The sequence below is a fragment of the Phalacrocorax aristotelis genome, chromosome 1 (assembly GCF_949628215.1).
Source record: "Phalacrocorax aristotelis chromosome 1, bGulAri2.1, whole genome shotgun sequence".
Taxonomy (NCBI): domain Eukaryota; kingdom Metazoa; phylum Chordata; class Aves; order Suliformes; family Phalacrocoracidae; genus Phalacrocorax; species Phalacrocorax aristotelis.
The window spans coordinates 48,885,492-49,029,670 of record NC_134276.1 but is presented as its reverse complement, the minus strand read 5'-3'; positions in this window follow the sequence as shown (position 1 = coordinate 49,029,670).

Genomic DNA, 144,179 nt, shown 5'->3' with positions numbered 1-144,179 from the left:
ACCCATGACATCTGGCCATGCAGAAACCACAAGTCATGTATCAGTAAGATGTGGGCTTTGAGAGAAAAGATGCAAAGAAGTTTAGCAGATATAGGAATATACAGAGAGCCTGGATGATCATTCTCCTCTTCTGTTTTAGCTTACTGTAACTTCAATCTGCAGTAACATTTGCTGCTGGAGGAATGTCTTTAGAGAATAAGATAAAAATCTGGGAGAGGAAACCCAGGTTTAAAAGAACAGACATTAAAAGCAGATGGCAGGAAAGAGAAAGGATATATGTAGTAAATAATTTTCACTATTTACTTCACCTGGGAATCTGCAACTTGCAAGGGAGAAAATACTGTTTGGAAGTCAGCTACACACCTGGGGTAGAAGAATACATAGGAAATTGTAAATTTTAAAGATAGAGGTCTAAGACATTACTTTCATAAACAGGTTTTGGGGATGGGAAGCACTCATATTTCCATTAATCTCTGTTCATTTCCAGCCAAAACCAGCTGAGAAGGAGCAAGTTAAACACAGGACAACTGCATAAACGAACAAGTTAGTCTGTATCAGGTCTCTCCAAGATTAATTCTTGTGGCTGAGATTACTGCTTCCAGTAGAGAAAGAGTGCAGGGGGGAAAGGAAAGAGAAAAACAGAGCATGATGTATTTTGCTAATGACTATAATTCATTTTTATTAATTATTGAACATTATCAGTATACTGAACTCTTTAAAGCAAAAACTCACCTCCAAAGAGATTTATAATCTCAAACAGAGTACCAAAAGCTGATGTGGCTTCATGTTATTAGTTTAAAGTCAGTCTAAATAATACAAGGATTCACAGTTATAAAAAGTAATGGGGAGCGGAGGGGGAGGAAAATGTGACAAGTGAAATTAGCTTGTTTTCTTCTATTCGTTGCCTCAGTGAAGCAGAGGGACAACACACAATGCCTGTGGTTTAACTTGCCCACAGTTTTACCAGCTTACTTGTTAATCTGGCAATAAAGATCACGCTGTTCCTGTGAGTACTCTGCTTTTCACAACAGTCTCCGTGGTCATCTCAGAACTACTGCAGTGATATTTTTGTCCTTCTCTGAAGAGAAAAGAAGGAAGCAAAGAAGAATTTGAGTGCTTTGTAAACAAGAAATCAGATGCAAAGTTCATTTAATATAACTTTAGGTATCTGAAGCAGTATGATTATATGTGAGTTAATCATGTTATCCCCAGTGGAGGCTTGCGTGGACCAATTTATCTCATCCTAAACCAAGAGTGTTATATATGATTACTTCCTATTTTACCAATTTCTCTCAATTGGGTCCTAGTACAGGTGTAGACATATACATTATAGATGGCTAAAATTAAGTGAATTAAGTCATTCCCTGCACCCCACCCAAAATCTCCCTGGTCACTGTTCCAGAAAGTTATTCCATGACCTTCACTACAAGTTTAGATCAGCAGTGACCAAGACACTCCATTACATGAGCCGTGCTAAATCACAAGAACTTTACAATTCACTCCACCCATCCTGTTTACACGTCTTAGTGTGGAAAGCAAAGAAAAATATTATGAAGACGCTAACATGGCAGGAAGAGGAAGAAAAACTCGCTCTTCCTTATCACTCCTGAAATGCATGTGCCCACATCAGCGCCTGGGTTGGTGAGGCACTGTTTCTAAATTTTCATTCAATTGCTTGCAGCAACAATTCCCCAGGCAGGAGAATCAGTATGTAAAACAATAGATTTCTGCTATATCATTCCAAATTCTAGAAATTATTCCAAGAATACCCCTCCTTATCAAGAGACAGAGCAGGCTGGGTGCCCATACAGAGGAACAGAGGAAATGCTAAATATGCTTTTGGTAGCTCCAAGGTTGATTTTTCCACTGGTCAAATAATACAACTCTCCTGCATCTAAGGCAAAATGATAAATGAGTTCCAGGGAAGCACACATACTATCTGACTCAGAAAAATATGAAGTAATATTGTTTTATACTTTTTAGTTGCAAATTTTAGCACTTGCAGGTATTATGTTTTTGTGTTCTTATATTCATAAAACAGACTTCTTTTCCTACTAATTGATTAATATTTGTCTCTGAATAGCATATGTTTATAATCACAAATCCTTCCACCTTACCCTTTAAGATTTCCTTTTAAACTGAAGAAAGAAACAAAAAGGCATCAAGCAAATGCCACAGAAGTACTGACCAGTATTAATATAAATCACAGAACATCAAGGACAATGCTAATTTATAGGAAGAAGAGCACTGATTCATCTCTGTATATGTGTGTGTTCATGAGAGAAGTGAAAGGGTACTGAAACATTTTTATATGTTGTGTGGAGGATGGATAAGCATCTATATTGGCATTTCAGTCAAATTCCTAAAGAATTCTACTGTGAACTGTGTTTAAGGGAGTGAGACCTACGGACTGTTTTAGAAACACTTGCACAACAGGTACATCTCCTAAAGAGAAGCCAAACATTAAAAAAAAAAAAAATAAAAGAAATTTGGAAGGGAATACTCTGTCATAAGCAGTAGTCTTTCTTCAGTGTACCACAAAAAAGCAAGGGAGCACGTTAAGTAAAACATGCTTAGTATTGGCTATATATATTTATGTAAATATATTTTAATAATAAATTTCAAGCCGTTGACAAATTTGGAGTAAATTCTGTATGTCTATGGTGACAAAGCAGGTCTTCAACATTACTGCTAAAATTTCATTAGAATAAACTTCAGAGAACTCTAAAAAGAACCAGGCCTCTGTGATAGGTGACACAAGTAATTCAACTTACAGTTAATTTTGGCCTGCACTATCCATAAGCCTCCCACCTCAGTTATTTCATTTGTTACAAGATTTTTACCATTTGAGCTGAAATTTTGAAAGATTGATTTTCCCTGGGGTCGATTATGCTAAGGAAATTTCAACAATAATGGTTCTCTTCGACTTTTTACCACTTGCTTTTATGACTTCAATACCTTTTTAAATGTATTTTTGTACAAAATATTCTATACATATAAAACTACCAACTCAGACACTAACACCATGAGCTAGGCTTTTTAATCACTTGCGCTGGAACAAAAAAATCACGTTTTCCCTGTCAGTTCTTAAACCAATGAGTTAATATGAACAATCAAATATGGATGAAACTGGAGATTAACCTAATCTTTGTATCATGCTCATCATTATAAAATGTGGTTTGCATTACTCTATAGTGCTTTTACAGGCTGTAAATATTATTTTTCTTAATAATTGCATTCATAGGAAAGCAATATAATCGGTAATCTTATTTATCCATTCTAAATGTTAGCAGATTTCCTGCTTCTATTAATTCTTCCCAGAAGAATATGTACGTTACAATGATGTAAGCACTGGAAAGAGTTATATGTCTACGACATGAGTGCACTGGGTCTCTCTAATTAATACAAAGTCACCAGTTAAAGTAATTTGATTAGCAAGGCTGAAAAGTGTCTCTGGGCAGGAATTTAAATGTGAGAACTGGATGTAATAGGGTCATTTGCAAAACTAGATCTATTGGAATTTTGGGGTTTGACAATACGAAAACTTTGGGGAGAAACAGCAAACAAACATAAAGCATTTAGACTTTCTGATTTTATCTTGCTAGTACAAAAATATTTTCCTTTGGGATAGTTACAATATTTACATTCAATATTGTAACTATTTAATTCTAACTTTTACGTAATAATAATGTAGTTTTAAATTTTATTGTATTGTATTTAACATTTTATGTAAATCTTTTCAATGTTATCCAAATATTCTTTTTATTTGAGGCATTATACTCTGAAATATTGAAATTCAGTTCCTCCAAGAACTGACTATACATAAAATCTGATTATATGTGAAATTTTACAGGTGCATTTTGAACTTTTTAAGAGTTCAAAGCATAAGTGATTTCAGAATATTGTTATTTCCAATAGCTAGAAATTCTGGTCTCCAGACAACACTGTGAAACAGCCTGTTCAGTTAAACTGCATGTTACTGAATGAACATTCACAGTAGGATTTCTGTTAAGGAAGAACTTAGTCCTGCCTCTTCTTCTGCCCACTTGCAAGGGCCCTGAATGACTTAGGACAAGCAAGTTATATGGAAGACACTCATCCAGGCATGACTTGCTTGTCGTGGTTAAGGTGTAGGTGTACGTGTGCTCGAGTGTGCTCTAAGGGTTGCCACAGCCTTCCTCCGATGTTTCCCAAAGGTTGAAGCCAGTATACATACCCTTGTGTGCGGCATAGTCTGTGGTGCTCTGAACCTATTGGCATGATATGAGTAGAAAGAAATCGTTTTCTCAGCTGCTGAAGGGTGTGGACTTAAACTTGGACTTGAAATGGACACATTCTTAATGAGAAGGTTATTTCGGGTGACATTCAAGGGACAAAAAAGCCCCAAAAATGAAGGCAGGAACAGAGAGACTATGTCTACATTAGTAAATGAAATATCTCTTAAGCATTTCGGTCTTCACTAACATCAATTGTTAGAAGTGTTACTTTCATGACTTTAATTCAGGCAAGCCTAAAGCTGGGGCCATTCCAAAAGCCAGTTTGTACACAGGCCCTGTGTTTTGGAGAATTAGAGCATTTAGTAAGAGAAGCTGTTCTACACTAGTTAGAAAATAATTCTGTGCAAGTTTAGTTTAATAGTACAGGGAGTTTCTCAAAAGAAAACACTAAAATAAAAAATAGAGGGTTCATAGAGGATAACCTAGGAGGTGGAAAGGGAAAAAGACCTGAAAAGGAGTAGGAGAAGGAGATGGGAAATGGAGATGGGAACGTTAAAGCAGGGCTGCTAGAAAAGGGAACCGAGTACTCCTTGTAGGGAGAAGAGAGCTAATCCTTTGTTTGAAGCTCCTTAAGGAGACTGAGGCAAGTATGGCCTTAGCTGGAATTTATGAGGCCAGGCAAAATGAGGGGAGAAGGAGAGGTAGAAACCAGGAAAGTAGGAAGGGTGATAATAATGTCTACAGTGATATCTAAAGAAAATTATATCCAAGTGAAGTAGCACACAGGCTAGACAGAGAAATTAGGAGAAATCAGCTGTGGCTGTGACAACATGCACCCAAAATGTGGCGGATGCTTTAAGATTTTGTCTTGTACGTATCTGCTAGAATTATTTTCCAAATATCCCTGGTATGAAAAAGGATTACGTTTTTGATTAGAAACCTAATTATACAAAGATGTTCATGCACTTTTCCACTATCATCAATACCATGAGTAAACTGTTCTTTTATAAAAATTACTGCACTATATAGAGTTAACACTGTAAAACTTGACACAGTAATGAAGCTGTATCATTTCCTACTGAAGAACTTCATTCAAATCCATGGACCTCACCTGAATCAGTATAGTTATATAAAAATATAATTTTCTTCTTTGCCTTCGAAATGTGTTATTGTCATGAGGTTCATCATCCACTACTTCCCCACTGTCATTTTAGTTTGGGTTAGGCAAAATTTGCCCAAAGCTAGTGAAAGTGTTTATTTTTAAATGAGATATGATTAAATGTTTAAAAATATTTTCTGCAAAACAGAAAAAAGCAAAAAAAAAGAGTATATCACAACTCAGAAACTATCTTCAAAATGCTACTAAACCAGAAAATATATAGGAAAATTGTAGACTTTCTGGTGCTAGATAATTTACATAAACAGAGGCACCTGGGTGTCCTACAACATTCTGCCTTGTCTCCAGCTGCATGCGGGAAAGATGCAGGTCTCTTGTTTGTCCCCTGCCATACCTCTGCACGTACCTTGAATGTTCTAGTGAATCTTGAATCAGATGACTTCTCTATTTAGGCAACTGAATACAGCCATTTGTCAGACGAGTGGGCTGAGCTCTGCTGCCAAAGTGCAGATTTTTAGATGTGAGCTAGTCACCTACACTTGTAAGCAGTGGGGATGTCGGCAACAGGGTCAGTAGATGTAGAGTTACTGAGCTCACTCTAAACTACCCACATACTGCATAGCTCACCTGAATACCTCTCTAAGCTCTGTGAGGCTTGGTTCAGCTGTTGACACCTGAGTGCATAGCGTTGACGTACTCTGGTTTCCTACTCATCTTTCAGCTGCCAATCTGGAACAGTGTGGCTCTCCCATGGGTCTTGTGCTGTAGCCACCAGCCTTATGCAACTCTCTTCTATACCTAGGGACATCTGTAATGCTACCGGCTATCTGTGCACAGGCAACTGAATCAAGCCCTGGATTTTCATAGACAAAAATATCAGATTAGAGCTTTAATTAAGTGTTGACAACTATAGATGCCTAAACTTAAGTAACTGTATAGCGATGATGACTTCAAGCTTTGTATTCAGAACCTTAAATTGATCTGGAAATGGAAATTCTTTGGGTTGGGAGATTTCCCAAAACACTGATACATTTAGTTCCTATAATTTCATTATGACCATTTCAAAATTGTATTACTTGTCATTTTATATATATATAAATATATATATAATATAATATATATATAAGATTTATAAGTATACACAGATATGGCTATGTTTTTTAACTTCCTCTTCTTTAAAACAAAAGTAATTCTTAAGTATATCCATTTGGAATAGAAGATTTTTTTTTCCCCAAGTGAAACGGAGATAAGATGGAAGCTAGGAATATTTCTTTCTAACTAGATCATAAAATAGAACAATTTCAAAGAACTCTTTTGGGACTCAGACATAGCTAACTAAAGTCTCTGATATAAAAAGGGGGAGGAAATCCATTGCTTCATTGCCCACTAGTTTGAAAACTGTCGGCTGGTTGATAGTCAGCTCTGTTCAACAAATAACTGACATGAAACAGCATTACGGCCTCTGAAAATGTTTTTACACTGTTCACAACTGTAAGCACAATCTCTCTCTCAACATGTAAGCCTTCATGCAGAACAAAGCTGCTGTGGCTGCTGCCTTTATACAATTCAAACTCTGATGTGCCAGACTTGGCACAAGCCTATCTCTTATTAACATCAAAGGCTCTCAAATAAAACACTATTAGTGTTGTTTGGGATTTTCATGAGCAGTGCATATAAATACACATCTCTTACACTGTCATAGCTGTATTATGCTTCAGCATTAATGATGGCTCTGGGACAGAGAACCTTGATTCAGGGCTGGATTTTGAATCTCCCACATTCAACCCACAGATTTTGGAAAGTGGGTTAGTGCCCGGTGTTTGATTTAGTACTGAGCAAAAATGAAAAGAAACATCAGATTTGCAACTGGATTTTTCAGACTCTTCTAACATCTTCCATATGTGACTCCCCTTTCTTTTACCCTCTGCTCCTACACCCTCCGCAGTCTTCCAGGCTGTATGTCTGACTGTGACACATCTCCTTTCTCAGATATAGATGTGTACCCATTCAGACATTCTGAGTGAGATCCATAGATGGAAATCATTCTGAATGGACTTTTAAACTTTTAGGAGTAGTCTGTTAAGGTGTTTTAAGTGAAAAAAATCAGCTGTATTTACTTTCTCTGAACTCTTTTCTAAATCTATCCAAAAATCGTATGTTTCAAATATTAAGCTTATTTCCACTGTTTGAATAAATGAAGCAACTGGTTGTAGTCCACAGTTTCTTGGAAATCACAGGTAATATTCTGATATATTCAGAAAGGTAAATGTTTTATTTTTCTAAAGTATAATTACTATTTGATATAGTAGTATTAAACCTTGCTATGAAGTTTACTTGCCCTCAAACTTGTGATTCAGCATATGAAAATGGTGGCATTTAGACACCTGGTTTTGAAAAAAGATGAACCAAGAGATTAAGTGGGTTCTTTGGTTTTAATTTCTATCTCCTGTTCCAAACTTCCTTCTCTTCCGGAAGAGGTAGGATAGATGAGATGCCATAAACTCAGCAGGTTATCAGCTTACTATAATTCTTAGGAGTTCCCCATTCTGGCAATGATTTCATGCTCGTAAGTCTTTCCAGGTCTAATCATTTTTGTAGCTCTTGTCCTAATGAAGGCAAACTGTGTAGAGTACCTAGTTGTTACCAGCAGAAATCACAGCCAATACCAGTGAAAATAAAATAAACAAGCATCTAGAGTAAAACAGAATTCAGAAGAGCTATCAGGGAACGAAAAACAGACACAATGACCTGAAGAGTCCTTTCTCACCTTTAGCAGGGTGAGGCAGGTGGTTTGATCTCAATGATTATGTTTTTTTCTACTATGTGGTGAACTGCTTTTGGCTATATTTTACCATGTTATACAGTATATGTGTCAGCAAAACTGCCAGGCACACTGCATTGTTGCAAATACATTGATATATCCAAATACCTTGGATATATCTGTGAGTTTTTATAATTCTAGGCAAATTTTTTGCTGTGGCACTCTCATTAGATTTTAATCAACACTACGTATTTATCTCAAAATTGTGAATTAGTTTAAAAAAATATGATTATCCAATATTTTAAGTATTTTTGCTTTTTTTAGTGATTTCTTATTTTTGTTTAAAGTTAATATAAAGAATAGTTTAAACAAACAACAATCCTGCAGATATAAACAGATACATACAGGAATAATTTGAATATATGACGTCTGGTATACTGTATGTCCTTTTTACCTTGAATCCATTCTTGATTCTCCTCTGCCGTGGTTTAACCCCAGCCAGCAGCTAAGCACCACACAGACACTCGTTCACTCTCCCCACAGTGGGATCAGGGAGAGAATCAGAAGGGTAAAAGGCAGAAAAATTGTGAGTTGAGATAAAGACAGTTTAACAAGTTAAGTAAAAGCCGCACATGCAAGCAAAGCAAAACAAGGAATTCATTCTCCACTTCCCCTCGGCAGGCAGGTGTTCAGCCATCTCCAGGAAAGCAGGGCTCCATCATGCACAAGGGCTGCTTGGAAAGACAAACACCATCAATTGGGCGTCCCCTCTTCCTTCTTCTTCCCCCAGCTTTATATGCTGAGCATGACGTCATATGGTATGGAATATCCCTTTGGGCAGTTGGGGTCAGCTGTCCCAGCTGTGTCCCCTCCCAGCTTCTTGTGCACCCCTGGCCTACTCACTGGTGGGGTGGGGTGAGAAGCAGAAAGTCTTTGACTCTGTGCAAGCACTGCTCAGCAGTAACGAAAACGTCCCTGTATTATCAACACTGTTTTCAGCACAAATCTAAAACATAGCCCCATACTAGCTACAATGAAGAAAATTAACTCTAACCCAGCCGAAACCAGCACATCCTCATTTCCACTAGAATTTAGAATTGTGATCCATGGGAATTTTCTTACTACATTCCTTATGAGTGACAGATGAAAAAGGTTGCATGTGAATGGCTGATTCTTAATTATATATAGTACTTTAATTGCTATGCGTATATATACGAATGCAAGTATGCTGAAAATTTTTCAATTTCTTTGGTGAACCAAAAATTTCTGTATTTGAGTAAAAAGTTAGTAAATACTCTTTTGGACCCAGAATCACTTCTTTGAAATATTTCTGTACATGCGTGTTGCTTTTGGCAAAATTCTATTTAATTTTTTAAATCCTGAGAGCAATATGTAGAAAAGTGGAAAAGCACTGTATATGATTATAATTTTATAGTGCCTTAAAACTATTAACAAGCTAATGGTCCAGTTGAACAAACCAATAGAGGTATCCAAACAAACAAATACATTCAATTAAAACACTGTGTATCCTCATAATATCTTTGAACACTTCCTGAACTTTTGGCTCAGACATTAAATAAACCTTTCTACAAAGTTTCCTCATCAGTATTACGAGGTGTAATTATACCTTGTCTCCTCCTAATACTCAGGTGTACCACAGGTTTCGAGTTCTTCAGCAATTTTTACCTGTAGAGCAATCAGCACTGACACAGAATGCCAAAATGATACAGGATGGCATAGATACCATCAAGATTCCAACACTGGCATTGTAATTGTTATTTTTTTGTGGCTCAAACTGAGGCTTGTAATGACGGAATTACCATAACCATATTTGATGGTGAACATTTGTCATAGATTAATGGGATACTGAATATTATTTCCTGAATCTTTCTGAATTCAGTAAGAGCTTTGACTTGCCTTATTAAAAATGGCATATACTAGTAATTGTAAACTAAGAATATTGCTGGTACGGCACAATTCTAAAACCAAATAGAAAATGTTGAATCAGCATAGAAAATTCTGAGAAACAAATGTGGTAATACAGTGGCTTTGTAAAACATCAGAACTGGACGATGGTAGACACATCTATGACTGTTATTAAACTGTATGCCTGTTCCAAGTAGAGCTTGGATAAAAAACCCAGAAAACCGGCAAACAAAATATCTGTTTATTATACTGCTAAACAGGAAGCACAAGTTATAAGTCATAAAAAGTGATGAGAAGAAAAGGAGAAAATTTTTTAATGATTAGGAAGATTTCAGAAAGTTCTGTAAAGTTTAAACAAAAATCTTTATCTCTGTGCCACTCTGCAATGAAGATGGTCAATCCTTTTGCTCATCAAAAGGAAATACCGGGTATTTAAAGCTTTTCACAGTTTGTTAAAATAGTCTTCATTGAGAAACCTGAAATGAAGCTTTTCTCCATCTAAAAGCATCTAGCAAAAACTGTAAAATATGCTCTTAAACCTCTTGCAGCTGTTACAAGGCAAGGCAAGAGCTACTAAGGTCTCTCCTGCAAAAATATCGATATATAATTACACAGACATCACCTCTTAATCAGAAAGTCATTGCAGATTCTTGTCATCACATGGGATAAGGAGATCATGACATGAACATCATACACCTTTGCAAAGGGAAGGCTGCTCAGTGCCAGGATACACCACTTGTCTTAGCTGTGGGATAAATCCCTGTTTGGATAAGGCAGTTAGGTTGCTTTAAAAAAAAATCCTTTGGGAAATACAAAGCTTGTGGTTTCTGCATCCAAGTTAAAACACAGTACACATAGCTCTATGCTTACTGTTTGCCTTTCTATCCAAACTAACACAAATAACTGCAATTATCTCTAGGTGGTCCTGCAAAAATTCTGCTGCCTGGACAAATTTGTAAATATGCCTCATATTTTGAATTATAGCAGGATGGTAAGGTCTTCAGTACAAGTGGAATGACAGAATCTTTTAAGAACTTTTTGTCAAAATTTGTACCTTGACTGAACACCCACAATGTAATGTCCAGCACATTACTGACCATTTTGATTGTGGTACCAAGCACTTCAGATTGAACATCACCCAAAAGAAAGCAGAAATTCCACTCTAGCCCTATTACAACTAAAAGCATATTGAGGAAATCATATGCAGTGACAAAGTAGCTCTGAAATTTATGAATAAATTTTTCATCTCAGTGTTTATTTATCATTATTAATGATACATACCTTAGAGATACAAAGCCACAGTCAGCTTCTGAGAGATCAAAACATCACTCCTATAAAGAGACATCTAACTCCATAAAAAATTATACATACCATATATCTACAGAAGTTTGGCAATTTATAGGAGTTTGCATCTCACTCATGGTGCATAGTTTTACTTCATGTATTCAGTGTCAAAGCAAAACTCCCAGAGATGCAACTGTATTTGTTCTGAGCACTTAATTCTAAGTCACATAACTCACGCCCAAAGTTCTTCTGTACAGTCAGACAAAAAAATAATACACAGGTGGAAGGCAGAGCAGATGAAATGTCAAGAGGGCACATCTGATGCAAGAAGCAAGTCTTTGGTTGTTGCTCCATGATGTGGGAGATGATGCAGCTGAAGGTCTTCTGGTATAGCAAAGAGAATGTACTAGTACTCTCCAAATGCCAACAAATCTGAAAAAGCACATTGCATTTAAGGTACTGGGGAAAAATGGTGTTATAAATACAAGGGGTTATACTCAAGAGGCTGGAATAATTTCTCCCTATTAAATGGAATCTGGTATCATCAATCAATAGGACAAGCCATTATTATTGTTTAATAATAACAGAAATTCCACCTTTACCAAATATGCCTTATTACTGGTTGGGAAAAAAAATTAAAACAACAACAACCAACCAAACAGGACAAAAAGATTTTCTGCCTTTTAATTCAGGGAGATTTCCAGAAGTATTATTGTAATATTTTTGTGTATGTACCTGGAAATATCAATTTTAAAGTCTGTTTTAAAGTATCTGGCATAATGTTCCATTCAGCAGGTTTTTACCTGAAAACTTCCCTGCATATTTCCCTGGATTTGTTATGAATTTTGCTACATTTCTACTAAATAATACCTTTCTCAAATACTTAATGTGTACAAAAATTGACATTCCATTCACTATAGGAGTCTAGTACTACAGAATACTATTTGCTTGGAAAGACCTATTCTAAGAACATAGGACATGGTTGGTGAATTGGTGGAAAAATAAAGTATTGAGAAAAATTAGGAAGTTCTATTTCTTTTAAACATCTTTTTTGAGAGGAAGAAGTGTGAATCTTTTAGAAAGAATGTGGAGTTAGACTGAAGCATTTTTTTTACTCTGGCATTTTTTTCATCTTATGTTCACATATCTCATAAGCATTAAATGCAAAACACAACTTCAGCACTAGTTTAAGCACTCTTTGAAAGTATAGAAACACTACAAAAAAAAAAAATTTAAAAACCATTCAAACCCAAAAGAAAATATTTGCCTTTGGTAAGTCAGTACAAAAGCATTGCTTGTGCAAAAGAAACATTGAAACTTAGGTGGTGGAATATGGATGTTTTAAGAGAACAAAGTGCTGTCTTATTGAATTCATGCTGGAGTCAGGCAAAGAATGACAAAGAAATATTTAGACAGATTATGCTATGAGCTGTTCATTTCCTGTTACCAAGGAAGAGGCAGTAGCCAAAATATTCCAGCCTTCCGGCCGTTATTGTACATCTGCTGTTATATTGTTGTTTAGCACACTAAGTTCTCATTGACCAGAGGCTGAGTTAGCATAGTTGTTCCCCCAAAAGACATAGTCAATAACAGATGTTTTAAAATGCACATTATGTTATTCTGGGATTATTTTTTTTTAAATAACGTGGGAGCAATCAAGTGTAGGCTATAGATACATAGCCATAAGGTAATGAACATTTATTCTGAGAAGAGGCAAGTTTGACTCCAATGAGAAGAGTAATTCGCTTAACCTGTACATTTTATATTAGAGATATATTCCTCTAACTTGTAATACACTTCAGCTTTTGCAAAAAATATATCTGTGCCAGGACTATATTGTCTGTGTCTATTGTGAGAACTTGCCTAACACACTGCAGAAATCAGACAATGCTAAATATGTTTTGCAGTCACTGCATAAAAAGCAGATATGACACTATATAGAGATACTAAACAGAAGGTGCATAGTTATCAGATTACTGTTTGAAAGTATGTTTTTTGCATTGCCTTTTTAAATATACAAAAAGTCAGGATGTATAAGAAATACACACAAAACCACATCTCCCTTCCTCCTAAAATCTTTTCAATATCTGTATCTTTGTACTTAATTATCTTTCTCTTTATTTCTGTTGTAATACTATTGCTTATTGCATTTATTGAAGACTTTAGTGGGATGTGTTGTAGCTGAGAAGAATTATTGTTTTCAATGGGAAAAAAGTACAGATGTTTTCATAATGAAAGAATGGACCGTGCTCACTTTGGTGACACAAAGTAATCCTTGAAATAAGTAAATGAATATCACTTTAAAGGTACCTTCTCCCCTGTTGCCTTCAAATTTCCTGAAAATAAGTATTTAAACTAATCCTGCCATGGGGAGAAATATAAAAAAAAAAAAAAAAAAAGGGAAAAAAAGTCCCAAACACTCCTCTAATTAAATAGAGCTATCTGTTTCAAAGGTGAAATAAGAATACGATTGTTTGAATATTTGGCTTGCATTTCAATGAAGTCTGAAGTTTTTTCCCAAACAAAGCTTTGCAGATATTGTAAAGAATAGAAAGCAACTTAGACAAAGGTATGCACAAGAGATTTTTTTTTCTGCAAAGAAAGGACAGAATGGTAAAGAAAACAAAGCCTATAAATCAGATGATAAAAACTGCACTTTATGAAAGGACTGTTTCCTGTTTGGGAAAGAAGAATAACTAAAATAACATACACTCAGCTTTCACTACCTGTAGCAGGAACGACTTCAAAGAAATAGCGAAGCAGCCAAAGGTTAAAAGGAAGCACCCAATCACATCTGTCAGAATCTGTTTTAAGTTTTTGGATGGAGATATGCCACATTTACACTTCTTTTTTAGTTGCAGAAGGATCGGCAACAGTTAGAAGGTTCTTCATTATCTGTTTGTGGACGCTGGGATAAACCAATAATCTTTCTTTCATCTCTGTGATGCTAATAACTTTTGTCCCAGCTTTGCAGACAGAAGCAGAGGCTATGTGAATTGTGAGGGCTTAAATTGAAAAGAACGCTTTAAAAATAAAACAAACAAACAAACCCTCAGTCCCTTACCTTTGCCATTAACATTTTTCTCTTCCAAGGCAAATAACAGACTTATCTGGACTGCTGTTTAAAATTGGTGTACAACTATATACAAGAATGCCAAAACCCTCATTACATAGCAATCAAAGGATACTTTTCTTACGGTTGGTTTTTCGTTTGGTTTGGTTTATATTTTTTTTCACATTTCTCTCAGATACCTGGAATAACCAACCATTTCTTGCATGTCTATTTTCATACTTATTAACATTTTTCATTTCATTACTGTTGTCTCTACTGCAATCACTTGTATTACATCTTGTCCAGCTGCACAGATCTTTCAAATTAACAACCTGTTTTGGGGAAATTTGGACATCACTATTCCCAGGCAATCAAAGCATATACGCTTTATCTAATTTATGTAGTCTTCTCAAGTTCATTGCCTTAAAAACTGAACTTTTTCCTTTAAAATTAGAAAAGTGTTTCCTGCTGCTCTGTGCATGTGTTTATATGTGCTCATATGTGTATTTTTAATTCTAAGCAGAGAGATCATCTATTGAAAGAAAAGTTTTCTCTTAGCTTTTCAAATGGACTCTTACTGTTAATAAACAATTTGAAATATATAACCAGTCACTGTTAAAACTGTATACTAGAAATACTAAGAACCATAGCTGAGCCAAGTGAAACTATTTTTATTTTTACTTATCTGTAATTCCTTTCCAGAAAGGACCAGGCACTTGTCTCTGAAATTATGAACTCTCAGAGACTAAGAGGTGACAGGGAATATATACATTCTGAATTTTCCTGAAAGCCCAATTCTAGATCTGATCCAATCTAGCTTAAAAGGCAGTTTTTAAGTGTATTGAGATATCTGTAACCTGTGTTGGTTATACAATTTTAATGCACTGTATCTGACTTTACCAGATTGAGGTGAAACTAGCTCTGCCTGTAATAGAGACTGTACGATGAAAAGTCCCTGGAATCTCCCAGCTCTTTCACTCTTGTTTATTGCAACATCCATACATCAAAATGCACCTCTTCCGAAGGCAACCTGCAGAAATCAGGAAAGTTTACTAGAAACTTAATCAATAGATATAAAATGTTGAGCAGGAAAAATGTGGAAATACCCCACTAGGTACATAAGGAGTGCATTCTTTTAATGCATCTTCAGAAAATGCTGAATGTGCTGTAGGCATGCCCTGATCAAATGAGCCAGAAGACCACTGCTTGCTGGGGAGTCTCTGGCTTTCTGAGCATGCACAGAGCAGTTCTGTGCACATGTGTGAAACATCTGAAGCAGGCCTGAGGTTACATGAACCTCTTTTATAGGCCAGCTACACCTTACGTGTCACCTGTTGAGCCTACATGTCCTGAAGTATAGTATATTCTTGTGATGTCTGCTAAATATCCTAATAATAATAAAAAAAAAACCAAAAACCAAACAACAAACCTTCTCTTTTTTTGTCTCGTATATTTTAAAGAGTAAGGTTACAGAAAAAGAAAGTGTCTTTTACATGAGTATAAGCTCCAAAACCAGCAAATGCTAACATTGCAAACTATAGGGTTTTTCACCTTGAATGCCTCTTTTAAGAATAATGTCATCCAAGGCTCCTTTCGCAGTCGATGAATACAGAGAGGAAGCCTCCAAAGGGATTGTGACTATGAAGATGGAATCCTTCCTTCTGCTTCTCAGTAGCTGAAGAGTTAGGACAACTACAAAATAACGTTCAAAAGTAAGAGAAAGGTCCCAAAACCAGGAAAATTCTGTCCTCTTGTTCCAAATTTTATGAAACAATCTGCTGCAGAAGAAAGCTAAATCATACTAAAAGGACTTTGAAAATTCTGTTACTTTAGCAGTGATCACCACAGACAAATGTAAATATAACTGAATCGACAAAATTCCCAGAGACCAAAGTATTTTTAAAAGCCCTTATTTTGCTGAGTAGTAATACCACTTAGTTATTTATTAATTAACAGTTATGTACTGATTATAAAAAAATACCACTTTGAATTCAAGCTTTTAACGTCTAAATAAAGTACAAGAAGTGAATCATAATTTTCCACACTGAGTTCTTTACTACTGTATTTCTAAATTGTGTTACTTTTTTCAGCAACACAGTACCCTGCCAGCAGCAGTCTGGAAATAGCTAAGATGTAGTCACTTACAGATGTGCCCCAAATGTGCCCATACACCATATTTTCAGTGTTGTCAGTTGCAGATTCATGCAATAGTCAGGGCACAGAGTAGCGTTTTGGAGCACTTAGATTATTTTGTATTAGATTTTAGAGCATATACATTATTTTTGGTCTTCTGTGTTGAGTCAAGTAGGCACAATTACAAAAAGTGCGAATTACAAAAAAGGCATATTTCCATTAAAATTATTTACAATGGAAACTACAATGTATATGACTATTTATGTGCCATCATATCTCATAGAGATAGTATTTATGGTTTGTTTGAATGGTTAAGAAAGCAGCAATAAACTGCAAGAGTATTTAAAGCCACAAAAACAACACATCAACCCACCACACAGCATTCCTGTGCAAAGCAAATTGGTCTTCTCTCATTTTTGTTTACAACCAGCTCTTCATAGACTAAACTCCAGTAAGTTGTGGGGTTTCTGATGTCCTCTCTCTATATACAAACAGTGCATTCACTATAAACACAATGAGGGAGGTAGGAAATAAAACCCCACCATAAGACCCTGAAAAACTGACCCTTACATGAAGAGCTGGTTGATAAAGAAAATTGGTGGGGGTGACAACAGGTAAGAGAAGCTTAAAGCACTAAAGATTTAAGCAAGAAAATATCAGCTTACTCTCTCTGATTTCTGCAACACTGAGGCTTACAAAGATTTAGTTTTCAACCAGAAACAGAAGCTCATTTAGAAGAGAGTTCTGTAAGAAACATTTTCTGTTTGCATATGTAATTGATAAGTGCCCTACAGTTCTAAACAGAATCACTTTGGTTTTAACTTACGTTTCAGTGTTTACAAAGCTTCCAGACTGTTTCCTATGAACTACAAAAGCTGTTTTATATTCCATAACTCTCTACTACACAAGTTTTATAAGAGTTGAGTACACAGTAACATGACTTTAAATATTTCCAAAATGTATTAATATGCAAAGACATTAGTAATATTTTTTAACCTTAATTTTCCAATATTCAGGAAAATAAAAGAAAAAAACACTTGAATACAGATTACCAAATATCTACTGCCTCTTAGGAAGATGCATCTGTCAAATATGCGTATACTTTGGCATGTTGTACTTTCAGGATTAGGAGTTAGGTGGCCATTTGAGGACAAGTTCCAATTATAAGAGTTAAATAAATATGGTGTTACCAATACCTTGTTGAGTAATCAAAATTTCACCAGTGTAATGCTACTCAAGTAATAGTCACTCTGACAGGAGTCTTTAATTCAAAAGAATGTCTGCTTTCTTAGATTATAAGTGAGGCAGAAATCATAAAGGAACTTTACAGAGAAAGCAAGATTCCTAACATACTGCAATTTGTGGATTACTTATTTGTGACAGCAAAAAAACATCTCTATTAGGAAATATACTACATAAATAAATTAGTCATTGCTAATCTAACCCTTCCCCTAAAAGCTTTGTCTGCTTTGCATACCCCTGAAAGAAACCCCATTAGAGGTCACTGTATGATCTATACTGTTGTTAAGGAAGCTTCAGTTTTTCAGAACCGTCTTCTGGCCCCATCTAGAGATAGAAAGTCCATCAAGAGACGTAGATGGATACTGGAATGTACTTTTCTTAAAGATGGTAGAAATCATTGCATGGCAAGTCTAGTTGTCTTTCTATATTATGAAAAGCAGTAGTTCAGTGGAATGACTAGGATTTCATATACTGGGAAAGAATCTAAGTGAGAAACATGGTCCTTTATCCGCAGAAAACTTCTGGGATGGTTGGAAAACAGAAGATGATACCTAGGCAAATTCAGGAAAACCTCACAGAGATTTTCTGAAGTATGAAATACTCATTATTGTGGGTAGAACACCTAATTCTGCCATCGTAACTTACAGCCAGTACTAGTTAGTTCCTTTGAAATCCACAGCTACACCTATGTTCCTAAATGAAAGTGCCCTCCAACCCTCATGCCAGATGGGTCAGCATGGCATGCAACCACATAGTTTTTCTCACATCCCAGGACAGAGTGGCTGTGCTCAGCTGTCAAACAGGATTAATGTCAAGCCTATACCATCCCCTTTCTGTGCTTGTAAATTCCCTGGGATGCTACAACATATTAACACTAAATGTTTGTTGGACATATCAACAATTGAGTTGCCATAGCTCCAGCGCATATCTTTGGGGTTTTTTTTAATTTATTTATTAAGATACATACCCCAAAAGTTTTAAGAAACATTGCCTGTTGTTTCAGGAAAAAAAAATTATAACGTAAATATTCTGTTTCTTCAAATTACGGTGTATTACTTTAATGAAATAATATTTCATCTGAAAATTCCCCACTAGGCCTACAAAAGTGCAAAGCAGTCCTGAGATAAAATGTGTTATCCTCATGGACTTCCTAGTTTCCTTTTGATTTAGTTATTAGATGGAAAGAGAAAAACATAAGTAGGCATTCTATATTACTTAAAAAAAAAAAAAAGAAAGAAAATAATAAAACCTGAAAGACTTACACAAGGCTTTCACCCTCTCAGAGTAACACAGTGCCTGCTGCAGAGAACTTTTTGTACGGTGAGTACACTAAACAGTCTCCATTTTGCACACAATTATGAAGATGTGTCATCACGGCTGCTCTGGTTTTTTACACAACACACACTACCACACATCAGAGATTATTTCTGAGTCATGATAAAACCCATACCAGTAAGTTAGACAACCAGCTGCAACCTTTAGTAATGTTCCTGAGGATTTAATTGCAGTACTAAAAGATTATTTGGAATTTCAGGTTACAGCAGCGTGGTACAGGACAGTACGTATAAGTTGAAATGTTTAGCTGAAGTCCCTCCAGCTCCCCATAATATGATTTCCACATTTCAAGCTGCTAATTCACAAATATCCTGAACAGAGTATTGGACCATTCTTATTTGTGCCTATGTTGGTAATACACCTAAAATGCAAGCTGAGAAAATGGAACCAGTGGGCAGTACTCTTTTATGCTCACGTGCCGGTCAAAGGTTCATGGCAAAAACCAAAAAAATATGGTTTTTTACTGTTTTCCCATGGAAGCAAGACCTATGGGGCCACACTGCCTGTATCATCACCTGTCTTCCCTTAAAGAGAGTGGTGAATTTGGAGCCAGACTGGGCTAAGGGACAGTGATCTTAAAGATGTGAATTTCTTACAGGTTTTTGAAGATAGACTTCTCCTGAGGAAAGGAGTGACCTCAGGGACAGAAAAGCTGAAGAACGGTCTTCTATTATAAGGAGGAGAATATAGAAACAATATAAATAATCTAATTACATAAATTACTGTAATGCTACTTTGCACCTTCTTTAAGAGAACACAGATATAAGAAAACCTTGGGAGAAAAATGAATTTAATTTCATTGATTGTTTTTCATTTATTCACCAAAAGTGATTCCCTAGATATGATTGAGAAGTGTGGATATGATTCTGACTGATTAAAAGGGACATTTTACAAAAAGAAAAAAATGTAATCAAAAGCTTTTAATCTGCATAAGTAGTCTAGTTCAATTTGATGTTGATAGTTTTCTTATTTGCCTGGCCAGAAGCAATTACATCCAAAATTTTCAATCTATAGGAAGAAAACAGACATTTCGTATTTTTCAGGGAGACACTTAGACCTTGATTTGGAAAAGGAAGTAAACTATCTGATCATGATCTCTATGTTATTTACATTACAAGATGTTGATCTAATATTTCTCCTCCTTGGAAGAAGGAACATTTTTTCCTAGTTTTGTCTGGAACACACAAAAGTTCATCTGTATTTATACACCCAAAAAGCAAACTAGGAAACTGATCATCAGATCATTGCCTGGGACTGGCTTCACCAAAAGGCCCGCTCTTTTCCTTGAACTTCAGCATTCATTTTCTTTGTTTCACAAATAATCAATCAAATTCCAGGGAAGTATACTGAAGCAACAAGTTTTATTTTAAGAATGTAGGGGAATAGACAGGGATCGGCGACCGGAAGATCACGGGATGTGACGGAAAGATAGACTCCTCCCCATAGGAGTGGCAGGAACAGGAAGCGCAAGAGCTATATAAGCGTGTGACGCAGCTAAATAAACGGACATTTTGTATCCATCATACTGATGTCTGTGCATCACTGTCCCCAGGGTGGGTAGAGCCCTGTGTCCCGGAGATATGCGGCCCAAGGTAAGTTCTCCCGTAGAAGCGTACAGCTACAAAGAAGAAAAAAGTAGTAATTGCAACATTTTCCTGTTTGTTTTCTTGTAATCCACTTTGAATTAATAGGAAAATAAAGCTGAGTAACCATGTTTAGGAAGAGAAGCCATGTAAATCGTACACTTTCATCTTTTAAACTAAGGATAGGTCAACCTGTGGCATGCAGGGTAATCCATCTATGTGTTGGATTCATCACAACAATAACTCTACTGGTTACAATAGAGAAAACTAAGTTACTCTGGAAACCCTGGCTACTGTTTCTTTCAAAGCATTATCAAAGATTATGTTTGCTTCTTACCAGCCATTACTTCAGTTCTCTGGAGGCCCCTTTCGGGCCTCCTCCATGGTTCTATCTGCTTCACAAAATCTGGTTTGAAAATTTTACCCCTGCAGTCTACTCATTAAATTTCTCCTGGAGCTTCTCTTGGTACTGGATATCTTTTTACCCCTTTGCTCCCATTGTCATTATGGTTGTCTTGTCCTACCTTTGTTCTCTTATTGCACGGGTAAGAAGGAGGTGAGAGGAGATTACAATTACAGATTAAATCACATACAGAAATGTCAGGAAATTATATACAATGTTTTACGATTAAAAATACCTGTGTACCATAAAAACATCCAATTAATTTCTGCGTTAGCATCTGAGGAAAGTCAGTGACATATTTGCAGAGAAATTCACCATCTCCCTTGTAGTAAAGTTCTTTGATATCTTAACCAAATGCAAGTAAAGGAAAAATAAATAATAAAAAATAGGGGATAGAATTTAGGAGGCAGAAGGTAATGGTCCGTTTTCAACATAGCCAAATATTAATAGACAAACTCTAAAGTTTTTCCACAAAACTACTGGAGAAAAATAATTTTATTCAGTACTGACTACTGCGAGTTTCCTTACATAGTGTTTTAGTCTGGATCAGGAATGCAATTTTGAAACAAATCTCATGACCATCACAACAATGCCAGGATATTACCTGTTTTGAATTATATCACAGAGCACTCTTGGAGCACATACATTATGTTCCTTTTGGATGAAATTACTGGAAGACATGACTCAGAGGTTCATCTAATGTACTCTATCTACTAGCAGGATTCAGTCCACAGGATTAATCTAAAACTAGTCTGAAGTAGGCAGCCTGCCCTCCAAATTGCTGTGCCATGGACAATGAGGCCTTGATGCCAACCATTTTATCCTACTACTATTGGTCCTCATTATTTAATGATTTAGACATAGCTTGATTATACAATAATATAAAAAAATAACAGATGACAGAGTTGTTTAGAATGAAAAACTTAGGTACTTAAGCAATCTAAAATATAAAATATAAATTTTATGTTGTTAAAAAAAAAGTTAGATTTTCAGATTATTTTTTGATGCTTTGAGGAATAAGCCAGAAAATAACTGATATATCAGTAACTGATACATCCTAAGATATTTGTAACTGATGCATTGTTTTTTCAGATCAGTCTTTTTCCATCTTTCCTAAACATATTACTCTTAAGAAAGGATTACTTAAGTGCACTTAAGTGATTCTTAGTCTGCCTACTACATAGGACGAAATTTGATAGCTATGCCTTCTTAGCTCATAAAATTATTTCAGTTCTACTTTATATAAATGCTATCATCAAAGTTGTTAGATAAATTCCAGAAAAAGTTGGAGCATCCCCTAAAAGGAAGCCTATGGAATTGATTTTTGAAATAAGATAACGAAAATGGGTCCAACTGGATTTTTGTAATCCATCATGATGACATTTATGGAGAGATTTCTAGCTCTTATGTGCCATTTGTTACACTAATTGTTACAAGGTGGCCTCTAGGACGACTGATCACTGAATAAATCTAATTCCTATTTCCTTGCTACTTTGGGCTTTTTCTGCTATTATTATTACACGAAACCACAAATTCAACAGCTGAAGACATAAATTACTCAAAACTGGTAAAAGGCACATCAACAAATTTCAAGTAAACATCAACAAATAAATAATAATTTATTCAGTTTATGTGACTTAATTCAGTCTCTAAGTCTTTTAAATTTAAGTAACCAACTGCGATTTCAAAAAGCAAGAAAGTCTGTTTTCTCTGTCACAGTACATGAAAAAATCAAGCTGAAAGAGAATGTGTCTTATAGTTCTAAACCTTGAGGAGGTTGGTTACCAAAGGTAATCTGTTCAGTTTGCTAATTACATTTACGTCTATGTATGTATTTATATGTAATTTATGTAATGTTTCAATAAGCTTTAAATGTGAATCATATTTTAAATTTACTTCCTTATGTGTTCAGCATGTTTAAGGCTGTTTCCAACAAGTGCTGTTGAACTAATAAGCTACCGTAAAAGGTGTGGCTTAGGCATTCTTATCTCAATCATCAAAATGTCAAAATACAAAGTAGAAAAATCTTCATACATGACAGGTTAATGAGACTTTCATTAGCTATTATCTTTTAATAAGACAGAAGATTATCAGTCAAGTCTGGATGAAGACGTACTGAATTACATTATGGCATAAATTATTATGACTAACAAAAGTCTTGGATATTAAAAATAGAAGAGTTAACAAAGCCATGTATTTATAAGCAATCATTTATTGAGAATGAGATATAAAATAACTGTTTATATCCAATTTGCTACATAGTTGAGCTGATTCCTTCTGCAACTAATTCACTCTATGTACTCTGTGTTTGACTAAGAAATGTCCCTGTCTTCAAGAGTTTATAATCATCCTTTGGTGCAATCTCAGACACAGGAGAACGACTCCATTGAAACCAATGAAGGCTGGAAGGGGTCCAGAGAAGGGCCACCAAGATGATCAGAGAACTGGGAAGCTGCCATACGAGGATAGGCTGGGAGAGCTGGGTTTGTTCAGCCTTGAGAAAAGGAGGCTCAGAGGGGATCTCATCACCATGTACCAGTACTTAAGGGGCAGCTACAAAGAAGATGGAGACTCCCTTTTTACACAGAGTCCCATGGAGAGGACAAGGGGGAATGGGCACAAGTTGCTCTTGGGGAGATTCCGATTGGACACCAGAGGGAAACTTTTCACATTGAGGTCAGTCACCCATTGGAATAATCTCCCCAGGGAAGTGGTTGACTCGGCCACGTTGGACACCTTCAATAGTCATCTGGAGAGGGTGCTGGGCCATCTTGTTTAGACTGTGCTGTTCCTAGAAAGGTTGGACTAGATGATCCCTGAGGTCCCTTCCAACCTGTGATTCTGTGATCCTGTGAAAATTTGTGAAAACACACAGGGTAGGAACAGAATCAGGCCCCAAATTAAGGGAAACATTCAGATATACATTTGGAAAAGTTGTAGGTGATTCCTTTTGGAGACAATCAGCATCCACAAAAATCTCAATGTGTTTTCTTTGTATGATTTCAGTAATGGGTCTGTACATTTCTGATTTTAACAGGACATAAATAGTATCTTAATATGTTTAAATTATAGATTCTTACCTTTAATAGAGCTTAACCACTTATCCCTAATCTTACGTACTCTTGAATTGTGCATACACAGGCGAGAATAAGTGATCCTTTTAAAATAAAAATAATATTAACGAATACTGTCTGCAGTTTTGAAAATTATTAATTTCAATTAAATTTTCTATTCTAGATATAACTGAGACCATTTCAGTTTGTTAAACCATGAATATTTCCATTGATATATCTTGATTTTAATTATAATTAATGTTGCAGGAAAGTAGTGTGGCTTTTTTACTGTTTTGTATGTCCTGTAATAATTATAGAGAAAAGCAATATGGGATATAAAGCATATGTGCTATTCCTACAAATAAAACTGTAATGTTTAAATTTAGACCTGAGTTACATTCCCTTTAAGACTGCATAAACACTGAAAAATCTGTGAAATGAGGCTGCCTTTCTCATGAAAAGCAAAATTTTTGTTCTCTAAGTCACCTCTGTCAATAATATAACATTGGTCTCTTTTTAAAAATACTTTTAAGTATTGTGAAATAATTTTTAAACTCGTTTTCTAAGACCTTTTGCTCTCTATTGTTAAATATTACCATTGAGAAAAACTAGTTACCCGCTTAGGGACAAATCCAGAAAATGTAACTATGTTTGTTGGACAATGGAAGCCCCAAAAGGTTGCAGATTCTGGCTTTGAGCCATGCTACATTGATAGCTAATGAAGTCAACCACAAAATTTCCCAGAATTCATGAAAAGTGAGCTGTAGAGCTGATCAAGTCCTGGAGACAACCTACTCATCTCCTGCTTTGCATGAGATCTGATTTAACACACAGTTAAGTGGTGGAACTCATTGCCACAAGTTGCTGCAGGAGCCAGAAGCAAAAGCAGCTCCATAAACTAATTACAGAAATTCCTTCAGTTGGTTCACTGGGGGCTATCAAGAATATCCCTAAGCTCCAGCTCAGCAAATCCCTGGCCTGCAGACTTCTGGAGGCTGAGAAGATACACTGCAAAGGTTGTGCTATTTTATCTTTCCTCTCTCTAATGCCTGCCACTGGCTACAGAGTGCACCAGAATAAGAAATGTGACCTGACCCACTACAGCTTTTCTTACATTCTTAAAATAACTTATTCTTAAATATTAGTACATTATGTTATAAGATAATAATTCTCTACACATATAAGTGAGTTTAATTGAATTAAAACAAAAAACAAAACAAAACAAAACAAAAAATAATAAGAGGGTAACCTACGACATTCCAGCTACAAGAAAGAAACAGTTATATTTCTAGTTGCTAGAAAATTCATTCTGTACAATCATACCTGATTTCATCATTACTAGAGGTGGAATAATGTACTTCTGAATAGGAAGCAGTTTCCTTTGCTGCATGGAACTCGATGTTCTACAAATGATAAATTGTGACAGAAATAAAGCCCTTAGGAGAATGCTTGCCAAGATGTACTATTTGTAAGCCTTCACAGGTCAAGCTCAAAAGATTAATTTCATATTTTTTCCTAGAATTCCTTGTTTCACTTACGATGTGCCTGCCAATATATGCTGTCAACTGAAAAGGAAATATTATAAAAAATTAGTTCGTTTTCCTACTGTAAAATATATTGAAGCATGATGTGACTAGCTTCTTGTGTCATTCAAGTACCAGGTTGTCACTGTAGATGTAGGCATAAAAAATATATGAACATCATATTTGATTTCTGTGATATATAGTTTTAAATTATAACCAGAAACTTGGAATTCACATTCTTCCAGCCACAGAATTTGTTAGCAGTTTCTGTACATAATTTTAAAGTTTTTATCTAGAATTAGCACAAAAATACCAAAACAAAACAAGGAAAAATGTTGCTGTTCCAAGGAGATGTCATATATTCATACCCCGTTAAATTTAAATACTTGCATGTAAGTGTAGCCTTCAACCTGTGTGCAATATCTAGCCTCTAAATGGGGATAACAGTCCTCCATTTTTCAGCAGTTTAACAGTTATGAAATATATTATAACACAACAGTAATTCTGTGGAGTGCAATTAAAAAAAAAAAGTGATTTAGGGAACAAGGCCTTTCAAAAGTTTTGTAACAAGATTTGGAATATTCCCAGTTATGGATCTGGACTATGGTAGTGGTGACTAAAATGCGTTACTGTCTTCTAACTGTTTCTCTGCCTGCATTAAATGATGCCCTGGTCTCAATCAATATCTAGTTTACCAAAACCACAGTCACATTTGGTATCCATTGATACCCTTGTTTACAGTCTCAGAAAGGAGACCAAGCAACAAGTTAACTTGGGGTTGGAACTGAACCCTAACTCTTGTAGATGAGCTGTCAGACTGGGCTCCACAAAACTGGCAGAAAGATGTGGGGCCTCAGCAATAGTTATATAATGAAAGCTGAGAAACTGAGTCTGTCAAAAAATTGAACATATGTTTTTGTTTCTTTCTTCCAAGTATTAACAATGAAAATAAGGGCTTCTGATTTTGCAATCTGCATACAACTTAGATACATGCCAACCTTTTATAGTATGCTTCCCAGAATCACTAGACTTACCAACAAGTGGCATGCCAGGGAGTGGTTTCAGATATCTTAATCTAATCTCCAGGTAGTGGAAAATTTTGCAGTCTCCTCAGGCAATGTATTCCAGTATTTCCTTGGCCTTCCTGTTTGAATTCTTTCTTGTTATATCTAACCCAGATCTTCCTTGCTGTAACGTAAACCCATTATTTTTCATCTTACCTGCTATGGATATGTAAACATGTTATCCCTTCCTCTCTGTAAGACCCTTTTACACAATTTTCTGTTGATGTTCAAATTGCGTTCCACTCCATCCTGCAGATCTTTTCAAAGCCACTTGTTTGTCTTGTATCCGTTCATTTCTAAATATAGAAACTTTCTCTCTTCTTGACAAACTACATCCTTCAAGAAAACATTTTCTCAACTTCTAACTCTCCTTTGGAATGTTAATTAGGCTCTCTGGTATGCTTGTAACCTCTATGACCTTCTGTGTTTTTTTTTAAAGTATCCTCTTTTGCATTATCACTGAGAAACAGCTAAAACAGAATTGTGAAGACTCAAATCTATACATCCTCCAGTTTAACAATGAGCCATTGATAACTACTTTGGCTTTCAGCCAGTTTTGCATCACCTTATGGTAATATGTTTCTCTAACCTACTTACAAGAACATCACGTGACACTATGCCATTAATTTTGTTCAAGTCAGGACATAGGACATTCTCTTCTCTTATATTTACAGTGCCTGTTATAGAAACAGTTGATCTGTCCTGTGATCTATTGTCTTGGCAATTCATTCTATTTTTATACCATATTCTATAGAATTGTTTACAAATTTTGATTACTTGTTTTCACATTGTCTGAGGACTGAAGTTACACTGATTACTATTTAATTTCTAACCTAACGGTTTGAAACCAGATCAGATTTGTGTTAAATGCCACAGTTAGAAAAAGAAAACATCACCTCTTCTGCAAATGTTCAAATCTGAAGAGCTACTGTGAAAGTGATTAGGAGAAACAGTGTGAAATCCTTCCCCATGCCCAAGCAATTCAAATTTGAACAAGCAGAGGCAAGAAAGCAAAGACAATTTGCTCTCTTTTCTATACCTAAGCCACTGAGGCAGGCAAATGGAGAAGCAAAGTAGAAGTTCTGAAGATGTTTCCTCTAGAGAGCAGAATAGATTGCATAAGCCACTATTAAGATATGTTGTGCTGACAATTTACAAGAAAAAAAGTAAAGGTTAGCATAAGCAATGCCAAATATGTACTACAGTAAAATATAAATATTTACCTAAGGTGTGGGGAAGCAATGTGCATGCTGCAGAAAGATAGGCTTATAGACAGTCTCTGCTTAAAAAAACCAAACCAAAACAAAACAAACAAAAAAAAAACAACCAAAAAAAACCAAAACAAACCAAACCAACCACATAAAAATAACCTTTTCCTGAATTTCTTAATCAACAACATTAGAGTTCCATAAACAATTTATTTTAAAGAAGAAGCTATTTGATCTTGGTGTATGTTCTTTAGTATCCAACAAAGTGAGTACATTTTTTCAAAGCATTAAAGAGTATCTAAAAGACAGCATGTAAATACTTCAGAAGTCCTCTGAATATTGTTTGGAATAGATCATGTGATGTTTAGCAAATTTCTGCCACTTACTTAAACACTTAGCCAAAATGAATGAAGAAATAAAGGGGTGGGGGTGAGGAGAGGGATTGGGAGAGAGGCAGGGAGGGTAAAAAGACATTAAAAAAGACCAAAAATACCCCACCAGCTTTACATTGATTTGAAGTTAGAATGACATGCCAGTGCCAGTTCAAGACTCTACAAGCAGCTGGAGGATATTTACGTTGTAAAAGCCTGTTTGCTCTAAACGAACAAGATGAAAACATCAGCAGAAAGAGCTTTCAGAGTCTGCTATAGTGCTAGTATAGCCATGTGCCTCTGAAGAACTTCTACACAATTAGAAAGGCTGTGAAAATCACAAACATTTGTAACCAGTCTGCTGGCCAAAGATGTTTTTTGCAGATGGATTGGAGAGTGTGAGTCATTTTAGGAATCATTTTCAGAGCACATACTTAAAAAAAATATGTACTAATTGCATAAAATCACTGGATATGTTGAACTATGAAATGAGTTGTTACAGAAATCCCTTACCAACTTTCCAGTCATTAACATTTTAATAATATAAAATGTTACAACGGTCTCTGTGGCTGCAAAGTAGAATTACACAAACATTGGATTTGTATACAGAACCATATTTTAAAATGTAGAAGAAAAATAAAGATGTGTTACATTTCTGGACACAGCTTATTTGAGGAGATTATTAAAAGTCTGTTTTCAAAATTTGCTTGGACCTGAAATACCAGAGCCACCTCAGTCACTAATAAATAATAATCCTAGTAATCCTTCATCCATTTCCTTTCCACAGCAGAGTAGGAAGTTCCTTCTGGGGATACCTGGTCTTAGTATGGCTGTATTAGCCATTGACATGCCTCTTTTCCACCATACCCTGCTACCCAGATTGTCATTCAGGTACTGAGCTCTTTATTTTCTCTTTTTTTTTTTTTTTTTTACTTTTTTTCTTTCCAGAAGTTGTTCTTATGCTACTAAACTATTAAGGCTTCTTACCAGCAATTATCACATGCAAGAAAAAGTTCTTCACATTGCTTCTCCCACCTGAGTAGGAAATCCTCTAAGGAACACCAAGTCCTAAAAACTTGTTCCTTGTTTTATTCATCTGGAAACCTGTAAGCCAACACTAATCTTCCCAGAACGTATTACAAAATTCAAGCAGGGAATTTAGGGCTAGGTTTAGATACATAACTGTAAAGTGTGGAGTTTGGTCCTGATCCCTAAATTTGTGGCTAGCCAATTCTCTTTCTGTTTGCCTATGTCTTTCACAGCTCCTCTAATTTTTCTGTTTCTATCTGCTTTGCTATTTCTCAGTCTTCTACTACCTCTGGCACTTGACGCCAATGAGAGCATACATGAGGAAAGATATGTCTCTATATAAAATCATTTAGAAAGTTTATGAAAAAATGACAAAAGACAAAAAGAAAAAAGACAAAATTTAATCATTTGTTTACCTTCTACTAGCTTTGAAATAGCTTGCTCACGTATATCGTGTTTAAACTGAGGTAGTGGGATCCCTTTAAGCATCACCTGAAAGTTCTCGGAGGCAATCAGAACATTTTGGATGCATGGGAAATAGTGACACTAAACTAGAAACAGTGTAACAGTCTGACATTCATAAGTTCATTACGATTGCTCCTGGACTTCATACCCAGTGAAAGAAAGAAATCCTCTTTAGATAAACACTAATGTCAGTAAACGAAGGTTGGGCACATCTCAAGACCTCCCAAGAGCACTTTAGTTAAACTTCTACCTCTCTTGTTTACCTCTATAAGGAGCCAATAGGAAACACTTAGCGCCTTTGCCACTCTTGATCCAGGTTTCCTCTTCTGTAGAGTGTTTGTTTCCTTTCTCTCCCTTTCTCTTTCTCTTTCAAGGGTAGAAGTATTAACCCTGTCTTTCGTAGTGCTTTCTAATGGTTAGAGTACTTGCCCAGAAACTGCAGATTTTCAGTTAATGTTCTCTGTAACCTAAGAGGTTGCAAAAGTTGCCCATTTTCTTTACAATTCTCAATGGAGTTGTCTTGTGACAACATACAGAGCATACTTACAGTATATATTTCAAACTACTTGATGGCCAAGATCATTTAAGCAGCCTAGAGACCTTCAGCCACTGCCAGGAAGCCAGCTCCTACTTCCACTTACATCATCAACCATTTATTCTATCTTTATTGCTTTGACATTGCATTTCATAGGCAGCAGATTCTGCCCTTAACATCTTTACAACTCATTGCACCTCTTCATGCACTTAAACTTGTCTTCAGCCCTGATGTCTACAAAAGACATCAATATAATTAAAATTCTCACTCCTTGAAACCACTGTTTAACATGTGGACAAGTACTATGAGCAGTACTCATGTATTTCCTTAGTTGTTTCTTGGTTTGTATTTTTACTCTGTACAGCCTTAGCCTCCTGATACCATAATCGGTGGCTTCAAACAGCTGCTCTGAAAACAAAACAAAACAAAAAAAATATTGAAGTGTAGTTGCAAAATATCAAGCTTTTAGTTAATAATTTGAAAACAACTAAAAACGTGAATACAGTTTCATCTTGGGCATAAATTGTAAAAAAAGTAATGGAAATAGGTTAAAAACTTTATAATAATACTGGTTTTAGTCTCACATTAATAGCAACAATTGTATTCATTACTCTAGACCTGTTTTCTTTAATTCAGGTATTTCCTTTCTCTTTATTTTTACTTTTTAATTTTGTTCTTTTTTAAAATAATTTTTTCCTTCTCTTTCTTGACATATTCTATTCCTTTTTCCCCATTTCACCATTATAATATGCTGAGTCTAATAAAGACAGACTGTTTAAACAGAGAAAAAAAAAGATTCCTGTCTGTTTCATACAGGGGACAGGACATTCATGTTCAGAACACTACAATGTATAATTCTTACATATGCACTCATTTAAGATAAGAGGTACTTGAAAGATTTGAAAATATTCTATAACCAAAACATAAGTAAAAATGAGATTCATTTGAGATTTGTGGTATTTATATGATGTGGTCTACTGTCTAATGTGATGTAGGGATATGGACAATTCTTACATCCTTATTTCTCCTTTGGGATTACAGAGCTAAACCACCAAGACTTTCACAAATAAGTTTACTGAATGGAATATATACAGTCCTTATTCTTATGTAAACAAACAGGCTATGACTTGAAGCCACACAATGGCCTTAATTGTACAAACCATGTATTGCTAAAACTAATCCGAGTCATAACTGTGGTAAGCAACCATCTCAGTCTTGAGCAATCTGTCAGTAAACTAATAAATTACACTAATGCGGAGAGAGGAAGAACGCCTCTTCTATGGGCATCTGTTCAGCACACAGGAATAGCTGGGTTCTAATGTTGCAAGTTCTAATCAAATAAGTAAATCCTTTTTTGCTTGAAAGTTTCTTTAAATATTTTAGGAAGTGAGTAAGATACAACAGGTTTTTCATTTGACTTTCTCTTCATGATGGTTTGAAAGCATGCGAGCATGAATGGAATGAGAATTTGGTTCACCTCTTAATCCTGCTGGCCCTCCTAAAAAGAGCCAGACCATGTTTTGTTCAATCCTGACTACACAAACACTATGACAATAAATCCACTGATTTAAAAAGCTCCAGGATTTTGCTTTTTCACATCCATGGTACATCCTGGGTAAGTGAGGGTCACAGGACTGAGATGTTAAAGAAGAATGTGCTTCACTTTCAACATGTGAGTTGCCATTTTCAGTAACAACTACTTTTATTCTTTATTCTTTTACAGCAAATATTTAACAACCTGTTTCACAGAGAAACAGGCAGCCCAATAAAGGCAAGGGACTAGGGGGCTGCTGTACACTTGCTGGACATATTCTGAATAATTTCTCAGGGTTAAAAACTGATTCTCATATGCATTTGGGATGTGCTTTGATTAACCATTTCAACAGAAGCCTGAAAGTTAAGAAAATATGAGTTACTCATCCCACTGAATTCGGCATAACATTAAAATTAATTGGACTGAATCAAGTAATGGAAAAGCAATCGCTAAAAATTAAACATTCTTTTTTGATTGAATTTATAGTAACATTAATCTTCACTCATGAAGCAGGCCTACACATTAGGTTTTGAAAAAAAACCTTACACTATCTTTAGTAAAATTACAGCTGGAGAGAAGGATTACCTAACTGTTGAATTCAGGGAGAATTTTCCCTTGTTGAAGTACAGATTCAGTTTGATAGCCCTTACATTCTGGTTAGACTTGTATTTATTCCTCATACTGTAGTCTGCTTAGTACATGGAATGTTTCTCAGGAATTTTTTGAACATCATCATAAATTCCCATAGTAGTGAGCAAGGGTTATGGACTGTGAGAGATTTGTGAACTCTGAAAGGATAAATTGTTTTTTGTGCATGCAAAGTAGTGAAATGAATCCATGAGTGGGCCCATAGAGTCCATTTATCTGTAGGTAGATAAAGAATGAAGAAAAAATGGTTATGGTGTTCCAAAATATTGTAGTTTAGAATTAATTGGATAATTATCACATAGTAATTTAAAACCTACTGGTTTTTCTAATGGTATTTATTGAGTTATTATGTGCATCTAAGGTATTTGTTTGTTTGGGAAAAAAGTTTACTTGAATACATAAGGATACATCTGTATCCTTATATCTTTAAAAATCTACTGAGACATTCATAGACATGTTAGTCCAGAGAAGCGGAAATCTGTAATTTTTTCAAAGTAATCTTCAAGCTCACTATTCAGAAAAGGTGTGGGGTAGAGCTGCATATATATGAGACAGAAATGAAGAGCAGGAGCAGAATGAAGCCCCCATAAACCAAGGGGAAATGGTTAGCGATCTGCTGCACCACTTAGACATACACAAGTCTATGGGGCTGGATGGGATCCACCCAAGAGTACTGAGGAGGCTGGTAGAAGTGTTCACCATGACACTTTTCATCATTTATCAGCAGTCCTGGCTAACTAGGGGAGGCCCAGTTGACCGGAGGTTAACAAATGTGACACCCATCTACAAGAAGAGATGGAAGGAAGATCTGGGGAACTACAGGCCTGTCAGTTTGACCTTGGTGCTGGGAAAGGTTATGGATCAGATCACCCTGAAAGCCATCACCAAGCACGTACAGGACAATCAGGTGATCAGGCCCAGTCTAGGCTGACTAGCCTATATTTAGGAAAGGCAGGTCCTGCTTGACTAACCTGATCTCCTTCTATGACAAACTGACCTGCCTAGTGGATGAGGGAAAGGCTGTGGATATTGTCTACTTAGACTTTAGTAAAGACTTTGACCCCATTTCCTGCAGCATTCTCCTAGAGAAACTGGCTGCTCAGGGCTTGGATGCGTGTATGCTTCATTGGGTAAAAAACTGGCTTGATGGCCGGGACCAAAGAGTTGTGGTGAATGGAGTTGAATCCAGTTGGTGGCCGGTCACAAGCAGTGTTCCCCAGGGATCAGTACTGGGTCCAGTTCTGTTTAATATCTTTATCAATACCGTGGATGAGGGGATCAAATTCACCATCAGTAAGTTTGCAGACAACACCAAGTTGGGTGGGAGTGTTGATCTGCTTGAGGGTAGGAAGGGTCTGCAGAGGGACCTGGACAGGATGGATCAGTGGGCTGAGGCCAATTATATGAGGTTTAACAAGGCCAAGTGCCAGGTCCTGCACTTGGGTCACAACAACCCCATGCAATGCTACAGGCTTGGGGAAAAGTGGCTGGAAAGCTGCCTAGAGGAAAAGGACCTGGGGGTGTTGGTTGACACCTGGCTGAAGATGAGCCAGCAGCGTGCCCAGGCGGCCAAGAAGGCCAACATCATCCTGGCTTGCATCAGGAATAGTGTGGCCAGCAGGAGCAGGGAGGTGATCGTGCCCCTGTACTTGGCACTAGTGAGGTTGCACCTCAAATACTGTGTTCCATTTTGGGCCCCTCACTACAAGAAGGACCCTGAGGTGCTGAAGTATGTCCAAAGAAGAGCAACGAAGCTGGTGAAGGGTCTGGAGAGCAGGTCTTATGAGGACCGGCTGAGGGAACTGGGGTTGTTTAGTCTGTAGAAGCGGAGGCTGAGGGAGACTTTCTTGCTCTCTACAACTACCTGAAAGGAGGTTGTAGTACGAGATAGGTGTTGGTCTCTTCTCCCGAGCAACAAAAGGAAAAACCTCAAGCTGTGTCAGGGGAGGTTTAGACTGGACATTAGGAAAAATTTCTTCACTGAAAGGGTTGTCAAGCACTGGAACAGGCTGCCCGGGGAAGTGGTTGAGTCACCATCCCTTAAGGTATTTAAAGATGTGTAGATGTGGTGCTTCAGGGCATGTTTTAGTGGTGGACTTGGCAGCATTAGGTTAATATTTGCACTCGATCTTAAGGGTCTTTTCCAACATAAATGATTCTATGATTCCATGATTATATATAGAAATAGATATATATTTATATGTGTTTTTATATATATTTATATATAGATTTATTTATTTAATTTTATATATTTATATATATTTATACATACACGTGTATGTATGTGTATGTGGATATGTGTATAGATCTATGTATGTATCAGCAGTGCAAACTGTAGAAGCAAAATATTTTGTATCATGTTCAGAAAATTTTGGTCCTTGGCATGGTCTGGATGAGTAAGCCTGGTCACATTCTTGCTTCAGTGAGATATCTACAGGATGAGGATTTCCAGAGATCAGACAGGACAGGGTGAATGCATTTCTGTGGGGAGGGCACACCAGCATACTCTCTGGGTGGGGCTGCCAGTCCACACACTGTATTACAGGGCCAAAATCTCCTGCCAAATGTGGAAGTCCTGATCGGAATGTCAGTCTGCAGGACATCTAGCCTTTCCCCTCTTCCACCTCCTCATAGTAAGCCCACACCTGGCTAGCCCATCTCCACCTAAAATAAGTTTCAAGGCCAAATGTGCCAGTAGTAAAACAACAAATATCGCCATCCAGCACAATAAAATAGCAATGAATTTCTAAGCCATTTACTTGTTCCCTTCAGAGTTAAATCCCTGTAAACTTCCTGGAATTACTTCCATTTCCAATCCCAGACACTGCAGATACACAGACTACTCCAGACCGTTATACTGACATTTAGTGTTGCAGTAGATGACTTAGAGTGAGAATGGAAATAGGAATTTCTTACTAACCTTTCTACACACTCTGAGAGTGCCAGCAACATCTTCAGCAGACTAGGATAATATCAAGGTGACACCTTGAATGCCATAGTAATGACTATTTATGAGGTGTGAACTGAATGCAGGAAATGTGATTAAACAACCCTTCATTAAAACTCAGCACTTAACAACCTCTGTATTAAGGTCTTAGGGAGTATGTTACAATGCCTGCTGAAGTAGGCAGTCAACTCCAGTAAGGAAATAAAGAACCAAACACAGCTATTGCAGTGAGTTCAGGGATCGTTTAGTAGCTATTTCTCTGTTACACAAAGCAAGATCTTCAGCCAGTTAAAATACAACTTTATTTTTTATATCAGTCAAAAGCATCAATACTGCCACAGCCTCTGTTACAGAGAAGCTTAGTCACTGCATTCCAAAGAGGGGCTATGGCACCAACCTTGCCAGCAATTAATAGTCTTTACCCTGAACAGTTTATAAATAGATAAGACAAACAAAGAACCAATTTCTCTTGCTAAGAGGCAAGAGAAATAACATAAAAGACAGAAAGTTCATTAATGTTTTACAGCTGTTATATTAGTTCCTTTCTTTTTTCTTTGTTTTTTTCTGTGTTGACTAGTGATGTTGGAAGATGAGGAGAGGGACAAAGTGGGTGGTGGAAGCAGTGAAAGAGGGATAAGATAAGAGGAAGGGATATATGGGTGGCAGCTAAAGTGAGGTTGAAGTGAAGCGACTGTGAGGGAAGGGGCAGAGGGGTTTGAAGCAAACATCCAAGATAAACTATAAATAAGAATAAACACATATGCAGCACTTTTTATATCTTCAAAGTACAGGAAAAGTATGTCTGATGCAAAGTTAGGCTTTCCTTCCATTTCAAAGTATTCAGCCTTCAGGAAAGTGTTTATAATAGGAAAATATAAGTAAACCCTTCAGGGCAAAGTCAGTGAGAGGAGAGTCTCCAACCATCAAGTCTTTCTACTGACAGTTTTGGTTTTGACCATCATGCAATACTTCAAAAATGTATAGCACCATGAAAATCCACTCCACTTCAGTTAAAAAAGTCAAACTCCTACCAACCAGGTATCACTTACTCAAGCAAAAAAAATGTCAGTGTTGTTTCTGTGTTTCAAAGTACGCAGCTGTGATGAATTCAGGTTAGTATGATTTAAAGATTCTAATTAAAATTATGACATTATGGAACAAAGTTATATTATACACTGTTTCTGATTAAGCGGAATCCACTCTGTGTGAATACATGGTTATGCCCATATCTTATGTGCTTATGCAGGTCCATTTATCTCCCCTCACAAAAATGATAACAGAATGAGGAATGGTACAACAAAGACAAGGATAGTCTGAAGCTCTCATCTATGAAGTAGCTTTCATATGAGGAAAATGTGACAAAGCCACTTCAGCCCTAGGGAAGAGGTGACTGAGAAGGGATAGAGTCCTATACAGTCATGAGTGATATGGAGAAGGTGAATAGGAAATGGTTATTTCACTGTCAATACCATACACGCAGTAAAGGGTACCAAATGAAACTGGAAGGTGACCTTCAAGACAAAGAGAAGGATGTATTTCTTCACACAGTTCACAGTGAGGTTGAAGAACCACTCTAGTCTAGGACATGGTAGATGGAGAAGATTTACTTAGCTTGTAAACATCTCAGCAAATTCAGGGGATGAAACTCTGACATGGGCTATTTAAATACAAAGGCACAACTTTTCACTTTGAATATCCATGAGACACAAATTGCTGCTGTCAAGGTAAGTAATTTGGGGCAGTCATGTATTAAGCCTGCATTAAATACTATTGACCAGTATTAGAAGCAGAACTAAAGGGACACAGTGTGACTTAGCCTATCTGTTGTGGTTTATTAAAAAACATATCACTTTCCCATCAGACTATGTACAAAAATCAGCCGTATGTTAATGATCATTTTTTCAGGTGGAAGCATTTTGCATCAGTGGACTAACTAAAACCTGTAAAAAGCAGTTGGTTCCACATTTTTTCTTCAAAAATCTTAACTTCAGGGTATAAGGAATTCCCAAATACAGAAAATAGAAGATATATTCACAAAAGAAACACATAAACTGACTTCTGAGGAAATAGTCAGAATGTTTTGATAGATGGAGAGATAAAATTAAAGGGCTGACCTGTGATTCTAAAATTTTCACCTTGAGAATAATTTTGAATATTCTCCAGGACAATAAATCAAGAAAAGTGGTCAACAGCTATGAGGAAATTGGGACAATTTTAAGGATTTTATCAGAAAAGTTACTAATTCCTTCATTACTGGCATAACTTGTTTTTAGAATCATACCTGTGGAATAGTTGTGTCTGTTTTCTGCTGTGACTATTATTCCCCTGACAATCTCAAAGCACCTATAAAGTCAAGACTGTGAAACAGCGTGTGCTGAAGGCAACAGAAGTCTGAATTGCCAGCATCCTTGCAGGGAGCTCTACAGGAGGTCACTGTCGTCAAGAAGTTGTAAAAGGGAATGTGTGAAAAACAATGCAGGAAAGAAGCCTGAGGAAACTGTAGTTTACTCAGGCATTTAGAAAACTTAATACAGTGAAGATCTATTTGCTTTTAATCTACACTAACCAAGAAAGCACACATAACCAAGTAATAGAAGCACAGTTTGAGCTCTGTAAACAGGAAGAGATTGTTGGTGGCTGGGGTCAAATGCAGTAGCCTGATGAAGGTGAGTATGCTGCCCCTGGACCCAAGTCTCCCCATTTGCTGGTACGCTAGTCCACAGCCTCACACCAGTTGCTGGTACAGACCATTGTGTACTTACATACACACACACAGAGCGGGCCGCGACTCTCATGTTCCCCAACAGCCAGCTTTTCCCATTGTCTTGACCTTTGAGACACACACTTCAGCTCTGAGACCACTTCAGCTACTCATTGGCTAGTCCAGCTTGATCTTCACTAGTGATCATGCACTCACACACCCAGACTTATTCCACTTGCTGGCAGTGCAGAGACATGGGACCCTGTGATCCATAGTCCCACCCCACTTACTGGCACTTGGTTTCACAAAGACTTTCCAGTCCTTGCACCCATGCACACAGACCCTCCAACACATGGTCTAGCTCCAGTTGCTGCACCCAGACCCCCATATACACATGTGCACACACTGAATATAGAGCCCTCACCCAGCAAAAGAGCTAGAAAGGGATTTAATAAGATAGGACAGACTGCACTGATCAGGCACAGGGAGTGACCAGAAAAGTATACCCACCAGCAACTGCTTAGACAGACTGGCCCCTTTTGACTACATACTCAGTCCAAAAGGTGCTCCGCCATTGACTCATCCTGAGAGGTTTCACACCAGAACACTGGGACAGCTCTGGGAGGCACCCAGACAGTGTGTCACTTCCACTGAGTCTTTACTTTGCGTTCCCATGTGACTTTGGGCCTTTGTGCTCCTCTAGGTTTGTGGACATGGACTTCTGATATGCTGCTGGCTCCTGGGACTGGCCTGGCTCCCCCACCTGCCACTTGTTTCTCTGTGCTCCTTTCTGGGCCTGCAGATGAGTTTTTATCACATAATCTAACATATATTGCTTAAAATATGTCCTACATCATATCTAATAAAAGGAATGCAAAATAAGTAATCATAAAACCATAAACAAGGGAGTTGGACAAGGAGTTACACAATCCATTTCCTGAATCAAAGATATAGTATACCTGTATCATTCCACAAAGAGGTTTTACTATTTACTTCCACATAAGGGGGCATTGCTTAAGACTCTCACAGCCTATTACACAGCTCAACTAGCTTTGCTGTTAGAATATTTTTACTAACGTTTAGACTTATCTCCACTTAATTCTGGTTTACTTTGCTGCTCTTCAGGCTGGGCATGGAAAACTGCTTACTCCCGTCTCCTGTTTTTACCTCTCTGTAGCCCACTGTCATAGCTCCCTTCAGTCTCCTCAGCTCTAGACTAAACAAGCCCAATCCCTTCAATTTTTCTTCAGAGGTTATGTTTTCTAGACCTGTAACCATTCTTGTTTTGTTTTTTTTTTTTGGACCCAATCCAATTGGTTTGGATCCTTCTTGAAGCATGAAGCCCAAAACTGGTCATAATATTGCATCTGAGACCTAACCAAAGCCAAACAGAATTTAACTACTTCATATGTCACTTAAACAACGCATACAATGTTTATGTGTTTCATTACATATGTTTTCCTTGCATGTATATAATCTCTGCAGTAAACTAATTTTGTTGATCATTTTCAGCTTGTGATCCGCTATAACCCATAGATCCTTTTCAGCAACATCTGTAATTTCTTTTATTCTCTAACATCTATCCAGTTATTCTTCCAAATAGTTGATAAAGCATTTCAACATTTCAAAAAGTAATCATAATCTGCAGTAATCGCTTGCTGTTTCTCTTCCTTCTTGTTATTACCTTTAAAATCTTAAAAAATATATGTATAAATACTAATTAGAAAACTACTTTCAAAGTAAGTTTGCTAAAATCGTTGAGGTTTTTTTCACATTAGACTTTGGCTTAGAAAAAAGACAAAAATTTATTTAAAGACTGTACCCATGACCTGCAGTATATCATCAATCTCTTTCAAGCTTTTAAAGTTGTATTGTCTTTGAAGCAATATCTACAGATTCTAATTTTGTTCATCCAGCTCAGGTAAAGACATATTCCCTCCCTACTACTGTAAAGGAAATGAAAGAACATGTCAAAAAAAAGATTACTTCCACATAGTGGATTAATTTTCCAAGAATCTCGTTATAGTGGCTGGAGAGGAAGAGACTTCTGCCACAACTTAAAACATCTAAACTTAGGTTCATAATCCAGTTCTGACGTTTACATTTCTTTTAACTAACCAAATAGAAAACAAACATCTAAAATTAGCCCTTCTGAATAACTCTGTCAGAGCTACTTCTCGACAGATGGTGGCAATCAGTGTTTCTCTGCAAAATGACTTGAAACAAGTTAGAGGTCCAAAATCTATATCTTATGTTTGGATTGTCACATAGGGTTCTCCAGTGCTCTGTAATTCAGCATTCAGGGTTTATTTCCAAATGAATTACACTCAGGACTGTCACCAAAAAATGTTACTCTTCTCTGTGTAGGTCAACTGGAGACATTTCTTACAAAGTATTTTCCCTTTCCTAAGGGTCTTTATTACCCAAAGGGTAATAACACCTTGGTTCCTGGCACATGGGAAAAAATAGGGCTACCTGTCATTATCTTTAAAAGATTTCTTCATCCAGTTTAAGGATCAAATTTTAAAGCATACTTCTACATAGAAATAAGTACCTCTACAGATTTTCAGAACAAAAGAGTGTCTACTTTCAGTTTGAATAGCTGGTAGCTTTGTGCCAAAGGACTTTTGAAAATCCCACTATGTAGCTATACATATCACTGAAAAATCTTAACCTTAGTTCTCAGTACTGTGAGTGCTTATGGGTATGATAAATTATTTGAATTAAGCAATTTCACTGGAATCAGTAGGACTACTCATATAAGTTAACACAGGTGTAACATCAGCACAGATTTTAATAAAATCTGAATCATAATGGATTTATGAGAATTCCAAATATTGATAATATTGATAATGTCCCATTTACCAAATTATTGATAATTTTATGAAAATTATACATATCACATTGAGAACCCAATATATCACATTAGCTCTATACATCTTATATACATATATAATATGCAAACATATAAAAGGATATGTGCATAACATGATATATATTTTTATATTTATATCATATTATACACATATCCTGTTTATCAAAATGTTGATAATCTCATTTGTAAATAGTCCTTTAACTGGTTTGTAAAACAGCAGTGCATGGGGACAAGTTATTTAAGGTTCCAATATTGTAGGTGTTGGAATATATATCAGAAACAATCTGAATGTTGTTGGAATCTTTCCCAAACAGTTGGAACTCAGAATACAGTTATCAATGAGAAACAGCATCTTTTTCCGTCAGTGTTAAAAAATAACATAAAAGTAATTCTGCCAAGTGAGAATACTGCCTCCACAAAATGTTTTAGGTTTTTTCCCTAAAACAATCATGTTTAGTTAATCATTGTAGCAGATCTTCATACCAGCAAAAGCAGCGTGTTATGGTTTGTTTTGGTTTTTTATTATTATAGCAATGGAAAACATATAATAAGGACAGGAAAAATGGTGCCTGTTCTGAATGTATGAAAGAAATAGAGTAATGATATGTAGTCTGTAACAATGTGTATTGTTGTGGTGCTTTAGCTGCATGACACGGCCTCAATAGGCTATATTGCATAGTCTCAAAGGTCTCAGTAAGCAAAATCTTCTACAACTCTTTGTAAAATCAACAGGCAGACACTCAGGGGCACTGTCAAACTCTTAAGCAAGTTGGGAGGAGTTCTCTCATTTGGGAATGAGGTCTGGTTTTCTAATTCCTCCTCTGGATAGACTGTGAGTAGACTCTGAAGCCCTCTGGAATTGTCACAGCACGCTCTCACCTGTTGTATGACTCCTCTGGCTCTGTGATGACTGTTCGTTTCTTCACACACAACTTTACCCCTGCCACAGATTCTCAAACATTGCTGTTCTTCCTAAAAATCTCTCAAGGGGATTCTTAACAATTAAAATAATTCCTAATGTGTTTTATAAAGATGAACAACTTAATCGGAATAGATTGATAACTATTCTTCAGAACAGCTTGAAAGAGGACCCATCTGGATTTCTGGATGGTTTAGTTTGCTTTCTTGTTTCTTAGCAAACTGAGCCAACAACAGTCAGACGAGTCCACCATCTACTTGTATTCCTGTTATGATAGGACAGAAAGTGTTTTAGAGAATGCAAGAACAATCTGATGTGACTGAAGATGGCAGAAATTTTTAAATTCATAGCTTGAATCTGACTTGAAGTAGGGGAAGAAGTGACTGATAGAGACCCTGTTCCTACCTAGATTTCAGGCAGTGATTTTGAGTGGCCACATTTGGACCATACTTAGGCTGTATCCCACAATCTAATGAGTTTATATGGTTTCCTGATAACATATAGGGCTTCTGAGATTCCTGTTGTTAGTCACTTCAGGATAGACTCAGACCTGTCAATTTACAGACTTAACTGCTGGGTGTCCCGCTTACATACCTCCATCAATAGCTTGAGGAAGCAGGATCTGGTCTCCCTTAAAAAATATGCAATGAATTGTCTTCCTGACTTTAGAGGCTAATGAGGTTATGACATCTAAAATAAACACTGTATCAGATATATTTCCCTCAATCTATCCGTGCCCTAGCACTCAGGTTAGTGATGCAGGAAGACAATATGCCTTAAGGCATAACACAACGATTCCCGAGTTTCTCTGTGAATTTCTCTCCCTGTAGCCAAGCTGGTGATTCTAGCTGCATTGGAGACCCTATACACAGATGCAGTAACTTTGCCAAGTCAAATAACTTTGCCTGAGAAATCTCACAAGTAGACTGTCTGTACCACAGCATAATTTTAAAACCAAGTTCATTTTAGGCAATGTGTTTTATGTGGCAAAAATTATTCTGAAGAACAGTTTATCCTAAAGGATCTAGCCTTGTGGCCAGCAGTTTGAGGGAGATGATTCTCCTCCTCTACTCTGCTCTTGTGATACCACACCTGGAGTACTGTGTTCAGCTCGGGGGCCCTCAGCATAAGACAGACATGGACCTGCTCAAGCTGGTCCAGAGGAGGGCCACAAAAATGAGCATGGGGTTGGAGCACCTCCCCAGTGAGGACAGGCTGAGAGAGTTGGAGTTGTTTAGCCTAGAGAAGAGAAGGCTCCAGGGAGACCTTATAGTGGTCTTCCAGTACTTAAAGGGGGCCTACAGAAAAGGCGGGGAGGGGCTCCTTATCAGTGATATCATGTAGTGATAGGACATGGGGTAATGACTTTAAACTGAAAGAGGGTAGATTTAGGTTAGATATTAGGAAGAAATTCTTTACCATGAGGGTGGTGAGACACTGGAACTGGTTGGCAGAGAAACTGTGGATGACCCCTTCCTGTAAGTGTTCAAGGGCAAGTTGGATGGGGCTTTGAGCAACTTGATGTAGTGGAAGGTATCCCTGCCCATCATCCTCAAGTAAAACTACTACTTGAGAGGTTTTTAGTCCACTAACAGGTTAATCCTAAAATATTTGTTTAGTAAACCTGAACGTATATATGTTACCTGTCTGTTCAATGTTTGAAAGCTCCCTAGAAGAATTTTGCAAGTTTCATCCAGTAAAATATCACGTTGGAGAGCAATCTTTTTCCTCCATATTGCCTTAACTCAAACAAATATTTTACTTTATTTAAAAAGCTTTTTGGATATTATGGCAGCCAGTTTCAAATCTAAATGTTAACAACTGAAGCAACAAGATATTTGAAGAGCCGAGATGAGGCAATGAATGTGAACGTAGCATAACCCACCTTTAGTAAGACACTGTGCAAAAATGCACACATGTATACTATGTCTACCACATGTATATCCTACGTCTCAGTATTTGGGCTGTACCAATCATAAATTGTGAATCAGTTTACAAATATCTTACGATTAGGTATGGATATCAAATTTAAAATATTAGGTTTTATTCACTCTCTAGTTTTGAAGAGGTAAAAATTTAAATAGAATGGATAGTAGGGTTATTAGTTCTTTCAAAGAAACTTTAAAGAATTTGTAATTATTTAAAAAGAAATAATTTAGAAGATTGGATGTTAACACAGAATTTGAACATTTAATATATGAGTATTTGAAAATTCAAAGGGTTCTCTAAGTTCTTGCAGTAAATATTCAGTCTACCACTTACCAAAATCCACTCTGCCTTTACAGAAATAATCCTTTAAGCTTCTAAATTGCTACACCAATTGCTGCATCATTTTCAGAATTCACATTACATACTGTAATACAGATATTCATACTACATTTCTTCTTATAACTGCGCTTAGTAAAAACATTCCTTCATTTTTAATAACTTCAACAACGAATTAAATAAGAAATACGTGCTTCTCCTTCCTCCTTGTTTATGTGCTTTTCAGAAAATTGCTTCCGACCTTCATTCTGTTGAAACTCACAGAAGCTAGTAATTAACGCACCACATGTGTTCTGGCTGAATGCTACATAATACTTTCATTTTCATACAGTTCAGGTCCTGTAGCAGAGACCTGCTACACACCTGCATGCCTTCCAGGAAACACACCCCCAAAAAACACTGCATAATTATAATTCTGATCACTTATAATTGTTTATGAAACAGTAAAAGATTACCTACAGCTTTTGCAGGGCAATATCTGAGATACCACAGCTGTTTGTCATCCTAAGTACACAGAAAATCTGTAGTATCTCTAAGACACCATAATACATAATTTTTTCCAAGAATTACTTTCTTTTGAGAATGTCTATATGCCTGGCAAATAAACCCTGTTAATATATGTGGGGAGTCTGGAATAGACACCAAGCTTTTGAAGAAGCCTTTCTACAAATTTATTATATTTGTCTTCAGTTTTAACATAACATTCTCTTACATTTTGATATTTTATACATCTACATATAAAGCTGTTATTCTCGTAGAATCTAGAAATGTTGTTTGGAAGGGATCCCTGAAGGTCATCTAGGACAACTTTCCATTTCAAGAAGGGCTGATGTCAAAAAGAGATCAAGGTAGCCATGCCTTTTTTTTCCCTTAAGTAATTGAAATGAATTGTCAATTCAGAATTTTTAAAATTCTAATTTCAGTGGAAACATAGCTTGGCATTTAATGTTTGCAAATGTCACCATGCATATTTTACATATTTTTCCTCAAGTCTTCAATCAGACAATTTTTTCTCCAGTGGTTCAGTGGATTTATTTTAACAAAGCAAGGTATCACATGCTATTTTCAATTAATACAATTTTAAAATTATTGGAGTTTGTCATTTGTCATTTTCCTTCCAGAGCTTTTTTTTTTTTTTTTTTTGCATCTTCTCCTAAGCTTTTACTTACATCTTCTCCTAAGTCAACATATAAAGTGTCTGGCACATTTATGACATTGATAGTTTCTTACATAAAATCCAGCAGATGAAGTTCGGTGGGGAAAAAAATTTGAATCTAAGGACAACTTGGCTTCTCCAAAATGAACATTAACACTCCACAGCTGAAGACAGCGTAACGAAAATATCTCTTCTACTGGCCAGAGGCTACACCCTGTAATTCATTAGAATAACTCTGCAATACTTTTCCAGGTAATAGTAGACTTAATATGAAACAACTGTAGCCAGGGGGATCCTTGAGAACAGTAAACCCATAGAGGGCAGTTGGTTCATCCCTGTGCTGTAGTAATCCAAAGTAGAGCAATTCTGCTAATGTGATTTTTTTAAGACCACATTTTGCATTAAAGTGTAGAGAACTGAAGTGAAATAGAATGCTTACTAAAGTTACTACAATATTTATGAATTATTTAATACAATAGAGTTTAATTCCCTGTTGAATCTCATTTCATTGTGTCTACAAAGCCAGTACAGCACTCTAATGTCTCTAGGCAACCCCCTCCCAAATAGTTCTTACAGTTGGATTGATTTTAAGCATGATACATACAGCAGTAGGACCATTCATGTTCTTAGAGCAGAGAATATACTTATGTAAGGAGTGAGGAATCTTTCATAATACTACATTTATGAAAGGTCAGAAAAGTGTGTTTCTTTAAAAAGAATTCAAATTACAAAGGAAAGCAGACCTTTAATTGAAGTATGACAGTGCCAATATCTCTACTTTTTTAACTTGTGTTTAAATGCAAGTAGCAGTGTAATATGTAATAGCTCCCAACATTGGAGACCCCTAACAGTCCCCAGAAATAGAAAGGGAAGAATAAACTAGAATGCTTGCATAAATATCAGAAATTCATTATCTTTGTCTGCTTGTTAGATTAACATTAGTTTAACCTCAATTTTTCTCCTGTGTAGGGTAATACAAATGATTGCTTTTCATTATTAGAGCACATTTTCTTCTCATCAGTTGCTGCCCTTAATGAAAGAACACTCCCCTCTAGCACACAAATTAAATCATTTTACGTTGCAGCATAAATAAATGCCTGGAAGATGTCAGCTGAAAATCTTAGTTATTTCCTAAAGCTGCAGGTGCTAGAATCGGTGTAATGAAGTAGAGACAGCTGCAGCCACAGGCTCTGGCCAACTGGAATATGTCTTCAGAGTGACATTGAGTGTAACAAAACCTCACTATGTTTACTTCCAAGAATGTTATCGCTGTAGTTTTAAAAACAGCATAAATCAAGAGACGTGCTCACAAAGTATAGCTGAAGTCACATTATCTTTATTATACCCCTATATATTTTCCTCATTACAACCTGAAATATATTGACATAACCATTCATATTCATCCATAATGTAACTAACAATTACACTGCCAGAAAGAAAAATGAGAACAAAATCTATTGGAAGGTTGGAATTAATCAAACACTGACCCATCAAGTTATGACCAACTATAGTAGTTGAAACTTTAAAACCTCAGGTACAGGTAAATCATAATAAGTCCTTATGAAACTAGCAGAGAATAACAGATGAGTCATTGTCATCTACAAAACTTTTCTCAAAAAAAATTACATAATGAACTCTATTTTGTTTTATGCCAGTGACACCATCCTTTGTTAAGACTGTCACAAAAGAGAAGGCAGATAAACTGAAAAACTTAACATTACAGATATTGAGTATCCAAGGTTCTGTTCTCTTTGCCAGGGGCTTCATGAGAGATATGCTTTTATTTTTATTAGAATAAACAAAAAGAGTTTGTGATACATGTGCTCACTTTGGTAAATATCAACTGGTTGCAAGACAGCAATTATTTGAAAAATAACAAACCTTCACAAAGACTTGCCTTCTTTAATATTTTTTTTACAGTTTTATCATAATCGCTATCCATTACGAAATAATTCTGCAGTCACAATCTTGGACCCAGCCCTCTTATGTGGTGACAGAGGGCCTGATGCTGTGAGGTGTTGAGTGGTCACCTTAACACTGCTGGCCAATCTGAATGGTCATAACCACAAATGGCTCATGCGGAACTTTTAAAAGCACTTTATATTCACTTAGAATTTCCTAATTCTATTTGTCAAGGAGCAAACTGCAGTTTAGCTGTTAGCTTTCTATTTTTTTTCTGCCAGGTAAGAGATTCAGAAATTGGTAAAATCCATTCAGGGGCTTATTTTTGCTAGAGAGATACAGTCAACATTTCTAAACTCATCTTCAGACTATTTCAACCAATGGAGGCAGCCATTTTTTTTCTACACATTTCCAGCTGAATGCTTAGGTCAGTGTGATGGAACAGGTAAGAGAGTGGGTGGCCCCTTCCCTCCTGGCTGCCACAGACAATATTGTAGAGTTTATTCCTATAGGATACTCCATAGAAGGAACTTATATTCCATGATCCTGGCACTGCTGGTACATTAAGAATTTTTACCACAGTGTGAGATTGAGGGGAAAGGAAAGAAAGGGCTCCCAGATTAGTGTGTGTGGTTTCAAAAACAGAAGTGGAAACAGTGCAGAATCAAATTAAAACTCTTGAAATTTCAGTTCCAGGGTAGAATGTAGCACTGTAAAAACATCTTTGTATCCCAATGGAAATCTGCTCTGATTTTGCACGAGAACAAATTATTTTGAAATACTGCTTTTCAGCAAGGTTTGTGGACATTTATGCAAAGCTACACGAAGATTTTTCTGCCTCTTACTCATACTCAGAGTTTAGACACTGCCATCAGTGACACTAAATAAATCCTAAAAGTAACTGATGAGTCTTGGCCAGACAACAGTGACTAAGAATAATAAACGGTTATATAAAGAGTTATAACTGCCATTTTGGCCAGATGGGAGTTAGAAAGATAAGATACAAAAGGAAGAGTTTACATTGATGGCCACCTAAGGCTTCACAGGTGTCCCTTTTCAGCCATTCAGAACTTCAGAAGGCACCACCCCAAATTTCACAGAACTAACAAGAATAAAGTGTCACTTACTTCCCACATACACTTTTGTGAGATAAAGGAAAGTGTTAAGTAATCCTCCCATAGTTTTTCATTGCACAGCTAGTCAGTTCCAGTCCCGTATATTAAGTAACATATATTAAGTAACCTTCCCATATTTTACAGAAGCTTTCAGTAAGGAATAGGGGTTTTATTAGATTATTTTTCCATATTACAGTTCTTGACATATGGGGCCAGGTTCATAATGCAATGGGAACCATTAAAAAAAAAACAAACAAACAAGTCCAAAACCACAAACCTGACTGACTTCAGTAGCACAGAACTACTAAATATTATTAGGGTACAAACCGTTTCATATATCAGAAGGTGAAAAAAACCCCCAGTCTGTATCTTTTTTAACTGCTCCAGTAAAGAAAAGCCTTTCTCCTACTTTTTAAGGGCAAATTCCACCTGTCTACAGAATAATATCAACTGATCTCTTTCAAATTCAGCCTAGTCAGCAGTCCTGTTCTGAGCTTCTTTTCCTGCTGCCTCTTTGTCCCTCTGGACTCAGCAGCCCCTATGTCCTGATGGTGCAAATTCAAGGAAGGAGCAGAGGAATTTCCCATCTCCTCCTCAAAGTATTTTCACTTTGACTTCTAAGTAAGCACAATAACTAACTCTCTTCCGTGCTTCTCTAGGTTATCCTGCCCACAGTAATTCTCTTACATCAAAGGGAAAAATGGCAATTTATATCAGTCACTGATCCAGCCCTGTATATTTAAAACTTTCATGGGTTAATCAGATACTTAATCATAACAAAGCTATAAATGCTGTTTTAACAACAATAAATGATTAAGCAATAGAGATCACATTATGGGAATTTCCCTGGAGACTGTTAGATGGCTGGAAGTAGTTGATGGCTTGATTTAGTTTAAAATGTACTCTTTTTGGAGTTATTTTTCTTCCCCATTCTATATGTATAATTTTACTAAGCTAAGCATCATGCAGTACATCTGGCATTTTGAGGGAATTAATTCCCAGTGCATTAGCTAAGAGGGAATCAATCATATATTTGCTAAAATCACAGGCCTCAGCACTATGAGTAGCAAAAGCCCTACACACTGCAAGAATTTTCATTGTGTGTACTCAAATACACACACACCCCCCTATATAAACACGCATTTAACACCTAAATCAGGAAGAAAATCATTATATGTATATGCCTATCTGAGGATCAGAATAATATTACTAGATTTGGTTATTGCCTCCTTGGAGGAACAGGAAATGTATACTCCTTTGCACATAGTGTGCTCCAAAATAATTATCACTCCCAATGCAGACAGCTGACAGCTGGTCCTTGCAGGAGGAGCTGTAGCAGAATTTTGCATGTGTTAATGCTGAAATTTTTGTTATGTCCCTGCATATTCAGGAACATTTACTAGGCAGTACTTGGTAAAGAGATTCGGTTGGTTGGTGTCAATTGCTTTGAATTTGTAGTTGTTTTGTTTTTTATCAAATATGAGAAAGGAATCCTGCCAATAATAGAAGTGGAAATGTAAAGTACTCACAAGCACACTATTTAAGCATAAATCTGCCTCATAAAACCTACTGTGACAGGCTACCAAGCCTACAGATGTCAGGGTCTCTAGGTCAAAAGACAGCGGTGACTGCCCCATGCAGTGGGTCACAAGGCTCCTAAAGCCAGGAAGACCTCTAAGGCCTGTCCCTGTCGTGCCGAAGCCCCCTGCCAAGCCATCAGGCTGTTGATCCTATAGCTTAAAAAATAACTTGAAGCATTTCTTGCAGTGGACACATCCCAGGAAATCAGGGTTCCCTGCAGCTAAACACTCATCAACCTGTCTCAACTGGTCCATGTGCCTCATTTTAATGGATGAGGGGATAAGAAGCAGTTTTTGTATCAGGTTATCTGGGAAAGTAACATCTTATCCTATTTCCAGAATTCCATAGACTTTTGATGTACATATGAAGTAAACACAGGAAAAATAAAATAATGTCAATGGAGAAAGTATAATTTTAGTAATGAGTACACACATAAGCAGTACCAACCTTTCATCAGAATGATTAGTTCTTCTATGAAGATGATTGAGCTTAGCAGACAATTTTGATCCAGTTATATTTTCAAACATAGACGTAGAGTACACTAAATTTATCTTTTTAATCCAAGAAACACAAGTCTTCACGTATCTGACCTCCATTTAAAATGGTATATATGTTTTTATTCATTCAAACTATGTCATTTCACAAACTTCTTGGCTAGCTTTGCTTTGCTCTTTGCTGAATTTCCATACGGAAACCCCCTTTTAGGAAACCAAAACTCAAAACAGTCCTGAAGGAAGCAATGTGGGTGAGCAATCTGCCCTTGAGCTACGCTGGGTTGTAACATTTCTCCTGCTTGCAAAAAACTAATTTCCTCTTCTGATTGCCACTTTATCCAGCTATTTTGTGTCATGTTCTTAGGGCTGTTGTATGGTGGGGTCTGTTACATGCATTTGAATAACTGTTAAATATTAAAAGGGTTAAAAAAAGTGTGTTGTTACCACACGGTAGAAAAGCTCGTCAAATTTCTTTTTGTGTGCATATAGATACTTGTATCAGAGTTCTTTCTTTGAAGAACACTGAAGTGTATATGCATGGCCACATGCGTGTAACAACTGGAAGGATTTTCATCATTAATTACACCTCTAAACAATTCAGAGATGCCTGGAGGACAACAGGAATTAGATGAAATAGATGAAAAGAATAAAGGAAAAGAGCAAGGAGAAAGAACCCTTTGTAATCCTCTCTCGCTCATTTTCTATGTATTATAGCTCTAATTACTTCCCTGATGATAAAAAGACATGCAGAGAAAAAATATGCATATAGTACGAAAGGAGGGTCTTGAAGTACACAAAAACTTAGTTGTAATCAACATCTTTGTGGAGCAGGCTGATCAGTCTCTGCAGGAGCAGTGCTGGGTGTCCATCCTTTATCAAGGGCAACATACTAGGCCAATGGTTATAGCTGGACTGCTAAGGACGGCCTTATGTCTATATATTGCCTTAGGATAATGCCCCTCTGGAGTAGCTGGAGAGGTCCAGAACAGTTCCAGAACATAAGCTACCAAAGAAATAGCAGGATCCAGTACTTGATCTTGTTCTGTCCCTTGTTCCTTAGCAGTGTATGTCCACCAGTGTGGCTCAGCCACAAGAGTCAGATCCCTTAGCCAAGTATGAAAAGGATGAGGGGTAAGATAAAAACAGTCCTTAGATGAATGGTAAGAGTTGCATCTGTATGGTGAACGTACTAAGGAATCTCACATGTGACCTAGGTATTCAGAGACACTGGAGTAGTGGAGGGCATTAAAGAATTGAAATAAAAGTATCAACACCCAAAGACAAATTCAAAAGGAGACATAGAGTGAGTGACAAGTGCTGTGATGAAAACTCCTAGAGAAAGCAATTTTTTCTTAATTTTAAAAGGAGAGTAAAGGAGAGTAGGCCTGAGTATTGTAGTAGTAAGATACACCACCCTCAAAAAAAAAGTGACATCCAATAAAAATTTTGCAAGGGAAAGCAACCATGAGCTATTTTAACACCTTTCAAAGCACTTTTTCCAGAGAAAGCTTGGCCATAACACCATTTTTGGTCAGTGTGCTTTTTTTTTTCGGGGGGTGGGGGGATGGTATGGGGTGGAGAAGGGAAGCATGTAGCTAAAAGGGAAACTGCAGCCTGTAGGATGATAAATAAGCAAAATTTGTTTATGAGATAATGCTACATAATCTTCCACCATCCTGACATTTCATACAACACTCACACAAGTTGTGGAAACTTAGCAGAACTTCATGAAACCTCAAGCTTTATCTTTTTTCTCTGTAGTTCTTCAAAAACACAGTAGACATGAGGGCTTGATCACTTGATTTGGAATTTGGCCTAGGAAAAGGCAGAGAGTTTTTTATTAGAAGGCAATATTTTTTTGCAAAATAATAGTTTCAAAACTATTTTGTGCAAATTCAGCTTTTACAGCTGTAATGCAAGTACAGTTAATAATGTTCCTCTAATCTGTCAGCTAACTGTATGCACTTTAAAATGAAAAAAGAGAAAACCCGCATTCTGGATTCCCTGTAGCTCTCTCCAGTTTCCACCAGCTGTACTAGATTCTTCTTTCTAGTCCATCCTTAACAATAATTACATACATGTTGCCCATAAATGACTTTTTTAGAACATTTTTGTGTTTAGGTGATCAACTTTTCTTTCAGATAGTGGGACATCACTGATCAAATGCTTCTTATTAAATTGTATTGTCATTATTCTTTTTATTCTACCACCATGAGGAAAAAAGCCTGACTAGCACAGTTTCCTTCTGGGTTATGGAAAGTATTCTCAGTGGAGAATAACACTAGTATGTTTTTCAGTCCAGTATCTCAGCAAAATGGGAAGACATTCATTTGTCTCCCACACACACACCGCCCCCCACCCCCCCACTTTCAGGACAGTTAAATAAAACATTACTGGTCAATTCTGTCTGTCACAAAGTTGGATTTTTCTCAACCTTTGCTTTAGTTATTCACTTCTTCTGGATTGAACCTTTACTTTGCTGGAAGTGTTTGTTGGTTTCTTCTATGTTTGCGCTAACTTCTACTGGGGAGGAGCAGCCCTTTCTCTTCTTGTAAGTGGTTTTGTCCTGCTGTTTCACATCGCAGCTGCTGTTTGCTGGTGGTCTCTACTGCTGCTTCTCCCACATTTGCTTCTGGTTTCTGGAGTTCTCCCAACAAAGTGGGGAAAAAATTAAATGTTTACCATGTTTACTTTTTTTTTTTTTTGGGGGGGGAGGTTAGGGGTTTTTTGTTTTCACTCATTTAGTCGTTGTTCAAACTGGGTACCTTACAGATGAGCAAGAATGATCTTTAACATAGGTGCGTCACATACAGCGTTCCAACATACGGGGGGTTTTTGCAAGTATTTGCAATCAGATATAATCTAGCGCATTCCAAAAACAAAAATAAATTATTATTCAGAAACACACTTTTATGAGCCATGGATTCAAGTAGAATAAGGAAGTCAGACTCAGACCTGTATTAATTTGGGGTACGGTTTAGAGTTTGTCTTTGAGGCAAAATTAAGGTTAGGTTTCAGGTCTGTCTTCATACATAACAGTGGCAAACTCACACACAATTTCTTCCTTCTTGGAGCACAATCTGATGAAAACAGAATTTGGCTGTGCCCAAATCGGAGCTATAAAAGAGGCCCCTTCTAATTTTGGATTTGACCCAGGATCAAAGCCACAGTGGTGGGTTTAGAACAGTGTTCAGCTTTGATCCTTTCTTCCTGATACTGGAAAGATTTGGACATGAGGTTCTGGGTTTGGCCCATCTGTACCCAGGAATGATAGTGAACCTTGCCAATAGCAAGACATGTCTCCCCTCATCCCACTTCAATTCAGACAGAACATATCCAGTAAATTAAAACCACTAAGCAACATGAAAGACTTTTAAGTGAAGAAATAATAGTCATACAAACATCCTATGCTGGATCTTCAGCTCACACAAAGGAACATTTTGCCATCTGCATCATCATTTACAGAAATTTTACCACCACCTGAGTCTATGGTAAACCTTTAATCAAATCACATTCTCACACTCAAAGACCACTGAAAATTATGGTCTCTGACTGAGATGTGGATGAAGAAACTTTCTTCCCAAAAGTGAGGTGGCCAAAGAATCTCTAGGGAGTCTCTCCTTAGATGTATACCAAACAAATACAAATATTTATGTTGAAATTGTTTAGTGAAGAGTTTTTATCTCATGCTTTCTAAACTGCTCGCCTATATAAAGTGCTCTCAACTAAAGAGAAAAGAATATTTTACTCATCTATATCCATCATAACTGTCCTGATATGTTTCGTGAAATTAAGGGAAATCCAGCGGAGCAGGAAAACCCTCTATGGCCGAAGTGCTAAGTCTAGTTTCTGGTTCTTCCAAAGATTTATTTGCCTTATAACCTACAGCAAAATGTGGTTTCTCTGTACCTGAAATTTCATATTTCATTTGCCTTTACTTTTTTACCCCCTTTATAATTCCACTCAAAGATACATGTTTTCTAGGATACACAAATATTTACAGTGAGGTCTTTTCAGAGGTAGCTGGAGTCTGGAATGAGATATCTTCTTAAAGCCAGGAGTTGACTACAGTTCAGTCATCTTTGACTGAGGCTTGGAATAAGGTTGAAGTTTCTCCATATGAAAGGTTTTCAGTCTTGGTCTACCAGATACTGAGGAAACACTGTATTCAATGGGATACTGAGAGTAGTCCCCAGACTTTTAGAAAGTTGAATGGTCTCCATCATGTTTTCCCCTCTCCACTGCCTCACTGAAACCAGCTTAGCTTTTCCACTCTGGTCTCTCTTCACCACTACTGAACTTCCCAGCGGCGGCCAGTCCCCATTACCTTTCATGAGAACTATACCCACCCTCCACAAGGGAACTGTCCAACCAGTGCCCATGTGCTTCTGCATTCAGATGCCTCACCCAAACCACCTTTCCATCCCCATCGTCAAGCTTGTCCTGGCCTTACTGGTTCTTAGACTGATGGGCTTAGAGAGGTGCAGTCTCCCTTTGGGTTCTCATTTCATTTCAGTTTATTGCTTATGGTTGTGCAGTTTTTATCCCTGGGTACAACTTCTTGAAAAGGCAGTCTAACCTTTCCTCCATTCACCATTTCAGTCCTTCATCTTGGGTTATTTCTGTCTTATATTGGCCTCAGGCCCCCATTATAGTATTGAATGGCTCTTGTCCCAGCTGCATATGAAGAAAATAGATTTTTCCTCCACAAAGCACTGGTACAGGAGAGCAACCTTTTTCCTATAGTTCCAGACATATGCTGCTGCACATGCAAATTCAGGAAACTCTTGTTCATCCCCTGGATGTATGATAGTCATATTCAAAAGTATTAAAGTCACAGAGTTAAAACTAATTTAGCTCTGATTTAGGCATTTAAAAGTTAGTAAATTGGTTTTCTGACATAGTCACTATAAACTCCAGTCTCAGCCTAAAACAGATGATCACTTTGCCCACTTTTACCAATCACAAGGATACAGGAATGCTGCATAACAAATATCATAACTTTTTAAACAAATGTGTTTAAAATTGGGGCTGGGCATGGGGAAATGATAGGGGAGTTAATCAGACTTGTAAGAACAAATAGTTTACTCCAATGTGATTCTTAGAAATAAATGAAAGTGGAGTCCATCCCGTCGTCGTTTTGTGTCCCCCCCCCAAAAAAAAAATAAAATAATTACCTTAGAAAATAATTTTTAGTTCAAGTGTTGAAACTAGAAAAGTAAAAGCCTTCTAAAAGCAGGGCTTTCTGACAGAAAGTCACAAACAAACCCAGTAAGAAGCTTTCCTGGTTTCAGCTGGGATAGAGTTAAATTTCTTTGTAGTAGCTTCGTAGTAGCAGCATGCAGTAGCCCTTGGGCCAGTCTGGACAGGATACCCTGAAGCATCTGTGGCTGTGTATAAGCCCATGCCAGAGCAGGTATTTCTTGAAGCATCTGTGGCCTTGGTTATGTCTGTGCCACAACAGGTGTACCTCCAAGGCAATTGTGGCCCAAGGATATATCCATCTTGGACAAGGTACACATCAAATTGTCTGTGGCTGTAGATAAGTCCATGCTGCAGCAGGTACACCTTGAAGCATCTATGGCTGTGCATGAGGTCATGCCAGAGCACCTCAAAATGCGTGGCCATAGATAAGCCCACAACGGAGCAGGCTTACTTCTGGAGGGACTGAAGCCATGAGGCAAAGCCATGTTGGAGCAGGCTTACTTCTGGAGGGACTGCAGCCATGGGAAAAACCATGCTGGAGCAGGCTTACTTCTGGAGGGACTGCAGCTGTGGGTAAGGCCATGCTGGAGCAGGTATAGCTCCGAAAGCATTGAGGCCCATGCAGAAGGCCGCGCTGGAACAGGCACACCTCAAAGAGACTGTGGCTCCAGATAAGTCTGCGCTGCAGCAGGCGTGCCCCTGGAGAGACTGTGGCTCCTGGGTAAGGCTCCACTTGGAGCAGGTACAACCCTAAAGGACAACAGTCTGTGGATAAGTCCAAACCAGAGCAGGGGCAAGGGGAGGAGTTCATTACAATGTTAAACCTGATGGTCTGATCCAAATCGACCAGGAGTGGAGATTGTAATGGAAATACCTTTAAATTGTTCTAACCTGGGATTTGAGTTACATATTAAGGAAAGTACTGTATCAGAAACCCCTGTTGTTAGCCAGGCTGGGAGGAAGGGGAGGAGTTCATTATAATGTTAAAACCTATAACCTGGCCCAAAGAGGCCAGGGGTGGAGATTGTAATGGATATACCTTTAAATTTTTGTAACCTGTGATTTGAGTTGCATGTTATAGGAATTACTACAGCAGGAACCACCTGAACCTCTGGAGAACAAGACTTTCAAGAAGCAGTGCAAGTGCAGAAGTGACCTGACCTGAGCTGGCTTTGGTGCCCAGTAACTCCACGCAACACATCACCTCTCCTGTCCTGAGCGACCACAAGAACAGATGGAGACCAAAGCCATGGACTAAATGATATCCATGTATTTTATCAAAGGATGGGAAGGGGGCTGGAGGTTAATGAGATTGTATTGGATAGTGTGGAACCTGAGCAATGTGTAAATGGTATGGAATAAGGGGTGGATACTGTCCTGGTTTCAGCTGGGGTAGAGTTAAATTTCTTCGTAGTAGCTAGTATGGGGCTGTGTTTTGGATTTTTGCTGGAAACAGTGGTGATAATGTGGAGATGTTTTAGTTGTTGCTAAGTAGCGCTTACACTGGTCAAGGACTTTTTCAGCTCCCCGTGCTCTGCCGGGTGCACAAGAAGCTGGGAGGGGGCACAGCCGGGACAGCTGACCCCAACTGACCAATGGGGTATTCCATACCATATGATGTCATGCTCAGTATATGAAGCTGGGGGAAGAAGAAGGAAGGGGGGATGTTTGGAGTGATGGCATTTGTCTTCCCAAGTAACTGCTACTTGTGATGGAGCCCTGCTTTCCTGGAGATGGCTGAACACCTGCCTGCCCATGGGAAGTGGTGAATGAATTCCTTGTTCTGCTTTGCTTCCATGCGCAGCTTTTGCTTTACCTATTAAACTGTCTTTATCTCAACCCATGAGCTGCCTCACTTTTACTCTTCCGATTCTCTCCCCTGTCCCACCAGGGCGGGTGTGCAAGTGGCTGCGTGGTGCTTGGTTGCTGAATGGGGCTAAACCACAACAGAAGCAGTGCTATCAGATCTGTCTAGAAAACATTTATTTTGTACTGTATGAAGTTGTAGCTCAGGGAAATATACCTGGAAATGTGGGGAGATTAACATGTGGTCTTAGTGGCTACCTCCAGCTAACAGATTCCCAGCATTTAATGGCAACAGGATGGCCTTTATGATGGTTTGTCACAACATTTCTGGGCAAGAAATTAAACTTGGATAACTCTTCATATTGAGAAATGATATACTGTATCACTGGGGCAATTGTTATTTCCACGTGGAAGACAATACATATGTAAAAGCACACAAAGTGCATGAATTTTGAAAAAATAACTTGTAATGTTATTTTAAAGTATCTTTAGAGCGTCTTAATGTAGAATAGGTCTTTGTGTATTTAAGGGTTAAATTTCAACAGAGTTCATTTCATTTGGCATTACTATAATAATTTTAGCTTCCAAACAGGCTCAAATGTTCATACTGAAGTGTTTCTTACCCTGACTGAAGTTTTATCCTAAACATAAAATGTGGTTTATGCAATATACTTTGCAATTTGCTTGAGTTTTCATGGGCTTGATCCTAAAGTCTCTATCACAAGATTGTGCTGGCATTATCTACCTGAATAAAGATAATTTTGTGTACATAGGTCTGAGAAATCACATTACATATTGTTATATCTATGGGTTAGTTTAAAAGTAAGGAAATACTTTAAAACACAAAGATAAATATATTACTATCTGCTCCTGCTCTTTACTTTGTTAAAAAATATTAACTAATCACTGGTTTTCATCTTATATAATATCCAGACGGTCAAAACTGTTGAGATCATCATCCCAGTCCTTCACAATTAGTCATTCATGTAAAAGCACCTGTATTACAAATAACAAGCTTGGGAGAGAAGGGAAAAGAAAAACACAACAACTTTTAGCTAATCTTGGGTGGTCTTTTTACCCGTGTCAGATTAAATATGTTTTTTCACAACAGGTGACTTTTTAATTGTTTTCTTATGGCAACTCATTTATTCTAGAGTCTTTTGTTTAGCTCGTTTTAGTTTTCTAAGTTAATGACTGTGTGACAACATGCTGAGTACAGGTGGCAAAAGGCAATGTTGAGAATGCAGATACTACAGCGTGTGCATAAGGCTACTGGTGTAGAGCAAATCCTGTTTACCTTGATTCTGTGCGTCCTCCCTCGGGTCCATGGTTTGGAAAATGGGGACCCCTTATCTCTCTGGCACCTGTAAATGTCTTCAGAGAAGACAAGAACAGTCTGAAGATGAAGCTCAATGTGGTTTTCACAAACTTCACTTTTGTTTTCTTGAATGCCAGGACATTTCCTTGATGTGTACATGAACTACACCAAAGTGATCATCTGGATCACTAGATTTCCTTCATCTAGTGGGCCAAGGGAAAATCTAGTGATGAACTGTGAAACTCTTCCTTACCACCCAAACTGGATGCATACATATTGTGTCTTTCCTATCATAGTCCTGGATTCTCCGCTGTTCACATGCCAAATCGTCCATCCTAATAAAGGCAACCACAGGAAAAAGCCAAGAATTGCCCAGCAAGATTTAGTAGAGAGAAAACTATCCTAGCTACCAAACAAAAATAGCTGAATCCCCATATCATGGCTTACAAATCACTGCTGACAATAAACATAACGGGGCAGAAGAAACAACAAAATAATTAAAACCAGGCAGCACTGACTATAGTAAACTGCAGGACAAAAGCTACGCAGAGAGTATCAGCTGTGGAAGGAGCAATTAACCTGGCTAATGGGTCTAATACTTGCATACCTCCCCTTCTGTCACAGAAAACATATGGTTGTAATTAGCTGACGTAAAGGAAATACCATCTGAAGCCCCTGTTTTCCGATTGGGATGACCTCTGGCTCAGTACAAAGACAGTTGGAAGCATTTGTTCGGTGTTGGTTTGCTATGTATATAGTGGTTGGGGGGCAAGTTGAACAAGTACGAGCGGATTTGCCAAGTATGTTTAAGATACAAAACTATGCCATACCACATAACAAACTGAGAGAGCATTTAACGCAAGTTGGAACTAAAATAATCCCCATGTTACTGCCAATTCCATAGTTGTTAAAAAGAGAGAGAAAGAGAAGAGAGACGGTTTCTACTTTATTCTTATCTGGAAGTACTAGTGGCACAACAGGTTCTCCATGGTGTGAGTGCAACACGTGTTGGGGAAGCCGAAGTTTTCGGTGAGTTTGACACAGTCAGACCCTCACCACAGAATATACCTTAAAATGCAGAAACACTGCAGCTTTCATTCAGGTCAAAATGATCTGTCATCTGCTCCATCTTGTTTCCCGCTTTTTTCTCTGCTCTGCCTCAGATGGTTCCCTAAGATGCACATAGAACCTCTGTTCTAGGCTTTTCAATTGCTTGTAGTCTATTCAGTGTATCTTTTTCCTGAATCATCTTGAGAAAAAAATGTTTTCCCATATAGAATATATTTACTACAAAGAATTGCAACATTTTGTGGCAGCTTTAAAAATATGACGTGCAGGAACAGTGATATATTTCTTTCAAATTCTAGATGTCAGTTTAAAAGTTTTATGAAAAACTTTTTACTCTCCTTTAAGTTCTAAACTTCTGAGAGAAAAAAATTAAGGTACTCCTATTTCATTTTCTGAAAACAAGGTGCTTTAATTCTATTAAGTTCGGTAAGACTTTTCTATGATATTAGTTATTGGCAAATATTGTACATATGGAACGACTATGTCCAAAATAACTCAAAATGTATGTTTAACAGATATGAAAATCAAAATCTGTGAGATTTTTGCTGTCTGCTCAGCTACTGATTTTATACATCTTAATATAAAACAGAACATCTACTACATATGTATGCATTTATTTACTACATTTTAGTTAAAACATGAAAAAATTCAAGGAATCCATACTTCTAAGGGAATATAATAATAGAATTTCATAATCTAAAAGCACTCAGATCTTGTGTATTACACACCTTTAGGACCAAGCTGTGTAAGTGAGTGATTGTTGCTATTGATATTTTTAGTCTTCTCATGTAAAAAAGAGGAATAATTGTTATGTAGCTCAAGTTTTTTTATATTATAGCAGAAGTCTGTCGTTCCCTACCCAAAAAAACTCTACAGCTTCAGTATTCCCATTCATACAGATACACTGGAGATATCCCAAAAGAATGACTTGTGGAACACATTTTAGCTTTTTTTCCGATGAGGAGGAGGCCATTAAGCCTGGAAGGATGCCAGATAGTGATAACCATCAATCCTTCTGGGGTTGTTTTATAACTTCACAGATGTATTGTTGGCTACGATTTGCAGCTCCAGAGATATCGCTTTGTCTGTTATTATTTTCTGTTGGGCTGGATAGGAGGCACTTTTCCTTAAATAAAAAAACAAGAAGCAAAAAAAGGGCAACTTTTTAAGGGAAAAGGGAGCTGTTGCATCTTTCAGTCACTGTAATGTCAACACCACTTAGGACAAATTTCAAGTGTTCACCATTCTTAGCCTTTTCCAGCTGCCTGCACTGTGAGTTGTTAAAAGACCAGAGCATGAGCCATAAAATGTGTCTGTGGGTGTTAGCTAACAATTTGCAGGTGCATATCATCCCAGTAAAGCTTTCAAATTATATGCAATTTATAAGCTATGTTTGAAGCTCGTAATGGTTATGTCTGAGCAAATTAGTATCTTTTTTTGGCTTCAGTTTTTGAGAGTCCCATCAAATTGGTGGGGGAGGGGACAAGAAAGCAAGCTTGTTGTTTCAAGCATGTGAAAGTCAGACAAAAAGGTTCTTACATTCAGGGTTTTTTTAATTAATTGGGGCAGGAAGAAATACTGTTCCAAAGACTTTAATTTTACATGTTCAATAGCGCACCTGGAAGGGGAGAGGAAAGCAGAACTTCTCTGACTGAAAGCTGAAATTAGGGATGAGTAATGATTTGGGTAAAACAAGGAATGATCTACAAATATTCATCAGTTATGAATCTGTCCTTTAGTGAGATTTGCATCCTTATTATTTTTCTTACATTTCTTGAGAATGCAATCCTTAAAATCTTGTTTCAAGTACAGAAATGAGGACCAGCAGTTGTAACTGTTAAATCTGTCATGAAACATTCAACACACTTAATGTTTGCAGTTCTGCTTTCAACGAACGGTTTAACCTGCTCCTTTCTCTCTATGAGATTCCTACATCATGGAGGTGTTCATGGCTTTTACCAGGTGGCTGCTAAATTGCACAGTTGTTGGAGTCCTATAGTAGAGGAAGTTTGGCATAATGGAGCTCCAGCATCTTGCCTTTTAATCCCAAAGTGCCTCAAAACAGCAAAGCTGCAAAGCCATAGGTGTAACCTTGGGAATGTGCTTCATACTACAGGAAAAAAAAAAGAAAAAAAAAGAGTTATATAGACGGGTACATTCTCTTCTAGGCATACTGGGTAGGATTCATTTATCTGCGTATGGACAGTTACAGTGCAGGTGTCTGCATCCAGACTGGTCACTCCCTGTATGCATGATGTACTTAAGGGGGATGCATAAACAATTTGATAAAGTATTGACCAGAGGAAAAAAAACATCTTTTATTTCATAGTTAAAGAAATAGACTGGCCATTTTCTAGGTTTTAGAGTGGAATTAAATGGTAATTATGTGTGTTCAGCAAGTATGGATTAAATCTAAATACAAGAGGGATTTTGGGTGCTTGTAGAGCAAACATGACAGATTAGGCATGCTGGCAGTTTGTACTGGAAAAACTGGGTTTCCTAAAATAGTGAAACCTTTTTGTTTAGACTTTTATATATATATATACACACACATACATGCGTGCACATATATGTGTGTGTGTATATGTATAAAATATATTTTTATATTTATAAATCTAAACAAATATTTATATCTATACATACATAGAGGTACACTGACTGCATTTGATCACTGTCAGCATTAAAATTACATAATTATATCCAGTTTAATGCCATATTATCTTATCATTAATAGAATTATAGTATTACGATAGAATTATTAATTGCTGGCTAGCTATGCAATTGCAACAGGTATTCTTTTCAGTCTAGCATTTGAATAACATAGAAAGGGTTGCATAGCAAAGAAAGGTAGGTATAGATATAGAATCAGAGTCTTCAGAAGTATGATGCTGAACACTAAGAACAGGTCCATAACAGAAGAATGCCATGCTGTGTTTAAAGATGCTTCAAGCATATTTAGTGATGACAGTTAAAGACCAATTATCTTCAAAAAGATTTCTCCTGAGATAAATGCCATCAAACAGCAGCATGCAGAAAGTGCAATCACCTCTGTCTTAGGAAAAATATATACTTACCCAATGAAGCCATAAAGAAATTGAGCTGTGAGAAAAACTACTATGAGTTGGGGGGGAAGCACAATTAAGGCATTATTTCTTTTCAGAAAGATTAGAGGAAAAATATATTTTCAAAGAATAATTGAAAAAAACACACTTTTTTTTTCTAGGAAAAAATGAAAAACAAACATAGAAAACACAAGAACAAAATAGCTTTTCAAAACCGAATCACTGTTCTTATCTCAGAAAATATCCTTTCAGACAGTGGGTTTGATTAATAACCAAGCTCTGTATAGCAAAACACACCATTGCTAAATCGTTTCAAATTAAATTAATTCCACCCTGATGAAGGAAAAAAAGCAAATTAGGCATAAAAACCTGCTTATATGGGGTTATATTAATTATTTTTTTTTATTCTAGAATTCAGAGTCCCTCTGAAAGTCTTAAGGTTTTACTTCATAGCATGTTTAAAAATTAATTATATGCATCAAACTGAGTGGTAGTTTAGTAAGAGGGATGATGCTTATCAAGTGATGCTCAAAGTACATTTTGATTTCCACTTCAGACTCCTGTAGGAAAAAAAAAGAACAATCACTGTAAAATCTAAATTACTTTAAATTTTCTTTTAAAGTTTATCTGACATCTGAAAGTCTGCCCTATAAAGATTTTAATGTTACATGCTTTGTGAAACAACTTATATATTCCAGGTTGCACTGTAACATTTTCAGACATCTACATGCTAGCACTGATTAGCAACATTATTAATGTACAAAAAGAAGTCAACAAATTGTAATAATAACTGAAAACAGACAGATTTTCCCTTCTGGTCCATGTATAGGGTTCACTTTGAGACATAAATAATGGAATTATTTGAAAGCTGAAGATGGCCTTAAGAAAGGAACTGGAAAACAGCAGCAAAATATCAACTTTTTTTTCTCAAACACCACACTTTTTCCTGGTGGCTGGCTATTTTCATTTTATTTTATTTCTTCTGTATTAATATAGTTAACCCCAGAACTCCACTGAGAAATAGCCCTTCCATTTCTGAGGGGCCCTGGGGGCATGGAATGGAACAGCGATAGGCAATCCTTCCTACAAACAATCAAAGCAACAGACTGAAAACACAAATAACACATGTGGGAAACAGTTTTGCACAGATTTTCAGCTCATTCCGCAAGACTGAAATGTAGCATAGTTAACTTCAGTGTACTTCTTGTAGAGTGGAGTCACTCCAGATTCTTCATCTTTTAAAGCTCTTGAGATCTCTGTGTGAAAAGAGAAAAGCAAGTGCAAAATATTACTATATTACTGTTGAAAGCCAGAAGAAAGTTTCAGGACTGTTTGTCTTACTAGAAAGAAACCAAAGAATGAAAGAAGAGAGGAGTTGTTTTTATTTTGGGGGTTTTTTTTTTCAATTTTTTTAATGGTTTCTAATTTTATGTGTTCCTCTGGCTGAGCTGACACTTCTGAAAGTTTCTTGTCTAGGACTGTACTTCAGGACTCAAGAAGGGTTTTACTACAAGCTTGTTTCTCTAACATTTGTTGGAATTTTAGCATCTCTATGACTTAAATCACTGATCACTCTTCAAACAACCCTTCTTCAGCTGCAATGAATATGTAGTCACTTCAGGTTTTATGCAGCTGATATTCTCATAAACCTTTTCAGATAAACTTTCCCCTCAAGAAAAAAAGAAAAAAAAAAAAACCAACAGCACAGAAAACACAATCAAACAAACAAAAAAACCAGCCCAAAACCCCAGACAAAACGAAAACCTGTAAATGCTATTTCAAGCTATTGTTACACTTACTTAGAATTAAGTTCCTTTGGTAAAATTTTCCAGAATATTGGCCTCTGTTAGATGTTCTTGCTTTTTGCTCCATCTTCATTGTAGCTATGACATTTTCAGTACAAGATGATTATCTCATTTCTTTCTACAGAGAATCTGTTTTATCTCAATTATAGTCAACTTCTACCGAAATATTCCTGTCCTACTGTACAAGTAACTTCTCACTGGGATTTAATGGACTGTCAGCCTCTAGTTACTGTTTATACATAGGAAAAAGAGATATCTGTGATTCCCAAAGTATAAAATAACATCCTTTTCAGTATATTATGTTCAGTGAGAAATTATATTTCTATTATGTTTGATAACGAACATTACATTTTTAAATGAAGGAAATCTAAAATGTCCCTAGCTTTATTTTGTTCATTAGAAATCTGCTTTCTTGGTTTTGGGGGATTTTTTTGTTGTGGGTTTTTTGTTTTGTTTTGTTTTTTGAGAAAACATAGTTTTATTTTTAAATTCAACTTTCTCGGGGGGGAATCTCAAAAAATATCTGACAAACAAATTCTTCCGTTTTCAGACAATTGGCACAATGTTTTTTCATAACTGAAAGCAGGCATATTGTGACTCAAAGTAGTGTCATAGTGCACTAAAGGTGTTTGGTTCCTGTTCCAACCTCTAGACTCGGTGCCTTGTAGAGATTCTGCTATTGAGAACTAAGCCACATGAACTGGCTAAGAGACCGTGAAAGGGTTTATGACAGAAAATATAGTCCAGTGAGATGAAGCACCTTATTGTGTATTGGAAGGATGTAGAACCCTAACTTTCCTCTTCCAAATTACATGAAGATGCATAGCATCATTTTAAATGCAAGTATTTGTCTTCTATTTAATGTCTTTAGTGTTTTGCAAAGAAGTAAAATATGTCTTCAGAAAGCTTCAGATAATCCCACCAAAGCAAGTCATAGAAATTCTTGATCAAAGACCTTATGGGGAAAGAGCAATGCTACAATCCCCCTTTCCAGTAAGCGGAAACTTCTCATCCTTTCGCAGGTCAGTTTTCTTCTTAAACCTGATCACTTTTATTCAAAAACTTAAAATTTGCATAAAGGAATGTAAGCATTTTATTAAAAAGAGGAAGGTAAGTGTAGGCTTGGCAGATAAAAGTAGTGAAGTTTTCCTATCTGCTGCCAGGAAATGGTAGGAGTGTCAGAATATTTAAGTGTGTGGCAAGTCATGTTATGGATGAAAGGATTGGAGGCATTTTGTGAGCCCTGTAGAACTTATTTTCAAAGGTTTTGATGACAGGAAACTTGCTATACTTTACAAAACATTATTTCCCATTGTTTAAAACATTATTTGTCAAGTAAGACATAATTACTAAAATCTGGTGGGTTTTTTTAACTTAGTGGAAGATTTAGCCAAGCCACCAATAAAGATTTGTGTGTGGAAATAAGCCTTGCCTTATTCCTAAAACTACTGAAAGATGCACTCTATACTTTTGAATAGAAAGCCGGATACCTTTAGTTTTGCCAGAGACAAATTTAACTACAATCTCAGAAGGTTCTGAATTATGTTGTAAATTACAACACACATTCTTAATTTTCTCACATTCCTCTACCATATGTATGTGAAGAGAAGATGAGCAAATAAATATTGTCTGACTAGGAAACAGGGAGTTGGTCCCCTTTGGATCACAGGGTCCAAATGGGCAGAATGATCCAATCCTATCTCAACTGATTAGGACTTTTTGTTGATTAGCACTCCATTAGAGACTGAGAGTTATGAAATTGATGGTAGTTATGTGTTTATATATATATCTCTCCTGAGTTTATGAAGAATATACAAGGGTTTTATTAAGCATACATTCAGACAATTAGCTTATACATCTTTTAGAGAAATTGGAGTTTCCTAAAGTTCATTTGTTGATTCCTGAATGTTAGTGGGATTTATGTCAGGGACGCAGCTGCAATCTAAGTCTCTTAAGAACCTAATCTAACAGGTTCTTACTGATGCAAAATCAGTGCAAAGTTATCTACTTTGTTTTGGAGGTTGGATAAACAGACTCCTATTTCATTAAAGACGTAAAAATTCAAAACGAAAGATTTTCACAATATTTCCCACAGTGATTTTTACAAGGAAGCTTGGAATGTAACCATGCCTTGTCATCTCTCCCGTGTTTCCTTTGTTCACGCTGAAAAGTGCAACAGTGATTTTGGACTACTTCTGGGCAACGTAAAAAGTAATTTACACATAATCAAACACATTTCATTAATTATTCACTTTCTTTTTCAGTCTGGCTTTTTTTCTCTGTCAGCCTTTACATTGTTGTTCAGTTGCTAAAGCATTTTGTAAAAAAATGCACAAATATAAATGATAGAACAAATGACTAGAAGCGATTGGATCTTGCTCCTAGTATGTAAAAACCATAATGGACTGAAACTAGCAACCTGGTATTGACAGCATTTTTCATCAGCTGCATATGGAAGAGAGCAAAATCAAATTCATGGAAGGAGAAATGTATTTTTATTCAAAGGATATCTGTTAGAATAAATAGAATTATGCCTGACTAATAGCAACCTTTAGAGAAACTAATAAAAGAAAACATTGCTTTATTCAGACCTACAGTCCATTGACAAGAAGCAGCAGTGAGGAAAGAAAGCTGTAACAAGGAAAGAAAGTAAATAATACAGCTTATTAAAAAAAAAAAAAAAAGAAAATATCCCAAAAAGTTGTCACCTAACTATTCAATGTACAATTTCCACTGTAAAATAAGGCATTTGAAATTCCTGGATGCAATCTGGTTGATCCTCAACCCACTGAAGTCAATGCAGGATCCTTCATTAGCTTTAGTGATAAAAGGAAAAGCCTGCATAGAAGAGACAATAGAAATTATTCCTATTTATAAGATGGGAAAGTTACCCTGTTGTACAGTATCAAGGAACTTCTAAGTCAATGTAGGTGCAGCTTTTGCCTTATCTTCTTCCTCTTATGTTCTTCCAACACTTCAGTGTAAATGAAAGTTGAACTTAAAATGTTTTCCTGAAATTTTCCAGTAGAACAGAATAGACTCTTTCGCTTGGTAGGGTATTACAACAATCATCTAGTCCAACTGCCTGACCACTTCAGGGCCAAAAGTTAAAGCATGTTATTAACAGCATTGTCCAAATGCCTCTTAAACACTGTCAGACTTGAGGCATCAATCACTTCTCTAGGAAACCTGTTCCAATGTTTGACCACCCTCTCAGTAAATAAATGCTTTGTAATGTCCAGTCTGAACCTCCCCTGACGCAGCTTTGAACCATTCCCACACGTGTCCTGGCACTGGGTACCAGGCAGCAGAGATCAGCACCTCCCTCTCCACTTCCCCTCCTCAGGAAGCTGCAGACCAGTGAGGTCACCCCTCAGCCTCCTTTCCTCCAAACTAGACAAGCCCAAAGTCCTCAGCCGCTCCTCACAGGACATGCCTTCCTGCCCTTTCAGCAGCTTTGTTGCCCTCCTCTGGATGCATTTAAGGACCTTAGCATCCCCCTTAAATTGTGGGGCCCAGAAATTCAAACAGTGAGGCTGCACCAACACTGAATACAGAGGGACAATCACCTCTTTTTACTTGAATCAGTTAACATGAATTAGATCAGTTTTAATTCTGAGGTAGAAAATTATTGTTTGGAAGGGGGTTTTTTTGTTGGAGGTGTTCTGGTATTTTGAAACCGATTGCCTTTGTTTTGACTTTTGTTTACAGCACCGAATTTAAAAAGATAGGAGTAATAATGAGTGTTCAAAAAACAAGGATACTCATTTAAATATCCCTTTCCCCTATTCTAGAAAAATAATGAAAGAAAGAGTAGGCTTTGTTATAAAAACTTGGGCATTTTTATTTCTTTTACTCACTTTAATATGTGAGGAGCTGATGGCTCCAGGGATAGGCCTGGGAGTAGATTGGCAAGGTATTATTTGGACGCCCCCTCCTGCCATTGCCTCTCTGAGAATCTTTGTGGGTGTGTGAATGAGTTTTACCACATAATCTAACCTAAGCCTTACAAGTTAACCACAAGCTAAATCTCTGAAGGGTCATGTAGGTAGGTCCAAATGCCACTTGCCCATACTCTGAGCTGGTCAGCTGCACACACTGACTGGGCAGGATACCATACATCACTGCAGCTACTGGTAAAGAAATGGCCCCTCTCCATCCAGAAAATAGCCTGAACACAGGAGCACGGTTCCAGTGCACTCACAATACAGACACGTGACTTTATTTAATTACCTACTACCATCTTAATATTTAGCCTTTCATTTATCTGCCCATATGCAAAATAAATGTTGCAAAACATGCCTAGTTCATTCACCAAGGTATTGTGAGGCTGATAATCACTGAATTATCAAATTAATATTATTTTTACAAATGACCAATACTTCTCCAGCAAATTCTGATGGAAAATACTTTCAATTTTGCCCTGCTGTTGTATCTGATTCCAGCTTTCTGTGATTCTACTGTTCTGGAAACCAATTTCGTCTCTTTTTCATCCTGTTATTAATTTTCTGTCATCATATTAGCACAAAGGGAGCATAAAGGCCTATATTCATTTATAGATAATTGTAACCAGTAGTTTTTCTGTGTAGGAGAAATTTTTTTCTAACAATAAATTTCTTATTACTCTAACCAGGCCTGTATGAAGAAATAAAGGCCTGGTATGAAAGCAAATACCTTGAGAAATGAAGGCACAAGATGCAATGGAGAGGATTACAGACAGGGAATGATTAGAGTTGGGGTACAAACTGATACTGGAGACCCCATAGTTCTAAACAACTCACCAGTGGTCACTTAAAAAAATGCAGATCTGGACCTCAACAACACAAGCTTTAGTAGTAGCACGTAACAAAAACAAGTGCCTGATTATGTAAAATGCACCATATGCAGTAAATTTAGATTCACCATGAACTTGCAGACAAGTGAAGAAAGAGCAAGCTGTAAAGCAATGTTAGCAAACATAGAAAAAGTGGATCCTAGAGTAAGGAAGCAAGTAGAGCAAGAAATGCCAACATCATAGTCCTCCTGGTAGAGGAATCGGGATGCTTCTAACTCACAGTACCCCACCCATACTAGACCAAAGCTATATGAGTGTTAGAACCCCAAGGAGCAGGAAAAGTGAACATCACAACAAGAAAAGGGTTAGAAGTTAGGAACTGTGTGTATAATAATTTTAACTGCGTTCTTGTTAATAGTAATAATAATAGTAATAGTAGTAACAATAAATTTCTGTATAAAAATATTTGTGTTTTATTTTCTTTCTTTTTTGTTTTCTGTAATAATTAGATCTAGACTACTAATAGTTCTGTTATTAGACTGTTAGGATTTCAACTATACTAATGATAACTTCTTGGCTTTTCATACAAGTGGTGTTTTCTCTTTTGCTCATAAAATGTTTTTGAGCAACAGACTGCTCTCCAGGGCACTGACACAGGCAAATAAATAAGAAGGACTCCTTTCTGGGCTACTTTGGTGAGCAATGAGAAGTGGTAACACCCATGGAGAAGGGACATCATCTAATAGATGATGAGAACTGCCTGCTTTGCTAAGACTAAAAGGTGTCCTGTGTCTTCATAAGAACTGAAGAGTTGGCTACTGTCTCTTAGACAGTTAACGATGCAGCCACATACAGCTGTGGAAAATAAAGCAGTTGTTAAATGCTATTAAATCTAGAAAAGACTGCCTCAGTCTGATTGTCCAAATGGCAAGTTCAGTAGGTGACCTTTAGAAAGGCAAATTCCTCAATGCTGTTTATGCATGAACCTGAAAGAAAAAGAATCTGAACCCATGATCTTAAAGCTATTTGACGACATTAAACTCACCTTTTCTTGGTACAGCCTGTTACTCTTTGTTATGCAGTTTTGAATGCGTTTTAATAGCTCAATGTGAAGTTCATAAGAGGATCACATGCCTAAATATTATTTTGAGTATTATTTTTAATGCTTTCCAGCTCATTTCCTTTTTTTCTGCTGATACCACTAAAAGGTCTGCCAAGAACACACTGGCAAATGGTAAAGACTCAAATAATGAACATCTCATTCAATGTTCTGCGGATAATTAGGGGATTACATGTCTTCAAGGATAAGGCCACCTTTTATTAGTCATAAATTGTTCATTTCTATGGATTTTTATTACCTCAGGTTACTATTATTTTTAAAGCTTTTAAAAGCTCATAAATATTTCCAGTTTTGCACATTCAAAGCTCCAATGTGAGTATAAAGCAACCTTCCATCAGAGCCCCCAAAAGTTATTTCTTGTCGTTCATGAGCAACAGCTGAGTTCAGTCAGTACAGGTATGTCTAATAGTTGGCTGGCTGCTACTAGCTCTTGATTTGCAACCTATTCCAGTAGAAATAAGAGCAAAGTTAACAGAAGATACATTAAGTGCCTTATTTATTAGAAAGGTTCTGCAGCTTCTGGTCGAGGGGGAAGACCTATTCAAGTTTCCATCTGCATGATGATGGCAGCATTTTCTGCCATATTACTCACCGAATCGTTCATGAATTGAAGAATAATTTATTGTGTTTGGGTATCTGGCTACCTAGCTATTTTATATAGTTGCTTTCTTGAATATTCTGCCTCATCGATTAGGCTAAGAAAAACAAAAAAATAATCCTTTTCCTCCTAAGATATAACTTTTGAAATGTGATGGTCAGTTTGGACAAAAATTTAGCCTTGGCTTTTTTCTGAGATTATAATTTTATTTTCTTGGTAGCAGAAAGATAAACCAAGCGAACATGGAATAATTGCAACATCAAGGATCCACTTTTTCCTCTAACCCTGGTGAATATTTAAATACCCAGCAGTTAGTGTGGTTGAAAGATTCATCAAACATAAGGACATCTGGCAAACCGGGATCGGTTGATAATGTCAGTCTGTAAACCATCCCTCAAAGAAAACTCTTCTGGACCATGGAAATATTGCAATTTTCAGCTTCAATTTTCATTCAGGTGAAAGGTAGTGTCAGCGACAAATGCAGCAGCGGCCATGGTAAGTCCCGTGGCCGGGCGCTGGATTGGGGTGGACAAGGGGGTTCCTGGGACCAGGGCAGCCCAAGGAAGCACAGAGCGGTCGGCAGCTCTCGCGAGAGAGGCTGACACATCTGCGCATTGCCACAAGCAGCCACTGGAGATTTAAATGGCCCCAGGGAGTGCGAGCAACCAGGGTGTGGCATGGCAGTTCGCACAGAGAGCACTGCATCCCACTTGTAGGCTCACAGCCCGGGGAAGTCCTCTAGGTCTCTGTCAGGATGGTGGGCACTCGCTGCAGAGTTAAACTGGTGTTATCATGGCGAAAGCCCCAGAGAGGCCTGGTGCACCCACCCAGACAGAGCTGGAAAGGAGTGAGGCTTCAGTATCGGCAGTAGGCTGCAATGTGTGCCCCAACCACAAGGTGTGCACAGGTTGATGACTTGTTGCACCAGGTGGTTGAGTTGCAGGAGACATTAAAGGCTGCACAGTATTAGTAGAAATGAGGCAGAGATAGATAGGTGGTCTCAGAACCATGCTCCTGTAACAGACACCACTGAGAAGGAGAAGGCACCTTGGACACTGGTGAGCCACAATAACAGGGCTCCACATCAGCCCCCACCTTCAAGTATTACCACCACCAAAGGATTTGAAGCGTTATTGGCTGCAGACACCCACGAGCAAGGCCTGCAAGGTGCAACTGTACCAGCAGCACAGAGTGGATACCGTAAAAAGAAGAGATGAGTGCTTGTAGTGGGTGACTCTCTGTTAAAAGGCACTGAGATGCCCATCTGCTGACCTGACAGGCAGTCATGAAAGATTTGCTCCCTTCCAGGAGCTATGATCTGAGATGTCACTAAGAGGGTGCCACAACTTGTCAAGAGCACAGATCACTATCTGCTGCTACTCTCCACACGGGCACAAATGACGCTGCAAGCCAGAGCCTGGGCAGAACCAAGGAAGACTATAAAGCCCTGGGAAAGCAAGTGAAAAATATTGGTGCCCAAGTCATCTTCTCCTCCATATTACCTGTTGGAGAAAAATGGGCAACTAGAAATAGGCAAATAATGTAAATCAACTGGTTATGTGGCTGGTGTCAATGTGAGGGTTTTGGCTTTTATGACAATGTGACATTATTCAACAACCGTAGGCAGCTAGGGAGGGGTAGACTCCACCTGTCTGGAAGGGGCAAGGGAATCTTTGGCAGCAGGCTGACCAACTTGGTGGGGAGGGCTTTAAACTGAGGAACTTGGGGGGAGAGGACAAACTGGCAATGCTAGTGCCATCACACACAGTGGGGAATTAAGACAGGACAACCTGAGCGGTGATAAAGGTAGAGTGGTGCCCTCATGCGACGGCAACCAGGAGACCAACCACCTCAAGGCTTTGCATGGCTGTAATGAGTCCTCGTACACCCCTCCGGGGAAACCCACATGCTCAAGTACCTTTCTGAAATGCCTGTACACCAACACACACAGCGTGGGGAATAAACAGGAGGAACTGGAGGTCTGTGTGCGGTCACAGGGCCATGATCTCATTGCAATCACAGAGACATGGTGGAATAGCTCACATGACTGGAATGTGGTCATGGATGGCTACAAGCTTTTCAGGAAAGACAGACACCAAAGTGAGGTGGGGGAGTGGCTCTTTATGTGAGGGAGCAACTGGAATGCATCAAGCTCTGCCTTGGATGGAAAGAAAAGAAGTTGAGAGCCTGTGGGTAAAAATTAAGGGACAGCCAATTATGAGTGACACTGTTGTGGGCATTTGCTACGGGCCACCTGATCAAGAAGAGGAAGTTGATGAAGCCTTCTACAGACAGCTGGAAGTAGCCTCGCAATCTCAGGCCCTGGTACTCATGGGGGACTTGAACCACCCTGATATTTGCTGGAAAAGCAACACAGAGAGTCATACGTGATCCAGAAGGTTCCTGCAGAGCACTGAGGACAACTTTTTGATGCAGGTGGTAGAGGAGCCAATTAGGCAAGATGTGCTGCTCAGCCTTATCCTAACAAACAAGGAAGGATGGTTGAGGATGTGAGAGTTGGGGGTAGTGACCATGAGATGGTTGAGTTTAGGATACTGTATGGTAGCAGCAGGGCAACAAGTCGGATTACAACCCTAGACTTCAAGAAGGCCACCTTTGACCTCTTCAAACACCTATTTGGAGGAATCCTGTGGGCTAGGGCTGTAGAAGGCAGGGCAGTCCAAATGAGTTGGACAGTATTCAAGGCCCACTTCCTCCAAGCTCAAGATTGGTGCATACTTAGGAGAAAGAAGTCAGGCAGAGGAGCCAGGAGACCTGCATGGATGAGCAAAGAGCTTCTAGAGAAACTCAAATGGAAGAGGGAGGTCCACAGAATGTGGAAAAAGGGACTGGCCACTTGGGAGGAATATAGGAATGTTGTTAGGGTGTGCAGATATGTGACGAGGAAGGCCAAGGCCCACGTGGAACTAAATCTGGGGAGGGATGTCGAGGATAACGAGAAGGGCTTCTTCCTAAACATCAGCAGTAAAAGGAAGACAGGGGAAGCCTGGGCCCACTGCTGATCAAGGTGGGTGCCCTTTAGACACAGGATGCAGAGATGACAGAGTTACTGAATGCCTTCATTTCTTCATCTTCATTGCTAAGGCTGGCCCTCAGGCATCCCACCCCCCAGAGGTGAGAGAGGAAATCTGGAGAAAGGAAGACTTACCATCGGTTGATGGAGGATTGGGTTAGAGATCACGTAGGCAAACTGGATCCTCACAAATCCATGGGCCCCAATGGGATGCACCCACGAGTGCTGAGGGAGCTGGTGGATGTTCTTGCTGAGTCACTCTCCATCATCTTTGAAAGGTCGTGGAGGACAGGAGAGGTGCCTGAGGAAAGCAAATGGTCACTCCAGTCTTCAAAAAGAACAAGAAGGAGGACCTGGGAAACTGTAGACCAGTCAGCCTCACCTCCATCCCCAGAAAGGTGATGGAGCAGTTCATCCTTGAGGTCATCTCCAGGCATGTAGAGGACAAGGGTATCAGAAGTAGTCAACATGGATTCACCAAGCGAAGATCATGCTTGAGCAACCTGACAGCCTTCTACGATGGCATGACTGGCTATGTCGCTGAAGGGAGAGCAATGGATGTTGTCTATCTTGACTTCAGTAAGGCATCCGACACTGTCTCCCACAGCACCCTCATAGCCAAGCTAAGGAAGTGTAGGTTGGATGAGTGGACAGTAAGGTGTACAGAGAACTGTCTGAACAACAGAACTCTTAGAGTCGTGATCAGTGGAGCAGAGTCTGGATGGGGGCCTGTCACTAGTCGTGTTCGCCAGGGGTGTGTACTGGGTCCATTCCTGTTTAATATATTCATCAATGACCTGGGCGAAGGGACAGAGTGTAACCTCAGCAAGTTTGCTGATGATACCAAGCTGGGAGGAGTGACCGATACACCAGAAGGCTGTGCTGCCATCCAGCAAGACCTGGACAGGCTGGAGAGCTGGGCCGAGGGGAACCTCATGAAATTCAACAAGAGAAAGTGCAGGGTCCTGCACCTGGGGAGGAACAACCCCATGCACCAGTATAGGCTGGGGGGCTGAACTACTGGAAAGCTGGAAAGTGGCTCTGTTGAGAAGGACCTGGAGTGCTGGTGGACAACAAGCTGACCCTGAGCCAGCAATGTGCCCTTGTGGCCAAGAAGGCCAACGGTATCCTGGGCTGCATTAAAAGGAGTGTGGCCAGCAGGTCGAGAGAGGTTATCCTCCCCCTCTACTCTGCCCTAGTGAGGCCACATCTGGAGTACTGTGTTCAGTTCTGGGCTTCCCAGTTCAAGAATGACTGGGAACTACTGGAGAGAGTCTAGCAGAGAGCTACCAAGATGATCAGGGGACTGGAGCATCTCCCTTATGAGGAAAGGCTGACAGACCTAGGTTTGTTCAGCCTGGACAAGAGAAGACTGAGGGGGGATCTCACCAATGCTTATAAATATCTGAAGGGTGGGTGTCAGGACGATGGGACTAGGCTCTTTTCATTAGTGCCCAATGACATGACAAGGGTCAATGGGCACAAGTTATAATGGAGGAATTTCCACCTCAATATGAGAAAAATCTTCGTTCCTGTGAGGGTGCCAGAGCAGTGGCACAGGCTGCCCAGGGAGGGTGTGAAGGCTCCATCCCTGGAGACATTCAATACCCACCTGGACATGGTCCTGTGCCCCCTGCTCTAGGTGTGCCTCCTCAAGCAGGGGGGTTGGACAAGATGATCTCCAGAGGTCCCCTCCAACCCCTACCATTCTGTGAGTCTGTGTAACAGACCTTCACAGGCAGTATTTTTTTATTTGTCAGTTAACATTTCAGTATTACTTAGCTGGATCCTCAGTTGTCAGTCTGCATAACTCTAGGAATATCCAGGGAACCCTGCTGATATATGCCAGCAGTGGAAATGGTCTCTTTTGGGGAATACAAGTTGATAGAACCATCACAGGCAAACATAAAGAAGTGCCTGTTTAATCTATGTACCAAACAATATCATACACACATTTATCAAAGGTATTTGACGTAATCAAAATAAGTGATACAACTTACTAGACTCGTGCATTTTTGCTGCCACAGGAAGGATGGACTCATATTTTTTCTCAGCTTCTGATTCAGAAGTTATCATGGGACCATTTAGGGTAAGAATTTACATTTAAGAAGTTCCTCACAAACTGGAATATGTGTTTTAAAGGTAACGAGCCGGGAAGAAAAGGAGCATAAATAAGAAGGAGAATGCAGTGAAAATATCAGGTAGTCAAAGTCCAATGTCAGTGGCAGAAGCATAGAAACTAACACTGAGGAATAACAAATGCCTCTTTCTACTTGGAGCTCCTTTTTGACCTGTAACCTTCAGGATTGAAACGTTATTTGTTTCCCTGGGGTGGAGACAGAGGAACAGCTGCTCCTACAAAGGCAAATAACTTACCCTTCCACTTTACTGTGGTTCAGATCCTAATCCCCAAATCATCCCTATTACGCAGACAATTTAACTCCTGGGCTCTCTCTCGGAACAAACCAATTCGTTTTCTCCAGGATGAAGCACAGTTTTTTTCTTGTTCTGGGAAAAGGCTTTTCCATGGACTTCATCCAGGATGTGGGAGTTTTGCACCTTTGCTCCATCAGTCACCCAACATCATCCCCAGCATGTCTCTCACACTTCAGCACCCCCAGGTGCCCTCATATCATTCTCTAAAATATGCAACACATGCTCTGATTCATTAGAGAACATTATTCTGGTGAGCCCTTCCATTATTTCAGCCACTTTAAACGAACAAAGAGAAACCCCCCAAAAACCACAAAATAACCCAATGAAAAAAAAAATCTTAAATAAAAGTAACTATTATGTCTCTGGGTCCTGCTAGGTGGGCCCAAGAAAAGGCCAACGCAGGAAAAGACAGTCAGTCTCTTCTACAGGGGACCATCACTCAGCAGTGTGGATCCAAACTGATCTGCCATTTCTGGCACGGGAACCAGAGAGATTGTTCTCTGAGTGGATACCTTTCATAGTGTAGATCTACCAAAGTACTCTCAAAGCTAAGACTATGTGATAGTTTTCATCTTAAGACTGACAGAATGACTTTTTACATTTTTAAATTTTATATTTTTTTTAATTATCCAATTGGAGAAAAAAATATATGTATAACTATAAAACTTAAAAAAGGTATTAAGAACTGAGTCCAATGAAGCATCTGCATTCAGGCAACAAAGGACATGTTCTGTGTATATGGTTTACTTCTCTTTAGCAAGATCTCTTCTACAGAAAACTAAAGAAACCAAGGAGGGTTTCTAAAATGGGCACATATTGCTTTCTTCACTAACTTTACTTCATGTAATGGAAAAAAACCCCAAAAGTAAAGACTAATTTGGCTAGTTTAATCTTTTGCTTACATGCCAATATCTCAACAAATCTATGATATAAGAAATAATATATATCTGGTTTGTATGGAAGTAAGTTTGCCTAGAAGTTCATGGAAATTTTATTAGTACAGTCTTTCCAACCTCAAAAGTAAAACCGGATCTTTAACATAAGTCAACTTTCTCCTATTAAATTTTATTTAAAAGAAAATGTAATTTGTAGAATTAAACCTTATTTATTAATGATGACAAAGCTCTGTATGTATAAGGAGATTTAGGTCATTCTGTTATGTCCTGTTGTTAATAAACTTTTAAAAAGATATGAGAGCTATTTTTTATTGTATTACCACTGAAAACAGTACTTTTAAAGCAGGATAATACAAGACACCATGTAAGGAAAAATGTGATGAAAGAGGAAAAGTATAATATTTATATTTAAAAAAAAATATCAACCCATTAAAGAAGTATATCCATCTAAGAAGAATGGCATATGACCAACTTACTGATTCTAAGCTATGATTTATAGCCTGCTAGGAATTGAACTATTGGTCTTGTTCTCAGTAGGACTGATACAAATTGAGATGAACGGACTAGGAATTCCTCTGCCCCTTCCATGGATGAAATGTGCTCAGTAAGGAACACGGAGAAGCAAACAGTAAAAACTTGTGGTGTAAAACATTTCCTCTCACAAGAGGACCCTGTAGTTGATCAGACTTAATGCTGGCTATTTAATGGCTTTTCTGTTCAGTAAGGGTGAAAATCATAAGAAACTAAGGATAAGAATCTAAATTTTTTACATCTAAGAATTAGAAATTTAAGTCTGAATAAATTTATGCAGGCTCTCTGTAACAGGCAACTCTAAAAGGTAGTTCAGCTCATGCTAAAATAGACAGAGATGTAAGAACAACCCCTACTTATTTCTCTGCACTCACTACACAGGGAACCTAGGGAGATGAGGTCAGAGTGCAATGCTTAGATATCCAAATTTGGAAGAGAGAAATCCCACTCTAAATTACAACCCGCTATGGCCACATATGGACTTTCATATATGGGCTAATTCAAGAATGAATATTTCACACCTGGTGCAAGCATAAGTAAGATTTCTCTAATAGAGTCGCACACATATTTCCGTTATTTTCTTAAATCACAAAATGTGAGAGGCAAAGGCTAGAAGGCACATATCAGACTCATAGCTACATGACAGCTGCTGCTTATAATTCTGCCAATGCAAAGCAGTCATAAACTTGGTTTATGCATTATTTAAGCCAGGTTTATGGCTACTTTGCATTGACAAAGTGGAACTAAGCATCTAGAGGTACCACTGTGTCTGGTTGTCGGATGGTAGATGTATAAACTTCCCTCTCTAATGTTGGCATGTGACTAAAAAGTTATTGCTGTCCTTAATTCTAATTAATTTCACCTGTTTTGACATAATTCACGTATCTTTTAGGTAAGTTGCACTTCATTGGATAGTTAGTAATATGATCTTGCTAAGCAAGAGAAGTGCCAAGCCTCTTCTAGTACTGGAAGGGGTATTGCTGTTACCTACAACTTGCCAAATCAATTACATATGCAAGTCAATCCCTTAGTTTGCAATACTGTAATAAAGTCTACATACAAACAACCACATAACCATACAGACTACATTCAGTATCAAAGCTCAAGTCTTTATCAGTAGTGTGTTTATGGGCAAGTAAATATCATGAATGAGTTAGAATGTTTTGAACAATAAATCTGTGAAACTTTTTAGAGCCTCTAATTTGGCAAAGGTAATAACTTGCTTTAGTGATGAAGAAACATGACTAAGATAATGCTGCAGACTGATAGAGTATGTATTTTTCCCCTTCTCAAAGCAATATAAGAAAACATATATTAGCTTTCAGCCCATGAAAACCAAGCAGCCCAATAAGGAAAAGTGGCCTATTGACAAATCTATTTTATAAAAGGAAGTCTTTGAATTAGCAGCCTTCTGGGAAATATCACTACGAATTATTCAGCCATCTAACTGAACTTGTGTCGAACCATTTTCCTTTTCCTTCCCTTTGAAGGATTTTGCAGAAGCTCAAGTAAAAGTCAAAACTTCCTTGCTCCTGAATAATGAATGCAGACTGTTCCTCACTCCAGTAAACACTGCATTTTTGTAAAGAAAGAGAACAGCTGGTGCATGAAATCAAGCTTACTTGCACATTTCAGGAAAACTTCTCAGAAGATACATCTTTAGATAAACATCAGCCTACAATCCTTTTCTGCATGAATATGAAACCTATTAAACAGTAAAGGCAAGAATATTTGTTTTGTGTGTGTGAGGTGGTGTGTGGCCTAGCAGAAAGACTTCTTATCCCTATAGGCTCCCACAGGCCTGTGGAATAAAAGTGGGTTGTGCATCAGTGGTTTTGTGTGGGCTCCCAGACCATGTCAAACAGCCTATGACATGCTCTTCATTCAGTATATGGGAAATATTGCTTTGCAACCCAGTGCCAGGAAGGGAGTGTAGCTGGGAGAGGAGAATATGGGGCTTAAAGATGCCGACAGTAAATGTACATTCCAGAGTGGTTAATGGTCAAGCAAATCAGGGGTTCACTGAGGCAAGACAGAGAGGAATGTCCAGCTTGTTCTTTTGATTGATGGTTAGCAGAATGCCAAGGATCAAGAGAAAATAAGCACAAAAAGACATTTCAGTAGAGAAAACAAGGCATTAATAGTGAATATCATGCCTAACACTGATGATGATTTATAGTCTGGCTTGCAGACAAAACCACCACTCTGGTACTGCTAATAACACGAGAGGCATGGAAAACTCCAAGGCCTTTTTCAAAAATGATAGAGTACACAACAGCCGCAAAGTTTCTTTTGGAGGTTTGTTTCCCTTTCAGAATCTCCTGTAATCATTCAATTTGCAAGGCTATCAATCCAGAAAATGTTCTAAGGTGCCAGTTTAAGACTGAAACTGAAAATATTTCTGGTCAAGAAATAGTTCTAGCTTCTTGCATGAGGTAGAGTAAATCTAACTTCATGATGTGAAGTAATTGGGTATGAGGCACTTACACCTATAGAAAAACATTTATATGACAGGTTTATGTTCTGACAGTAAATATATGACAAAACCTGTTTTTTTCAGGGACCACATGGTTTACACATGATAATTTATTTTTCTAAAAAGGAATTGGTTTCAAACAAAATTTAATATCTCTATTTTTTTCTTAACTGATAAAAAGGTGCCTTATAAAATTTCCCACTCAGCAGCTCAGTTCTTACTTTGCCCAGGGAGATTTGAGTAGTAGTCTCTCAGCTTACAAAATATCCCAACTGTCAGGTAACAGAGTCATTCTATTATATGTTATCTCAACTTGTGTTTAAGTAATTTATAAAAAGTTATTCCAGGCAGAAAGATTGAGGAAGACATTTGAAAATACTCCTGATGATTAGGAAATTTACCTGAAAGGTTGTTTATGCTGTTTCAGTCTGCATTCTGAATTGGACAAAGATGTGAACAGTTAGGCTACAAGATATTCTTAGGAAGCTTATTTCAACCTTTCCTGTTGACACTGTTCCACTTCAGATAAAATGCTCAAAACGTCACTGAGATGGAGAACAAGATTAGCTCTCCATCCTTTTACTTAGGACACCCTCCCAGGAGATGGGAACATGTGGAACACCTCTCTCCAGTAAATATTTAATTGACTATATGCTGTGGAACAGAGTCAACATGAGACTTTGAGAGAGCCCTTTTATGTTATTTGAAAGTTAAGGGCAAGCACTTAAAGTGTGAGATGTGGGTTCAAAACCATTCATGCAGAGGGGTGAACTGAATCTAGGTTTTTCACATCTTGCATACTGCTGCTTGAGTCCCTGAGCAGATGAGAACTTCCTCTTCTTCTAGCTGTTTGAGCTTTGGATTGGATTCTTTTTAATTATTTTTTAGTAGCATAAATAGCCACAATTTCTTCATGGATTTATTTGTCAGTAACACTACTGCTTCTTCCACTGTTACTACAAACTGTTACTACAATTGAAAAGTGATGCTGAGTTCCTAGTTGCAGCCTCTGAACATCTAGAATAGAGCAGCAATGTATATTCATTAAAAAGACAACAGATCAGTTAGTTTTGTTAAACTAAACCAAACTAATTTCACTGATTTTTTAGGAAAGTATTTATAGATTATACCGGATTGTAAGGGAAGCACCTGATACAGTGGAGCAGAGGGCTTCTATTCAGAGAATACTCAACAGGTTGCAGAAATGGGCTAACAGGAACCCCATAAAGTTTAACAAAAGCAAATGAAGGATCCTGAATCTGAGAAGGCAGAATGCTGTGCATCCGTACAGCTAGAAAGCAGCTTTGAATAAAACCACTTGAGAGTCCTGGTGGACAACCAGTTGAACATGAGCTATCGGAGTGCCCTGCTGCAAAGAGAGTAAATACAGGGCTGTACTAGCAAAAATGCAGTCAACAGGTTGGAGGAAGCGATTGCTTCACTGTATTCAGCATATATGAGTCTGCATCTTCAGTACTGTGTCCAGTTTTGGGGTCCCCAGTACAAGAAAGACATAGACATATTGGAGCAGGGGGCCACCTAGCTAATCAGGCTAGAGCTCAGGTCATAGAAGAGCAGAGAGGGCTGGGCCTATTCAGCCTGGAGAAGACCAAGGTCAAGGGAGACCTTACGGCTCTCCAACTATCTTACAAGGGTGTGGAGAGAAGATGGAGCCAGACTCTTCTCAGAGGTGCACAGTAACAGAAGAAGAGGAAATGGACAGAAACTTGAACAAGAGAAATTCCGATTATATGTAAGGAATTTTTTAATTCACAGAGAGGATTTTCAAACAGGTTGTCCAAAGAAATTGTGAAATATCTGTTACTGGAAATACTTAGAACTTGACTGTATGTCGTCCAGAGCAACCTGATCTAAGTAGGTCCTGCTCTGAGCAGGAAGTTGGACCTCATGGTTTCCAGAGGACTCTTCTGACCTCAGTCAGTTTATGCTCTGCCATTTTATTTTCCAATAATAAAGAATTGTAGACAATTATTTAGTAAGAACACTATTTACATTTCCTTGCTATTCTTTAAGAATGTAATTGCTAAGCTTTAAAATTATTGATCCATGTAAAACATTCTTTCTCTACTTTATAACAGATATCTTTGTTCCTCTCCCTACTCACCTTCTACATTTTCCAGTAAATACACTAAAAGTATTCCGTATTTTCTCATGTACATCTAGTATTTTCATATTATTTCGGGTAATAACCACTATTGCCTCTATTACATGCTATTCCTTGCTTCCTCCTTCCATCCTTTTTCCACCAAAATGCTGTAAAATTCCTAGTGTTCCTAAAAATTAAACTTTTTCCTCCCTCTGTTCTAAATACAAAATCCTGGTCTCCCTTTTGCACCATTTTGTTTTCAAGGTATTTAACTTAAATCATTTTGAAGTATATTTTTTTAAAACTGAGAAGTATGTATATGTGTGTTTAAGAGAAAAAGAGAGATAAAATTGTGACTTATCACGAGTTGACTGTAACCCACAGTTCTCAAGTCATGGTGGGATAACTTTTTTTCACTACCATTCAAACATTAATACAAAAATGTATCATACCTACTTTCAGATATGCACAAATAGCTATGTATATGCATACATGTTCAAGCATACAAGTATATGTACACATAAAATTTTCAGAAGAAAAATGAGCCTCTCAGCCTCAGTAGTAAATGTGAACACTGATGATTTATTTGGCGTTTATGTGGATAATTTTCTTTTTTGCTTTTATATTGGAGAAAAAAAATGTGTTTATATTGGCAACACTTCTTTGCTTGTACTGAGCTACATATACTGCTTCTGAAATTGAGAGGCCTTTTTAAAAAGGGCAAAATTGAAAAGCTTTTCGTTCTTACATGTATAGTTTCAAAGGGAAAAAGCATTGTGTTCTATCATAACCTTTCACACAGCTATTTGAGGATATATCACTTGTTCTATATTTGGAAAATATCACAGAGATGTCATTCCACTGTTTTTCATTCTCTTTCGTAAGACTGTATCCAGGAGAGGCAACAGCCTTTAAATTACATGAACATTGTTGCTCATGTGTTGAATTACCTAGCATGTTAGTATGTTATATTGACTTCCAGATCTAAATCTGAATTTTAATTGTTCTAAATCTTTGTGTATTATACTTCACTATACTGTTTCAACTCACTAAGAGGTAAAAGCGAGCAACCAGAGAGAGTAGTTTTGGAGCTAGAGCTGAATCCAGAATTAAACTGAATAAGTGTGGGAGGGTTTTCATTTCTAACATAACTTTTGGAAGCTACTTTTGGTTGAGGAGAGATACAGCCATGTAGTAGATGATACTTGTTTAGCCTCAACACGTATGTGTCTTTTAAGTCTTTCACGCAAGGTTGTCTTAAAATCCTATTACTTAGAATACTTAGACTAATTTACCCTGCTACACCAGTTTCCACAGGTTTTTAGCACAAGGACTTAAAAATATCTGATAGGCTTAGATCCATGGTCCATCCAGGCCACTGTTCTGCCTGGATTGGTGATAGGAGATGCTACCTGGGGAAGGCATGCAAACCTGCTACTTAGGGAAAGCAAACCTGAAAGGAGGGAGGGATGGAGAGGCTGGGCCAAAACATGAACCAGAACACTTCCTTACTTCTGAGTTCAAATGTCTCTGTAACTGCATCCAATGTATCCCAGCATTATACTACAGAGAGTTCAGGGTATATTTCACACCTTCTCTTATCTCTCTCTTTTCAATAAAAAAAAGAACCAAAGAAACATGCTGAGAGGCATGTGTAGTGTGTTCTGACCACATCTGCAGCATGAACAAACAGGAGAACAGGGTTTTGCAGCATTTGAAAATATATAACTGCAGATCAACCTAGATGTAGCACGTGACTACCCAGAATTTACAGCTTGTTAGGAGGTGTTATTCTGCTGTCACATGTAAAGGTGATTTTGCATTTCACTTAGGCAAGATGTTTCTTAGCTAAGCCAAACAGAAGGGATGTAGGAGCAGCTCTGAGAGTAGGTCTGGTGTGTGGCCACTGCTTTCTGAGGGGCTGAATTTGTCCTATGCATAGCATAAAGAAAACGTGGAAACAGGGAGAGGCACCTGTGAAATCTTACTTTCTTCACACCTGGACTTGAGGCCCAGAGTCTCAGTGAATGAAATGAAACAGCAAATATATCTGACAACACGAGAAGACGTTGCATCTCTGCACTCTATTTCCAAAATGTATCAAAAGACTTTCATTCAGATTTAATGCAACCTATTCATCTGCCCAGTATATAGAAGACTTATCTTTTCTGTACATACACACACAAAATCACATGAAGGAACAGAACACATTTTTTTCTTCCAAATAGAGGCAAAATGTATTTCCTAAAAAGAAAACTTCAGTAAGGTGGAGACCCTTCAGTTTCTTCATAGTCAGTTTAATTATTTTGTAATTTAGTGGAGTTCATGCACATAAAAGGTATACATATATACATAGACAAACACAAAAAAAGTAATTCAGGAAGATGCTCCCAACCCACTGCCCTGAGCCTTGTGAATATATGTTTTCTCATTTGTAAAATCTGTAGTAAAAAAAATACTTATATATATTACAACCTACAGGTAGGATACCTGTTGGTTGTAATAGATAGAGCAAAGTAGATAGAGCAAAACTAATAGCAATAATAATCTTATGAGTCTTATGAGAAGAGGTTGAGGCAACTGGGGTTGTTTAGTCTGGAGAAGAGGAGGGTGAGGGGAGACCTTATCACTCTCTACAACTACCTGAAAGGAGGTTGTGGTGAGGCGGGGGTCAGCCTCTTCTCCCAAGTTCTATTCCTAGTGATAGAACGAGAGGAAACGGCCTGAAGCTGCATCAGGGGAAGTTTAGACTGGATATTAGGAAAAATTTCTTCACTGAAGGAGTGGTCGGGCATTGGAACAGGCTGCCCAGAGAGGTGGTGGAGTCACCATCCATGGAGGCATTTATTAAAAGACGTGTAGACATGGCACTTCAGGACATGGTTTAGGAGACATGGTGGTGTTGGGTTAATGGTTGGACTTGATGAACTTAGAGGTCTTTTCTAACTTTAATAATTCTATGATTCTATGATTCTAAATGTTCTTACTATAGTAATTCTTATCCTTTCCCCAGTAGCCAGTTCCCTAATGTTACCAGCCTTTGATTCTTGCTGCTTTCCAGGCCTTTGCTCTTTCTGAAGATCTTTCTTGAAATAGCTGTCTGTGACAGCTGCAAAAACTGACATCACTTTGAAATAATATCTGGAGTATTTTTTGTGGTTAAACTTATTTAATTTACAGTTGCATGTAGCATAGGCATAAGCATGGATGTATGTGACATGGAGAAACCTATTAAAAACATACAAAGGGTACATTCAGATTCTTCCTTTGTTGCAGTTTCTACTTAGAAAGTTTTCAGAATTTCAGTACTCAGAACATGAAGCCAATGAAAAGTATTTCTCAGGAGAAAAGTGCTGTAGAAATGCAATAAGTCATTTAAAGAAAGTTACAAATCAGGTTAAGGTATCTTTCACTGCAGTCAGTTTAATTTGGTGAAATTCATTAAGCCCTGATACAAACACCTTCATTACAAGTTTAACAATGAAAAAAAATCTCATTCATTTTAAGTAAAACAAGAAGTTCTTTGAGCACCAGAACTCATGAAGCCTGATTTCCTATGGATTTGCTTCTCATGGTTGACTGCAAGCTTTGACTGAAGCTTTCCCAATAAAGTTGCTTTTCTATGTGGCTTCTTACGTGTTTGGTAACAGGGAGACTTAGCTGCAGTCAGAAACAGCCCACAGTCATCAGCACTCCTAACATCTTTTTTCATCACTTTAACTGCACATTTCTTAAAGAAACATCTTTGTCTGTGGAAACTCTCCCTTATGTCCAATTCAACTGAAACCTGTTACAAATTTTCAGTTTGTAGGTTATTGTTTGCTTGATTTTAGGAGAGGAGGAAATAAAAGAATGAGACAGATAAAGAGAAAAAGATAAAAGAGAGAGTAAGTATGACTGCATAAATCTTGTTTCCTTAGGAAATTGTACTAAAATCTTCAATAATAGTCTTCCATATCTATAACCAAATCTGGTCTCAAATCACACTTTTCCGGTACTAGCATATAACGCTGACCAGTCCTGATCCATCCCATCCCGTGACCTAAGGAAATCTTCAGGGGGTAGAGAACAAGAGAAAAGATTACTTTTAGGCTTGGGAAACATTTTTAAAGTAAAGCCTAGTGTTTTAGAAGGTGTAAACCAGTGTGGGTTCTTGGACAAGGCAATTCCAATAGCTTTTTTTGCACTATGAAAACAAAATCAGCAAGTAAGATATTTTCTACCTTGAGTATTTGCCAAAAGATAGAAAGAAAGGACTGACATCCAAAACCTCAGAGTCACTGTAATAGCACCTATGGCATTATTTGAAGGAACTAGACAATCTCTTCAGGAACGATTCATTGCCACAGTACTGAAATACATAAGGATCAACACTTATACAAAGAGTTTTGTATACAGTTCATTGATTCTCAAGTGCATTTACAATACTCTCATGGGCCTACTAAGGACTTCGTATGCTGCCACTATTTGAAAATATGTTCTTTCAAATAATCACAGTATTTCACCTTACCTGTCAGAGTTATGACCACTGGGAACGTGGCTGAATACAATGTGGATCTAGCAAGAACTAATTTGAAAACTACCACTATAGGTCTGTGGACTATGGCATATTAAAACTTCATGGGCTTTCAGTCTCCCATACTTTTCTTACCAATTTCCATTGCAATGCAAAGCAGAAATGGCACTAATAGACTAATAGACTTTTATTCAAGAAGGATATCAAAGAGCCAAATGCATATATAGGAAATGATACAATTATCCCCTGCTTTGATAATGGTATCAAAATATCTTTCTTGCCTACTTCTAATCCTTTTTGCCTTCACCAGGGTGTTATTTTACCATTACAAATATATTTTAATATGTGTTTCCAAAATCCAGGATAATCCAAGAGTGTGTGTGTACTGAGAGCATATATGCACTACTTATGTTAATTGACCCTGATCCCTCACAATAAGGACATTGAATGAAGTTTTATTTCTTACGAATACTCTTACTTGCATGGCTTATTTGCTAACCATGGGAGGTGGGCATTTAATCTGTCAAACATTTGTAAAACACCAAAAGCAATGCAACCTTTGACCTGGGTCACTGAAACTGCACCCACTTCTTGTGATTTTTCTGTTCACCCAGCCTGTTTCATATATTTGTCCCATGCCTTATGAAGCATGCAGACAGAGTATGATCTTTGACATTCAGCCACCTGTGTCCCATACTTTTTGTGTGAAAGAAATAAATGACAGGCCTGGAGATTAAGAACAGGTCTCTCTCTCTTTCTCTTTCCATCTCTTAGTGTCTTTTTCTTTCCTTCTTATTTTTTTTTTTCTTAATTCAGGTGTTTTGCCAGATGATCTACAAGACCTATCTGTGTTTTAAATTATAAAAGTTTCTTTCTATTTCCACTGAACTTTTGCGAGGTATGTATTACGTAGCTTTAAATGACCAACTATCTTTACATTGTGTGCAGAAAAAGTGAAATTAGAACATTCTCCCAATAAAATTGATGGTAAAGTTGCCATTGGCTTCAACATGAATGATGAAAGAAATGCGACATTGCTTTTTCACAATATATTAAAGAAAAAAAATTTTTTATCTGAACCATATTTCTATTTCTTTCCTAACCTTAATGCTACATCATGCTGACTCTTTCCTACATTAATATAGGGTTATTATTAATTTCAGACATACTTTGGCTCAAAATACGTTTCTAAGTGGAAAAAAAGAAGTGCAAGATGTATCATTTTATCTTCGCAGTATTTACTTATGCTTTTTACCATTAAGTGATGTTGATTAAAGTAAGAATGACCTTGCTTAACTTCAGTTGTTTCAGAGCTGGACATCTTGACCAAGGAACTCCTGGTTCCCCCATAGTCAGTGCAAGGAGACAGGATCATCTTTGTCTTGGATGAATCATTCAGGGAAGATGAGACTGCCTTCATAGGGAGAGGGAAATTAATCTGGGCAACTTAAGGCATAATAGGTATTTAGTGTTGTTGTAGGCACTTGGGTATACTGTTGGGCTACCATCTGCTCTTCTGAAAGGACACAGATCTGTCTCTCATACGTCATATTTGTTGGCCAAATGTGGATGTCTAAATAACATCAGTGCTGTGTCTCAAATGATACAACATGCTTACATTTAGGAAACTGAACTATGCCTCTGTTCTGGATGGGTTACTTTTTTCTAGTGGTAATTCATTGAAATGAATCATACCCACATTCCTCAAATACCACAACTGATTTCAGTAGGAACACTTGTAGGTTAGGCAGAATGTTTCATTGGCTGACCCTTGGTGAACACAGTAGGAGCTGATATTAGTTTAGACTAATAGTAAGTCAGTAGAGCTCTGTTGACTCCAATACTTTACAGGTTTAATTAAAAGCAAAAGCTGAGCCTTATTTCTTCAACATAGTAGCTGAATATCACACTACTTATTCTGCTTTTACTGTTTGTTGAAGTCACATTCAGTAGATGAACACAGTCAAGTTAATGCAGAAGTAAACTTCAGTAATGAAATTTATCTGTTCCTGGTACACTGAAATAAGAAATATTTTAATTATGCATTTTAAAGATCATCCTCTTTAAATAATCAGTACCATGTTCAGCTAATTCAGGTTTATTGCTTCAATTTTAATAGATGCCCAAAATTAATATGAAAACCATATCCAATGAAATGTTACAGAGAAATACACAATAATATAATTTCCTGTATACAATTCAATGTAATCAGACATGAAATAAGGTTATAAATATTTAAAAATCAATAATAGTATAATTTCATAATTAATAATTTCATACTTCCTTTACCATGGTATAAGATAAAGAGAAGCCAAAGATCTAGCCACAGCTGCGGGAGTAACTTAAATGAAGGCAATAGCAGAATCAGCGGTTTGCAAAGCTGGGAGGGAGCCATTAAAAAATAAAACAGCAGTATCTCCTCACACTGCTGCTGCCAGATGGCTTCAATCCTTCCGTTCTTCAACTTCTGGTCAGACTGCTGAGCCAAAACTAAAAAATATACCAGATGCACTTTTTTGGACTATGTCCCATTTCATGTTCTCCTAATCAAGAATGGGGGAAGGGTGAGGGAGAATAAGCCAGATATGCAGTGGCAAGTTTAAAGAGAAAAGAACCCAAAAAATCCAAAAACTGTGAAGCATCCAAGCAGGGCACAGGAAGTAGAAAAGACTAGTCACAGGAAGCATACAGAAAAAAACCACATCTTTCAACAGAGGAGTAGCCAAGGAGGTAGGAAAGAAGTAATATCCAGGTATGAACTAGCAGTAGAAAGGGAATAACGATAGCTATTTCATTCCAGAGAAGTAGAAATGTATAAGCCACCATACCTATGCTGATGTTAGTTTCTGTAGTGGGACCAAAAGATGTAGACCTGTTAGAGCAGGTCCAGAGGAGGGCCATGAAAATGATCAGAGGGCTGGAACAATTCTCCTATGAAGAAAAGCTGAGAAAGTTGGGGTTGTTTAGCCTGGAGAAGAGCAGGCAGGGAGATCTTATTGTGACCTTTCAGTATATAAAGGGGGTTTATATGAAAAATGGAGAAAACCTTTGCCTGTAGTGACAGAACAAGGGTCAACAGTTTTAAACTGAAAGAGGGTACATTTAGGTTGGACATAAGGAAGAAATTTTTTACAGTGAGGGTAGTGAGACACTGGAAGAGGTCACCCAGAGAAGTTGTGGGTGCACTATCACTGGAAGTGTTCAAGATCAGGGTGGATGGGTCTTTAAGCAACGTGATCTGGTGAAAGATGTCCCTGCCCATGGCAGGGGCTGTGGCTTAGATGGTCTTTAAAGGTCCCTTCCAACCCTAACCATTCTATGATTCTATGAAGCAAGAGTGAGCCATGCCTTCTAAAATATGTCAATAAACATAAAGTTAGTTTTCCATTATCTGAAATACTGATGGGCTTGAATAATGTAAATTCCCAACAACGCAGGTGTTACAAAATTCCCTGGGCAATATGGATCAGAAAAAAACTCGGCCTGAATCCAGCCAGTCTTGATGACTTCAGTTCAGTGCTTGCTGCTACAATCCAAAGAGGCTTCTGAAAATTTAGGGAAGTACTGTGAAGAACAGTACTCTAAGATACAAGACAGACTAAACCCAGCATGAATTCAGTGTTAATGCAGTGAAACCAGCCTGGAGCCAAAACTGCATGAAACCAATAATCATTCTAGGACTCTGGACAGTATAGTGCCCTGTGTCCACAGGCCAGTCCATACTATGTCTGTATGTAAGAGAGATTGTTAACTTTGGCACAAACAGATCAGCTAAAGTGTTGGCCAGTAGTCCTCAAGGGCTGCCCTAATGATAGCCAGGAATGTCTAGAGACTTCTGCATGAAGAGTGAAGAATAGGCTGCCCAGGGAGATGGTGGAATCTCCATCCCTGGAGATATTTAAAAGAAGAGACTTGGTGCTTGAGGATGTGGTTTAGTGGTGGACTTGGCAGTGATAGGTTAGCGGTTGGACTCAATGATCATAAGGGTCTTTTACAACCTTAACGATTCTATGATGCTATGAATAGAGATGAGTCTAAGTTTTGAAAGAGAAGGTTGCCCAGAGAGGTCATGGTGTCTCCCTCCTTGGAGATGCTTGACACCTGACCAAACACGGTACTAGGCAATCTAGTCTAGCTGATCCTGTGTGGGCAGGAAGGTTGAATTAGATGATCTCTACAGGTCCCTTCTGACCTCAGCTATTCTGAGGCTCTGGGAAGAAAAAGCAATGCTGCCCATCTCTGCCTCCACAAAGGTACTTCTCTCAACTGCAAACCATCTATTTCATAGCTGTCATGCACAGAGCATGCTAACTTTCTGCCATCATCTTTTCTTCCTTCTGAAAAATTCTGTCTTCCCTTTCTCCCTCACCAAATTCCCACATTCCACCTCTCCTTTCTGCTTCTATCTAATCACAATTTCTACACAAAGAAAATCTGACCATTTTCTTACGATGAATATTTTGCTAGCTGTACTCTTGACTTCACATTGTCATGATGTGGTCTAGTAAACATGGAGATTTTTGTCTTCAGCCTAGAAATACTGAAGTTCAAAGGTTTCAGTTCAGAGAAAAAGGCCCCGACCCATGCACTACAAGTCATATTATGCAATCTTCTAAAATTTATAATAAATAACAGATATTCATTAATAGCTTTTTCTTCTCTTTTCGTTCCCATGAAAAATGCTTAAACCAAAACCACATTCATTTTCTGGTGCAAGACCTCATAGATATATCAGTTTACTTATGGTTTGGTGCTAGAGCTTCTATGAGAATCTTTCAAATATGAAGGCATTCAGTAGTTTCATAATTCAGTGTAAATCATCACAGACTTTCAAGCAACTATTAGTTCCTTTATATCTAGTATAGTATTCGAGTTTCCAGCATGAAATGGAAATTGGCAGTTGCATTTTCTGTCTGAGGTCATAGGCTATTTGATCCTTTATGCTAATTAAATGCATGTGAAAAAAATTCAATGAGCTCTTTTTGTTTAAGTGGAGTTTTGCTGGTTTTCAGGTGTGATTGTTTTATATAACTTTGAGGAGACTGAAAGTTTTATTTTTTTGGACAAGAAAAGTCAATGGCAGGATCTTTGCATGACTTATTATATTTTCATGTAGGTCATAGCATATACTTCAGGGTAACAGATGAAAATATTTAAAGTTATACTTGCAATCACTTTCTTCACCTATCTAATTTTAAATAATAATACTATGAACACTGAGTGCCAAATTACCTTTAAAATACACTTTAAAGAGCATAGTGGAAATGACAATGTTGCAGTGATTCTTAATTTTGTACTTTTTTTTTCCCCTTAGTGATTTAAGATTTCTGAAAGACCATGTCTAATTTAGACTCCTTGTTACTGGAAGTGTGGCTCAGAATGTTCTGCAAACTTGACCACACTGTCTCATTCCATTTATTTAATTCCAATCAACGAGCAATTTGAGATACCCAATTATAATCTTTTACTGAAAAAAAAAATTTCTCCTACCAAAGTATATAGAATGTTGAGAGCAACAAAAAAAACTGTTGGTTTGTTATTTTTCAAAACTGCTAAAAACTACAAAACTACAGACATATGACCTCTGTCAAAAATATTCTAATTGACGCCAATGAAGTTACAAGTTAAGAGGGCATTCAGTCAGCATTCATGGCTGTGGAGTTAGGTCAATCTTAAATAATTTTGAAATTTCAAGACAAATCTTTCCCAAATAAGCCTGATTTTCTTATCCTGCTCCAATTCTATGTGTGGTCTGAAAGTCACTCATCTTTGCAGGAGACATTGAAGTATTTTATAAGGGTTCTTGTACTTCCTGCATCACCAAAGTATTAACGTTTCTTTTTCTCTATCTCATTTTGTAGTATACCCTGAAGAATATGTGTTTACATTAGAAAAGGCAGTTCACAGACTGTAGTGAGCAGTACAGTAGCCCTTTGTTCCTGTGGGAACTCATCCCAAAGTTTGGGATAGCCACTGAGAAAATAACTTTTACTCCATAGCTTATCTCTTTTGTAGACAGTTTCTTTGTGTCATAGCCCTCTTCCTAAAACCATAGCCCCAATCCATCAAATCCTTTGAAGAGAAAATAGACCTTGTATTCAACTCACCATGATGAAGAAAGTTGAGCCGTATCACAGAAAGCAGATTTGATGTGGTCAGGAGAACCCAATGTGGCGACACAATGTCCTATTACAATCTGGAGATGTAGCAAATGTTTCAGTGTGCTCATCATTTTCAATAACATAATATATTTCTGTTTTGTTGAAAAAAATGGACATTTATTTTAACGACAAATACTTCACAAATAAGTCACCAGGACTTCACGCTGAATCAGTGTAGTATGAAAGATGTGATTTGCAACTGGTTGGCAGCTGCTTTTGGTTAGAATGTTTTTAATCTGCAGCATAGAAATGTGCTTCCCATAGTTAACGGATGTATTATTGGCAAAGGACAATGAAATAAATTCCAGATTTAATTCATCCTCCACAGTGATGTTCTTTATCATAAAAAACAATTACTTCACTTGTTTCATTGCTGTCTTGATAAAAATCAAGGCCTCATTTGACCCCATGCTACAGGCGAGTAGAGCGTTCTCCTCTAATGGAAATGATTTCTCATTTCCTACCTTTGATCCTTGTGAGTCAACCAACCATATGAGGCCACAAACTCAGAGGTTACTTTAAATCATGTCTTGTGATTTTTTGCTTCATAATAATTTCCACAGGATGGCAAGGCTTTTGTTTTTCTATGCAATTTTCTTTATTACCAGCTTTTATGAGTCTGGATGAAAGTTGTACAGCAGTTTTGTCATATAGCACCGCTAAAGAGAGCCAGATCCTTATCATGGAAAAGCTTGGCATGCTTCATCAAGGCTAACTGAGCTGTGCTGATTAACATGGGTAAAAACCAAGGTAATTCCTGGTTTAGGAAATAAGTCTAAATTTAGCAACATTTATAAGATCTTTCGTATCAGCAGGTCAGGCACATCTTTTAAATGAGAGAAATCAGAAGCTTTTATAAGTGACCAAATTAAGAGAGAGTTCCTGATCTGCCAAGGGGAGACATAATTATACTTTGCACTGTACTTTTAAGTACTTATACTGAACCATCAAATATTTTGTGCTGCTAATCTGAGCACTTCTCCTGACTTGTATTAATTTAGCACTATAACCAGTTTAACTCTGAACAAAAGAGATTATAAAAGCAAGCTTTTAAAATGCAGAAATGCACCTTAGTTATCAATTTAATATCATAGCTTTAATTCTGATAATTAAAAATCTCTCAAATAAAACCTCATTAGAATAGAAAATGTTAGAAATGTCTCTGAACAATTGTGTATTGACTTTGGTGTTTATAAACTTTTTATTGTTTGCTATTTGTTCTTCGCTTTCTCTTTCTTTTCATATATCTTATCACAAAAACTTCTAAAAATTCTGATTTTGTCTTTCAGTGTGAATACTGACTGGGTACCTCTTATTTATTCTTATTTCTGTAGTAAAAGAAATAAAAAAATTTCCTTTTCTCTTCGCTGTGTATTATTTTTATTCAAGTCACTAAAAAATGCTTACAGAAAATGGGATTTTAAACAAAGAAACTATGATCATGGGGAAAAAGTAAGTTTGTATAGTAAGAAAGGAACAAAATTTTATAATAACCCCTCCAATTATTTTGTCTCTGAATGTCAGAAATTTCTAAACTTAACTGTGGAAGTATGTGAAAGATTTGCTTCCCTGAATGGAAAAAAAATCAATTTTAACTGTATTCCCATTACATTAATACCTAATATCCCTCTCTGAATGCCTATTACAATAATTATAATAACTAACCATAGTGTTTAACTATTGCACACAAACCACGAACAAGCAGGGGACTTAGGCTCTGAGTCTTGGTTTCTGCAGTTTGGAAATCAGCATCTAAGTCTAGTCTAAGTCAGGTTCAAACACAGTTTTCTTTAGAGCTTCCTGACGTTTAACTTAGACCTCGTCCCTCAACAGGCTGGCTGTCCTGAATCCCACTCTGATGTGCCCGACTCTTCCTTTGATAAGTCATTTATGTCAGTAACTCAGCACTGTAAATTCTTAGAAACAGACCAACTTTTAAATGTTATAGGTTTCTCTGTATGTAAACTTCCTTTTGAGGTCCTTGCTGGAACAAAGCAATAGAAAATTATATGAAAACTAAAAAGTCATGTAGGCCACACCTTTTGTTCAGTCAGTTCTAACCCACAGCATGGTTCAGACATAATTTCTAGCAATGTGATTCATTATGAGATGGAAGCACATCCATCTGCATCAGCCTCTTTCTGCTCTGGTTTACTTTATACAAACATTGTCAATTGATCATTGAGGATTGCAAGAGTTCTTTGTTCTTTCCTGGGGTTCTGCTGAGAGCATTCAAAATGGCATTTAGTAAATTATAGGAGGAAATTTACTCTAAAATTCTGCTGCCAACTGATTACCATTTTGCTTTTAAAGCTCAACGCTCAGCCCACCAAAGACAGTAGGAGTCTGGGGCAACAACAGAATGTTCCTAGTAGGTACAATAAATTTACTTTTTCCCCTTACTGCAAATAAAAACTAACTCATTTTTACCCTTCTTCTGTGAGCTGAAGCAGTTTACTCCACATTATTCATATGTTTCATTCTTTGTATTTCCTTTTCTGATGCTGTCATGACCACTTAAGTAACAGTGCTTAAAAACCTCACAATTCCTGTACTATAGTGATTACTATCACAGAGTCACATAAACAGTTTAATGCAGCTGCAACCAGTTTCAAATAGTCAAATCAATATTACAAAAGGAGGGATTTCTCCTGTTTTCTTCTATATTCAGTGTATTTTAGTTAATTCAGTGTTTCTCAGCATGAATAGCCAGTGGATATGTGACAGACTTCAACCAACTTGTCCTTCCTGCAGTGCTGACTAGTATGGAAGGATTCCAGAGAATCAAGCATGGAAAATATATATTTAACATAGAAGAGATATTAAGCCTTAAATGAACAACTCTGTAACATGTGTTGTTTTCCCTTGTTTACATAAATACTGAAAAATAGGAAATACACTAATCAACAATTACATGTATTTGTTTAGGTTCCATGTGGTTTTCATACGAACATCAAAATAAGATATAATGTCATAAGTAAGTGTGGGAGACAGGAAGATTTTTTTAATTTTCAGTCAGTCAATTTTTTACATTTTTTTAAAATGAAGAAGAAAAAAGCACATGGCTGCATAATTCTACCACAAAAATTGTGATCATATTTCACTGGAGATGGGGATGTCGCTCTAAATATATCTTAGCCAGTACCTCAGTTTTGTGCTACCTGCCAATGTATCTTTTATGACATCATTAAAGGCAGTATGAATTTTACAGGAACAGCATCACAGTGCCAACCAACATTTCACCTAGCTTGAAGACAAATGTGGCAACAATGTTTTGCTCAACAGGTTTACACCAGAAAAATTATTTTGCTGTGCTATGTGGTGCCTGGAAGTCCATGCCCTAGGGGTACTCTGAGGATTGGCAACTAAGATGATGACATTCACATGTTAAAAGGGGGTTGGGTTGTGCAAGAGTTAATATTATCATTGTTCCACAAAAAAAACAAACCACAATACCAAAAAACCCCCTCATTATCAAAGGTCCTGATGGAAAGAGTCCAGATTATTATGAGGCATTCAAAGGGTAAATGACACACTATAAAAATTGAGTTGTTTTTCTTTTCTTTCGAACACAAAAGAAAGTGACTATTCAATTGATCTTTTGGAAGAGTTCATTGTCCCATACAAACATGCTGTTATAATTATTTTTTTCAAACTATGACCTCCCCTAGCTAGGTCTGGCCTAGACATTGGCAAGAATCGCAGACCAAGTCTCCAGTCCAACACAATCCCCAACACACTCACAATCATTTATTCATATTTTTACAGTTAGTTATATTTTTATTCTTCTTTCCCTTCTCTTCCCTTTTTTTTTTTTTTTTCCCTGGCAAAATCCTCATCCTGTAAGCCATGTGCTTCACATCTGTTCTTAGTGGACTGAGTGGAAATGATTAGAGAAAATTATAGTTTACCTTCCAAATGCTTTTCTTTTTCTTTCTACCTGTGATTCTTCCAGGAATATTTGACTTCCTGTCATCATCATTCCTCAGGTCTGCTATCATATTCTGTCAGCAATATAAAACATTTTGGGAACTCCGCCCCATGCAGCAATTGCATGGAGGTCTAGATCTACGCACTGCATGGGAGGTGAAACCTTGCACTGTACCAAAATGAATTTAAAAGGAAAAAAAGTGTCTTTAATTTCAATACATCAGGACTTCATCTTGTTTTTCAGAGGTATTTGAATTTGCATTACTATGTGTTTAATAAAGTTATGGACCAATAGTACCCAACTAACAAGAAGGCAGACAGATTGAGCAGATAAAAATCCTCAGTTGAAATCCCAAATTCAGAAACACAATCTGCGCATATATTTAACTGCATCAACTTCTTCAGTATTCGTCAAAGTCAGGTTTCACAGAAAGTGAAAAACGGCTAGTACCTTAAAGAGCTTTTAATTTTTCACCTGGTTAAATGAAGCTTTCTGCCCTATTTTATGAATACTTGTTCTTTTCATTCCTTTTTTATTTTCACAGATCTGTGGAAAAAAATGGGTCCCATTAATTGAAATTCTTCAGCTGACATAAAACTGAGAAATCAAACAGTATATTTTCACTTGATGGGAGAAAGATAGGTAGAGGTAAAACACAAGAAAATTCTACTTTCTGCAGTTCGCAGATAGAGTTACTGATATCCCTGCTGGCCAGTAGGTTTCATACAGTCCAGAATTGTTGAATAACTGAGGGTAGAAATGACCTCTGGAGACCATCTGATTCAACCTCATTGTCCTTACTCAAAGCACAGCTGACTCAGATTGGTTTTCTTGGTTTGTAAACTGCTTAGCACATTTTAGGTAGGATGCAACTCACTTAACCGAAGCAGCTTGATTCATTTGCCCCCACATCAGCATTTAGTGCCAGTGGAGATGCCTTAGGTATCTAAGAAATCTACATGGGGATATGAGATTGGACACAGTACTGATGGGAAACCAGCACTTCCTGGTGTGGCAGCTGGGGGCTAGGTAGGATACCTAGGCACAAGGGGCATTTGACAGCAGTGAAAGAGTACATGAACCATTACCTTCCTGTCTAAAAGTTACACACCTAAGACTTGATGGTATCCTAGAGATCAGCATAGATCTTATGTAAGATTAGATCCCTAGCTGAAATGTAAACATATACACTGTGTATGCCTAAATTTAGATATCTGGATGTGTCTGAAATGGAAACTGAATCCCACCCCTAACTTTGAGATGGCTAAAATAAACAGTATTGTATAGACATTCATTTTCTCATGCCAAACCATATAAAATAGTATGCACTGAGAAACACAGCCATGTATTTATTGCATCTGTGAAACAGAAATAGGCCAAAAGCAAAGTGTTGCATCTGAAAACATCCCAGTCTTGATACAAACCTAAACTTTTGTTTCTATCCCTTCATTAATGTCTAACTGCCTTCTGAGTGCCTGTCTGCTCCCACTTTCTCACTACCAATTCAGCCTAAAGGGAAGCCACAGAAAGAAAGCTGTACATGTGATTAATACAAAAATTACCAGTGCAGTTTTTCTCATCTTGTGATGCCACTGCAATGCAATATAGTTAATATTTTAAGTCCCTGGTTTAAAACTGAACTCTTACCACTGTTGTAGTACTTAGGACACAACTTCTACTCACAAAAGTTTCATTTTTTCTTTTGGTTGCTTTATTTTTTTAAAGATAAGATTTGAGAGGTCCTAGACTAACGATATACCATAAAACTCAAAAGCAAGTCTGTGCATGTATTTCCTAATGTCTTATTTTTAAAGTCTCCTATTACTCATAAAGTTCCTGACTGTTCTTAGAAGCACAGTCTACCTTTACAATGAGCAGTGCTTTGATCAGGTCACAGCTGGAGGTTAGCACATTAGGCTTTCACCTCCAGATTCTGTATGAATACTGGTTTGGGAGGCCCATGTCAGCAACTTTAGGCTAGTTTTAGTTTTGTCTCTGTTACTGGCAACACAGCAAAAGCAACACAGGACTTGGCACTATTCAGGAAGTTTGTCAATCTTTCATTATCTGTAGAAAAGACGACTGGCTCAGCATAACAGGGACATTTAAGTTGAAGAAATGGGTGGCCTTGTCAGATTTAAACAAGAAAGCTTTACCAAAGTCCTTTAACATTTTTTTAGCTCCTGAGTCAGACACTTGGGAAAATATCTCTTCCTGCACCAGATAAAATCGAAAGTTTTGTTAATTAAATTTATTCAGTCTTCACAAATTATGAAGCTGCTTTCCCAATTTTCTTATTTGTACGCAACAGGGTATGAAACTCTAGGCTTGTTCCTCATCCCTGACCACCTTAAATGTCAGGAATGGCGTTCAGCTTTAACACTTGGTTAGTGGCCATCTGGGGAAATTGCCTGAGAGGAAGTTTCTTCATAGTGGTGTACTAACATACATTTAAGTAATTTCAAGCATGATTTTAAATGAACGTCAATGAGAAAGACTTTCAGACTGCAAATACGGTAAGAATCCAAATGACCTACAGAAGAATACATAGTCATTTACCTCTCCCAATTCCTGTAAATGTTGAAATTGTCATTGTAAAGTCTTTTAAATGACCTCAAATTTTAAAATGGGTCATACCTTAGAAGAGAAACAATTAGAGACTAGGAACGAGCTAAAGCTGGGTGATCTGATCCTTTAAGTGGACATTTTATGACAGGGCTATATTTCCTCTAGCTACAGGAAGTTTTGTATATGAAGAAGTAGAAAGCAATAAGTCAGTCTTGAGAAGAATAAACTGTTGCAGGAATATAATAAACTCTACATACCCAGCTGGTCTCAGAGAGCCTGCTAGCACCTTTCCCTTCCTGTTGGAGCAAGTAACATCTGTTTCTTAAGTGAAAGAGTGTGAAGAGAATGAGCACACGTAGCTATGCACAGAGACATGCAGGTGAAGGAAGTGATTTATTATATTTCAAACAGATTGTTTCTGCTGCAAAAACAAAAGCAGGGCCTAAACATGCTTCTGCAAAATTATTTGTGTTTGACACTTTTTTCTTCTTTTTTACCTCTTTATTTTTAAATGAGATGGAGGAAAAGCTGTAGTAATTTTATTAAAGTATGATACAAAAATACAGAGTAGAGAAAAAGCTAATCAGCACAGTGAATGAAAACAGACCTCATAAAAAATCATTAAGAAAGGAACTCCTGTTCTCAATACAAGACCTTTTTGACATCAAGGATTATTTTTGCCAAAAACATTTCTACCTGTTCTAAAGGACTTGCTGTTGGATTATTTAGGTATATAGAGGTTGAGGATCTGGGGTGTGTTCAATGTGAAAAAATGTTCAATGGGAAATCTAGCAGAAAAAATCCGGCTTTAGTGAAATTTTCTATGAACTCCGAAGTCCAAGACACTGCTTCTCAAACCCTATATTCAGATACCTGTCTCATCTTGTGAAAAGTAATTGCTGGTCAACAGCAATAACTGAAGTTTTAGAAATTATCATTAATAAAATGAGTTTAAGTCAGCACGGCTGCACCATGGTAAAGGTACAACTTAATATGAATAAAACCAGCTAAATCCAGCTCCTGCATTTTCCCTGAGCCAAAAAGAAGTAAATCATTGACTAAACACAGTATCAATCTCATAAACTTCAAGACAAAGAGTAGCAAAGTAAAACATTAAAATTATTCTATGAAAATTACTTGAAATTCAATGATCAAGTAAAAGAATTAAACAGAAAAATCAAGCCAAGTACAAGAATCAGGCAGAATGGAATTTCAATAACTAAAGATAGGTAATAGCATAGATTTTAAAAAGTCACAGAACAAATCTGATTAACTTTTTTCAGGAAGTAAAAATAAAATCTGCTAAAGGTAATATAGCAGGTGTAGTCAGCAGTTGAACTTGAAGAATGCTTTTAATACGGTACTGACTGGTGTAAGTGGTTTAGATAATGTGATACTGATGGACAAATCCTCAGCTGGTTGAAAAAATTGCTTAGAAACTGAAGCCATATGATAAATAGTCCTAGATTAAGTATCAAGAAGCTGACAGATGAAGTGTTAAAAGACTGCTAGCATTAAATCTACCCTTGCTTATAAAATAAATCACTGACCTGATGGGGAATGTGTAACAAGGTGTTCAAATGTGCATATGACATGCCAATCAAAAAAGAATGAACAGGTAAAGCAAGTTATACTAATTCTTCAATGGGACAAGCTCCAAGCCAATTTATGTATTTCACAAAGAAAAGCATGGAGAGCCAACCAGGGGTAGCTGGTGCTCTAGTTCTGAGGTAACTCTTTCAACCTGCAAAAAACTTGGATTTAATGTATCTACCCTAAATCAGACCTTGGAGGGACCAGCTGAGGAGCATTTGTGTGCTCCAGGTCCTGCTCTACAACACCAATCTGGCATGATAGTGGTTCTCTCAGTTCCACCTTCAGTTTGGAGCATTTCATTGAAATATTACCACAAAAAAAGTTTCTGATGAATCAACATTTTCTAAGGACAAATGTTTTGCTAAAAAATTCAAAGCTGCTCTAATTACTAGTTCCTACTAGTCTACCTAACGAGGGCAGCAGGACTATATACATGATTAAAGCTGAACATGTATCTAGTTATCAGTAGAATCTTCAATATCAGATGAAGGTCATTTGGTTCATGCATTACCAGCACATTTTGGAGCAATGTCATTTCCACCAAATCCAGCAGTAGAAACTCAAGAAAAAAATCAGAAACCATACATCATTCATTTCGATTCTTATTTTCAGACTTACGAAAATTCAATAGCTTCTCCAAAATAACTTTCTGTCACTTGCACTCAGCTGAAGTTCTCATCAGAAGATTCTCATGATCTTGTCTAGCCAAAGAGCAAAATCAGTACTTCATAGTCATCTTTTTGCTCCATTAGCTTGAAAACAGAACAGTCAGATATATTTTTTCTTGATATTTTGTGCATCCTTTAATTCATGAACCTATTCTTCATTCTTATTTTATTATTCTAGTTATGTTTTTAGCATGCCCTTTCAATTTTTTTCACACTGGTTTCAAAGAATTCATCGCTATCTTTGGGTAAACTTACCTACAGACACAAATTAAAACACTTTACCAGAACAACTCATTAATCTACCTCTTTTCTCCAGTTTTACTTGGACTGAAATTGTGATACCACTTTCTAATGCAATTGTCTGTATTGGTTAAAAAAAGAACTCTTAATTTATTTCCTACCAAACCTTGACTATTATGTTCTTCCTCAATAACACCAGGCAGCATCATGTCAGCTGTTCAAGCCCATAATCTCATCAGCATATTCATCATAGGCATTTCTGCAGGTTCTATACTCAGCATCTGTCTGCCCTCAGAAATGCTGCTGTCATGAAACTCTCTCACCATCACTACTGCAACAGACACTTATTTGTCTCTAGAAAATATACTTATACTCCACCTACTTTAACCCAGTAAAAGAAAACAAACAAAAAAACACCAAAAGCAAATGCCCTGATTGGTAAAACACCACAGGTTTTCTATTGACCTAATAGTTCAGGGTCTCAAAACTTGCCTGGGTTTGCCCTGCTGTAAATGGGTTTTAGTTTGTTTTAGCTGTAATAACTATTGCCCAGTGGTTAAGTGACTTCTCTCGGGCCTGTTTCAGTGTAGTTCTGAAAATACAATGCCTGGTAAAGGGCTAACAAAGCTAGGTAATCACTTAAAAAATGGCAGTGATTTATGTTAATTGAAGAGGGTTGGCTGTTGTGCAACTTTTAAATTTTAATTGGGATCAATAGAAAGAAGTAGTCTGTGTTAAGAAGACATAAAAATAGTGCCAAACTAACAGAATACTGGAGTGTTGATACTAATGTAACCGTACTGCTAATAATATCTATTGCATTTTTTGTTGCAATGATAAAATTTTAATTGGTCTTTATGCATGGTGAGTTCTCTTTTACTGATAACGAGACTTTCAGTGTAACATAATACCCATCTCGAATGCTTCTGCTAAGATCAGCGTCCCTACCTCCCTTAAATAATAGCTTGAACATCACCACCACTCTATATGTCCCTTGACTCATTTTTCACCCTCTTTGTCATCAAGAATGATGATCTTGTCTTGTCTTTGCTCCTGATATCCTTTCTGTCTTAAACTTACACCATGTGATTCAGTAACAGGAAGTAAACGTTTATTCTCTGTATAACTACAAGGTTTTTCACCATTTCCATAGCTGTAGGAAAAATAATTATTGAACTTATTCCATATTTTTTCTTCAAATATACCAAGTATACTGTCTAACAGTAGATAAATCTTCTTAATCCCTCTTTAAAAAACTTTTTTTCTTTGAAGTACACTATAACTTTCAGTGCTACATGGCACATGGCTGTAGGGGAATAGACAGGGATCGGCGACCGGAAGATCACGGGATGTGACGGAAAGATAGACTCCTCCCCATAGGAGTGGCAGGAACAGGAAGCGCAAGAGCTATATAAGCGTGTGTTGCAGCTAAATAAATGGACATTTTGTATCCATCATATTGATGTCTGTGCATCACTGTCCCCAGGGTGGGTAGAGCCCTGTGTCCCGGAGATATGCGGCCCAAGATAAGTTCTCCCGTAGAAGCGTACAGCTACACATGGCAGGTTTATAAACACCAATGTCTGTCTGAATATTATGTCTTGTTCCTCAGTCTGCATCAACAGGTTAACTTCTATCCATATTGTAAGTTGCCTTAATGAGAACCATCTCTTTTCATATTTGTTCAAGACCTCCAGAGTTCTGGTCAGTAATTTTATTTCCAGCCACTGTACCTATGTCTCTCCCACTAAGTAAAAGAGGGAACAGGAGCTGACTCAGACTGACCAGGAGTCCTCAGGCCAAATGACACCAACTGTGTTACACATGCACAACTTAAAGTTAGTCTGTACTAGATCAGAGCACGGGTAGAACTCCACCAGTTTGAAATAGAACAGGGAGTGAATAAGGATGGTCAGGAACCCCATAAGTTTAAGACTTTTTCCTGACTCTCTTTTTCTTCAGAATACAAATGTACCCTCTAATATGTTAGAATTAATAATTATAGTAACAGGAAAGTTGGATTTATGGGGACCATTCACTTCCCTTTTCAAGAAATGCTGTGCTGCTTCTGCTTTGACATTTGCAGAATGGAAGTTTGGAAATAGCCAGTGAAATAGTTCCTACTGCCTCCCAGATTCACTTCGACATTTTCCATACTTTTTTCTTGCTACGATTTTATTTTTAAAATATAGGTAAGAAATGTAGTGATATCATTTCAGTTTGTTTGCTGCAAGCTAATATGTATTAGCACATGAGCATATATAATATCAATTTTTAAAACAAATTTTAAGACAAAACCAGGATGGATTCTTCATAGGGGAAGAAAAAATTTTTACATTGTTTCAGTGAAGATGAACATAATTCAAAATATTCTGGTGAAACACATGATGAACAGATAATGTGATGACCTCACAGATGAACAGAGGTTAACCACATGGTTAAAGGCTTAAACAGTTAGGTGTTCATTCAGAGAAAACCATCTTTGCATTTAGAGTATTTTGGCTCTGCATGTCATTTACCCTTCTAGAGGCCATTATGGGTTTAGTTTGTTTTTAAATGTCTTCCCAGAAAGCAGCTAAGAATGAGCAAGAAGTAAGACTGGAGCACCGAACAAAGAAATTGTTCAGATATTAGTCTGTCAATTACAATTCAAGAAGTAGAGCAATTTAATGGATATAAAGAAAATAACCACAGAACCCCACAGCGATACCTTCCTGCAAACATTCCAATAAAGCCTCTGAACCATTAACATAAAAAGGCCATTCAAGTGAAACACGTTAAATATGTATTATACAAAAAATGGATCAAGGCAAAAATGCTGTTCTGAGTACATCCTTAATCCCACTTATTTTGCAAAATACAGTGCAATAAAGCAAGAAGGGCATGTTCTGAATTATTTCTTCAGCAGGCTACAGACCTCTATAAAACAATACTTTTTCTGGAAAACTCCACTCTTCCAAGGTATTTTAATCTTATTGGAACTGTTTGTTTCATTTGAATTTGAAAATAACTTCTGAAAAACTCTACATGTGGTATTGCATAGCATTCCTGAACTCCTTCCAGGGGGTAATGGAAACTTTTCAACAAGAGGAATTAGACAGGAGTCATAAAGAACCACACAGGGTCTTCTTGCTGTTAGACTGACCTGCAATACAGATGACTGATAATAATCAGCAGGCTGGGAACCAAGTCCAAAATAACAACAGGAAGAAGTTAACCCAAATGCAGGATACCTACCCCCTCTGAAAGCAATAACCACCTCATTATTTTGATATCTTACATTTCCTTTTCGAAAGTTCCATGTAGGTGCAAGTTTGGGGGGAAAATTATATTTGGTTCATGTTTACCTGTGTACCTGGTGCTGTTAATGGATAGTGCAGGGGTGAGTGAGATATCTGAATTTGTCGTTGCAGCTTTTTCTCTTAGGTTGTGTGATGACCTTACACGTAATAAGGAGCAAATTTTACTGTCAAAAGAGTACACAGAATTATTCAAAATCATCACATACCTGATGTAAACATTCCTAGCTGAAATATATCAATAATAACCCTGACTCACTGACATCATCTGTACATCTCCACGATTATTCAAGCATAGATTTTTGATCTGAGTATATAAAGATTTATGACCACAAAAGCCTGCACTTCTGTTTCAAAACCAGCTGAAAGAAGTCTTAAGGAATAAAGCTTTATTTTGACATAGTTAGGCTGACTTGAGGAAAGCAAAAGTAGACATTTAACGGTGCAGATCAGAGTTTTCCAGTCAGCACACTCTGACAGCAAGATCTTCAGTTTAATACTCAGCTCAGGTCTCTTCACCACTAGCAACTCCCTCCACAGCACAAACACCAGAAGTGAGCCAAAACTCTGTCTTTGCCTTAAAAAAAGCATCACCTTAAAATCAAATATTTGTTCAGCCTGGAGAGAAGAGAAGGCTTCAGCGAGACCTTATTGCAGCCTTTCAGTACTTAAAGGGGGACTATAGAAAAGATGGGGACAATCTTTTAAGCAAGGCCTGTTGTTACAGGACAAGGGCTAATGGTTTTAAACTAAAGGAGGGTAGATTTAGACTGGATATAAGGAAAAAATATTTTACAGTGAGGGTGGTGAAACACTGGCACAGGTTGACCAGAGAGTTTGTGGAGGCCCCATCCCTGGAAACATTCAAGGCCAGGTTGGATGGGGCTCTGAGCAACCTGATCTAGTTGAAGATGTCCCCGCTCACTGCAGGGGGGTTGGACTAGATGGCCTCTAAAGGTCCCTTCCAACCCCAACCAGTCTATGATTTATGATTCTATGATTCTATGAAATATTTAAAGTGAGGAACACTGTAAACAAATGGAAAAGCATATGTGAGACAGCTCATGTACCTAAAGTGATGCTAAATGTCTTGCTGAATGAGAACATTAGCTCTCCCTTGTTTTTATATTCAGGGAGAGCAAAAGCAATAACTGAGGGCAATGAGTGATATGCAAGGAAGATTTATCTCCTTTCTCTTACTTTAAATGTTAGTCCCCAGGGCCAACTACAAGCAAACATGAGCTTCTCAGCTCTACAAATGATTCTGAATTTTGCTCTGATTATGTATGTCTTATGCACCATAAAAGGTCAGAAGAAGCACTTAAAGCTCTGAACGTGCAACAGGGCACTCTTCCACTCTAAATGTACTAAAAGCAGCTTTCAATATTGTGTTTCCTTTGACCATCACAGGTTCAGAATGTTTTCTTCCTACAGTGATCAGGAATAAGCTATAATCCCTCTTTGGTAATAAGCACTCTAGATCTTAATCATCTATTTATACAGACATTTCCTCTTTACAAATAAATGTAGAGTGAAACAATAAATATTCATTTAAAAACCAAATGTTTGTGTTTTGGAAAATGCCTGTTTACCAGAAATTCTTCAAACAGAATGATGTCCTCCAGCTGCAGGGAAGGTTTCCATTAAAATACTTTTATATTCATTGCATTCACTACTATGGCAGAGTGACCCTTTGTTGGGTAATGAGTTAGGGATTCAGGTTACATCAAGTCCTTCCTTCTATCTGTAACAGGAAGGCTGTGGTGGTGTAAATTAGCTGGTTAGCTGATGAAAGGGCATAATAACAACACAAGGAATGCAAAACTTGTTGATCTCTATATACAAGGTAATGACAGATGTTTCCTTTAGAAAAGCTTTCTTTTTTTAAAAATAAAACAAACTTTTATGTGATGTGTAAGAGTACAGCATGCAAGATAAAAAGTGCAATTCCTAACTCCTTTGCACCAATTTACGCGACAGCAGCCTAGAAACATGTCCAGAGCACAGCCTGGCTGACAGCAATACCCTAGGCTGATCGTTCATTCTGTATGATTTTCACATGGTTGCTTTCTACAGAGGCTGCCCTGCCAGAGAGTTGAATCGCTTCCTACCACCATCACCCTGAAGCAGGCTAATATGCAAAAAGCAGTCTGCCGCTTCACTGTTGCTCAGCAAATTTGGAGGAGACTAAGATCAAGCCACAGATCCTCTGGAATATGGTTGCTGTCTCTCCTGCATGGGCTCACCTGAGGCTCCAACTCTACCTCCTCCAATTCCTTGATCTTTCTCTTAAACCTACCTCAGAGAGGTAATACCTCTCTTTGCCACCCATCATTTAATGCTCTAATCTCTTCTGAGCACCACAGACATGCATAGTTTCTTCTTGGCTAAGTGGTCTCCATGGCCCCTTCATACCTTACTTTCTTATCTAAGGACCAACACTGTCTGTTGTGAAGTATGCCAGACTCACACATGTGACCCATTATGACACCAAAAGCTGGAATTCATTTTATGATATAAATTATTTCTTGCTGATAAAATATTTAACAGGAGGTTACTCATAGATAATATTTGGCATATTTCCTGGAAACACGATGGGTCCATTCTTAAAGCATGTAAATTATTAATGATATTTTATAAAGCACTGATTAGTGACCCATTTTCATATCACTTTTAATACATTCACAGGAAGTCAGCTTTTCCAGTTCAAACCAAGATTAGTAACATGCAGAAAACAATAAATAATAAATACAGGTCTTCTTCCTCTGGCGCAGCAAAGTGAAGATAAGCACATTTTCAAGCCAAAGGATGAGGAATTTAGCTATTTTACTTCTTAGCAGAAGCAAACTAGGTGCATTTTGAGTAGTGATAAACTGATTTTTGAGCTACAGTATGAGTGGACATGAAAATCACACAATAGTTAAAGAGTAGAAATGAAAATAACTTTGTAAAATACTCCTGATTACTTGTTTACTATGAAGAAGTAAAATATCAAACTACAAAATATATGAACTATATGTGACTGTATCAGAAACTCACTTTTGCTACTCATTGTTGGTTAAGCAGTACCTTAACCCTTGTGAAATCAGTAAGGACACTACTCAAGGAAACAATTCATAATGGGTTCTTCTGCCTGTTAAATGTTATGATTTCTCATTTAACATAAAGATTATAAAATAAATTCCTCAAGCAATAAACTAGGGTCTGATTTTTCCTATTTACTCTTTAGCTATTTTATCTCAAGGTCATTTAGATTCGTCCATCTCCTTCACATTACAAGAAGTAATTTTTTGTCTAAAGCCCAGCATTCTTCAGACTAACCTTGGGCCTGTTCTAATCCAAACTGTGAACCACTCCTTTTTATATAACCCTTCTACTCTTTTATCTATAATGTAATTTCAGTAGTCTGTCCTGTGAGTCAGGGCACAACAATGTAATTGCTATTGTTGTTATCAGAATTTCTCACTCTCCTTTTACAATATTTCTAATTAAATGCATTTTGATAAAAAATATGTTAAGGATTATGATTTTATCAAAAATGTTTGTGTTCCCCTAGAAAATATGAAGGTGGTCACACATTCAATGTATCCCAGAACTGATGGTCTAGACCTAATTCAAATGTCAGAATCTGAGCTGCAATTGAACACCCCGGTAAAAGCAATCAATTAGGGCTCCTGAAGCATGTGGGCAAATACTGTGAAAGGTGAGAACTCATAAAATGCTGTCCTTACATGGATGTGGGACAGGGGAGTAATCAGAAATGTCCATTGCCTCAAGAAAGCTTTGTTCACTCCTTCCTCTCTCCTGCTTTTCCATGAACAGAGGCATCATCTCCTTTGCAAAGCCAGAGCTGTCAAAAAAAAGTCAGTCAGAAACATAAAAAAATCTAGCAATTAGGGTGAACAATCTAAAGGCACTGGTTGTCTCTAGCCTTACGTACTGGTTTTGGCTGGGATAGAGTTAGCTTTCTTCATAGTAGCTAGCATGGGGCTATGCTCTGGATTTGTGCTGAAAACCATGCTGATAATACAGGGATGTTTTAGTTACTGCTGAGCAGTGCTTACACAGAGTCAAGGAATTTTCTGCTTCTCACACCACCTCACCAGCGAGCAGGCTGGGGGTGCACAAGAAGCTGGGAGGGGGCACAGCTGCAACAGCTGACCCCAACTGACCAAAGGGATATTCCACAGCTTACGACGTCGTGCTCAGCATATAAAGCTGGGGGAAGAAGAAGGAATTAGGGGGGGACATTCGTAGTGACGGCATTTGTCTTCCCAAGTAACTGTTAGGTGTGATGGAGCCCTGCTTTCCTGGAGATGGCTGAACACCTGCCTGCCCATGGGAAGTAGTGAATTAATTCCTTGTTTTGCTTTGCTTGTGTGTGCAGCTTTTGTTTTCCCTGTCAAACTGTCTTTGTCTCAACCCACAAGTTTTCTCACTTTTACCCTTCTGATTGTCTTCTCATCTCACCAGGGTGGGAAGTGAGCAAGCTGCTGCGTGGTGCTTAGTTGCCATCTGGAGTTAAACCACGATATCCTACTTCTCATACAGAGCACTCTATACTACTGGCTGGCCTTTCCTTCTGTAGATGGATCCTCTTCTGCCAAAAGAGGACTAGCTTCAAATTCTCCTCCTAAACTAACAACTGTGAGTAGAGCCATAACACAGGGTCAGGGTCAGGGCAAGGTGGGCACAACAGCAGGGGATAGGCTTCAAGCTTCATCTTTTTTAAACAGACAGCTTAGAGAGTTCCCAAAAGGGGAAGAAACTGTCACATGGATTAGTACTGGGTAGTTGCTGCTCAGGGAGCTGCAGTGGTACAAAAGGCTGCTAAGGTGTAAGCAGCCGTAACACAAGTGGGTTTGTTTTCTTTGCTTGATTTGATTATTTTTCTACAATCCCCCCTGTCTTGACCCCCTCATTACATAGCTACACGGTCTGTCTTTATAGCAGTTCTGGTCTTATGCAGGGACCTGTTTTAAGTGACCACCCAAAAGACCAGCAAATCTAATTCACATTTAAGAGCTGTGTTTTATAGAAATTAAAAAATAAGATGTCCTTGGAAACCATGACATACCACTTTAAAATAATTGCCTAATAACATCAAATTCAAGATTTCAGTTAACATTTACTTGAACTATGTGACTGTATAACAAAAACCTGGAAAGATTTTTGAAAAGGGATTACTAGGATGATTTTTCCATAAAATGATATTTCTTAATAACTAAACTTTTTCCTATGGTACATACAAGACAGATGCCCTCAAAACAGAGGCACACAAAGTTGTGGGTTATTTTAGAAGTTTTCAGTTAATTCAAATCATGACTATACTTGATAGGAAACATTTTCAGCCAAGTATGTCAACTGCTTGACACTGAAGTCTAACAAAGGTAAGAATTCTTCTGATGTTTCCGTTCTCTGTTTAAAATATTCTTAAATCCATGCCATGAGTTCACCAGCGGTAGTAGCGTAGGAATGGTTCCTCTTTAGCAAATGTGACTATACTGTGTGTCCTGTCTGAAAGAATATAAAACCTCCCTATATTTAATCCTTGGATCTGGAAGGTTAATAATTTAACAATATAAAACATAAAAAAAAGAACATGCAGAATATTGTGCTGCTGTTTTATGTTAAGGGGTAAGTACTGAGCATAAATGCTACATGCTGGGAATTAATACTAACCAGTTTATTACTTCCTTTTGAGGAAATATTATTTCAAAAAACATGGTGTCAAAAAAAATCATACTCCTGAAATATAAATTATTCTAGTAACTTCCTCAAAGAAAATAAAACATTCTCTGAATAGACAATGTTAATTAAGTCTAAACTTTTATTACTCATCAGAGTGCTTCCTACATGAATTGCCATTTTTTTACTGTGCACCTGAAGACCTGCATTTTTTATTATTTACTGTGATCTATGGTGGTTTTTTCTCTTCTAATTCACAGAGCCAGTACTTGCTGGAGAATTTTCCCCAAAGCCCCTTTACTATGTCCCTGTCGTTTCCCTTTTACATATTACAAACTGACATTCCAAGTGGGCTTCTTCCTGATCTCTGTTTCATGGGAGGAGCAGAGATTGCAATCAAGTAAGTGCAAATCACTTCAGCTGCCTGGCTAGACTATGAGGCTATCAGCTTTAAAAGATCACTTGTGTGTGGCTTGTGCTCCCAGCAATGGGTAAAATGCATCTTTAAGGTCTTGTACTAACAATTCTTGTAATGAGCAAGGTAGCGGTTGGAGCTGTGCCTAACAACATCAAGCAAATTCTTTGTGATTACATCTCCAACCTTAAATGTAAGGACCCAGAAAAATCAGTAAAACTCTGATGCCCCCTGTTCCTGGATAATCTGTGTTTTATAAAAAAAGACCAGACACCTCTTTTTTTCACTGCTAATTTTTTAATGTACTGTCTTCTAGAGTTCTTTTCTCTTAACTCATATTCCTCTTGCTGTCAGACTAAAGCATGAATTAGAGGTCTAGTAGCTTTTGGACAGGTTTTCTAAGGCTGAGATCAATTACTCCCTTTGCGTGCTACACACTTAGTGTAAGTGCTTCACAGCCTAGACCCCAGAGAAGGCCAGCTCAGTTACTGTGGAGACCTAAATGCATGCAGGAAAGGGATTAAGTGCTGATTGATACAGACAGTCAATTAGTACTTCAAAGGAAAGCTGACTTCTTGTTTTATACACACAGAACATGGGATAAAAGATTGTAGTTTGATGTCTTGTAATCTCTGTTGCTTCAGCGTTGACCAGGACAGCATGACATTGAAAGGTTTCTGGGAAGTTAAAAGAGTCCCACATTGGTTCCTAATGGAATGGAAGCACTAAGAGAAACAATGACATTGTGTGATCTGTGCACACTAGCTTCCCTAAAGTATTTCAGGCTGCAGTGACTCCCTTGGACTCTGTCTGTTCAAGTCAAAAGTATTCTTAATCTCTGTGATGTGCTGATCAAACCTTGAACTGTCAGGTCAAATTATTTCCACAAAACCAGTTCTATTTATGATGAATTAAAATTTCTTCTTGATTGCATACTGTCCTTTTTAATGTATAATCCCTTCACTGTGTAGTGATTGGGAGTATGGGCCCAATCCCTAAAATAAAGAACAAATTATTTCAGAGCATGTTATGCCTATGCTGAGATGCATTAAGTTCACCCATTTGATAAAGGAAACAAAAAGCAGAAATCTAAACTGAAAACAAGTAAACTAATATGCTGTAAAGGAAGAGTTTTATTCATGGTGACTATATAACTACAACTTCATTATGTGCATTGGATTAAAATTTTTGCCCTTAAAAGGACTGACTGTATGGCAGCTTTGCAATACACTGATGTTTGTGGATATGTTTTCAAGTTCTGGTCTCCATTCTTCTCAAAGTAGCGAAACATCAGATCACTATGTAATGGCAAAAATACAACATTCAAGAAAATATTTTTTCTTTTGTACACAGTATATTTGTTGTTGTTCAAATAAAGAATATAAAAACCAAATTGATTTATTTAAGGATATGACAGCTAAAAATATGAGAAACTATTCATAAGTTATTTTATTATTCCTAAATTATTCAAACTTTTCTTTTGTTTCTCTCCTTTCTTCTTCTTCTCCTTCTTCTTTTCTTCTCCTTCTTCTTCTTCTCCTCCTTCTTCTTCTTCTTCTCCTCCTTCTTCTTCTTCTCCTTCTTCTTCTTTTCTTCTCCTTCTTCTTCTTCTCCTCCTCCTTCTTCTTCTTCTCCTCCTTCTTCTTCTTCTCCTTCTTCTTCTTCTCCTTCTTCTTCTTCTTCCTCTTCTTCTTCTCCTTCTTCTCCTCCTTCTTTTCCTTTTGATAAAAATCTCTAAGTCCTCTTTTCATCTATGTTAATCATCTGTTAGACCTCTTTGTTCTGTCTCTCCTCTGAGACAAATATAAGGGCATTCCTGTCCAAATGAGACTAAAAATGAAAAAGAGAGAACATAATCTAGGATGTATCTTTAGAGCCATCCAAATTTAAAAGTTCAATTGAAGCATCTAAGCAAGGAGGGGAGGGGTGCTAGATTAATCTCACCTAACTTCAGACAATTAAAATTTAGATGCCTATATGTGAGCCAGTCACCCTGTATGAAAAACCTTACATGCAGTGGAAGAAATAAGCACTTTCAGAGGATGATTATGCTGATCTATTTCAGATATCTGCATTAGAATGAAAGGAATTGGTCTCTGAAGTACTAAGACATCTCCATTTTATCAGATACATTCTATCAGAATCTCATTATAATTAAGTTCATATACATTAAATGAAGTTGATAAGCAAATGAAGTACATTACACTCCAAAGTGTAATTTAACCTATCTAATTTTGAACTGCCTTCAACAGAGTGGTCTCTCTCTGAGTTGCTTGTCAGAAAAACCTACAACAATAAGCTTTTTCATTTGCATTTTTTTCCTATTTTGTGTACTGAACACAAAGGATTTTTAGCAACTGTAGATATAGCAATAATTACGTCTAAGAACTGATTGCAGATTGCTCAAAGGATGTTTTAAAAGTGTGATTAAACAAATAACTATGAAAATAATATATTCAGATTATTTATTCATTGGGTATCCATTAGTCTAGAACAATGGGAGAAAATGATGTTTCTCATCAAATTTACAAGCTAGATCTTAAATTTTCATAGCCTTGACATTGTTGTGCTCTGAGCATACTCAGTTTTGTTGATACTGATCTGCTGTGATGTGTGTTCTCATCAACTCTTCCAGCTCACTTATATAGGTTTTATTCTTTGAAACTATGTTTAAAGTTTCTTCCTTTTTAGTTCATAGTTCACCAACACGACGTCTTAGCAGTTTCCATGTCTTCATATGCATAATTTCTAGCCTAGCCCAGGGGAAACTATTCCTCAGTGTAACAGCCAGAGAGATACTACAGCACAGATAATGTTGTAAGAACTATACCCTAGAACACCAAGAAGCGGAACAGAGTTTTTGATGCTTTCGGGTTTTCAGTTGCAACCTCACACTGTGGGTACATTATGTTTCTGGGTTTTGTTTCTGTCACTATGTAACAGTATAACGTGGAATTTGAATTGTTCCCAGATCCTACCATTACCTACATCCAGTGCTCTCTGTGATAGCACTGTGATAAGATGTTCTAAAGGGCAGCAACAAATAAGCACCTTTTCCCTGATGAAAAGCTAAAATGTACATCAACGCTCCTCTTGTGATGCTGAGAACAACTGACAGAGAATCTTATCTAGAAGATAGGACTCACTATACAACATAGAAACAATTCTCGATATACGTAGTGCAACCAGTTCTTAGAACAACTACAGAAGCTAAAAAGGTACCTAACTTTTAGTATATTCATCTCCATCTGTGACAAACATGACTTTGTTTTTCTTTCATCCTCATTTATTTATTACAGATTCAGGTCTGCTGAAGAGAACAATAAGGTGTGCCCAAATGTTTTAAACTAGCAATTTTGTATGTGGCTTTAAAAGGGAAGAACATCTTGAAAACATTCAAAAAGCAATTCCTGAGATATTAACTGAAACAAATCTCTTAGAAAAAAAAAGTTAAAAAGTCATACTTCAGTTAAATTGAGCCCTGGTTCAAGCACATAATAGGAAAATAAGGTGAAGCAACCATATCTGACACATGAACAAGAAGGAACACTTTTTGTGGTAACACTTAGATTAAGAAATAGTCCTATAAAGCTCAGAAAAACAAAATACTGAAGAACTGCATAGGATGTGAGGCTGCTGACACTTTCTCACTTAATCCAGCAACAATATTTTTGGTTATACACTAAGTCAGCTAAGATTTGTACCTAAATTTCCCATATTGTTCTGATAAACCCATCTTTTCCCCACAGCTCTTATAGTAGCTCATGTTATAGTGCCATTGCAGTACCAGCCTCATCTTTCACCCTGCATTGATGTACGCAAGCCAAACAGTCCCTCCTCTCTGCTTCCAACCTAAGGGAAACAATGTCTATGCTGGTAAAATACCACAGCCCAAGGAATAAGATGCCTGACTCATCACACTGCCACACCACCAGCCCTCTCTCTTATCCCTGCCTTGTGCTGTTCACTTCCAAAAGGCGCTACAGACAAGACAACATGCAAATGATTAGGCCCACGTAGCAAACAGGTCTCCGTAACTGTGTCCACACTTACACACATAAGTCTATTTTGTTTCATTTCTGGTTCTGGCACTCTTCAGGGCACACTAAAATACAGCTTCCATCAAAACTTCTTGCACTTCTTTTCCATGACACAGAGAGATAAAAGTTCCCAAATCTCACCTCAAAATGGAATTGGGGCCTGGCTAGTATGCACATCCAGTCCTGCTATGCAGGAAATCCTACCTGATTCTGTAATTAAACTTAAGAGGAATGTACTGCTAGTGATTTTCTTCCTGAATCTGAAGCAATTTCAAGCAGTATTCGGCTGAGAAATAATTGATGCTGAGATGTTCGGCAGTATGATTTTAGAACAATGCTGCCTATAGGCTTTGTTGAATGCTGCTCTCCTACAAGAGGATTTCTCTCTTGTATAATAGTTTGAGAAAGGACTCACCTGAAAGCCCATTCTGCCTGTATAATACACTTCTCAGTTCAGTCAGTTGTCCTGAACCGTTTCCTCCATAACTTGATGCATTTTCTGAACAGGATCAGAGGTTCAATTCCATACTGTCACTAACTCATAAAACACAAGTGTTGAAGCATCATTGGCCCTTTTTCCACAGACCTCTATGCCCAGCAACATTTACCTCATCCATCAATCCCATGGCAGCTTGACTAAGAGTCCAGTTGGTTAGTTTAAGAATTGTTTTTCTCTTCTCAAACAAAGGAGGCCCTACACTAAAAGGCAGCTGCTTCAGAGTCAGAGAAGCATTTATCTTATAGCTTCATTCTTGCCTTTCCAAAGCTCTATAAAAAGTTACACACCATCCTGGACTTGTAGCATCATTGAGGATCCCACTCTCTTACAAATTATGCTCCCACATTAGCTCTCAGTTCTTCTTCACTGTCCTGTAGCTTTTACCTACACACCTCACACCAACTGGTGTTTCTAGGAAGACTAATAGCAGGAAACTAATTAGATATATGATTAGATAAAATTATGTTTCTCTCTTCACCCTCTCCCCCCCCCAAGAAGAAAAAAAAGTAGTGATGGAAGCAAATTTCCAGTAAAGTAGTTAACTTTATTCAATAGTGTTCTCACTTTAAGCCAGCACAGTTTTATGGAAAAGATGCTAAGGCAGTTTTATGGAAAAGATACAAAGGTCATTATGCAAAACATGTTTAACGTTTTGATGTTTTAATCCAGTTAGCATGAAAAACAGGTTTGTGTTGAAAGCACAAGCTGACAAGCTGGGAGTTCTGCTTTACTTCCTAAATCATTCACAGTATTTCTTTGTGTCCCATGGGTTTTGTTGCAGAGATACAAGCCCCACAGGCTAACAGTGGAAATTAGAGAAAGGCACACTGCAATGACAATTCTTCTGGCTCTTCATGAGTCAATTTAGGCTTAAAAGCACATTGACTGCATTTATGTACTGTTAATGGCCTGAGTCTGCATTAATTGGGGAGTCTCAAAACTGTGCTACATTCTATGGTGGATATGACCTTAAACACATAAATACCTTTCTATTTTTTTAAGTCTAACATCCAGTTGTTCTGTTATTTATAATATCCCTGGCTAGACCACTGAGCACTGGAATCTCCATTTTTTTCCTGATTACCAGATCTATACCAGTCTGAACTGCTGAACTGCTCAGCAACAAGTCCCAGCAGGATTAACAAAACAGACATTTCTGTGAATTGCTCAGTTTTAGAAATGAATCAGTGAGCACTTTCATGTCCAATACAAGAAAACCACTGGAGCAGACTGCTCAAGAAACAGGCTATCAAATTTAAGTCCCCAGGCCACATGAAGAATGAGTTTCTTCCACTTGGAGCTGGGACTAGAAATGTTAGCATCTATATGGAGTACTTGCCTGTTGAAATTTACTGACCTGTGATAGGCAATGTTCTTCTCCAGAAGATGGTTCACTGGACATAACACACAGGCAAAGGTCCAACACGCGCTGCAGCTGAACACCTTTGTTTACATGTCCAGTTGTTCCCACTTCCTTGGAATCTACGTTTGCAGTCTTAAACCCTTGTACGCGTTGCATCAGAGTTAGGGATCCCAGTATGATGACATTTTAGGGCAGCTGGCATACTCCCTTAGCCTGCTCCCAGGGCATCTGGACCTCCATGCTGCATAGCACCTAATGAAGCTGGAACCTGTGATGTGTGCGAGTAACAGAATCACATAACTACTTAAACATAACTAAAAATAGATAGAATCTCACAATCAGCATACTCCAATTTATTATACAAATCACCATCTCAGTTTAGCCTGTGCTGTTCCTCCTTGCAGGTACACAGTGGTGGAGCCTTCTCTCCATGTAAATCCGATGATCCCTGGCTCCAAAAGCGAAGAAAACTGAGTTCGTCCCAGAGTAATTTTTTTTCCTCTCTTGGCTGTTCTGTCGATTGTAGTGTGTATGTGACCACAGTGAGGATTCCTGCCTCGCATGAGATTAATTCTCTTTAATCCCAATACAGCCCAGGTGTCTCCATCTCTTTCAGCTAGTGCTCTAACACCTGTATTATATGCAAAAAGGCAGGCACCAAGTGCCCTTTTCCACATAGCATGGAGCCTTGGATGAAGTTCACTCAGCAAACTGCCCCCAAGTGGACATATTCTCCTGATGTTTCCTTTTGTTTTCCAGCACTGAACAGAGATAGGCACCTGAATTAGATAGCATGCATCATGCAATACAGCTTTGGATCTTTATCAGACCCAGAAAAGTCACTCACGTTGTGTTGGCTGTAATTTAAGAAAGATCTCCCTCCTTAATAGCTTCACAGTATCTCTTCTTAATTAATTTTAGTATGAAGAACTGAAAACTATTTGACACCTCAGCATAGTGGGCTTTATCTTCTGCAAGCACCTTTTACTGTAGCATCATTACTGCTAATGGACTTTGTTGTCCCTATGCAAAAAGAGAGTAACACATTTTAAGCTGTTACAGGGTTTGCTTTTTTGGTTTTTGCTTTTTGCTCTTTTTTTTTTTGCTGAGTCACATCTTTGTTACTAAAAAGCAGGGTTTTTTTCTCTTCTGTACTTGAAACGTTGCTGCACTCGTGATGCACAATGAGTGTTTCCAAAGGACTGATCTTAAATTTAACTACACAGATTCCATTTGATTCAATGGGAAGTGTGCAGCTTAATAATATGCAAATCTTTTAACATTAAGAACATGTTTTTCACCCAGTTAGCATTTCAGTGAAGCAGATTTGGGAACAACTTTGTGACAATCTCTGTAAATCCTAGCAACCAGTTCTTAGTTAAGCAGATGCTTTCTAAATAGGTTCTTTAAAACTTTTATGTACTTCTTCTATGGGTTTTCATATTTTTAAAATTGAGAAATACTGGTGTGCATTTCTCACCTGCTTAACATTAATTTCTGATTCATAATCCCTCTACAAACAACAGGTTTATTGATTATAAAACCTCCCACAAGGCATTCTTGCCAGTGTGTGTCTTTTCTATGAAAACGTGAAAAAAAGCCCCAAACTCCCCAAAAAAATGGTGACTTGGAAATAAGCCACCTTTATTTTAAGGTTTTTTTGCAGTCAGCATGTTGCCCCAGCAACCTAAGTTCTTACTGTCTGGCAGAAGACAGATTTCTTTGGTTCCATCATGATGCAAAGCTGAAAGAAGGAAGAGAGAGAGACAAGCAATGAAAATTCACCATTTCATTATTTGAATATGTGAATTACCCTGAGCTGCAGCCAAGCCATGGGTCTATCCACAGTGTCCTTCAACACTTATTCAAACCCTTCAGTGCTGCAATACTTCATTTCCATTAATTAAATAATTACACAAAACTCTGTGTAAAGATAACATTCAATTGAATTCAGGCATTCCAAAATAGTTATTCAGTAAAGCTGAAGCTCATATTATTATGCCATGAATTGACAAAGATTTTGTTTATTTCCCTTACCAGAGGTTTTTAAAAGCCCCTTAAAGAAAAAAAAAATACCATAAAACCAACACCAAAACTGAAACTGATGACATTTCACAGAGATGAAGAAAAACAGAAATTAGTGTCCCACAGTCTTAGTTCTTTATTTAGGGTCATGAGCATGTCATTATTATCTAGTACAGTTAATGCATCTTAAAGATGAAGTTCTATGAAAATTTAAAAAAGGATTGTCCTTGCTCACATAACATGAAGTCCATTGTTATTAGGGGAAAAAACTGGTGCTTGAGCAGGTTTATGTAATAAGGCTACTTTTCAGTGTTTTTTTATGGTCTGTCTTTGGCACACATGGTCACAAAGCTCTTTACCTTCAGTCAGTCACATTGCTCAGGAGAAAAAAAAACGATGGCTGAGAGAAATAGTAGTGTAAAACAGCTCATTAGATGACCAATTCCAAATAATTTGCAGGAAAGGGGAGAAAGACATCTGAAAATACATACAGAGAGATGCAACAGAAGCCAAATGTGCCTTGCAATAGAGTAACTGATGACAGTCAAGGGGGTGGTCCATACGATGTGCAGGATACACTAGTGTGGCTTTTGAGATCTGTTATTTAGTCTCTGACAATCTTCTCCACCTCTATATGCTGTACAGATATTGGGCCACTAAAACATTACTGTGTAGCAGGAAAATGAGAGATGGAAGGAGTCACACAGTAGAGATCGCAGTGACATAGCTTCCAAAAATATAATCAGGACAACTTGTATATTAACCCACAGCTGTCAGCCACCATGCTGTGAAGATGTGGGAGGAACTGATGTCCAGCTAGAGAAGAAAGTTCATTTTGCTCATTAGACACTCCACCACATTTTGCTACTAAATATGTCTATGAGCAAATGGAGATTTTGACAGAACTGGAGGACAGTAAAACCTAAAATAAGGTCATACATTATATTTATAGGCAGTTTGGTAAATTTAGGAATGTCTGGGGAACTCAGAAGTGATATACACTGTGACACCAGCTGTGATACCAGATGTGAACACCATTCTCTAATGTTCAAAGTCTTACACTTCTAACCATAATTTGAATTCCGAACACTTCTCTACTGTTGTATGTGAAATATGCCAAGTTTTTTGACAGAAATATTCTTCTGCAAGAGAAGATTTCTCTTTCACCTCTGTCAGTTCATAATAGGCAACATTTGGAGGAGCACAGAGCAAAAAGCTTAGGCAAGACAAATGAGAAGGAGATACTAATGACCTTAGGAGAGACATAAGAGGGATGGATTTCCCCCTATCATGCAGATCATGAGACATTTGAAAATTATTTATGCTAAGAAAGCTGGAGGCTTGGGCATACATCTCCTATTATTGTGAAAAAATAAAGGAGTGGCAGAACAGTGATGACACAAAGTTGGTGAAACTTATCAGTACTGAAAGAGAAGCTACTGAATGAAATGAAAGGTTGAATCATGTCAGGAGCAAATCAACAGGTATGAGGAAATCAGTCATTTCAGAGGGAACTGTGAAATAAAGTACCCTGAAGTACGTTGTAAACACACATCTTTTTTCAGAGGCTTTTTTCTTTCTTTTTTAACATACAAACAGTATATACTTATGTAGAAGATGGAGTCACAACTGGTCTAAGGTCTGATATGGTCTATGTAATTTCCTTTCCAGGACAGTTTTATTCAACCATTCTTTGACCTCTAATTTTTTCTGCAATCACTTATACTTAAGAAATGTTTATAATAAAATCTTTTAAATTCTTTCTGATTGCACAGGTTGCTGATTCCAGCAAACGACTAAAATCTTATACCTTCTTTATATAAATAAAATACAGCCAAAGAAAACTAAACAGCCTACAAGTATCATGGGGGATACATTTCAAAACTGATGGATGATTTTCATCTTTTTCATCTCTGACAGCCCCACCATGCCACTGGATGATCTGATAACTTAAAGTAAGGAAATGACAATGGAAACACAGCAATGAAAATGGAATAGAAAAGTGAACGAATTGTGCCTCATATCACCATTTTAATTTCACCCTCTGTGTGTTTCTTGTTTCCAACTGGTTTTGTATTCTAGACAGCACTTGAGATCTTTAGAAATATATTTTTTAAATGCAGAACATTTCTATTTTCCACTTGCTACTGCAGTCATTACAAAATGTGAATCCTTTCAAACTAGAGCTGGTCTGGTTTGAGAAGGACCTGGGAGTGCTGGTGGACAACAAGTTGATGATGAGCCAGCAATGTGCCACTGTGGCCAAGAAGGCCAACAATATCCTGGGTTGCATAAAAAGGAGTGTGGCCAGCAGATCGAGAGAGGTCATAGTCCCCCTCTACTCTGCCCTAGTGAGTTTTTAGATGTCCTTTCATCTGTTAGCTATTAATCCTTGTAGGAAGCCTCTTAAGCCAAGGCCTTTGACTTCACATCAGTATTGAAATATCTTCAGAATATCTGATTTGACCACTATGGAATAATGAACAACCAAAAAAACCAAGTGTCTGATATTCCTATCATCTCATAGTGGTCTTATATTTTCACAGTGGCAGAATTAGAACGCCTCCAAACCAAATGTTCCCAAAGTTAAAGGAAACTTTAAGGCTCTTGGAAAAAAGTAGGAGTGCCTATGTACTCAACTCATTTTATCCTATTATATATTAGCTTGTTATTAATAGAGTATGTATATATAAAAATTAAGATACATATATATAGATATAAAAAATATATTTTTCTATATAAATAAAAACACATCTTTAACAACAATTATATCTGAGATCAGAGATTTAGATACTTTGCTAGGAACATCTAGAGGCTTACCCAAAACTCTGTTCTTACTAAGACTTTAAAGTCTAACTAAAACTTTAAAGCGTGGATTTTGGAATCTAATTTTAAATTCAATGAAAATACACTGAAAGTATAGAGTTAAGGTAGCTTTAAGGGGGTTTTCATTTTAGGAGCTACTTCAGAGATTTTGTGTGAGTTTAAAATGTTCCTGTGCTACACGTTTAGTGTTTGGTCAGGTTTTTAAAGCTTGCTTAGGTTTTAATCTTTGCTTAGTAACTTTTGTGAGATCTGTAGTTTAAGTTCATACTTTAAATTAATCTATAAATACAAAATACATAGTTCATCTAGGTCTGTAAACTTGCTTCATAGAACTGGACTGAAAGAGACTATGCTGAGACCCACAGCTTCTCTGTTTAGGTGTCTGTCTTGCCTCAAAGGTGCTTTAAGACAGCTAATGTACTTGAATGTTCAAAAAGCTTCTCCCAAAGTTCATTTCTTAATTGAAGTTCTCAAAGAAAGAAACTCTTATTATAACAGTTTTATGTGATTCTCAAGCAAATGGTTCAAAAATAAGAAAGTTTAGGTAGAAATTGACAGTTTCATACAGAAAACAGATTACCAATATATCCTCCAAGTATTTTTACATTTCAGCACATCCATAGATGTTCTAGCGGAGAGCATGAAGAGAAAACAAGTTTTGCAGATAATTACCTTGGATAGCTAGAACAATTAAGCCCACAGCTGTCTAAAGGAACTACAATTGATCTCATATTAGAGAGCAGTAGAATGGCAGATTAAATTCAACAGTGAATTCACCTGAAGAAAGTTACTATAAAGAGAAATTAATTTACTCTAAACTAGCCATTGCTGCCTGAGAAAATGTTGGAGTCATCTAACAGAATGACATGGAAACAAGAGAGTTTTCCACATACATCAGCTCATCACCCAGAACTGGGCAAATACAACAGAGAAGTACCAGGGCAGAAACTAAGAGCAAACAGAATTCATCATTGGTCCCCGATATGGCACATTCAGCTCCCACATGACACCTGAGGTCGCTTCACCTTGGAACAGATGCTCAGAAAGGCAAGAGGATGATCAGAGGCACTGAACAGCACACAGCTTAGATGCTTAGTAGAATATGACTCCTAAGGATGAAGAAGAGATGACTGGAAAATAAATGCTTGGTCTATGTAGTGGTTTACATCATTAATAAATTAGAGGAGAGAAAGAGAAAACAGATATTAATTATTTCTCACATTAAAAAAAAAGAGGAGGAGGGGACAGGGTTTGAGTTATCTATGAGCACTGAACAAAATATGGAGCAATTTTGCATATGGAGCAATTTTGCATGATGAACAATTAGTCTGTGGGACTCCCTACCACAAGATATTGTGGAGTCTAAAAGTGAGAGTTTAAAAAAGAGTTTGATCATTCATGGAGGATAGATCCAGCAAAGACTAGTACACAACAGTCTGGCTATAAGTCAGAGTCAAGAAGTTCCTCAAAACTTGATTTCCAGAAGCTAAGATGAAATTGACATTACAGATATGTTGTTTCTCATATTCTTTCCCTTTTCCCCCAGAAATTATAGAAGAAACAATGTGGGACAAAACCAAGGTGGGTCTTCAGTTCTATCCAGTATGTCCCTCTTGTTTCAGCTTGTGATTTAGGCCTCTCCCCTCCCCTCCTCTCCCCTCCTCTCCCCTCCTCTCCCCTCCTCTCCTCTCCTCTCCTCTCCTCTCCTCTCCTCTCCTCTCCTCTCCTCTCCTCTCCTCTCCTCTCCTCTCCTCTCCTCTCCTCTCCTCTCCTCTCCTCTCCTCTCCTCTCCTCTCCTCTCCTCTCCTCTCCTCTCCTCTCCTCTCCTCTCCTCTCCTCTCCTCTCCTCTCCTCTCCTCTCCTCTCCCCTCCTCTCCCCTCCTCTCCTCGCCTCGCCTCGCCTCGCCTCGCCTCGCCTCTCCTCGCCTCTCCTCGCCTCTCCTTTTCTTGTTACATTTTAAAATACAGGTGATATGGTTAAAATAAGACAACGCTAACTTTCAATTGTGAGTGTAACAGTACTTAAATTCTGCTAGTTTGTTTTTAAATTCTGCAACTTCAGCTGAGGTGTATTCAGATCTTTCACATAATTTTATATCCAGTTGTATTTCCCTTAGGTACCCTCCATCCTCAATTTTATTTACATTAAAACTGAGAGTCTGCCTTACTTATCTGGAGAAATAGAATGCAATTGTTATATGACACTTTTTTTTTCTTTAGGCAGTGCCTTATAGAATTTCAGTTTCATGGCTAAGTTTTTATTTAAGTTATTGCAAACTACCAAACTACCAAAACTTTGTTCAGTACTATTGCTCTGTGCTTCCTGCTAAACACATAAAGTTTCACTGGATAACGTAGCTTCTTATCCAAAAGACTTGTATAGAGCTATTGTTCTCTTTAGAACAGTCTTCCTCCCGGGGACAGATGCATTTCAAAAATGAGTAGAGTGATGCATTGAGACAATTATTGCTGATACACAAACTCAGCAGAAATCAGAGACCTCTGATCAGCATGAAACTGAAGCTTGAGTATATGTATTACTGTTGTGCATTTGCTGTGGAAGCTGTAGAAGTGATGGTAGGATGTATTAATAAAGGATTTCCTGTAAAGGCAGTTAATGCCAAGGACCTGGAAGGACGTCGCTGTGTAAAGTTTCATTCACTTATCCAAAGGAAGATGATTTCAAACCAGAACAGGTTCAAAGAAGAGCAGAAGGTATTATTAGGGAAGCCTATTGTCCAAGAGTAGATAACAATGTTTGTTCTAGCAGAACAGAAGATGGGAAGAGATATGATTACTGTGTATAAATGCATTGGTGAATAAACATCTGAGAGAGAGAACGGTTATTTAAATTAAAGGGTAATAGTGCCAGCAGGAAAAAATGTGTATGAGTCATCCAGGATTAAATACATTCTCAGAACTAAAAGGTTTCCATCAGAATGTAGCTTTGCACAGTACTATAATAAAAATTGCATCAAAACAAATTTTAAAGTATGCAACAATGGAAAAGAACTAAATTAAAGTGTTAAAAAATAAGCTGTGGTTTAACCCCAGATGCAACTAAGCACCACACAGCCACTCGCTCACTTCCCACCCTGGTGAGATGGGAAGACAATCAGAAGGGTAAAAGTGAGAAAACTTGTGGGTTGAGACAAAGGCAGTGTAATAGCCAAAACAAAAACCACGTTCAGAAGTGAAACAAAACAAGGAATTAATTCACTACTTCCCATGGGCAGGCAGGTGTTCAGCCATCTCCAGGAAAGCAGGGCTCCATCACACCTAACAGTTACTTGGGAAGACAAATGCTGTCACTACGAATGTCCCCCCCTAATTCCTTCTTCTTCCCCCAGCTTTATATGCCGAGCACGACGTCATAAGCTGTGGAATATCCCTTTGGTCAGTTGGGGTCAGCTGTTGCAGCTGTGCCCCCTCCCAGCTTCTTGTGCACCCCCAGCCTGCTCGCTGGTGGGGTGGTGTGAGAAGCAGAAAATTCCTTGACTCTGTGTAAGCACTGCTCAGCAGTAACTAAAACATCCCTGTATTATCAGCACAAATCCAGAGCATAGCCCCATGCTAGCTACTGTGAAGAAAATTCATACTAACCCAGCCGGAACGAGCACAAAAAGGAACTGAAAACACAGGACAATAGCAGCAACAAAATTTTATTCTATGAAATAGTTTGCACAGGACAGGTTCAGAAAAACTGGAATCAATGACTAAGATCCAGCTTATCTCAAGCTAAGGTTAATAAATATTCCACAAAATTAGATATATTTTTTATATCACTAAAATAAGGATAGTACATGCAGAAGCCAACATTGAAATGAGTTTCAAAGAAAGACTGATTGATTTCTACTTCTCCAGCCTAACTTTTTTTTCTGAAAACCTCTGTCAGGCAACACCAGCTGAGAATTACTGAGTCGACTATGTTTACTATCCTTTTCCTAACACATAAATCACATTTCCTTCAATTACATAGGCTTCCCACAGAGAAATGACGTGATGTGCAAATGTCCACTATGTTTATTCTCTGCCTGCAGTCTTTCATCAGGAAGCTTACAGGTGTGGCCCTCAATTTACAGACAACTACATTGTTGCTTTTTTATGATGAATTGAAGCAATCAGAATGTTTTCTCCAACATCTTGTTATGAAAAGTTAAAGACTGTACAAAGGTTGAACTGAACCTTTTATCACTGAGTCAAATGCAAAAGTGAACACTCCACTTTTAGTGTAGTATATCTGTTTGATATTTTGATACTAAATTCAATTTTATTTATTCCATCCCATCCAAAAGAGGATAATTCCCAGCAAGATGTTGCAAGTCTATCACACTAGGTTTTCTGAACAGTTTTTTAGAACTACTGCCACTTATTCGATTAAGTTTTTCTGTTTTCAACATAGTTTGCACTTCCTCTTTCAATATAACTTAACGTGCAATCTAATATCAGTCAAAAAGTCTACCACTTCCACAAAGCAACGTCAGAGAAATTGGATGTAATTTATGATTACAAAAATTGGAATGAAAGGGTGGAAGAAGAGATTGAGCAGTGGGAATAAATAAATGCATGGGAAGATGTGGAAATTCCTAAGATCATCTCTGCCACAGATGGGGAGGAGAGCAGGGAGCACAAATAAGAAGGCATGTGAAAAGATATGGATTTTGACCCTGCTGCAAAGGAGACAATGGAGTCTTCCTGATGCCAAAGTTCATCATTCTTCCCTTTCCCTTTTTTTGACAAGGGCTATCTCATGCTTATGCCTAAACACATGTCGTGTCTTACACAGTACTGATAAAGTATTTTGCAGTTACATTCTAAAATATAGGCTAAATATGTTAAATTCATGTTCTGCTACACAAATTAGTATTGAAAAATGTGAAGATAGCTACTTTACAATTCTCAACAATCAGAAGATAACAATCATGAAGAACCTCTCTAGTACCTGGATCCCATCCCCTTGTCTCAGATACTTAAAAAAGGTGTCTCTTCACCCTGTTTCCTTTATAATGCAGGGAAAGAGAGAGGCACTTTGTGATTGCGCCAACCTAAAATGAAAGCAGGTCACTGTGTGCCCTGTATTCAGCTCATCTGAAGGCTTAAGAAACCAGTGTAGAACAGACCAGCCCTCTAAATATTAATAAAATGTAGTCTTCCTAAAAACAACATGAGAAATAAAAGGATTTATAAACATGGGTTAGAAATTCATCTTCATATACATATATAAACAAACATAAATCGACTTATTTCCATTAGTAGAAGCTGTTGATTAAATATGTATGGACCAGTTTAAGTCTCGATGTTTAAGAATACTGATGTTTTATGAGAAAAAGTTTGGACTGGAAGCATATTCAGGTGCAACCTTCACTTTAAAAGACCAGTTACGCAACCACATATTACAGATCTAATAATCACCATTGATGTACTTTACTCTTGAGCTGCAAGTCTGTAGGCAGCAAAAATCCCACTGGCGTGATTAGAAAGATTATATGAAATATCTTAACATTTTGAGATTTTGTGACTTTATAAGTGTTCGTTACAATTCAAGCAAGGCAAAAAGCATGGCAAAATCATTTCTACATGGAAAGCAGTGAGAAGTTGCATAAAGCTTTTTGTCCCTTAAGAGTACTTTGTTTAAATTTTAAAAATCACCTAGGCCTTCTGGCCTAAAAAAAGCTAGTATTTGTAGACGCTGATGGATATTGTAATTTTTTGACACTTTAATAAAATATTATGCAGTATAAATGTCTGATTATGTATATTTTTTATTGATTTAGGTACGTTTTCTTCCTTCGAATCCTTACTAAACAGAGCTGTTGTTTTCTGAATTGATTTTGCTGTCTCAGCCACATTGAGGCATAGACGCTTTTTTGGCTTCCAACTGAATGAACAATTTCCTAGTTAGACACACTGGATTTGGAGTTGGGTCAATAAAAGCTTTACTGTGTCCTTTCTCTTTCCTCACACAGCTCACAAAAGAGAACTAAATTCCATTCATCCTTTCACTGGCCACTGTGGAATCTTTAGCAATGCAATTCTGGCTGGGATGAGGAAACATGGCAAGAAATTGGAAGAAACACAAATAAGAATTCTTTATTTCCCATGCTCATTGCCCTGAAGATCTGTTGCCACTGGGGATGCATGTGAATTTCCTGCACTTTAACTATTTGTCTCTGCCATTGAATTGCTTTGGAAGTATAACACGTTAGATATCAAAAGACGATTTAGCTTAATCCTGCTGAATCTGATGTGGTTAAGTTATTTGCAAAAAGACCATTTTGAGTGGTTCTTGGCAATATGGGCATAAAGGATCATTGAACAGTTTTCACATGAAGAGTACTTTTTAACTTTTGAATAACATAAACTTAACTATGGTTTAATGAAGTGTTTTCACTCTAATCTTTGTGGGCAGATGGAAATTTCAAAGATTCGGGAGTACTTAGTTGTTTACAAGGATGTAGTCAACGCATTAAAAATTATTTTGTTGTTGTTCTCTGCTTGCTTTTTAATGTTATGTACTGCTCTTATAGAAAGCACATTCACAGTAAAAACTAAGATAAGAATTTTAGGCATTTCCAAAATAATGTCTGATGTCTTCAATTTCAAGCTTCTACACCAGCTTCTGTATATGTGTGTGTATATATACATACATATATATATATATAGGCTGTGTCCTCCCAGTGTTTAAGACTTTTCCCTTCCTTCATTTCTATGGTGATGTTCCATGCACATAAACAGGAGACATTAAAAAACAGTTCCTAGCACAGAAGCAGTTTTCCTATACGTTTACACATACTAATGTGTAATATCCCCTCAGTCATCGGGGAGTGCAGCAGTGGCAACAGTAAGTCCCATGGCTGGATGCTGGACTGGGGCAGAGAAGGGGGTTCCTGGGGCCAGGGAAGCCCGAGGAAGAGGAGAGCAGCCACCAGTTCCCAGCAGCTCTCACAAGCGCAGCTGACACAGCCTGGGCAGTGCCAGGAGCAACCACGGGAGATTTAAACGGCCCCACGGAGCACGAGCGAGCAGGAGCGCAGCCAACAGGGCGCAGCGCGCCAGTTCGCATGGAAGGGCGCTGCACCCTGCTCGCAGGCCCACAGCCCAGGGAAGTGCTCTAGGTCTCTGCCAAAATGGTGGGCACTCGCTTCAGAGCTAAAACCAGTGTTCCCACGGAGAAAGCCGCAGAGAGGTCTGATGCATCCACCCAGATGGAACTGGTAAGGAAGGAGGCTTCCGTACAGGCAGCAGGTTGCAGCGAGTGCCCAGACCCTTCTCCCGGTGACAAGGTAAGTACAAGGGATGATGACCTGTTGTGCCAGGTGTCCGAGTTGCAAGAAATGGTTAAAAGACCACAGTATTAGTGGAGCTGAGGCAGAAATGGATAAGTGGTTTCAGAACCACATTCCTGTAGTGGACACCACTGAGAGCGAGGCACCTTGGACCCTGGTGAGCCACAACAGCAGGGCTCCACTTCAGTCTCCACCCTCCAGCATCGCTACCAACAACCGATGTGAAGCTTTAACAGCTGCAGACACCCACGAGCAAGGCCTGCAAGGTGCAACTGTACCAGCAGCACAGAGTGGCTACCATAAAAAGAAGAGACGAGTGCTCGTAGTGGGTGACTCTCTGTTAAAAGGCACTGAGATGCCCATCTGCTGACCTGACAGGCAGTCACGAAAGGTTTGCTCCTGTCCGGGAGCTATGGTCTGAGACCTCGCTGAGAGGGTGCCGCAACTTGTCAAGAGCACAAATGACGCTGCAAGCCAGAGCCTGGGCAGAACCAAGGAAGACTATAAAGCCCTGGGAAAGCAAGTGAAAAATATTGGTGCCCAAGTCATCTTCTCCTCCATATTACCTGTTGGAGAAAAATGGGCAGCAAAAGCAGACAAATAATGCAAATCAACTCTTGACTATGTGGCTGGTGCTGTCATGAGGGTTTTGGCCTTTATGACAATGGGACTTTCCTCAGCAACCATAGGCTGCTAGGGCGGGATGTAATCCACCTGTCTAAAAGGGGCAAGGGAATCTTTGGCAGCAGGCTGGCCAACTTGGTGAGGCAGGCTTTAAACTGAAGGACTCAGTGGCAGTGCTAATGCCATCACATCTATAGGGGGAATAAGCCAGGCCAACCAGAGCAATGACAAACGTGCCTTAGCTGCCTCATGAGATGACAGTCAGGATACTAACTACCTCAAAAGTGTGTATGGCTATAGTGGATCCTCGTGCACCCCTCCAGGGAAACCTGCCTGCTCAATTACCTCTCTGAAATGCCTGTACACCAACACACGCAGCATGGGGAGTAAACAGGAGAAACTAGAGATCTGTGTCTGGGTGCAGGGCCATGATCTGACTGAGATATGGTTGGATAGCTCGCATGGCTGGAATGCTCTCATGGATAGCTAGATACTTTTCAGGAAAGACAGGCCAGCAAGGCGAAGTAGGGGAGTTGCTCTTTATGTGAGGGAGCAACTGGTAAGTATTGAGCTATGTCTAGGGGTGGAGGAAGGAGTTGAGAGCTTGTGGATAAAAATTAAGGGGCAGACAAATATGGGCAACACTGTTGTGGGCATTTGCTACAGGCCACCTGATCAAGAAGAGGAAGTTGATGAAGCCTTCTACAGACAGCTGGAAGTAGCCCCACAGTCGGACTAAAAGGAGTGTAGTCAGCAGGTTGGGAGAGGTTATCCTCCCCCTCTACTCCACCCTATTGAGGCCACATCTGGAGTACTGTGTTCAGTTCTGGGCTTCCCAGTTCAAGAATGACTGGGAACTACTGGAGAGAGTCCAGCAGAGAGCTACCAAGATGATCAGGGGACTGGAGCATCTCCCTTATGAGGAAAGGCTGACAGACCTAGGTTTGTTCAGCCTGGACAAGAGAAGACTGAGGGGGATCTTACCAATGCTTACAAATATCTGAAGGGTGGGTGTCAAGAGGATGGGGCCAGACTGTTTTCAGTGGTGCCCAATGACAGGACAAGGAGCAATGGGCACAGGTTGGAACACAGGAAGTTCCATCTCAGTATGAGAAAAAACATCTTTACTGTGAGGGTGCCAGAGCAGTGGAACAGGCTGCCCAGGGAGGGTGTGGAGTCTCCTTCCCTGGAGACATTCAAAACCCACCTGGATGTGTTCCTGTGCCTCCTGCTCTAGGTGTCCCTGCTCAAGTAGTGGTGTTGGTCAAGATGATCTCCACAGGACCCTTCCAACCCCTATGAGACAGGCAGATGCTTAAGAGCATGCATATAAAATCCTTTAGGCATAAATCCAGGACCCATTTAAGGCCAGACTTTTGTTTAAGTATGTGACACAGTAGTCTAGTGATACTACTGGTAGAAAAAGTATGACCAAAACCCAGCAACCTTTCCTGAGTCCCAACAGTACATCAGGAAACCAAGGTTTTCTGTACACTGTTTCTATATGAAGTAATACTAGAGAACAGTGCGGCTCATAGTGCACTTTAACTGTTCTGTCCTACCAGTCATTAATGACCAACTACTTACAGCAGGGCTGGGTAGAGACAGTCTACTCTGTGTCCACAAGAAGACCTGGAACTTAATTCCGCAGAAAGAAGTAGGGCAAATATGAAATGCTGCAAAATAGTAAAACAATTTGAGCTTTAAAATGAGCATATATAAATCCCTCAGGTGTCATTTGTAGAACTAAAAAGCAACAAAAATATTGAATAAAAACTAATTTTTAAATTACATTCTTTTAAATATAAATCACATGCTTTGAAATTAACTAAAGGATTCCATAAGTGAATTTGCAGGGAGTTTATTCACTGAAAAATAATTATCCGTTTGCAACATCTTAACTTACATCTTTAATCCCCTGATTAGGAAAGACACAAACAACAGGGGTCACTTTAAAGCTGACATTTTGAACATATGTTTTCATCACCTTTGATACGAACTCTCTTTCAGTGGGATTTTCAGCCCATTAGATAGATCACCAAATGATGTCTGCCTCACAGCAGTCTTGCTGAGTGAAGGCTATTTAATATGTAACTTGTTAAACTAGATATAGAGTCCCAGTTTTTATTTCCTTTTTTTTTCACCTTTCTATGACAAAAAAAAAAGCAACTTTGAATAAGAATAGGGTTTTGAGATGTTACTGCAAGCCTATGTTCTGCTCCAGAACTTAAATTCTTAGTTTACGAAGAATTTTTGCAGCACCATCACTTGACTGTAATTAGGAGAGAGAGGATAGTTCTGAATTTGAAAAGAGGAGGCAGAAGGAGGTAGAATACAAAATACTGTTGCTTTGGGGCCTATGGTAAATTTTTTATTTTGCTTTCATGTCATCCTGCTCATTAACTTTGTCTCCCATTCACAAATCCTCAATTTTCTGTGTGCAACTAACAAAAATATTAACTTTTCTTTTTCTTCTTTTTGGGGGGGTGGGAGGAAGGAAAATATATGTTTTAATTCTTACATAGGAGAGTTGCTAGAAAGTGGAGGTATAAGAACCCTTAAAATGTGAGAACACATATTGGGTATGATTTGGATTCTAGTTCAATTGTTTTTATCACAGAAGAAACCAGTACATCCAGGTTACTGGAATAACAAGGGTTCCAAGGGTCTCCTTATCATAAGAAAGGAATGAGTAAGAAGGGTTGCAGGACAAGTGAATTTTGTGTACATATTCTTGGTTTTCTGTGGTTTGGAAGGTAACATCTTCAAAGGCAGAGAGGATAAAAATCATGCTGATGAGACAAAGCAAACACATGCGAGGAAGTTCTCAGAGAGGTTCTCCAGCCAAACATCTAATGAAGGATTTATTAGAGATGTGCATGACCTGGAAGTTTTTTTTTTTTTCTATTAATAATACAAAGGTGGGGGAAGAGAAAGTCTTGACAAATGAGAAACACTTTAGAAAAATACTAAGCAGTTCTATAAAGAAGTTTGTTAAATATTTTTCCAAACAGCCAGCATCAGATCTGAATACAGATAAAGGTCTTGTTAATACTGTTAGAGCTATATGTAGTATCAAGATTAATATACTGTTGCTCTCCCATATAATGACTGAAGACTATATTCCAACAAAAATGGTGCGATTCAAATTTTTTGTACACAACAGATCCATGAAAAACAATTATATCTTAGAATGCATGACCAGAATCTAATGAGGACCTAATACAACTGGAAAAAGAAAAATTATCATGAATTAAGAGGTGATGAGCAGATTATGTTAAAGTTATGGTAAAAAGAGAAATAAAAGCAAATCTATTAATAAGCAAGTCTATTTTAATAACAAAATTCTTGAAATATGAAGGGAATTGGTGAAAGTTGGGTGGATTGGTAAAGTTTAAATGCCTGTCTGAAAAAGCTTGGAGCTACTTTAAGTCACAGATGCAAAACCAATACATGTACTACAAGTTAAAGAAAAATGATTGAGTACTCCATCAAGGAGTGAATAAACTCTTGTGTGTGATGTTTCACTGCAGATGTTGAGATGTGGGTAAGTGCTATATTGCTCAGATTAGAAATCAATTTACCCATTTCTCACCTTGATCACATCAGTGCAAAAAAATACTTTCAATTGTAAGCTGGGAGTTTATGATGAGCAGCAAGAACAGACTGACTGAACAGAAAGTTATGTCTTGAAGGTCAGAATATGTAGGAGAAAAGTGAGACTTGCCAACTCTCAAGCTGAGCTGGACCTTGCAAAGGAAATTAAAACAAACAGTAAAAGATTTTTAGCCACAAAAGTAAAAAGAGAACAAAGAAAGAGGAAGTGGTGTAGTAATTCAGCAAGTATAGGGGCAAAGATTAAAGTTAATTTAGATACCACCAAAAAACCCCTTTGACGCAGATTTCAGTAACTACAGTGATGTGGTACACAGAGGTGAAGTCAAGGGGCTAACGGGAATAAGAGTATGAAAATGGAAACTGCCGTAGCTGAGGAGAAAACAACACTGAAAAAGCTTAACATGCTGAGGTCAGTGAGCAAATAATCTCCAGCACTGAATTCTGGCTCATGTAAGTACAAATCCAGAAGTAAGGCTCTTTTACGCATTTACCAAGTCATACCTATGTGCTGAAGAATAGTACCCTTAGCAGATTTTGAAGATAGGCATTTCAGTGCCTGAAGTGTAAAGATACGAGCTCAAGAACTTCAGGAACCGAAAAATATTCAGCACAATGTACCAAAAAGTGGAAGCCAGTGGAAATCAGAGAGAGTATATGATATGGCATCTTACATGGAGGACTGAAAAAAAGGCAGACCACAAATACTATCAGAAACTCTCAAAAACCAAGCAAACTCTACTCTTGCAGGAACCTTCAGTCACAAGACTCTAGTTCAGTTAGAGATGGTTTGGTAGGATATGGAATACACAGAAAAACAAAATAGTCTAGAGGACCTACAGTTGTCCAGTCAGCACAAGTCTGAAGCTCTTAAGCAAAGGCTATTACTCCTGTGAATCCCTAGTCATGCTTGGAACAATCACCGGATTACATGTCATGAGAAGACACATCTTCACTAAGTGCAGTGAGATGAACCAGCTGACTAGTGATGGCTCAGCAGAGATCAGGTGGATTAATAGTGACTTTCTCATGCTAATATTGCTCTTTTACTGGCAGAGAAAAAGGCAGATGATGATACTAAATCTCACTGTTCAACTACAGTAATTACAGAATGTCTGTAGAGATCTGTCAGTACACAGGCATATTCCTGCATCCATGTCTCAAATGCAAAATAATGCAATTTTGCATAAGCTGCAGGTGTTTAACTTTAGGAGCAAATCAAGTTGCACTGCAACTGAAGTGAGACAACTGTGCACATATATATTTCTATGCACAACTATAAATTGTTAGACTATTTTTATTGGCTCATATGACTAAAATTTCAGTGAAATTTGGGCATAGTCATTTAATCTACCTTGTGCATTCTTTCCTGAACTGCAAGATGAGGTTTAATCTTAATCAGCCCAAAATCCACTCTTTTCTTTCAAGGCTGTCCAAGAAGTTTCACATGTAAGTTCAGAGGACAAACTCATTAGTGGCTTGAAGGATTTCCAGTATTACAGTGACAAGGGCCAAAGTCATCTATGTGTAGTTACACTTCAGAAGAAAAAGAAACAACTGAAATAACCTGTAGGACTTTCCATTTATCATTTGCATGCTTTTATTTTAAGGTGATGGGAGCAAATACAGAACTTTACTTCTCCAAAGATGATCTTGACCTTTTTAGTGGAAACACTGAAAAAATAAAAAATGAAAAATAAAAACCATCTGTTTGGCTAAGAGGAATGAAAAGGTTTCCCCAGTGACAAATTTAAAATGAAGAGGAAATTGCCTCCAAAGCATTAAGATGGAGAAAGCCAACTTGATTGTATCTGAACCTATATAAAATAGCTTAAGCATCAAAGAAGAGGAAAAAGAAATGTCTCTAAGGACCAGGAGGCCACAGAAACCATCCAAAAGGAGCAAGAGAAAAAAGAAATATAAGGTATTCCTTACATAAATAATAAATTTCTATGTTTTCTTTTAAAATGCTAGATTATTCATATATCTGTTCTGCAGAATATATGCAATTTGTTTTTAAGATATGACTCCACAAATAAATAAATAAATAGATAAAGGTCACATGTCTTGCAGTGCCATCTTTAGGGATCTAAAATGCCTAATACTAAGCAAGACATTTTAATAATCAGTGTAAGTAAAAATGCGCCTGCAGACAAAATTCTTCAAGTGACTATCTAACTAGGTCAGACAATCTGCCTTTTGAACACATTCATTTCTGTCTATAATGTGAGCTTAGTGTAACTTCCTTAAACATATGCATCGAACTTCTAGTGGCCTAAAATTGGAACAGATGAAATCCATCTGAACAAAATAAAGCACTAAATTAAAGGATGAAATTTCTTATCAGAACCTAAATGTGCTGACAAAACAAACGGAAGAAGCAGCTAAAGACCAGTTTACTAACCTGGAACAAATGGAAGTCAGAAGCTTTCGAGAAAGCAGTAATGGAAATTACATAAAGCAGTCACCTACCCTCCTCCTCCCTGTTGCAACACAGGGTCTGGGACACCTGAAATTATAAATTATAACCAATTAATTAATTGATTGATTTCTATGTCTATCAAATTCCAGGTGTGTGACTGCAAAAGTGAAGCTCTTTTCATATGCTGTTATAACAACTCACTTCAGGAGTTTATACATAAAAGGCAATATGAACCAGATTAAAACAGGTTTGTTTATTCACACTGCTCTGTCCTGAAAGGCTCTCCTGTGTATGTTTCACTCTCAGACTCCTCCAGACATTCAAATGAAATATCCCTGAGAATGCAACAACTACTCTCATTTTTCCCTATAATATACCTCTCTCAAGTTCCAGCAAAGCCCTCACACTATATCCAATAGTTTAAACTAAAATCAACACCCCCGCTCTCTTCCTGCCCCCCACTTCCCCCCCACCCAAGATCACACTGTAGTGTGCTGGGGCAGCCCAAAGGAGCAGCTGCACCAAGTGCTATGTTGTGTGGCCGTGGTGTATGTGCTCTGTAAAGATCTATCTAGCCTTAAACAGAGTAGGTATACACAGTCTGCACTGCTTTGGAGCCAGGGATCATTCCCTAGGGTGGATACATTTAGCAGTGTAGAAATAGCTTGTGTCTTTCTTATGCAGCTGCAAAGGGAGATAATTAGAACATTAAACAAAAAGATCTAAGCAGAATCAATAAGAGTGTCCATTTGGACAGCAGACAAGGTCAAAGATCTTTATGATTCCTGAATCTGCTGCACGTTTATTTCTTTCACAGATCATTAGAGAACGGGGAGGCTGGCCCATTTAATCCACATTTCATATTCTGCTTGTCGGCAACTTTATGGTCTTTTTGGAAAGGTTTCCACTTCTTAGGTTTCACGTCTCTTCATGCTACACCCTCCCCACCCCATATCATTGTTTATTCACTTTTTCTAGTTTAAGCTGAATGAAAAGCAGGACTTAGTCAAGATCTGATGCAGTCTGTTACACTGGGGAAATAAAGTAGCAAATGCTAAGAAATAAAAATAACCTTGGTAGTGCTTCAATCCTTACGAAGAGTCACCAATGATTAAACCAGTCATTAAGTGTCTGTTAGTAAAGAAAATTCTTTCTATATTTATACATTTAGTGAATATTTAGATTATAGATATCAGATTATATGCTTTAAAATCTTGATGTAATATTAGCTGATGTACAGATACTGAAAAATATAAATCAAAAAAATACATTCAGAGTATCAGTATGCATTTAGGATCCATTCCATGGAGGCAGCACAATTACGGTGGTCCAAGACCACTAAGGAACAACCTTCAGATTCAAGTCCATTAGGATTTAAAGAGTATAACTGTCTGTTATAAGAGCTTTGTAAGTAGCTGTGCAAACTCTATGCATTGTGTCTTACTACTTTGAACCAACCACATATTAAATTACTACAGACCTCCGTCTACTTTTCAGTCAGCACAGGAGCCCTGTTCTTTCAAAACCATTTCAAAGTCTCTATCAATGAGGCTGCATATTCTACATTTCCATTTTGAGCTTTTACTTTCTTACAAATGTGGACTCTCATGCCAATGCTGTACACTTTTTCCATGCCTTGCTTTGAAATCAAGATATTCAGGATGAATGGTAACGCAGTCAAGCTGAAGAAAATAAAAGGATTGTCTTCATTATGCAGCATCTTGTTTTTCTTCAGCAATTCAAAAAGAGAGTCTAAATGAGAGCTCAACACTTTTGGAGCTAGCCTTTGTCATTAAGCCAATTTCTGTGCATCTTGAGCGGAAGACAAACACTTTAGAAAAAAAAGAAGTAACGTCATGAATAAAAGACTTGGCCATTTTTAATGGCCATTAACCTAAAGGGACATGATTATTTTCTCAAGACCAAGTAATATCCAAACACAGTCTTTTCCTTCAAACCTAATAACTTGTTACTTCTGTACTGTATCTTCCTCTTTCAAACATGCAACACGTACAGCAAACAATGTTTAAAATTTAAAGAAAAAATAAGTCATATGAGTAGTAGCATTAGTTTAATTTTGTGTGAACAGTGACAGCTTTACCGTAACCGTCAAAGTACATGAACATGTACATGGTTTACACCTTCATTGCAATATATAAAAAAAAACCATGAAAGAATATAGGAAGTATATGGCCAAAAAAAAAAAAAAAGTCACTCTGTTAAACTCAGTAATTATTCACATGCCTCAAACTACTTGCTGCTTAGGTTATTGTCTGCATATCCATGTACTGTTGCACTGCAAAAATCAAGTTCTACTTAATCTGTATATATATGAGCTGAATATGTTCCTTTATAATTCAATATATCAGTTTAGATACTGATACTGTAGCTGCCAATCCCTATTGTTTTTTTTACCATCATTAATGTTCTTCCATAAACATAGAATGTCCTGAGTTGGAAGGGACCCACAAGGATCATCAAGTCCAACTCCTGCCCCTGCACAGGGCAACCCCAAAATTCACACCATGTCTCTGAGGGCATTGTCCAAGTGCTTCTTGAATAGTGTCAGGCTTGGCGCCATGACTGCCTCCCTGGGGAGCCTGTTCCAGTGCTCCACCACCCTCTGGGGGAAAAACCTTCCCCTAACATCCAACCTAAACCTCCCCTGGCACATCTTCCTGCCATTCCCTTGGGTCCTGTCGTTGGTCACCAGAAAGAAGAGATCAGCGCCTGCCCGTCCTCCTCCCCTTGTGAGGAAGCTGCAGACTGTGATGAGGTCTGTCCTCAGTATCCTCTTCTTTAGGCTGAATAAACCAAGCGACTCAAGTCACTCCTCACACAGTTTCTCCTCTAAATCTTTCACCAACTTCATGGCCCTCCTCTGGAGTATACATCCTTAATGTACTGTGGCACCCAAAACTGCACACAGCACTCGAGGTGAGGCCGCACCAGGGCAGGGCAGAGCAGAGCGGGACAATCACCTCCCTCGACCGGCTGCAATGCAGGGCTTCATGCACCCCAGGGCATGGTTGGCCCTCTTGGCTGCCAGGACACACTGCTGGCTCATGTTCAACCTGCCATCGACCAGAACCCCCAGGTCCCTCTCTGCAGAGCTGCTCTCCAGCCTCTCGTTCCCCACTCTGTCTGTATATCCAGGGTTGCCGTGCCCCAGGTGTAAAATCCAGCACTTGCCTTTGTTAAACTTCATATGGTTGGTGATTGCCCAGCTCTCCAGTCTGTCCAGATCCCTCTGCAGGGCCTCGAGAGTGCCAACAGCTCCTCCCAGTTTTGGGTCATTGGCAAACTTAATTAGTATTCATAAAATATATGATCTTCACTTAATACTTATGTTCAAAGTCAAACTGTCACTGTTATCAGTAACTTTTTTTTATTGGGGGATTTAAAGAGAAGAGAAAAAATAACTAGAGTTACTGAGGATTTATTTTTAACATTAACTAGAAATGTGTGAAAAATGCAGGGATAAAAAGCAGATTCCTTCATTTTAGAATGTCTTTTTAATTGCATTCATTAGGAGTATGTCTACTGATTACCAAAATACACTCAGAATGAGATCTTAATGGCATATGAAGAATTTCCCACTCCAGCTCCTTAACAAAAAAATATTTTAAAAAATCTTTAGATTCACGGATCACTTTTTCATAGACAAGATTAAAAAAATATAATTTGGCATAGCATGTTGATTCTGTAATTTCAAATGATGTTTTTTGTTCAGCTGGAAGTAGAAATTGCCTATCTTTGACCACTTGGGTATCAAGAATACCTTAGGATGGGATTCAGCTCACAGACTAAGTAATCTAAATTTAGAAAGTTGATTCAGATACCGTGATATGGGTGTATAATGACAGTTGAGATGATCCACGTTATCCAAGGTATTCAAATGAGGCAGACTGAAATGACACAGGAGATGTCAAACTTCTTAACCAGGATAACGATATTCAGCAGACCTAGTGAGGAAATGCAACGAAGTCTAGAGAACTATTTAGCTTGCTGATTTTAACTTACCATTTTATGCGGATGTACTGTTGTCTAAACTCCATTGGTTATTTTATTTAATGCTTCGTTGACCAGGTCTTCTTTGACTATGATGAGAGCTTAGACATAAAGAAATACACAGGTCTCAATTTGGAAGCTGAATCCCATCTGTAGAGCAGGATCCAGTTCTCTAAACATAAGCATCCAGAGTGAAATTCATTTCCCCACATTCACTTGTCAGGAAACATAAAGGTCTATTGTTAATTTTTATCCCAAGACATCTTAAATGGCCCTGGACATGCATGTTTATCCAACAGGATCCTGTCCTTAGTTAATTTTAATTTGCCTTCTTTCTTTGTTATTTGATTTTGAATATTTTAAATAACTATAATATAGTTTATATGAAAGCATCAATACCAGAACAATGTCTTTTAACTGTGTTATAATCTACCCTACAGCTTTTACTTAACCTTAATTATAATATAAGTTTAAAAACTAAGGTATGAGATATGAAGGCTGGGAATCTTGCCTAGCTTAAATCTCTTCACTCTAAAAACATATATCTGAGCTTTTCACTCTATGTTCTACTCACAAACAGTGGAGAAAAATATGCACTGTATTGCATGATTCATCTGACCAATAGCTGTGTATTTTCGGATGAGATTAATCACTTCCTAAAATATTTTTCTACATTGACTAAAGACTTTCACATCTTTTCACAGATCAGATGTACGTTTTTACACCTGGCTTCATCAACACTTCCTGGGCTTGCTATTTATTAAAAAAACTACTGCTGACTTCTGCAGTTACCCCAGCCTCTAGGAAGAGGAAAAGGGGCTAAGATGTGGTCAAGAATAAGCAGAAAGAAATGTTGATTAGGCATACTGAAAATCAGAAAGAATATAAATATATTTTTTTAAAAAACAGCCACTCTATAAAATCTAAAAAGAAAAAATAAAAAAACCCAACCCCAAAAAAACCCAAAACCTCTGATCTTTCTCAAAGCCCTAGAGCAATGGCTGACAAAATCCTACTCCTCGTCAACTGTGTATATAAATTCAGTCCTTGTCCAGTATCCAACAAAGAAAGAATGCAGCTCTCATTCTCTAAAAGCCTTTCCTGTCCCTAAGAAAGTGAGTTTGTTAAAAATATCTGGACTTTTTTTAATCAGCATGTTTGTTACAAGACATCCATGTTTGAGTCATATTGTCTGACTAAATGGCATCTTGGTTTAATTTGTTATAGAAAACGTTTTCCAAAATATAAAATTTTGCTGGTAAACAGCCTCTTTTAGACATAAGGATGAAACAAGTATGTTCTTGTACAACTCTAAATCTTGTCTTTGTGAATAGCAAACCAAGAATTTCAGCTTGATATTTTCAAGAAGTACCACATTCACATACACAGTCAAAAGAAATTCTGGAGGCCTTTGCAAACTACAGGAACGTTGCCTGCAATGTCCTCAGACCTCACACCAGTGTCTTTCCAGTTCCCTGAGTAAAAGATATGTTTACTTATACATTTCTGCTCCAGTGTCTACAATTAATTTCAAGGCAAGGTCAATGATCCTTTGCTATACCTTGAAACCTTATAGGAGGGAACCCTTGCTGAGTAAGTCCAACACTGAACCCATTAGTTCCAGTCATCGGTCAAAGAATCTGTCAAATGAGTTATTGTAGCCTCATTTCTTATTTTCCAGTGTGTGCAGTTTTGTGTACAGTCCATCCCTGCCAATAGGCTAAATAGGCTGATGGCTTATTCTGGTGGGGGTTTTTGTTTGTTTTGATCCTGAAAGCAACATTAGCAGTAAATGAAAATGCATAGTAAAAATAGATTCAGATTTTAAATCTGAACTTCTTCCAAGGTACTTACAAGACATATTCTGATTTATCTCATTAGAGAGACTTCAGGATGAAAATTATGATACACATCTGAATACACAGAGAAATGTGGGACACAGCATCACTGAATTTCTGGGCCAGCGTTCTATAGGAAGAATATAAAAAGGACTTTCTTTTAGTTAAAAACATAGGTTGGATATGAACAGGATGATGGAAAAATTCAGCAGAGCATAATGGAGGCTTTTAGATTAAACTTGTTTACAGCAATGCCCTTTTCAATCTCTGATTGGCAGAGTAAATCCTTCCCTATGGCAGATGGAACTTTACTCCTTGCTGATTGCCTCTGGTCTGGTCTTCAAGAAAACTATCTCAGTAACATCTGTTTATGTCAGCAGGGAAGCTTTTTCTATCATAATTGTATCAAGGTAGGATGCAAGTGCGTTAAATCATTACATAAATTACTGATGTCTTGCTGAATGCACTGAGAGTTTCAGCCTTCACTTAGAGACAATTTGTGGGACAGATGCCTCACCTTTTCTAAAGCATTAATGCATCAAATACCCTCAAGAGAAAATATTTTTGAAAGCCTCAGAAGAGTAGATTAGTTTTCAATAAACTAATAAGCATTGTAATAGATTGATGTATTATGTTTGATTCCAAGGAACTGAGTTTAAAAACATTGCTTTGCATTACATAAATCAATAAAGAAATTATAACCTATGTATTTTGCATTTGATTCAGGCATCTCTAGAAAAACACAGTTTCAGAAAATCAATCACAGTTAATAACTTTTTTAACAAATATTGCCATTTGTATTCTTCCTGGACTTTTCACAATTATCTTATGATTTTCTCCAAGGGCTTTGTTGTTTGAAATAATTCAGCTTACGCATTCTACAAATAAATTTTGGGCCCAGACGTTTTGAAAGCTGTTCCTAATGGTCATTCAAGTTTTGAACTGACTTGGATTAGGCATTCATGCTTCATTACTTTATTCTGTTATATGCCTGCATAAAGCTAACTCTTGTAGTAAGGTTTCTAATATGATCTATTTACCCACCTGTAACTAAGTAAGTAAATAAATAAATATTCTTCCACATATCACACTTTACAGCATATATGAATTCTCATGCCTGTATGGAAAACTACACTCCTACTAATTTTCAGCATCAAATTTCTGATGGCACCCACAGTGCAATGATATGATACAAGGCACTGTTCCATAGGCCAGAACAAACAAAGAACCTGGTTGGAAACCGGATTTGTAGGAAAGAATTATGGCACTTGTATATCTCTAGTGGGCTAAACCAAATTTTTGGATTTGATCACTCCAGAGATACGCAGGTTGAATTTGAAAACTACTTTCTAAAACTGTTGCAGCCCAGACCCATTTTCAATCAGCACATGTTAGTCAAATCAAACTCCAGGGAGAAATCTAGCCACAGTTACAAAAGGAAGCAGTCATTAATAGTTCCCCTTATAATCTGTTTTTATTCCTTTATTAATGTTAGTTAATTTAGAATGAGACTCTGAGGATGCTAAATGTCCCTGTGTGATCCAAAAGTGGCAACTTGGATTGTAGGTTCAGCCACAGGCACAGTTTTTTTTGCTTTTGAAGTCACTCACAGCAGGGACAAGCTGAGCTTGCAGCCAAGGGAAACTGTGTATCTGAAAACTAATAAGTTTTAAGTACACTTGCTATTTGACTGTAAGTATATTAACATCAGGTTTTGCACTGCAACATGTTCTTTAGCTAAAATCGTCTTAGTCCCCAAATGTCAGAGCTTGGAAGCCAGGCATCTGTGGGTCAGGACTGACTAAAATAAAAATGTGGGGTTTGTTGCCATTGGGGATTTTATGCTTTTAAGAGTAATTCAAATTTATTTTAAT